Source organism: Lynx canadensis, chromosome D1 (genome assembly GCF_007474595.2).
Source record: "Lynx canadensis isolate LIC74 chromosome D1, mLynCan4.pri.v2, whole genome shotgun sequence".
Taxonomy (NCBI): domain Eukaryota; kingdom Metazoa; phylum Chordata; class Mammalia; order Carnivora; family Felidae; genus Lynx; species Lynx canadensis.
This window is the reverse complement of record NC_044312.2, coordinates 106392893-106535992: the sequence shown is the minus strand read 5'-3', so window position 1 is coordinate 106535992 and position 143100 is coordinate 106392893. Positions and strand designations below refer to the sequence as shown.

Sequence of the window (143100 nt, the reverse complement as noted above, 5' to 3'; positions counted from 1 at the left end):
AATATCCAATGGAAAAAAGACCGTCTCTTCAGCAAGTGGTGCTGGGAAAACTGGACAGCGACTTGTAGAAAAATGAACCTGGACCACTTTCTTACACCAGACAAAAAAATAATCTCAAAATGGATGAAACACCTAAACATAAGACAGGAAGCCATCAAAATCCTAGAGGAGAAAGCCTCTTTGACCTCGGCCACAGCAACTTGTTACTCAACACATCTCCGGAGGCAAGGGAAACAAAAGCAAAAATGAACTACTGGGACCTCATCAAAATAAAAAGCTTCTGCACAGTGAAGGAAACAATCAGCAAAACTAAAAGGCAACCGACAGAATGGGAGAAGATACTTGCAAACGACATATCAGATAAAGAGTTCATATCCAAAGTCTATAAAGAACTTCTCAAACTCAACACCCAAAAAACAAATAATCCAGTGAAGAAATGGGCCAAAGACATGCATAGACGCTTCTCCAAAGAAGACATCCAGATGGCCAACAACACTGCTGGTGTTGGATCTCTTTTGCACTGCTGGTGGGAATGCAAACCGGTGCAACCACTCTGGAAAACAGTATGGAGTTTCCTTAAAAAACTAAAAAAAGAACTACCCTATGACCCAGCAATTGCACTACTAGGTATTTATCCAAGGGATATAGGTGTGCTGTTTCGAAGGGACACATGCACCCCCATGTTTATAGCCGCACTATCAACAATGGCCAAAGTATGGAAAGAGCCCAAATGTCCATCGATGGATGAATGGATAAAGAAGATATATATATATATATATATATATATATATATATTATGATATATGATATATATATGATATATATATAATACATACACACACAATGGAGTATTACTCAGCAATCAAAAAGAATGAAATCTTGCCATTTGCAACTATGTGGATGGAACTGGAGGGTATTATGCTAAGCGAAATTAGTCAGTGAGAGAAAGACAAATATCATATGACTTCACTCATATGAGGACTTTAAGATATAAAACAGGTGAACATAAGGGAAGGGAAGCAAAAAGAGTACAAAACCAGGGAAGGGGACAAGACATTAAGAGACTCTTAAATATGGAGAACAAACAGAGGGTTGCTGGAGGGGTTGTGGGAGGGGGCATGGGCTAAATGGGGGAGGGGCACTAAGGAATCTACTCCTGAAATCAGTGTTGCACCATGTGCTAACTTGGATGTGAATTAAAACAAAAAAGAAAATAGTTTGATAAATAATTTCATCTGACAAATGTGAAGTGAAGAAAAAAATCTAACCCGCCATCTTTCGGGACTCCAAGTGAAACCCACTGCTGACCCTGAGGAGTCAGGGTCCGTCATTCTCGAAGGCACCCCAAACACCCTGGGTCCCTAATGGAGGAATTGAGCCTATTCCCCACTCCGGCCTTTGTTGCCTAAGTGTCTTACAGGAAACCGATTCCTTCCACGCATGGTTGTGTGCTGTGTGTGACTTGAGGCGCCTCTGACACAGGGCCACCCAACCCCTAACAGATCCCAACTGCTCTATCCGCATGCTTGAAACGTCCACCATTTGTCTACAGGAGACAGAACTCTCTGGAAAGCGCCATCTTTACTTGCGGGCATGTCTGGGTAGCATAATCACCTTAACTATTTACTTTTTCACCCAAGAGCGGGATTCCAAAGAGACTGGAAGAAACAGAGCAGTGGATTCCATCACTAAATGGATGCGGGTTGGGGCGTCTGAGGGCAGCCACCACCCTGTTGGACCCTCCCTTCTTCCACCGTGGGTTAAGTTTGAGCAGGGCCCTGGGTGGCTCTCTGCCCCGGCAAGGGACTGTGTGCCGGTCCCCACTCCTGCCAACTGTGAGGAGCCTGGTGCGTGTGGGGAACAGGAAGTGAGACTCCTGGGCTCCTTGGAGATATGTTTGCACAGCCAGTGACTTTCCCTTTGCCCCTTTGCACTTGCTACCTTTGCCCTAGCAGTGACAACTTTCCCACTGGAGCAGGGGCACAAAAAAGAGGGGGGATTTGGGACACAAAGGTGAGATGCTTGTGCTTTATTGAAGGGAGCCAGGCTGGGGACACAGTGAGGGAAGCGTCTGGGGAGCAGCAGGGACTTTGGCGGCTGGAGACCTTCAGCTTCTGAATCCTAAGCACACAGTGGGCTTCTTATGATTTTGTCCTAAAACACACACAAAAAAACCCCCCAAGACAGTGGCGAGTGAACCTCAGAGGTCGACCAAGATGATGAGACGCAGGAACTTCAGTGTCAACGAAGAGGTTCAGTGGGTCTGGGAAGAGCTGAGCTTGTAAGCGTTTTGATTGTTTTATTTATTTTGAGAAAGCAAGGGGGAGAGAGAGAGCAGGGAAAGGGCAGAGAGAGAGAGCGAGAGAGGCAGGGAGAGAATCCCAAGCAGGCTCCGTGCTCCCGTGATCTGAGGAATGGTGAGATCAGGACCTGAGCCAAAATCAAGAGCCGGACGCTTAACTGACTGAGCCACCCAGGCGCCCCCGCAGAAGCCTCTTGAAAAGGGGGAGGTGACTGAGCCTGCTTCCCCAGGGATATTTGCACTGGGTCAGAAAAGGCTCCAAAAAATGGGCCCAGGCTGCACCCAAGCGAGGGGGGAGATCCGCTCTCAGACTGCGTGAGTCGAGGAAGCTGGGTACCGTGAGCTTTAAGATGCTCTCCTTGGCCTTCTGAGGAAGCGTGTCCACCAGCCTCTTCAGCTGGATCCCCGCGTCTTTCATGTCCGCGTCTGGCAAGAAAGGTTCAACGGCGGCCTCGTAACTGGAAAGCGTGCCCGTGAAGAGGGTTTCCATGACGTTTAGAAAGCTCTGGCAGACCTGTGCGGAAGCTGAAGCACAGAAAAGAGAGAGCACATGTGTCCGGGCCCTTTTCCAAGCTGGCAGGGCCCCTGGCCGGGCCAGTCCCCAGATGTAAGTGGCCGGGCCTGTCAGCAAGAGATAGCAGCCTTTTCGTCGAAGGGATGCGTTGAATGGGAGATCTGGTGGTGCTCCAAGGAGTTGGCTCTTTGGCGCCGCGGGGTTCCTTCCCGGGTTGCAGCCTTCTGCGGCTTGTCTGAGCCTTCCTGGCACCTCCTGGGCTGGGGCGGGGCGGGTGCCATGTGTTCTGTCTGCGAGTTCTAGGCAGAGGGCTGATGGGAGAAGGTGCTGACCTGATCTTTTATGCAACGTGGGGTCTGGGGAGAGGCTACTGAGGGCTTCGGTTGTCCCACCAGAAATGTGCCTCTTACCACGGGTGAGGGATGATCTCAGCCGCTTGCTCCTGGGACGGGGAGGGGCGTGGCAGAGTCAGGCTCTGGCAGAGTCAGGCTCTAGCCAAGTGCAAGCCCCTGAACTTGGCCTGGAAGAGGCGCTGGGCCCTGTGGTGTGCACTCACCTGCCCACAAGCCTCTTGCTTCCCTTCCTGGCCCCACTATATTCCCTTCACCCAGAGTGCTCCCCAGTTGTGCTCCCCCTTTAGGCTTCTGCTCCCAGGAATGTGGGGGAGAGTCGCCGTTTCCTACGCCCTACTTGGCCCTTCTTCCCATGGAGTCTCAGTCCCCGTCCTTGAATTTTCTGCCTGTGTGCAAATTCGGCTTCCCCGCCTGGAATCCGGGCACCCCCAAGTGGCCGCTCTAAGTCAAGCCCTCTCCAGAACTTTGAGCCCTGCTTTGCAACTTACTGTGTCATCTGGCAAGTATCTTTATCTTTGTGTGGCTCCATTTCTTCATCTGTAAAATGGGAATCATACCCCTATTTCATAGGATTATTGTAAGAATGAAAAGCGGGGGGCGCCTGGGTACCTCAGTTGGTTAAACGTCTGACTTCAGCTCAGGTCATGATCTCATGGTTCATGGGTTCCAGCCCCGCGTCGAGCTCTGTGCTGACAGCTCAGGGCCTGGAGCCTGCTTCGGATTCTGTGTCTTCCTCTCTTTCTGCCTCTCCCCCACTCATGCTCTGTCTTTCTCTCTCTCAAAAATAAATAAACATTAAAAAAATTAAAAAATAAAAATCTTTTTGCTTCTTTGCTCATGAAAAGGAGTAGAAGAGGTTGATACAGAGTGAAAAACAGGTAACTCAATTCTCAAAAGATCAGGGGGCTTCAAGAGAAGTAGGATCCACCTTCCTCCCTTCCTTCTGTCCCTCCCTTCCTGCTTCCCTCTTCCCTCTCTCTCCCTCTCTCTCATTCCTTTCCTCTTAGTGACAGCTGCAACTATTCAGAGACTCCTTATCCTTCTGGAGGAGGACAAAAATGTTTAGAAAACTCCACTCTGGGTTGGCAGTTTCCCAAAGGGAAGATCCCTTTCTAGAATATTCCTCTCTGCCCAGAATGGGAGACCTTGCCTTTGCTTGGGTTTCTTTTGGAGACATGGGGCTCTATAGCTCTTTCTAGCCTCTTTGGCTCCCAGAGTAGTGTGGAGACCCCAAACCTGAAGGCTTCACTGTACCAAGGTCTCTTGGCGTCTTGGGGGTTCTCCAAGACTGGGCTCTGAGAAGCTCATTATTCCTATTCTGTTGGTCATTGAACACACATCCATACTGGATCTCCTCCAGCCCTGCCTCCAGTCTGTTCTGACTCTGGGATTCTGAGGTTGTTGGGTATAGAAGATGGGATCCTTTCCTGGTTTCCCCACAGGCTCAGGGTGCTCCCCAAGTTCCCAAGATGGGCTTGTTCACAGGCCAAGACTCCCGGCTGGGAGTCAGCCTTCCAGTAAAATAGGTGCCCCCTCTCCTGAGCACAACCGGGTGGCAGCGAGGGTTCCTGAGCCGGGCTTGGGGAAGAGGGGCTCTGGGCACTCACCAAGACTACAGCAGAGAGCCAGGGTGACCAGGGCAAGAGTCATGGCGAGCTTCATGGTGGTCAGGAGGCTGGTGAGTGAGGCGCTGGCCTGTCTCTGGGTCCGATGGTCTCGTGTGAGGTGTGCTCAACTGGGGTGCCTTCTTAAATAATCCAGGCTGTACTTGGAGGGAGGGAAGAGGGCAGGGCCTGGGCTCCACCGATGGGACCACACTATTTACTTGGGCATCAGCTTGGTGGGAAAAGTAAATGTTCTTTTTGCTCAACCCAGTTTCTTTCCCCATTGAAACTGAGCTCACACAATGGGGCACTCGGTCAGGGGAAACCCAGAGTTCCATGTGGAGGCCACAAGGGGGGACCCAGGTCAGAGGGCACGGAGCCCTGGCTGCCTGTGCCACTCTCTTTGAACTTGAGCACGGGAGCAGTCTAGATCAACAGAGGCAATTAGAGTCCACCTGGACCCATCGCTCCAGGAGAAACCAAGGTCTTAGGCTCATCCCACAAGGTGCGACAGGAATGGGGCTCAGGACTTTGGATACTCCATTGGCCTCCTCTCACCACCTCTCCAAGGAAGGCGGCTGGGGGTGTCGCATGGACCAGAGCATCTTCATGATCAGACTTGGGGGAGACCCTGGACTGAAGCATGTTGACAGATAATGGCCTTCTCCAGAAAGCCCACGAGAAACCCAAGCCTCAAATCAGCCTGGAGAATGCACTGCTCGGGGCTGGGTCTGTTCCCACCCGAAACTGCTCTTAAGTCCTGCCCTCCTGGTGGCCAAATCCATGGGCACTCAGTCCATATCTCGCTTGGCCTCTTAATGGCCCTGACCCTTCTGACCTTTTCCTTGCACTGTTCTCTCTCCTGTGCTCCCAAGGCTTTCTTTCCTGCTTTCTTTCCAACCATTCTTGTTCTCGAGACATTTATTCTTTACCAATGGCACTTACGTATCATCAGCTCCAGACTCTGGCCGTAGCCCCTTCTCACCTCCCTCTGCCACATCTGTGGCTGCTCCCTTCCTTCTCCAGTGCACCTGCCTTAGGACACAGGCTTGGCCTGGTAAAGCCAACTCTTAAACGGCCCCCCATCCCGACTTGCCCTCATCGGGAAGGCCTGTAGAACGATCTTTCTAAAACCAGCTGATCGTGTCCTCTGTCTTGAAACCCTTTGAAAGCATCCATTTGCGGACAGGGTAAAATTCAAGTGCGATCTACACTGCTTTTGCTGACCACTTAGCCTCATTCCGCCACTTCCCTGCATAGTGATTTAACCCTATGTTAGTATTTGTGGATGTGGGAACATTCCGTATGTTTCTTCATGCCTTTCTACCTTTTCACAAAGGATGCCTCGTGCCTGGAATACATACCTCCCGTCTTGTCTACTTCTCCAAATCCTGTTTGTACTTCAACATTCGGTCAAATGACCATTCATTGATTTCGTGTTGAGCACCTATGTGCCAAGCATTGTGTTAGGGGGTGGGGAATGGGGTGGGCCCCTTGCAGGGGCCCCCTGCCAAGGTCTGTATGCTCAGAGTCCTGGGAAGCTCTGGAAGAGGTTTCTTTTTTTTTTAATGTTTTAAATTTTTATTATTAAAAAAAAATTGTTTATTTATTTATTTTGAGGGGGGTAGGGCCAGGGGGAGAGGGGAAGAGAGAGAGAATCCCAACCAGCCTTCGAGATGAGCCTGAAGCGGGGCTCGATCTCAAGAAACGTGAGCTCATGACCTGAGCTGAAATCAAGAGTCAAACACTTAATCGACTGAGCCACTCAGAAGCCCCTTTTTAATGCTTTTTAAAAATGTGTTAAAATATACATAATTCAAAATTTACCATCTTCATCACTTTCAAGTGCACGGTTGAGTGCATTAAATCTATTCACGTTGTTTCGCAGCCGTCCCCACCAGCCATCCCTGTTGCTCTTTTCGTCTTACAAAACTGAAACTGTCCCCATTAGACACTAACTCCCTCTGCGTCCCCAGGCCCTGGCAGTCCCCATTCGGGTATCTGTCTCTGTGATTTTGATTCCTAACTGCCTCATGTATGCGCAATCCCACGGTACTGGTCTTTCTGACGGGCTCATTTCACTTGGCACAATGTCCTCAAGTTCGTCCGTGGAACATATTGCAGAATTTCTTTCCCTTTGAAGGCCGAATAATGTTCCATTGTACGTGCAGACCACATTTTGCTATCCGTTCATCGGTCGGTGGACACTTGGGCTGTGTCTGCATTTTAGCTATTGTGAACAATGCAGCTATGAACGTGAGTGCACAGTCTGGAAGGTTTTAATCTGGAGAGATGTGGTCCGATTTCTCTTTGGATGAGATGACTCTGCCTCTTCTGTGAGGAAGGGCTGGGGGAGGGGTGGGGGTGACAGAGCGGCTCAGCAGAAGGGGCGGTGGGCTTCGGACCAGCTGACCAACTGATGAGGGCAAGGTGAGGGTCTGAGAGACGCCTGGACAGGCTAGAATAGGGCAGGTGAGACAGAGGGAGGCGACAGAATGAGCCGGGTGAGTTTCTGGCTGGGGCAGCTGGGTGCATGGGGTGCTTTTTTCCTGACAGCAAATGCCGGCTACAGTAGGGTTGAGGATGGGGGCAGAGTGGAGCCTTCTCCAGCCTGCAGCTTTTTTTTTTTTTTTTAACATTTATTTATGTTTGAGAGAGACAGAGCATGAATGGGGGAGGGGCAGAGAGAGAGGGAGACACAGAATCCAAAGCAGGCTCCAGGTTCCAAGCTGTCAGCACAGAGTCCGACGCGGGGCTCGAGCCCACGAACCGCGAGATCATGACCTGAGCCGAAGTCGAACGCTTGACCGACTGAGCCACCCAGCCGCACCTCCCCTCCCTCCCTGCCAAAAAAATAATAATAAAAGGAGAGAACAGGTTTTGGGTTTAGGCTGAGTTGCCTCCCAGACCCGTCACTCACTAGCTGAGTTGCCTCCCAGACCCGTCACTCACTAGCTCACTCATTATTAAAACAAAACAACCCCCGGGCCATGTCCATCACCCCTCTCTGCCCTGATTTCCCTGTCTGTACAGTGAGCATGATGATATTATCTGTTGTATGTGGCCACCTCGTAAGTGGGGCTGGCATGGAGAATGTGCTCTGTGAATGAACGTTGGTGAGTGTTGTATTTGCACGTCTCCACCGTGAAGCTGCAGGAGGAAGGCCTTTCTGTTTTGAGTTTCCTTGCTTGAGTCTCCGGGGCACAGAGGATCCTGAGTGAGCCTCCCTGCTTCCGTGCTCGGCCAACGTCATCAGGATGAGCTTTTCCTTTGTCCCACCTACTCTACTCTGTCCATCACATGCGCAGCCGTGATGGCTTAGCTGGCTCCCATGTTCCAGACCTGAACCCAGGCCGGGAGATGAGAGCTCACACGAAGAAACAGTAGTTCTGAGGTCCCCCTGTACGGAAGAGAGGCATAGAATACGCAGGCGTATCTTTATATTTATTTTTATTTATTTATTTTGAGAGAGAGGGAGAGGGACAGCACGAGCGGGGGAGGGGCAGAGAAAGAGAGAATCCCAAGCAGGCTCCATGTTGTTAGCGCGGAGCCCAATGTGAGACTCGAACCCACGAAACTGTGAGATCATGACCTGAGCCGAAATCAAGAGTTGGACGCTCAACCGACTGAGCCAGCCGGGCGCCCCTCAGGGCCTGTCTTTCTGTCCCCTGAGTCATAGGGTTGTAGAGCGAGGGTCTCTCCGTGTTTTCTTCCCTGAACCAACTGTCAGACAGGGAGGGCTTCCTGGATACATGGTGTGGCCACTTGGTGGCACAGCCCGGTGGCTGTGCAGAGAATGACCTGATGAGTGTCATCAAGACAGTCCTAGGGGTGGCTCAGAGGGTCAAGCGTCTGACTTCGGCTCAGGTCATGATCTCGCGGTTCATGGGCTCGAGGCCCGCGTCGGGCTCTGTGCTGACAGCTCAGAGCCCGGAGCCTGCCTCAGATTCCGTGCCTCCCCCTCTCTCTGCCCTTCCCCCACTCGCGCTCTGTCTTGTTCTCTCTCTCTCTCTCTCTCAAAAAATTAATAAACATTAAAAAAAAAAAGACAGTTCATTGGGTCAAGAATCTTAAAAGTGCAGCGTTTGTGAAAGACTTCAGTCTGTGCTCTTCTCCACAGTTTGTTGTGGGGACAGTGCGTGTCTTGTTCTCGTTCCTGCCATCTCTCTCTAGATGCTCCTTTTCCAGTTCCGCTGTTACTCCATAGTCCTTTTTCCCTCCCCTCCCTTCCCTCCTCTGTACTCTCTTCCTGGGCACCTCATCCGTGCTCACAGTTTCAGTTACCTCCTATGTTGAGACGACTCCCTAATTTATATTCCCACCCCGCCCCCCCAACATTCTTGGAGTTGCAGCCTTGACCATCCAATGCCTGCTGGACATCCCCATCCAAATTTTTCAAAAGCCTTCAAACTCACTTTGTACAAAGTCAGACTTACGATCTTTGCTCCTAAGCCTGGTAAACCTTTCCCCAGGATTCCGTATCTCAGCAAATGACCTCACCACCCAATTGGTCACACAACCCGGAGACACATCTTTGATGCCTCACCCTCCCTGGGGCCATCTTGACACAGACTCATGTCACCATCAAGTCCATGGGCTTGGACACAACTCTGATGGTGTCCTTCTCGCTGTTCTCTGAGGGGCCTTTCAGATCTGTCAGTCTACCACCCAGGTCCTTCTCTTCCTCGTCCAACTCCCTCTGGGGCCATCAGGTCCAGGCATCACAGCGGGGTCCTGAAGCTTTATTTAGTTTGATTATTTCCCTCTGCTTTGGGAATATCACAGATTCATGATAGGTTTATTTGAGGGGCCACTTAATCTAAGAGGTAAGAAACCCACTGAAAGCTGAAAATAAAAAGCTGTCCATTATTAAAACAAAACAAAACAACCCCCCCCCCCCATGATATTAAACATCACCTTCCTTCTGGGTCTGACTATAATCCAGTGATCTGGTCTCTTGAGGCCAGCCCATCATTCAGGCTCAGTTTCAGGTGTCTGTGTCACATGCCCCTTGGGGACTCACAAAGTGTGGCTGATGGTTCTGATACAGGCAAGAAAGGTGAGCTGAACACCCACCCCCACCCCCACCCCACCTGGGGTACCCTAAAACCCTCCCAGTGCTGCCCCTAGAGGGTCCCTCTCTGAGCCAGCAGTGGACGTGGCTGGGGCTGCAGTGATGGCGGCAGGGACCCGTGGGTCTCCCAGCCTATCACCCACAGCTTCGGACTCTGTTGTCTACATCTTACCTTCATGGTTCGGGGTCCTGGGAACAGAATAGCTGGTTCCTGGGTCTTTGAGGAACTTAGCATCTAATATCTTCCCTGCCATTAGGAGGGCCTCATGCGGCCCTTACTCAACCTCACGGACAATCAGCCCTTGCTGTTCCCGGGGCAATGGTTTCCCAGGCTCAGAGGGGCGGGGTGGTGGGGGGGGGTGGTGGGCATTGACCTTCAAGGTATGGGGTTGGGGGTTCATCTCAGTTCTGAGTGGGGCCACCACCAAGCATCCCAAGACAGGCTCTTCCATCTTAGTCCTTGGGAGAGCCCTGCTTGGCGGTGAGGGGCATTTCTCTCCCCTGCCCAGGAACGTATAGAGCAACAACTTCTTTGCTGTGTGCGACAGTTAGGCAAAAAGTGTTAGGGGGGGCTCAGTTTCTTAGACTATAACACCTGCTCCTCAAATCCTTAAGCACCACACACTGAGCTCCAGGCCAGAACCCTCCAGCCTGCCTTGGCACGTGGTGAGGGCTGGGAGCCACTGTTTCTGGCTACATTGGGCAGTGGCCCGGTCACTGTGCAAAGATAAACTGAGGGAAGGCAAGCCACTCGGTTATTAGCACTGAAGGCATGGCAGTGAATTTGTATGCTTCCTGCCAGCCCTCCCCGTGTCCCCCAGCTGAAACCGTGGCCTGTGTTGGCTGTGCCTGGATCTGTGTTTGTCCTGACCCCTAGGTTGCTGGAGATTCAGGGGCAGGGCCAGGGCTCAACCTTCCCTGACTCCAGCTTGGAGGGTATGCCTGGCTGTGGCCCAGAAAGAGGCTCAGTCAGAACCTGAAGGTCCTGGGGGATCTGGAAGTCCAGCCTGGGGACTTGGGCCGTGAGGCCCTAGGTCTGCTGGTGTTCCCCACATGCGCTCAGGGGGCTTCTGGCTCCGTGCTTGTTCTCCAGACAGCTCCTGGGCAGAGCAGATATTCCCTTATGGGTTTGTTTGTTCTCTTCTCTCTTGGTGTCTCTGAGGACTGATCACTGCATTGACCCAGAGGGCCTGGCAACTTCTGGACATTCCAGCCGTTTTGGCCACAGGCCCCGATGCCTAAGACTCGTGCGTTTTTAGAATGTCCCCCTCCCCCCCGCCTCAGTTATCATGTATCTGCTGGCTCCAAAATATTTTTAAAAATCCTCAAAGTTGTAACTAATGAATATGTTACCTGCGTAACATCATTTCAACTAGCTTACTGCGACTCAGCTCAACTACAACATGGCATCATGCAGGAGCAGTAAAGTTTAACTTGTATGAACAAAATGCATAATGTAGTCTCAGGATCAGAATTATAAAATTTATAGAGACCCTTTCAAAAGTTTATAGGCAAAATCAAACATAGTGTGAGAAGTGTGTATATTTTAACGTGTTTGATACGATGTGGGGTTGGAGTGTCACAACTAGGAGGGCCTCGTGTCCCGCTCTCCCAATACCTGCAGCTGTGTGGTCATAGCAGAGCACAACCACCATCAGAACAGGAAGAGAGAGATCAGAAGAAATGCCCCGGTTTGTCTCTTGTCCCATCCCCTGATCTATAGCTAGAACCTTCCATTGGCCAACCAGCTGATATTCAGCCAGCGAGGGAGCCCCACTTTTGTGGTCCTCAGAGGTCAGCTGCCTCGGGGCACAGAGCAGATCAGAGAAAGGTAGAGAATGGATGCGTGGGGTGAGTGTCAAACAGAGAATAACCTGCACATAATGGTCTCATTCTATACATACAGCTCTGGATCTTGCTTTTTTCACTTAATATTATCTGTCAGATTGGGGCACCTGCGTGGCTCAGTCCATTAGGCGTCCGACTCTTGGTTTTGGCTCAGGTCATGATCTCATGGTTCATGAGTTCAAGCCTCGAGTCGTCGGGTTCTGCTCTGGCATTGTGGAGCCTGCTTGGGATTCTGTCTCTCTGTCCCTCTCATTCTCCCCTCCCTTGCTCCCGCTCTCTCTCAAATTAAAGAAATAAACATTTGAAAACAAAAATGTTATGTCTTGGATATCTTTTGAAACTTTGGCACTTACAGATGCACTTGTTTTTTTTTTTTTTCAAATTATAGAATATCCCTCTGTAGGATGCAGTACAATTTGAGCTACCAGTACCTTATTGATGGATGCCTGTAATTTTCACAGTTTTTCCCATACAAACCACAAGCACGCCACCTTCTGCCCTGGGGGCTTCCCCCCCCCCCCCCCGTAGGACAGATGCCTGGATTCAGATTTGCTGCCATTCTCTAGAGGCGCCGACTCCCCAGGCTGGAGTCTGTCTGTTCCAGCGGCAGAGGGGTGGTTGGTGAGTGTTCAGACTGCGGTGGTGAGAGCAAGAGGGTATGTATGGGTCAGCAACTGTTCTGATTCTCCATGGGGATCTCGGTCACTTTCCTGGTGCAAGTTGTCCCTCAGCCCCAGGCCTGGGCAGGGGCCAGCAGAAATGTCTCCTGGACTGCTGAAAGCATCCTGTGGGTGCAAATCGCCCACTCCTGCTGGAAGGGATCGGGTGTTAGCGGTTTCTGGAGGCTGAACCTGAGAGTTTCAGGGAGGGGTGAGGGTGAGTCAGGCCATGACCTGCTGAGCATCAGAGCGCCTTCTTGGGGTGCTGGGGACGGCCAGGCAGGCAGATGTGCTGAAACTTGGGGGATGGGAAGGCGGAGCAGGGCTGAGAGCTGGGGCTTTTCCCACGGAGCCTGGGAGAACCTTGCTCTGGGACAAGCTCCCCTGAGGGGCGGGGACCATCAAGTTGATGGAAGTCCCTGTTCTGCGGGGTGGTAACCGGTTCCCCTTCACTTAGACTCTGGGGATTTGGGGGGTTAACACAACATGTAACACGATTCACTTCTTGACATTTCCCAGCAAGCTTGCTCCCTTTCTTGCTTAATTCTGCAGGTTCTTTGTTCTGGGCTGAGTCACGCAAATCCTGCCTTTTGTGTGTGTTCTCTCTCACCTTCCCTGCCCTGTGACTGTTCCCACCACAAAGTTGGCGTGTCACTACCGCTCAGGCCCCTCTGGGTGGGTCATGCGGCCCTGTTCTCCGCTGTCATGGGGGACAGGCGCCAATGTGGTCAGCAGACATGGTTGGCCAGCTGCGTGGCTCTGCAGGGCTGCAGCTGTCCTAGATGCACAGGGACGGGGGTGGGGGGTGGGGGGGAGTGGGAAGGAAGGCCACCTTGAGCTCCTTCTGGCTCCTAGTCTGAGACAAGTGATGTCCCGCCCAGAGGAGCCTGGGGAGCTCCTGGTCTCTGTCCCCCAGACATGGCCTGTGCTGTCCCGTCTGGGCACCACACCACTTTTGGTCCAGCGGGGTTATGCAGGGTTCTCAGACACAGGTGTTCGTGAGATGCAATACCTTCCCCTTGGGACGCCCGGGTGGCTCAGTCAGTTTAGCGTCCAAATCGATTTTGGCTCAGCTCAGGATCCCAGTGTCATGGGATTGAGCCCCTCGTCAGGTTCCACGCCGAGTGTGGAGCCTGCTTGGGATTCTCTCTCTCTCTCTCTCTCTCTCTCTCTCTCTTTAGGTCTATAGAGTCTACAGGACTTTCCTATATCCATCAACATCTTTTTCTATTTTTATAACTAAAATAGTTATATTCTATATTTATGCTTTATATTTTATGTAATATATATTCTGTAATGTATATTTATCTCACATACATATATAAACATGTTATATATTGCAAATGATACATAATATCTATCATATTTATATTCTAATTAATATGATGTGTAATTTCATTCTCAAGCTTTCATTCTGCTAAGGGGATGAAAACTCAGTCCCGGTCATTTTGGGGCTCCCTGTCCCCACGGTTGTGCCTAACTTCCAGGGGCTTGTGCAGGACCAAGGCATTGGTGGGGTTTGTGTTGGTGAGGACATCTGGTGCTTGATGTCACCGTCATCAGCCCGTCCTTTGTCATGGGCCATCAGCCCATGCAGGCCTCCTCCTGAGCCGGCCCCTGACACCGTCTGTAGGCCTCCAGTCCACTGACTTTCTCTGTCACCTCGGCGCCACTCGTGGGTGCACAGGAACCGGCTGCTGTCCCCGTGCTGTCCCTGGGCCGGGAAGTTCTGCTGTGACACCACCCAAGGCCTGTCTACCTCGATGCATCACACATTTCTTCTCTGGGGGTTCTGCTGTCTGTTCCCGGATTCGTCAAAGCCATCTGGGGTCTCTGTCACTCTGCCATCTCACTAAGGGCAGTGTCTGCAGTGGCTTAGCCGGTAGATTTGACATTCAGAGAGGATCATTTCTTAACACCGCCCTACTCTAGCCAACAAAAATTATTCTCAGCAATCACCGTGAAATAAAATGAATAAGAAAAAAGGCCAGAGAAGAAATTCAGACAGTGATGATTTATTTATTTATCCATCCAGATCAGTTTTCTTTTCTTTTTTTTTTTTAATTTTTAAAATTATGTTTATTTATTTTGAGAGAGAGAGAGAGAGAGAGAGAGAGAGAGCGTGAGTGGGGGAGGGACAGAGAGAGAGGGAAGAGACACAGAATCTGAAGTGGGCTCAAGGCTCTGAGCTGTCAGTGCAGAGCTCGTCTCAGGGCTTGAACCTACAAGCCACGAGATCATGACCTGAGCCCAAGCCAGACGCTTAACTGACTGAACCACCCAGGCGCTCCATTATAATCTGACATATTAATAGTTTAAGTAAATACTTATCCAATTAAAAGTCACCAAGAAGTGGGTTAAAAAAAATGTTTATTTATTTATTGTGAGAGAGGGGTGCAGAGACAGAAAAGGAGAGAGAGAATCCCAAGCAGGCTCCATGCTGTCCGTGCAGAGCCTGACTTTGGGTTTGATGCCACGAACTGTGAGATCATGACCTGAGTGGATATCAAGAGACAGAAGCTTAACTGACCCAGGCGCCCCAAGAAGTGAGTTTTTATAAAAACTGAAATATATGTCAAAAAAGTACAAAAAAGTAACACAAAAGGATGTCAGACAGTTCATTAATAAAAGATATTATGATTCTTTGTGATGCGGTTTTGGAGTGGTGGTGGGGGTCCGGAGCCAAAGGCCAAAATAGGATTCTAGAGACGTCTTTGGTGCAAAGAGGTGATTTTATTAAAGCAAGGGGACAGGACCCGTGGGCAGAAGGAGCTGCGCTGGGGCTGTGAGGAGTGACTGATGGCATACCTGGGAGCTGGGGGAGGTAAAGGCAAGGGGAGTTTCCAAAAGAACTATCATGTGCTAAAGAAGACTCGCAACAAACTAGAGGCCTTGCTACTGTTGAGCTAAAGTTATTTTTCCCTCTAGCAAAGCATTAACAAGAAGACAGTGGGAAGTCCCTGGAGGAATGTTTTATCCTGCCTGCCCCAAGTATTTGTCAATGGGCTGCAGGTTACAAAGAAATTTAATTTTATCTGTATTTTCTTCTTGCCTTTGTTCCGGTATCAGTACGGAGGGGAGGGGGATGTTAGGGCCCCAGGAAATTGAGTCCATAGGTTTCTGGAGATTGCCTTTTTTCTTGCACATCATTAAGACAGTTGCAAGCTGGTGGAGACTCTAGTCCTTCAGGACTGTGATCTGTATCAGTTAACCATTTGTTTTTCCTTTTCCTTTGTTCTTGGGCAGCCTGGAGTGCCTGAGGAATGTCACATAGATCCCACCTGGGGGTGTGGAGGGTGGTGGGGCTTTAGTTTGTATTTTGCCCTCAGCTTGCCTTAGCTCTCTCATCATTTGGGGAAAAAAAACCCTGAAATACCCACAAAAGGTCAAATTTAGGCACCCACTGAATCGTACCACTGCTGTCACGTTTTATTTATTTTTTGAGTCGTTCTTCTAAAACAATCGACAATTGAAAAAAATACATTTTGACTTCAAAGATATTAGAATCCAGTAAAATATTTCGTGTACGGACTAACACTTTCACTTCCCCAACAGAAATATTATACTTTACACTTGTTTACTGTTGTGTTACTCCCCCTCCCCCCCAAAAGCTCCCAGGTGGTCTCATAGGACGACGGAAAGGAAGCCACTCAGGTTCTATTTCATGGTCTTTACCATCAGTGTTTTGTGGTTCACTTTGAATTCACTGTTTATTTTATTCTATTTTAAAAAAATGTTTATTTGAGAGAGAGCTTGTGGGGAAGGAGCAGAGAGAAAGGGAGAGAGAATCCCAAGCAGGCTCCATGCTGTCAGCACACAGCCTGATGAGGGCCTCAAACTCGCGAACCCCATGAGATCATGATCTGAGCCAAAGTCGGACGCTTAACTGACTGAGCCACCCGAGCGCCCCTGAGTTTATTGCTTAAACGCAGGGAGGATGTAGCCCCTGAGTTTATTGCTTAAACGCAGGGAGGATGTAGCCCCTGAGTTTATTGCTTAAACGCAGGGAGGATGTAGCCCTCGGGAGCTGGAGACAAGAATCTGACTCTGAAGCCTGTTCCAAGGATTCTGAACCTTCGCAAACTTGGTCTTGACACGCTTGTGTCATCGGAGACCAACTGTACAACTGGGAGCTCTTAGAAATGACTCCCACGTGGAATACAGTGTTTATTAACAGACAAGCAATACACACGTGCTAACTCGGAGCTCACGCATGCGTTCGGAACACTCAGTAGTGACCCTAGCCAATCCTCACCACGAGGCTTAGAAGAGTTTTTCAGGTAGCCGTATTTTATCCCTGACATTGTTTAGAGCTGCTGGTGCATGGGGGCGCCTGGGTGGCTCAGTTGGTTGAGCATCCGACTTCAGCTCACGTCATGACCTCACGGTTCGTGAGTTCGAGTCCCCAGTCGGAATCTGGGCTAAGACCTTGGAATCTGTTCAGAGTCTATGTCTGCCCCTCCCCCACTTGCTCTCTCTCTCTCTTTCTCTCAACAATAAACAAACATCGAAAAAAAAATTATTGGGACTTATGGTGCACGGTGTTAACACTTGCTTTTAGTGGTGTTACCGTGGTGTTTGAATCCTTCTTACTGCGCACACCTGGAGTGGGTGGCCGCCCCTGGTCTCAGCCAGGGACCACCAAAGCTTGGTAATACTTGCTCTTTGCTTCCCAGCCAATCCTTCTCTAGGTGGGAATATTCTGGAAGCTGGGCTCTTTACACAAAATGAGTGCCTGAAGTTCTTTTCATTTGCCTTCCTCTGTCTCAGCCCTTCCTGGGGCCGCCTGAGTCAGGGGAAAAGCCAAAAGAGGAAAGAAAAATGAGAAAAAGAGTACAGGTTAATGCTTCAAAAACTATCCACCGCAAGCAGCCGGCCTGTGCCCCTGGGGAGCCGGGCGGGCACAGGGTGGCTGGTATCCTGCCGTGGTGGTGAGCCCCCGGGTGAGGTTCTCGCTGCCTCTTCAGCATAACACAGGCTGCCCAGGCCCCCGGGCTCAGAGATTCCAGGTGGTTCTCCGCAGCTGTCTCTGGCTCACCCCAAATTTGAACTCCAGGGAAATTCTGCCTCTGTGATCTGGAAGGGCCGCAGGGAACATCGGCTCCATCTGGAGAAGGGGTCTCTGGATGAGGGAGAGACTATAAGTTATGAGAGGTTGCAAACGTGAGGCGCAGAGATGGGACTTGAACCTGAGCACTGTGATGCTCTCTGCTGGGGGGCTGGGGGAGCTCTGCCGTTCTGAACCGCACAGCAGAGCTCGGCCTCCGTGGTTTATGCACCCAGATGCCTAGGAACAGACAGGGTTCTACGCATTTATGCTCTGAATCTCACGGACCCTTGGGGCCTGTAAAAATGCCGAAAAACCAGCATTGCTGGTTGTAATTCACTTTCCTCTAAAGTCATTGGTGGGTCTTTTCCAGATAGATTCAGAATGCCAGGAAACAGAGTAGAGAGCTGCATCCCTCAGTCCCAGAGGCTGGAGTTGGAGAGACACCCGTTGGGCAAGGGACAACTGCCAGCGCCTGTCCCATGGTGGCCCTGGAGAGGCTGTGTCTGATATGCTGCCTGGTCTGCGGGGACAGAAAGTGTGGGGGCTGCTTTCTTGGACCCCGGGCTCAGCATGGGGTTCATGTCCAAGGTGAGGGTCACTGCCTGGAGTGCCCCGCTGTGGTCCATTCTGCCCACAGCAGCCAGACTGACCTTTTAAAAATGTAAATTAGAGGTGCCTGTGTGGCTCAGTTGGTTGAGCGTCCAACTTTGGCTCAGGTCATGATCTCGTGTTTCGTGAGTTCGAGCCACACCTGGGGCTCGCTGCTGTCATCACAGAGCCCACTTCTGATCCTCTGTACTCCCCCTCTCTCTACCCCTCCCCTGTTCGTGCACACACTCTCTCTCTCTCAAAAATAAAGAAACATTAAAAAAAAAATTTAAGATGTACATCAGAGACCCTGTCACTCTTCTGTGTAAATTGGCTTCACACAACATTTAGGATTAAATCCAAACTCTCCCCTAGTCCACGTGACCCTGCATGACCTGTCTCTGCCTGTCTCTCCAGTCCCAGCTTGTGTCACTGCCCCTCTGACTCAGTACCTTGTGACAAACTGGCCTCCTTACCCACAAGGTACATGAGCCCTGGCTGCCACCGGACCTTTGCTCTTGCTTTCCCTCTGTCAGGAACTCCACCCCGGATTATAACTTGATCACACTCTCTGTCATTGCCACAGAGGTGTCACCCCATACACCCCCTCTGCAGATAAGATCACCGTGTGCCCTTCCCCAGTCACTCTGGATCCCAGGGTCCAGCTTTCTTTCCTTCAGAGCCTAATCCCCGTCTGAAATGATGCTGTTTATTATCTGTCTTCCTAGGACGTAGGTTCCATGCTCACCTAGGACTCCCTGGGGCCCGGCACATAGTAGGTGCTTATTAAGTATTTGTTGACTGAATGAACAGGACCCTGAGCCTTTTGCCCTGTAGTCAGGTGTCCAGTGAGCATCAGTGGGGAGGATGTGGGTAGCACTCAGAGGCACGGCCGGTGCACACTAAAGTATTCGGTGTTTTCTAGGACAGTGATGGCACCCAGGTTCACCCAGAGACCTAGCCTCAGTCACTTCTCCATTTCCTGAAATGCACTCAGCTGTCGTCCCCCATGTCCACGACATCCTCACTGGCTGCAATCCTTCTTACCTTCAAGACCAGGGTGAAAGGCGACCTCCCACTGTCTCCTCTCACCCCTGCAGGGAAAATAGGTCATGTCGTTAGTGACAGTCACAGCACTCACCCACACCTCCCTTCGGCAGGCAGGGCGCTCAGTGTGTTCTCTCACTGAACTCGTGTAACAATCCTCCCAGGAAGGTGCTAGGCCCGTCCCCATTTCAAAGATGGGGACACTGAGGCTCAGAGAATCGCCCAAGGTTATTAGTCAGCAAGCAGGGGAGGCAGGATCTCAACCTGGGGAGGGCTGACCGCAACCTGCTGAGCCCCTTTCTGCTGGGCCCACCTTCACTCCCCTTGTTTGTTGTGCTGGTTTCAGTTACCTGCCTGCGGGGAGCCGAGGTCTCACGGACTGTCCCCATCCCTGGGCTCTGTATCTTCCTTGAGGCTTCTGGAACTTCAGCACATCGTGAGTCTCCATAACCATCGCTGGTGGGATTGAACCTAATTCTAGCCCTTCTTCCCTACCCCAAGCACATGTTCTTCTGGCCTCTGTTCTGAGGGGGTGGTGGAGGAGACACCCTAACTCTTCTTATCTTTTATTCTATACGCGGGTTATTTACTTATGTAGGTCTAAGTGACCTACGGCATTATGTTAGTTTCAGGTGGACAACATAACGATTCAATATTTGTATATGTTGTGAAATGATCACCCCGAGAAGTCTAGTTAACCTCTGTCACCACACAGAGTTAAACACTTTTTTTTCTTGTGATGAGAACTTATTTTTTTTTATTAAAAAAATTTTTTTTTTTTTTAACATTTGTTTGTTAACAAGAGAGACAGAGCATGAGCAGGGGAGGGGCACTGAGAGAGAGAGGGAGACACAGGATCTGAAGCTGTTTCCAGGCTCTGAGCTGTCAGCCCAGAGCCCGATGCGGGGCTCGAACTCACAAACTGCGAGATCATGACCTGAGCCGAAGTCGGACGCTTAACTGATTGAGTCACCGAGGCGCCCCTGAGAGCTTATGTTTTAAGTTGATTTGTTTCGAGAGAGAGAGACAGAGAGCGTGCACAAGCAGGGGAGGGGCGGAGAGAGAAGGAGAGAGAGAATCCCAAGCAGGCTCTGAGGCTGTAATCACAGAGCCCGACTTGGAACTCAATCTCACAGACCATGAGGTCATGACCTGAGCCGAAATCGAAAGTCGGATGCTTGGCTGACTGAGCCACCCGGGTGCCCTGAGAACTTTGAAGTTCTTGTAGCAACTTTCAAATATGCAGTACAATATTATTATTAAACCAAGTGTTTTTTAAAATTTGATTTTAGAGAAAGAGAGAGAGCATGAGTGGGGGAGAGCAGCAGAGGGAGAGAGAGAGAATCCCAAGCAGACTCCAAGATTTCACACCCAGCAGGGAGCCCGACGTGGGGCTCAATCCCATGACCCTGGGATCATGACCTGAGCCAAAATCAAGAGTTGGACACTCAACCGACTGAGCCACCCAGGTGCCCCAATGTTTTCGTTTTCTTTGAATATATCCAGAAATGGGATTGCTGGACCACATGGCAATTCTATTTGTAAGTTTTTTGGAGGAACCTCCATGTTGTTTTCCCCAGGGGCTGCACCAGTTCCCACCAACAGTGCACGAGGGTTCCCTTTTCTCCACATCCTCGCCCATACTTACTGTTTCTTGTTGTTTTGCTTTTAGCCATTCTGACGGGCGTGAGGGGGTATCTCATTGTGGGTTTGGTCTGTGTCTCCCTGATGATGAGTGATGTTGAGCGTCTTTTAAACTTCTATTACAGTAACTATTTTTGCCAATAAAAATTGGTTCATAGAATTAGACCTGACAGTTCTGAAGGGAGAGAAGATTCTGTGCTGGGAAGGGGCTGACAGAACTCTGGCAAATAGGAAGTAAATTCGGTAAATGTCACCTTAATGTTTTCAGGGAGTAACATCCTTCTCGGTGGTCCTAACTGCTAAAGAGTAAATTTTAATTAAAAAACATTTTTTTAATGTGTATTTATTTGTGAGAGAGACAGAGAGAGAGAGAGAGCGCGAGCATGAGTGGAAGAGGGGAGGAGAGAGAGGGAGACACAGAATCCGAATCTGGCTCCAGGCTTGGGAGCTGTCGGCACAGAGCCCTTCGTGAGGCTCGAACTCACGAACCATGAGATCATGACCTGAGCTGAAATCGGAATCTTAACCGACTGAACCACCTAGGAGCCCCAGTTTCAATTTTTTTAAAGTTTCTTTATTTATTTTTGAGGGAGAGAGAGAGAGAGGAAGAGGGAGTGCGTGCGAGTGGAGGAGGGGCAGGGAGAGGGGGACAGAGGATCCAAAGTGGGCCCTGTGCTGTTAGCCCAGAGCCTGATGTGGGGCTTGAACTTACAAACTTCGAGATCATGACCTGAGCGGAAGTCAGAAGCTTAACTCACTGAGCCACCCAGCTGCCCTGAGAGTAAGTTTTTTAAATTAATTAATTAATAAAGTTTATTTACTTATTTTGAGAGAGAGAGAGAGTGCAGAAAGGGTAGAGACAGAAGGAGAGAGACAGAATTCCAAGCAGGCTCCATGCCGTGAGCACAGAGCCCTACACGGGGCTTGAACTCACGAACTGTTAGCTCATGACCTGAGCCGAAATCAAGAATGGAATGCTTAACCGACTGAGCCACCCAGGCACCCCAAAAGTAAGTTTTAAAATGCAATCCTGACTGAAGTGATTAAGTCCTCTCTTTTTCCCTCTCTTCTGGAGGGTTGGACCCTTGTGTGCAAAGGCGGGTGCTTCTGGGGCTCCTTCCTCTCAGCAGGCCCCACGGCGCTGAGTGTGCGGGTGTTTAGAATCATGCAGAACTTTGAGCCTTTTCCCTCTTAGCCTCAGAGGTCTCCCCTGTGAATTAGGGCTAATAGAGGCCACCAGCCCTGCCTCTCAGAGGCTGTTGGAGTTCAGTCAGTGATGAGAGAAAGCCAAGGCTTTCCTGAGGACGCGGCTTGTGTGGGAAGAGGGGTGCAGTGGGCAACTTGGTTGGCCGGGCCTAGGGCGCCACCTCGAGGGTCTCCCAACCGTGTGAGGAGGCAGATGGACAAAGGTGACCACGATTCATGGGCAGTCCTCAGAGGAGGAAAAGACGAGATCCGAGTGGGAGCAGAGAGGCTTCCTGGAGGAGGTGTCTTTGCGCTGGATCTGGGGGGCACTGGGGGCAAACAAGGTCAGAGCCGGGGGAGGCCGGCAACTGCATCACCGTTCTTTCATTCAGCCCTCATGTGTGAAGGCCCTGCTGGGTGCCAGCCAGGTACCGGTTCTGGGGACCGTGTCTAGAGTGACACACAGATGTTAATCCCCAGGATGACAATTTCCACGAAGGAGAGATTTGGGTGTGCCAGAAGAGAAGAATCTCCGGGTCGGGTGCTGGAGGAGGCGTCCCTTGGGTGAGCTCTGTGAGATCGGCAGGCCTTGTCTAGTGAGGGGCAGGGGAGAGCACTTGGGACAGAGGTGGGGTGTGTGAAGCTCGGGGCCCCCGGGAGCGGGGCCACAGGCGACGCCAGCATGGTGGAAGCTGATGCACTGAGAGAGAAGGCTTGGGACCTCGGGGCAAGAGCCTGACATCCACACAGAGCCTTGATTGCCCGAGGGACGTTCGAGTTTACCTTGGTCGCAGGACACAGATACAAAAGGCATGGAAGTGGGGTCTGGGCCCGGCTTCGTGGGGAATGGGAGCGACGGGGGCGGTGGGCCTGGATGGAGCACATCCGGTGACCGGTGGACGTTGGAGAACAGGCTTTGTTACGACAGGGGAGGTGGACAAAGCCAGGTACCGATCCACAGTTCAATTCACCGCGTCTTCTAGAAGACCCAGGCTGGGGTGGAGTTTGAGTTCACTGTTGCTCTACTTTGTGGCCACGGCTGTTATGTTTGTTGAAGGCATGTGAACAGTCCCCCCGACTGGACTCCTGAGCTTGGACTCGTTCACACAGACACCACCCCACACTCACACCTCAGCCGCGCAGGCCCTCGTATCATCGAGGTGGGGGAGTCAGCTAGAGAAATGGCCCCTGGGCGGGGAAGCCTGGGCTCTTGAGCTGGGGCGCCCTAGGCGTGGACTCCCTCGCTGTCTGTCCTATCCTCAGTGGGTCACCACACCCATCCTGCGTCACCCTGCCCCACTCCCATTCTGGAAGCCCCTGGCCAGCTGGAGACTGCCAAGAGGGCCTTCACCGTGGCTGGGAGGTGACTCCTCTCCCTCGATAGCAAGGGGACCCCGAGCCCACTGAACCCAATACTGAGGCCCTGCGGCATCCTGGTGGGCCCGGCCTCTAACTGTGGGTGGGGAGGGGGTTGTGACCGGGGCTGGGGCAGCACGGGCTGTAACCCAGCCGTCCTCAGGCGTCCCCGCTTGCGAGTTGGAGAGGTCGCATCTCTCCAAGCCTTGGTTTCCTGTCTGGAAAACGAGAGTAGCACCTGGCTGGCTAGGTTGGTGGGGTTAGAGGGGTCAGTGGCAGCACGGCTGGCCTCGGCCACTCCTTCTTCTGAAGCCCGCAGTCCGGCCCCAGCTCTGGTGAGAGGCTTTCCTCAGTGAGGTCTTTCTGCCAGGAGCTGAGCTCGCGGGGCAGGCTGGGCTCGGGGGCCACATATCAGTTGCTCTTTCGGTCCTGGGAGCTGGCCCAGAGACTGGGGGGTGGGGTGGGGTGGGGGGAGAGCGTCTGGTTTTCATCGGGCCGCTGTCTCGAATGCCTGTGGCGTCCCAGCTCCTCAGGAAGGTGCACCTCACTGGTTGTGACTCCAGCCTGGTGCTGAGGAAAGGGCGCGGGGCCTGGAGTCAGACAGAGCTAGGCCCGAAGGCTAAGTGGGCCACTTTGGAACATGGCAACAATGATTTCTGCTCTGCCTACTCCACAAAGGCAGAAATAGACGTGAAAGTGCTTTGTAAACCCCGCAAAATAGGAAACGGGGTTATCCTTTGTGCTGGCATGGCCACACAGGCACAGACAGGCCTGTTGGCTGAGTGCCTGGCCCCTCGTCCCGAATGATCAAAGCCAACTTTTGGGTCCGTGAAACAGAGGCCCGTTTCAGGAGGTGACCCTGAAGAGTGGTAGGGGCTCAGAAATGGAAGGCTTCACTGCGGTTGGTGTGGCTTGGGAGCAAAATAACACGATAGCAATAGCTAATGGTTACCGAGAGTTTGCTATATGCCAGGCACACGTCTAAGAATTTTCCACGGATTAAGTAATTGAACCCCACAACAGCCTTCTGAGGGAGGTTACTATTGTTCCCCCTTTAAACATGCTTTTTTTTTTTTTTTAATATTTTAAAATGTTTATTTACTGGGGCGCCTGGGTGGCGCAGTCGGTTAAGCGTCCGACTTCAGCCAGGTCACGATCTCACAGTCCGTGGGTTCGAGCCCCGCGTCGGGCTCTGGGCTGATGGCCCAGAGCCTGGAGCCTGTTTCCGATTCTGTGTCTCCCTCTCTCTCTGCCCCTCCCCCGTTCATGCTCTGTCTCGCTCTGTCCCAAAAATAAATAAAAAACGTTGAAAAAAAATTAAAAAAAAAAATGTTTATTTACTTTTGAGAGAGAGGGAGACAGAGTGCTAGTGGAGGAGGGGCAGAGAGAGAAGGAGACGCAGAATCCGAAGCAGGCTCCAGGCCCCGAGCTGTCAGCACAGAGCCCAACGTGGGGCTCGAACCCATGGACTGTGGGATCATGACCTGAGCCGAAGTGGGACGCTTAACTGACTGAGCCACCCAGGTGCCCCTAAACATGCCTTTTACGGGTGGAAAGGCATACTGGGGGAGGGAATAGGACGTGCAGAGGCCTGAGGAGCCTCTCCCATCCTGAGGGCAGTGGGCTGCCCCCCTGCAGCCAGGAGGAGTTGGCCTTCTGGGGTCTTAGAAGCCAGTCAGGGGGTTTAGGTTTGATACAGTCAGCAGAGGAACGGCTGGAGGCCCTTGTGTGACCTAATCCTTGAGGGTGGGCGGGATGGGGCTCCTGGGAGGAGGACAAGGCCTTGATGGGCTGGCTTCGGGGCTGTGAGCCCAAGGAACAAGGAGAGGGGTTCCTCATTCTGTCCTCATACTTGAGCACAGGCCCAGCTGCCACCCAGGCAGCCCCCTTGGGAAACCTCGACTTGGAGATGGGCTCAGAAGCTGGGCTGTGTGTGGCCCAGGGGCCTGGGGCCTCAGAGCCCGGGAACCCTAGGGCTGCAGCCAAGTGGCCTGACACGGGTCCTGCGTGTGCCAGACCGCACCCCGTCACGGAGCTGACCCCAAGAAGGGCAGGGCAGCCTTGCCTGCCGGCTGATAGAGGAGCCTCGAGCATTCTGCCCAAACTGGCAGGACAATGGTCTGAGTCCCCTGCCCGGTCAGGGGGCTGGCCCAGCTGGGGAAGGGGTGGTTGGGCCATGATCCCAGTGATTAGAGACAGGAAGCAGGTGCTGGAACCTTTTCTTTCAAGTAAGATGAAGCCCAGGGAGGCCACCACAGAGCTGGCCACGGTGGAGGCCTTCCAGCCTGACAGTTCGGGGGTCCACACACGGGTGGGGCTCACTGGTGAAATAAAGGCGGCCGTGTGGCACTCCCGGGGAGGGACTGGCGGCCTGTTTTCTGCAGCACATCCGTGTGAGGTCTTGGAGCCGGGAATGCTGAGCGTGTTGGGGGAGGGGGCAGATTCTGTTCTGGAGGGTGCCCCACCCTGCGTCCTGTCCATCGGGAGCAGCGGACAAACACGCTGGAATTTCTAACAAAGACAGGGACAGGGTAAGAAGAGACTTCGGGGGTGGGGGGGGGAAGCTCAGAGTTTTTAGTCACGAGGCATCCAGGGTGTGATATCTGTGCAAGAGCCAGAGATTAGATGAGCAGAGATGGCCAGGAAGATTGGGGAGGCTCCGGGCGGAAAGGCCAGATCCAGGGTGAGGTCACCGGGGAAGCACGCGGGCCCACAGCGCGCTGCAGGCTGAGCGGGCCCAGGGGGAGGGAGGGGAACAGGCGGAAGGGAGGAAGGGAAGAACTCACTGTGGCCTTTCTTAACTTTTTAAGTGATTCAAATATTTGGCGTCTGAGCAGAACATTGCAGGAGAGAGTTCAGGAGTTCAGCCCCCCAGGGATCTGGCGCTGGGTGGACGGTGGGACATTGGGGGGGAAGGTGAGGGAACCCCAGTCTCTGTTCTCATTGTGCTTCCACGGTAAATGTTCTTGGATTTGTTGTGAGACCGGCATCCACCTGTGCTAATTAATCAGTAAATACTCTGGAAAATTGCCCTTTGCCTGAGAGGCCCTTGGGGTACCTCTTGTTCCTCCTGTGCCTGGGCTGGCCTTGGGAAAGGTCGAAGGTGAGCCCAGCTGGGAAGGGAAAGTGACCTGGGAAGGGTGGCCACTGTTCCCGGCGGCCGCACGGGGTCAACTCGATCCCCACCTGCTCTTCTGACGCCAACTTACTCTCTTTGCCAAACTCCTGGGTGAGGCCTTGTGCTTTTTGGCACAGACCCCCATTTCCCTTTCCAAAACTTGAGCCCAGTCCTGTTCCCACAGCCCGGCCCTGGAGGCTTTTTCAGCAGAAGGGACGTCCACATTTGTGTTCGGTGTGGCGGGCCAGGCCCCCAGTGTCCCTGTGACGACATGAGAGAGAGAATCCCAGCCTGGTTTCCTCTGTCAACCCCGTCCATGCCTGACCTATCTTACTCATGGTCTGAAAAATCCATCTTCCCTTGAATAGTGGGTTGGGGGGAAAACGCAGACTCTGAAGGATAAAGTTGTTAAAACGTGGTGTCCTGCCCTTCCTCTCACCGGCAGTGCTCTCGGGAATGGTCACCCCTACGTAGGTCCTGGGGGTGGGCACTGGGAGCCAGAGAGAGGTGATAAGGACGCTTCAGGATTTGGGAACAGAGAGGCGGAGATAAACCTCTGTTTACCCTGAGCGGAATGAATGCTCTGGGGTGGGTGGGGGGAGCGGGGTTGGGGGGTAACCTCCGGTTTCTCTGAGCCTTTTTTCATCTTTCAAAAGGGCAGGGCCATCCCTGTGCCCCTCCCCTCATCTTTAACTTCCTGCAGGAGACCAGCTATGTGTGACTGTGCTCAGCTGTTTTGGGGTGTCCGGAAGTGGGATGGGGCACAGGAGGAAGGTGCTTTCCCACTGAATGGTACTTACATTCCGGGTAGGACCACTAATGCACTCACACCTACTCCTGGCCCCGAGCCTTCCTGTGTTCCAGCCCCAAATCTCCTCCCAACTGTTTCCTGGGCCTGCTTTGCCTCCGTCCTTCAGCCCAGTCCCCGTTCCTTTGGAGGCCACATAGAGAGGAGGAAGGGGACACCTGGTTTTCCTGAGCTGGACACGGTCCTGTGGGGGCTCGTCCCAGCTCCTTGGTTGCTACAAAGTCTGAATGCAGTGCTGGTCTGTGCATAAGTGAAGGCTGCCCAGAGGGCCGCAGAGCTGCAGTCGGGCTGAAGGGCTGTGTTCCCTGCCAGCTTCCCCGAACACCATCCACTTCGGATGACAGGGACCCTGACAAGGACCAAAGCACATCCACTCCACTTCCCTTTGCCCTCAGGGTTTGTGATCTCTCATGACAGAAAAGAACACGTCTAGGAAGGACATTATTGGAAAAAACAAAACCCAAACATTTATTGTGCAACAGCTATGAGGTTAAAGGCCCTTCCTTCCCAGGACTTTTGTCTTTCGGCTCAACAGGATGGGCTGAGCGCAGCATCCGTGGGGGGCAGACACCCATCCTCGGCTCTGGGCCCCTCTTGTGCTCCTTATCCCACAGTTTTGGCGTTATCCACAGTTTTGGAGTTTAGGCCAAATACAGTTTATCTGTCTTCCTGGTTGGAAGGAGCAACCAAGGGCAGAGGCTGGGGGGCCTGGCCATGCTCACCTGGGGTCCCTGGCATCTGGCAGCAGGTGCACAACAGGTATCTGCCGTTTTAAGAGTCAGAGACTTGATTTCGATGGGTTCTTTGGGGAATTTGCTAGCATTTTTTTTTCTTGACAATGCTGCTCTAAAACTGTAGTATTTAGACAAAAATGAAGGTCGGGACGCCTGGGTGGCTCAGTTGGTTGAGCATCTAACTCTTGGTTTTGGCTCAGGTCACGATCTGGCAGTTCGCAAGTTTGAGCCCTGCATTGGGCTCTGTGCTGACAACGCGGAGCCCGCTTGGGATTTTCTCTTTCCCCCCTCTCTCTTTTGCCTCTCCTGCCCTCTTTCAGAATAAATAAACTTAAAAAAAAGAAAATGAAGGTCAGGAACAGGAACCCTCCCTCTTCTGCTTCCAAATTTTCTGATTATTCTCACGCAGTCCGGTAAGTTAGCTTTCTCTTGGGCTGAAACGATGGACGTTTTATAGTTTGCTGCCCTCTTGTGGTATGGAAGTGGTAAAAAGATTCTCATTCTCTTTCACAGCGTCCCGCTCACTGGATAAAGTGTGGAGCCGCACAGAGAAACACACACCGTCTCTGCTGAGGGAATCCCAGGCTAGTGCAGGTGACTTTCTCCCTTTTTTAAAAATTTTTTTCCTTCAAGTTTTTATTTAAATTCAAGTTGGGGGGCGCCTGGGTGGCGCAGTCGGTTAAGCGTCCGACTTCAGCCAGGTCACGATCTCGCGGTCCGGGAGTTCGAGCCCCGCGTCAGGCTCTGGGCTGATGGCTCAGAGCCTGGAGCCTGTTTCCGATTCTGTGTCTCCCTCTCTCTCTGCCCCTCCCCCGTTCATGCTCTGTCTCTCTCTGTCCCAAAAATAAATAAACGTTGAAAAAAAAATTTTTAAATTCAAGTTGGTTAACATACAGGGTAATGTGAGTTTCAGATGCAGAATTTAGTGACTCGTCACTTACATACAACCCAGTGGTCATCATCACAACTGCCCTCCTTAACCTGTCACCCATTTAACCCATCCCTCCTCCTTTCCAGTAACCCTCAACTTGTTCTTTTTTTTTTCAATATATGAACTTTATTGTCAAATTGGTTTCCATACAACACCCAGTGCTCATCCCAAAAGATGCCCTCCTCAATACCCATCACCCACCCTCCCCTCCCTCCCACCCCCCATCAACCCTCAGTTTCTCAGTTTTTAAGAGTCTCTTATGCTTTGGCTCTCTTCCACTCTAACCTCTTTTTTTTTTTTTCCTTCCCCTCCCCAATGGGTTTCTGTTAAGTTTCTCAGGATCCACATAAGAGTGAAAACATATGGTATCTGTCTTTCTCTGTATGGCTTATTTCACTTAGCATAACACTCTCCAGTTCCATCCATGTTGCTACAAAGGGCCATATTTCATTCTTTCTCATTGCCACGTAGTACTCCATTGTGTATATAAACCACAATTTCTTTATCCATTCATCAGGTGATGGACATTTAGGCTTTTTCCATAATTTGGCTATTGTTGAGAGTGGTGCTATAAACATTGGGGTACAAGTGCCCCTATGCATCAGTACTCCTGTATCCCTTGGGTAAATTCCTAGCAGTGCTATTGCTGGGTCATAAGGTAGGTCTCTTTTTAATTTTTTGAGGAACCTCCACACTGTTTTCCAGAGTGGCTGCACCAATTTGCATTCCCACCAACAGTGCAAGAGGGTTCCCGTTTCTCCACATCCTCTCCAGCATCTATAGTCTCCTGATTTGTTCATTTTGGCCACTCTGGTGTGAGGTGATATCTGAGTGTGGTTTTGATTTGTATTTCCCTGATGAGGAGCGACGTTGAGCATCTTTTCATGTGCCTGTTGGCCATCTGGATGTCTTCTTTAGAGAAGTGTCTATTCATGTTTTCTACCCATTTCTTCACTGGATTATTTGTTTTTCGGGTGTGGAGTTTGGTGAGCTCTTTATAGATTTTGGATACCAGCCCTTTGTCTGATATGTTATTTGCAAATATCTTTTCCCATTCCGTTGGTTGCCTTTTAGTTTTGTTGGTTTTTTCCTTTGCTGTGCAGAAGCTTTTTATCTTCATAAGGTCCCAGTAGTTCATTTTTGCTTTTAATTCCCTTGCCTTTGGGGATGTGTCAAGTAAGAAATTGCTACGGCTGAGCTCAGAGAGGTCTTTTCTTGCTTTCTCCTCTAGGGTTTTGATGGTTTCCCATCTCACATTCAGGTCCTCTATCCATTTTGAGTTTATTTTTGTGAATGGTGTGAGAAAGTGGTCTAGTTTCAATCTTCTGCATGTTGCTGTCCAGTTCTCCCAGCACCATTTGTTAAAAAGACTGTCTTTTTTCCATTGGATATTCTTTCCTGCTTTGTCAAAGATTAGTTGGCCATACGTTTGTGGGTCTAGTTCTGGGGTTTCTAGTCTATTCCATTGGTCTGTGTGTCTGTTTTTGTGCCAATACCATGCTGTCTTGATGATGACAGCTTTGTAGTAGAGGCTAAAGTCTGGGATTGTGATGCCTCCTGCTTTGGTCTTCTTCTTCAAAATTCCTTTGGCTATTCGGGGCCTTTTGTGGTTCCATACAAATTTTAGGATTGCTTGTTCTAGTTTCGAGAAGAATGCTGGTGCAATTTTGATTGGGATTGCATTGAATGTGTAGATAGCTTTGGGTAGTATTGACATTTTGACAATATTTATTCTTCCAATCCATGAGCACGGAATGTTTTTCCATTTCTTTATATCTTCTTCAATTTCCTTCATAAGCTTTCTATAGTTTTCAGCATACAGATCTTTTACATCTTTGGTTAGATTTATTCCTAGGTATTTTATGCTTCTTGGTGCAATTGTGAATGGGATCAGTTTCTTTATTGGTCTTTCTGTTGCTTCATTATTAGTGTATAAGAATGCAACTGATTTCTGTACATTGATTTTGTATCCTGCAACTTTGCTAAATTCATGTATCAGTTCTAGCAGACTTCTGGTGGAATCTATCGGATTTTCCATGTATAATATCATGTCATCTGCAAAAAGCGAAAGCTTAACTTCATATTTGCCAATTTTGATGCCTTTGATTTCCTTTTGTTGTCTGATTGCTGATGCTAGAACTTCCAACACTATGTTAAACAACAGCGGTGAGAGTGGACATCCCTGTCGTGTTCCTGATCTCAGGGAAAAAGCTCTCAGTTTTTCCCCATTGATGATGATGTTAGCTGTGGGCTTTTCATAAATGGCTTTTATGATCTTTAAGTATGTTCCTTCTATCCCGACTTTCTCGAGGGTTTTTATTAAGAAACGTTGCTGAATTTTGTCAAAGGCCTTTTCTGCATCGATTGACAGGATCATATGGTTCTTATCTTTTCTTTTATTAATGTGATGTATCACATTGATTGATTTGCGAATGTGAACCAGCCCTGCATCCCAGGAATGAATCCCACTTGATCATGGTGAATAATTCTTTTTATATGCCGTTGAATTCGATTTGCTAGTATCTTATTGAGAATTTTTGCATCCATATTCATCAGGGATATTGGCCTGTAGTTCTCTTTTTTTACTGGGTCTCTGTCTGGTTTAGGAATCAAAGTAATACTGGCTTCATAGAATGAGTCTGGAAGTTTTCCTTCCCTTTCTATTTTTTGGAATAGCTTGAGAAGGATAGGTATTATCCCTGCTTTAAACGTCTGGTAGAACTCCCCTGGGATGCCATCTGGTCCTGGACTCTTATTTATTGGGAGATTTTTGATGACTGACTCCATTTCTTCGCTGGTTATGGCTCTGTTCAAGCTTTCTATTTCCTCCTGATTGAGTTTTGGAAGAGTGTGGGTGTTTAGGAATTTGTCCATTTCTTCCAGGTTGTCCAATTTGTTGGCATAAAATTTTTCATAGTATTCCCTGATAATTGCTTGTATCTCTGAGGGATTGGTTGTAATAATTCCATTTTCATTCATGATTTTATCTATTTGGGTCATCTCCCTTTTCTTTTTGAGAAGCCTGGCTAGAGGTTTGTCAATTTTGTTTATTTTTTCAAAAAACCAACTCTTGGTTTCGTTGATCTGCTCTACAGTTTTTTTAGATTCTATATTGTTTATTTCTGCTCTGATCTTTATTATTTCTCTTCTTCTGCTGGATTTAGGCTGTCTTTGCTGTTCTGCTTCTATTTCCTTTAGGTGTGCTGTTAGATTTTGTATTTGGGATTTTTCTTGTTTCTTGAGATAGGCCTGGATTGCAATGTATTTTCCTCTCAGGACTGCCTTCACTGCATCCCAAAGTGTTTGGATTGTTGTATTTTCATTTTCATTTGGTTCCGTATATTTTTTAATTTCTTCTCTAATTGCCTGGTTGACCCATTCATTCTTTAGTAGGGTGTTCTTTAACCTCCATGCTTTTGGAGGTTTTCCAGACTTTTTCCTGTGGTTGATTTCAAGCTTCATCGCATTGTGGTCTGAAAGTATGCATGGTATGATTTCAATTCTTGTATACTTATGAAGGGCTGTTTTGTGACCCAGTATGTGATCTATCTTGGAGAATGTTCCATGTGCACTCGAGAAAAAAGTATATTCTGTTGCTTTGGGATGCAGAGTTCTAAATGTATCTGTCAAGTCCATCTGATCCAATGTATCATTCAGGGCCCTTGTTTCTTTATTGACCGTGTGTCTAGATGATCTATCCATTTCTGTAAGTGGAGTGTTAAAGTCCCCTGCAATCACCACATTCTTATCAATAAGGTTGCTTATGTTTGTGAGTAATTGTTTTATATATTTGGGGGCTCCTGTATTCGGCGCATAGACATTTATAATTGTTAGCTCTTCCTGATGGATAGACCCTGTGATTATTATATAATGCCCTTCTTCATCTCTTGTTACAGCCTTTAATTTAAAGTCTAGTTTGTCTGATATAAGTATGGCTTCTCCAGCTTTCTTTTGACTTCCAGTGGCATGATAAATAGTTCTCCATCCCCTCACTCTCAATCTGAAGGTGTCCACAGGTCTAAAATGAGTCTCTTGAAGACAGCAAATAGATGGGTCTTGTTTTTTTATCCATTCTGATACCCTATGTCTTTTGGTTGGCTCATTTAGTCCATTTACATTCAGTGTTATTACACAAAGATATGGGTTTAGAGTCATTGTGATGTCCGTAGGTTTCATGCGTGTAGCGATGTCTCTGGTACTTTGTCTCACAGGATCCCCCTTAGGATCTCTTGTAGGGCTGGTTCAGTGGTGACGAATTCCTTCAGTTTTTGTTTGTTTGGGAAGACCTTTATCTCTCCTTCTGTTCTAAATGACAGACTTGCTGGATAAAGGATTCTCGGCTGCATATTTTTTCTGTTCATCACATTGAAGATTTCCTGCCATTCCTTTCTGGCCTGCCAAGTTTCAGTAGAGAGATTGGTCACGAGTCTTATAGGTCCCCTTTATATGTTAGAGCACGTTATCTCTAGCTGCTTTCACAATTTTCTCTTTATCCTTGTATTTTGCCAGTTTCAGTATGATATGTCATGCAGATCGATTCAAGTTACGTCTGAAGGGAGTTCTCTGTGCCTCTTGGATTTCAATGCCTTTTTCCTTCCCCAGATCAGGGAAGTTCTCAGCTATTATTTCTTCAAATACACCTTCAGCATCTTTCCCTCTCTCTTCCTCCTCTGGGATACCAATTATGCGTAGATTATTTCTCTTTAGTGCATCACTTAGTTCTCTAATTTTCCCCTCATACTCCTGGATTTTTTTTATCTCTCTTTTCCTCAGCTTCTTCTTTTTCCATAATTTTATCTCCCAGTTCACCTATTCTCTCCTCTGCCTCTTCAATCCGAGCTGTGGTCATCTCCATTTTATTTTGCAGCTCATTAATAGCATTTTTTAGCTCCTCCTGGCTGTTCCTTAGTCCCTTGATCTCTGTAGCAAGAGATTCTCTGCTGTCCTTTATACTGTTTTCAAGCCCAGCGATTAATTTTATGACTATTATTCTAAATTCACTTTCTGTTATATTGTTTAAATCATTTTTGATCAGTTCATTAGCTGTCGCTATTTCCTGGAGATTCTTTTGAGGGGAATTCTTCCGTTTTGTCATTTTGGGTAGTCCCTGGAGTGGTGCGGGACTGCGGGGCACTTCCCCTGTGCTGTCTTGAATAACTTGCGTTGGAGGGCAGGGCCGCAGTCAGACCTGATGTCTGCCCCCAGCCCACCACTGGGGCCACAGTCAGACTGGTGTGTGCCTTCTCTTCCCCACCCTTAGGGGAGGGATTCACTGTGGGGTGGTGTGGCTCGTCTGGGCTACTTGCACACTGCCAGGCTTGTGGTGCTGGGGATCTGGCATGTTAGCTGGGGTGGATCGGCAAGGTGCACGGGTTGGGAGGGGCAGGCTCAGCTCGCTTTTCCTTCAGAGGTCCGCTTCGGGAGGGACCCCTCTTCCATGGGCCTCTTGTCTGCGCTTGGCTCCGGAGACTCCATTCTGCTAGTCTTCTGGCGGTTTTCTGGGTTATTTAGGCAGGTGTAGGTGGAATCTAAGTGATCAGCAGGACGCGTGGTGAGCCCAGCATCCTCCTACGCCACCATCTTCCCAGGATCCCCCCTTTTTTTTAATTTTTAAATTTTATTTTTTAAAATTTACATCCAAATTAGTTAGCATATAGTGCAACAATGATTTCAGGAGATTCCTTAGTGCCCCTGACCCAGTTAGCCCACCCCCGCCAGTAACCCTGTTTGTTCTCCATATTTATGAGTCTCTTCTGTTTTGTCCCCCTCCCTGTTTTTATATTATTTTTGTTTCCCTTCCCTATGTTCATCTGTTTTGTCTCTTAAAGTCCTCATAGGAGTGAAGTCATATGACTTTTGTCTTTCTCTGACTCATTTCACTTAGCATAATACCCTCCAGTTCCATCCACATCGTTGCCAATGGCAAGATTTCATTCTTTTTGATTGCTAATACTCCATTGCATATATATATACCACATCTTCTTTATCCATTCATCCATCGATGGACATTTGGGCTCTTTCCATACCTTGGCTATTGTCGATTAGTGCTGCTATAAACATTGGGGTGCACGTGCCCCTTCGAAACAGCACACCTGTATCCCTTGGATAAATGCCTAGTAGTGCAATTGCTGGGCTGTAGGGTAGTTCTCCTTTTAGTTTTTTGAGGAACCTCCATACTGTTTTCCAGAGTGACTGCACCAGCTTACATTCTCACGCAGGTGACTTGCCATTGAACCAGGGCTGTACAAGGGGGCTGACGAACCCTTACCTAACCGGACTGCCCGGCCAAAGAGGTCAAACCCAGGAGGTTCCCAAGCCGAGCCTTCAAAGCCTCCAGCAGTGTTTGAACTAGGGTCGCTCCCCTTTTGAAAGGCTGGACTGATGAGCACAGACTGAGGTCCTTCAGCTGGCCTTGCTCCCTACCCCTTCCTCCTCCCTTCTCTCTCACTTCTTCATTCTCTCCTTTTCCAATCCCTAATGTAGTTCTGCTTTGTCTCCTTTGTGGGCTGACTCGTGTCCCCTCAAAACCTTTAAGTGGAAGCCCTAACACCCAGTACTTGAGCATGTGACTGCATGTGGAGGCAGGGCCTCTGAAGAGGTGGCTGAGTTAAGATGAGGCTGTTAGGCCCTCACCCCATCTGACTTGGGTGTCCCCATCAGAAGAGGAAAGTTGGCCACAGATGCGCATGGAGAAAAGACCATGTGAGGACACAGTGAGAAGGCGGCCATCTGCAAGCCAAAGAGAGGTCTCAGGAGAAACTGAGCCTGCTGACACCTTGATCTTGGACTTCGAGAACTGTGAGAAATAACTTTGCTGTGTAAGCTCCTGTGCTGTTTGGCTGTTGGCCGGAGCAAACTAATCCGCCTCCCTCAAAAAATCCTCATTGCCACAGCGTCATTTTGCTTTTTTAATGTTTATTCATTTTTGAGAGAGAGAGAGAGAGAGAGAGAGAGACTGAGCAGGGGGTGGGGCAGAGAGAGGGAGACACAGAATCTGAAACAGACTCCAGGCTCTGAACTGTCAGCAGGGCCTGACGTGGGGCTCGAACTCACGAACTGTGAGATCATGACTTGAGCCGAAGTCGGTCGCTCAACCGACTGAGCCACCCAGGCGCCCCTAGAATGCTCCATCTTGTAGATGAAAACTTTCCTAGCAGTTAACTTGTCCAGGGTCCCCTGGGCAGTGGGGGCCAGTCAGGATGCAACTCAGTGCTGCCTCCACGCACCACCTCCGCCTCCGAGGCCCAGAGCGGCCGCCTGTCCTTGAAGGTCACAGCCGGGAGCTGGAAGCTGGCGGCTGTCTGGCAAACCGTGAGAATGCTGACCATTAGCCCTGCTGATCCCCGTGAGCGGCGGTCGGGTCTCTCCCTTACCTGTTCAGAAAAGGCTCCTTTCCTCTGAACACCCTCCAACATGCCCAATATGGACATTCTGGTCTTTGTCAACAGTGACTCCTAACCACACTGTTATTCTTTCAAAATAGATTTTATTAGTGGCACATGGAATTTCAAGTTAAGCAGTTTCTTTCCAGAGAGAAGACCTGACAAGACTAAAAAACTGTCACAGCAGAAATACCATTTCCAGTGTAAAGAGAGATTAACAGAAGTAGCCTCCACTGAGGAAATTACTGTTTTCCCTGTGCCGGCCACGTTGTGCACACGCCCACCAGACAGCGCGAGGATGCAGGAGGCCCCCGTGCAGCCCTGTGGGCTGGGCGCCCCCGTCATGGCCGAGGCGGGGAGGTCCTGGGCCCCGTTACCCAGCACGAGGACCTGGAGGGCCTCCAGCAGGCGGAGGCTGGTGGCAAATGCCAGATGGGCGGACTCCCGTGGGAGTCCCGGAGGGCCCTCAGGCTGGCAGGAGCTCCGCAGAGACCCCCCCATCCCCGGGACCCCTCACCTCCAGGGGGCACTTTTGAAGTGTCTGCAAACAGGTCTACATTAGTAAGTCAGAGGAGACCCGAACTTTCTTAGAAAACTCAGTTTATCCTCTTCCAGGTTCTTTCCCCTGACATTCTTCTGACTCAAAGTGAATTCCACAGCATTCTGCGGTTCTCTGGGACTTGGCCCACAAGCTCTGCTGCTTCTGTGTACTTTCAGATATGCCGCTGGGTCCTTTCCTTCCCGCCTTGCCCTTCACTGGGTCCCGTGGAGAGCCTGCAACCGTGGGAACCCCGGGAGCGTCCGTCTGGGCACCACCCCCCCCCCCCCCCCGCTCCGCTGGGGGTCTCCCACTACCAGACAGCGCTCCCTGCGCGCAGGCGGCTGCTGTCACATCAGATGACGTCATTTCTTTCTAACCTAAGACGCTGGGGCCGATTCAGGAGAAAGACTCAGGACTTGGTCATGTGGACTAGTCTTACTTTGACCTTAATAGGGGGATTTCTCTGAGCACTTTCGGATCTGCCCCTCAACCAAACACTCAGATACTCATTGATCAAGGCGACAAAACAGTGACAGACTGCAGAATTTTCCATTTCTAGATCTAATTAATTAAGCTAAATCTCCACACCAGGAAGCTGGACTTTCCCTTCAGGATAGCACCTAGAATACAATCTTCACGGCCCTAGGGCAGGTCAGTGACATTGGTCTCATCAAGGTCAATTCCAGAGTGCAGCTGGCAGTCCTTGGCGGCCGCCCAGGGCATGGAGGCAGAGGTCCACTTCACTGCCCAGTCTCCTGCTTTGCTGACCAAGATGACGCCACCTAAACCCTTCAGCTTTGACTTCATATAACCCAACGACATGTCGGCAGCCTCTTCCAGTGTCTTTCCTGAAAACAAGGAGAGGCTGTGAAACAACCTTTCAATAAAAAGAAATCCGATGGGAAAATCATTTGTAGTATGAAAAACCAAAGTGAGTTAACAAAGATTCTGGGCAAATGATTTCTTTTTTCTTTTTTTTAATGCTTATTTATCACGAGAGCGAGTGAGCGAGTGTGGGAGCGCATGTGCCTGTGTGAGTGGGAGAGGGGCAGAGACAGAGGGAGAGAGAGAATCCCAAGCAGGCTCCATGCTGTCAGCTCATGACCTGAGCCAAAATCAAGAGTTGGATGCTCAACCGACTGAGCCACCCAGGTGCCCCCAAACGATTTCTACGTGAATGCTTCTTAGAAGGGTCCTCACCGTAAAAGACCCTCTGTGCACTGAGGCAGAGCCTGACATCAGCCTAAGCAGACCTGCTTTTCTCCCACACCCAGGCTCAAAGTCTCTCTACTGCCCGAGATGCCCAACGCAGACAATATTCTAAATGCACTTCTTTCCAAATCCAACAGAAGGTGGGAAGAAGTCAAAGTAGGTAACAGCCTGAAAGGAACATCTAAAGCAAATTAAAAAGGGTTTCATCTACTTTCCCTCCTATTTACGAAGACCTTCCGTTCACTCGTCTTCAGACAGTATGCATTTGTTCCGTGTACCTTGTTCTACGTGGAAGAGAGTGAGTCTGGCCAGATTCACCTTCAGGATGCTCTCCCCGTGCCCCGTTGTTGAAATGGCACCAATGTCATTGTCAGCATAACCTCCAGATCCTGCCCCAAAAAAGTGACAAACTGAGCAGCAACAGTGAAGAAAGTCAAACACAGATCAAGTCTAAGGCTACGTAAATACTAAATCCCAAAGAGTGCCGAAGTGTGGACAAACATCAGGAGCTGTGACGCTTTAGTGTGAACAAAGCACCAGGTGATGACCCTGAAACCAGGGGGATGAAGGGAGCCCCGGGAGGGAGGGCAGGCCTGACCCTTCATGGAACAGCTCCCCGACGGCTCGCGGGTAGTCTGCGCAGGGCGAGGCATATGCAGCCACAACTACCCCCGCCCCTCACCCCGCTTCCAGAATGAGGCCATGTGCTTCGGTGTCCACGCAAACACTTCCACTCGTAACGTCGCTGTAGCAGCAGCGTGTGGCTTTCACGCCACTCAGATCCAGTAACTGCCCACTGAAATTCTCAGCTTTTTCTGTTTGTGAATTTGAGCCCAGGCCTGGGAAGAGGGTTCGTGTATGTAACCCTCTGGGACGAAGTCTGCAGATCCCGAAAACGGGGCTAGAGGGAAGAGGCCCTCGGGGGCTCACGGGGGACAACTGGAGCCTCCCCCGTCTCCCTCTCCAAGCCCTCCCCAAAGCCAGGTGGGTGACTGTGGATGGGAAGGGGCAGAGCCATCGGGGGGCCCACCTATGCATGGCGTGTCCCCAACCCGGCCGACCATTTTATTCACGATGCCCCCCGTCGAGGTGGCGTAGGCCACGTTTCCGTTGCGGTCCAAGGCCACGGCGCCCACGGTTCCTAGGTTTCTGCCAAAAATAGAGAGAGAAGTGACAGGCTGAGACGAGAAACACTCCCACAGGTAACAACGTAACTTAACAGCACTTACATTCCCACATTAGAGGTTAATGGCAAACGGGCCACACTTTGATCCCAGTATTCCTGACTCACGGAAATGGCAAAGAAAGCCCGTTTGCCTTTTATTCTGCAGGTCGGGTAGATTACTAGACACTCTTCTAGACCTCGGCTTCAAGAGCACTTCTGATCCCAGCACCTCTGACCTCTAGCTGTGACTTACTTGCTAAGTTTTCTTCTCTGGGTCTCATTTTCCCCACCTATAAGATGGGGACAAAGCAACTGGGTGGTGGGGCACCAGGGTGGCTCAGTTGATTGAGCGTCTGACTCTTGATTTCGGCTCAGGTCATCATCCCGGGGTCATGGGATCGAGCCCCTCATCTGGCTCTGTGCTGAGTATGGAGCCTGCTTGGGATTCTCTCTCTCTCTCTCTCTCTCTCTCTCCCTCTGCCCTTCTCCCCTGCTCAGGATTCTCTCTCTCTCCCTCTGCCCTTCTCCCCTGCTCATGCGCATGCTCCCTCAAAACAAAAGGCGCATCTCAAACTTCAGTGTGCATAAAAACCCCTTGGATCCCTGAGCCCACCCCAGAGATCCCGAGTTGGTGGGTACAGGGCGGGACCGAAGAGCCTGCATTTCTCACAACCTCCCAGGTGAGGCTGATGCTGCCCGTCAGACCCCACTTTGCCTCTTTCATGGCACTTGCTGCAAAGATGAGATAGGTTATTGTTTTCTCTAACGTTTTATTATACATTTTCAAGTAAAAAAGTGAGAAGAATATAATACAGTGCAATCACAGCTCTATACCTGCCACCCAGGTTCTATAACGAACTGTACTTGAGGCACAAAGTGCCGGGCACAGCAGGGAGCTGAATCGACCACGTCCCTTCTCCTGTGCAGCTTGCGTTTGGGGGGCAGAGGGCAGCAGAGCAATACAAATTTGCTTTATGGAACGACAGTAAAAACTACCACGAGTCCAGAAGCATGGAGGCACCTCGACACAGGGCCTCTCTGAAGGAGGTGAGGGCAAGCTGTGCCGATCGCTGGGGAGAACGCTCCTGAAGCAGGAACATGATTGCTAAACTCATGGAATCTGGAGGGCACTGTGGCTGGAGAGAATAAAGTGAGGGAGAGTGAGGAGGGACGGCCAGCACCCAGACCATGAAGGCTCTGATGGGCGGGGTGACCGTGCACCCCGGTTACTTACGACAGTCCTGATTTATGCCTTTTGTCCCTGCTTGTTTCACCTTCGCTCTCAAGATCAAGTTCCAATTTGAATAGTAAATCACATGGTTCTCCTACGTAAAGGCCGTCATCAGGGCTTTCACTCGGAGGCGGGGATACACTGGAGCACTTGAGCCAAGGCTCATCTTGTCACAAGACGAGTTAAGCTTTATTTTTTTTTTTATTTTTTTTTTTTGAGCTTTAAAAATACTATTCTTACCACGACGCGCGTCCACCAGGGTGGCTAAAATGAGGAAGACTTGGTACCAGGTGTGGCCAGGATGTGCAGGGCTGGGATGCCCCGTCATTCCTGCTGGAAACGTAAACTGGTGCCCACACCCCTTTGGAAAACCATCTGGTGGAATCCACTGAAGCTGACTTAGCAACAACGCTCCAGCGTTTCTACAGTCATCCGGCAGAAATGTGGTGTTCACCAAAAGAGGACACCCAGATGTTCTCAGCAGGACTGTTCGTAGTAATGGAAAACGGAAAACGACACAAATGTCCAGCAGAGGTGGAGTAAATGAGTGGAGACACAGCCATGAAACAGAATGATGCCGGCGGGGGGTGGGGGGGTGGGGGGGGGGGCGGTAAGCTGCCGCTGCAAAGCTGCAAACAATACATGGATGAATCTGAGAAACCGGACGATGAAGAAAAGGAATGGCGATGTGCTGTTTCCTGATCTGGGGGCCGATTGCATGGGTGTGTCCACCCTGTGAAAACTCACTAGGGGTACATGAGATTTATGCACGTCTGGGGTGCCTGGTGGCTCAGCCGGTGAAGTGTCCGACTTCGGCTCAGGTCATGATCTCATAGTTCGTGGGTGTGAGCCCCGCATCGGGCTCTCTGCTGTCAGCTCAGAGCCTGGAGCTTGCTTTGGATTCTGTGTCTCCCTCTCTCTCTGCCCCTCCCTGGCTCGTGCACTCTCTCTCTCAAAAAGAAAAAAAAAAATTAAAAAATTTCATGAGTTATTAAAAAAGATTTATGCACCTCTGTATGTATGCCACATTTGTACACAAAGTCTCTCTTAACACGATTATTCTAGCAAATGTATGTTGGCAGAGGGAGATGAGACTGGAACTAGAGACTGGTCAGGGGGTTTGAAGAGTCGGTGGCCTGTGTGTGGGTGGTGCTGTGGTGTGGAGAAGCAGGCTGGGCTGGAAACATTTTTTTAACAGAGAAGACAGCCTTAACACTGAGGAGGAGGGACGCAACGGCAAGGAAGAAAAAATGATCACAGGACACAGGCACATTCACAGAAACGAACGAACCACAGACAAATGCCAAATGCTCAAACTTGTTAATAGTCCAGGAACAGCAAATTAAAGCAACAAGTTTAGGGCGCCTGGGTGGCTCAGTCGGTTGAACATCCGACTTTGGCTCAGGTCATGATCTCACAGTTGGTGGGTTCGAGCCCCACGTGGGGCTCTGTGCTGACAGCTCAGAGGCTGGAGCCTGATTCAGATTCTGTGTCTCTCTCTCTCACCTTCCCCTGCTCGTGGTCGGTCACTCACTCTCTCAAAAATGGATGAATAAACATTAAAAATACCCTACTAAATAAAAAAAAATTAAAGTGACAAGGTTACCCTTCTCATGTCAGAGGAAGAGAGGCAGTCCCGGTCTCAGCTGGTGGCAGACCCACGTTGAGGCAAGATTACAAATACAAACGGAGGCCCATACCCCATGTTTACTTCTGGGAAGTTGTAAATACGTTCTATTCTCTTAGAGCGATGCATAGGCTTTTAAAAATATTGTAAAGCTATGGCTCTTGTGTGGCTGAAAGTTGGCAAACTACCAGCGGTGACTTAATTTCATTATGATCGTGCCCATCTGGGTTCTCTGTTGATGGCTGGATGATGGGAAAAAAAGATGCGCGCGCGCACACACACACACACACACACACACACACGCACACACACACACCCCGCCCCGGTAAGTGATTGCGTGTCTACTCCACGAGACTGGCTCTCCTGCTTTGCTTTCAGTTTGGGAAGCCGTTGCTCTTGTAGCTGTGTGTCCGTACAACATTCTGTTCTGTTGACCGACTGCCAGATAAGACAGATCTTTTTGAGTCGGTGTAGTTCTTAGCAGGTTTTTAGTTAATTTTAATTTGGCGAAGCTTCACTCTGCTGAGGCAGTAGCAGCTGGAATGACCGACAAAATTCCTCAAGCAATCCTTGGATTTGGAAGCGCCTCCCGATTTGAACACTGGCACGCTCACATGCTCGAGGGCAGCATGTGGTAAAATGCTGTAACAGAAGATTCTACTAAATATTTTAATCTGATCAAATAAATCACAATCGCTGCTGTAGTCGTTTCTGTCACCTTAAACAGGAATCTAGATCCACGCAGAGTATCTTCGGCGTATTATACAAAATCTTAAAGCACAAGTATGTTCTTTGACTGTATGCAAATCTCTCTTCAAATGATACTCTGATACGTAATAAACAGAAAAACAGCCTCTATGGGAGCTGGTCTTGGGGTTATTTGTACACGAATCTTCTCCTTCAAGTCACACAAGTATTTTTGCTTCCTTCTTTCGGTTTCCTCTTATTGGAATGTCATTTTTCTCGCTTACTTCACATCCAGTTTTATTTTGTTTCCCTAAACTTCACATGTTTTCAATCCTTTTAGACATAAAATAGCCAAAAAGATTTTTAAAGGTTATTAAGCTTATCAATAGAAATGAACAGTTCCTACTAAGTGACTATAGAGAGCACAAATTCAAAATTAATTTCACTGTCAAAGTCCATAATTTTCTCCTTGAGGATCTTGTGTGGTTTCACTGAACTCTTTTTATCAATGTGATTCTCGGATCGGACCCTCTCCTGTCCCACAACATTGATGCTATCGGCACAGCAGGGGCATACCTTCTAGAAAGAGATTTAAACTGTGAGCCTACCTGTCACATGGAATACTTCTGGATTCTTGGCCAAACTTCACAGTATCTTTTATTTACTAACCATGTTAACTCCATTATCACAGGTTTGCTTTTGACAGTCTTTAAAAAAAATTTTTTTTTTTTAATGTTTATTTGTTCTTGAGAAAGAGAGAGAGAGAGAGACAGAATGTGAGCAGGGGAGGGGCAGAGAGAGAGGGAGACACAGAATCCGAAGCAGGCTCCAGGCTCTGAGCCGTCAGCACAGAGCCCGACGTGGGGCTCGAACTCACGAACAGTAAGATCATGACCTGAGCAAAAGTCCAATGCTTAACTGACAGAGCCACCCTGGTGCCCCTTGACGGTCTTTTAAATTCACGACCAAGATGGAAAGTTTTCCACTTCTCTTAATCCAAAACACCTACTTCAAAAAGCAGGTATAAAGCCAATAAAATGTCCACTGACTTTGACTTGTTTTTCTTCGCTGGCTAGCATAGTGATACATGTAATAAATGTTAGCTGCTCAAGAGGTCTTCTGACCATGGTACATTCTAGCTGAACAGAGTATTTTGTTAAAAAAAAATTATGTATTTGATTTCATCTCTTATTACCCATTAAATTAATCTGTCTGAGCTCAGAGCCTGGAGCCTGCTTTGGATTCTGTATCCCTCTCTCACTCTGCCCCTCCCTCGCTCATGCTCTGTCTCTCTCTCTCAAGAATACAAAAACAAAAAAACTAAAAAAAAAAAAAAAAAACATAAAAAAAAAAATCTGAATTCTCTATCCTAGACAGTGAACATATTAGTTTCGTTATTTTTTGTCTTAATTACAGGTTTGGTGTTTTATCAACTTGAAATAATTTTTACCAAGCCCAGAAATTTTCTACTGGGTTCTGTCAACACTGTGCTGACAGAGTGCCATGCAAAGCATCATCCGCCCTCGCTAAATATTGGACACGCGGTATTACTCTTCCAAGAACCTCACATCCATGTTCCATGTCGTCTTTTCCTTTTTCTGCTCTCATCTATTGCCTGTTTCCTCCAATCCTAGTAATTGCGTCCTTTCGGTGTGTGAATCTTCATGATGAGCAATGACATCACCTTCCTTTAGTCCAGAATGTGACGCTGCTGGGATTTCATCTGAACTACTCAAATTGAGGATGTAGCAAGAATACCATGCTCGTTAATTTTCACTGTCTTGATGGGTAATTATATCTTCATTGAACCAAGAAGCTGGAATGTCCTGCTTATGAACTTTCAGTGGATTGTCCTGGAAGGAGGCCGCTTACTTTACTGTTTTGTTTTTTAAAATGCACACGGAGTGTGTCCTGGAAGATTGTTTTCCTTTTTTTTCCTTTCAGCTTTTTGTTTTCCTTTGTGAGTTCCACTTTTGTATTCTTTTTCGTATCAAAATCTTGACTTAACACGCATTTTCAATTGTCTAGGGATTAAAAAAGATGTGATTGTCTTGAAAGTGTACAAAATTAGGATGTATTTTCATCAAACATGAAGAGCAAATAAAACTGAATCAATATAAATGAACTGCAGATACACTTTCAAGTGTATCTTGAAATATGCCAAATTATCTATTTATAGTAAATATCAATATTAAAGTCAGACATGAATTAATTACCCTTAGCAAACACAAGATTTTGAAACAAAACTACTTAAATGTTGAAAATGTTAACATATTACAAAAATAAAACCATTCCGAATTCTAACATTCAGCTGCCAACATAAAGAGCTGGTTCCTCACGCAGGTTCTGTCCAGACCCTCACTGTCCAATGCGGCAGGTGCGAGCTACCTGTGCCCCTGGCCTCTGGAAGCGTGGGCAGCCCCCAGGGAGATGGGCCGCAGGCGTAACATATGGGGCAGGTTTTGAAGATTTAGTATGAAAGAAGAATGTAAAATATCTCAAATAATTTCTTATACTGATTACATGCTGATATGGTACTTTGGATATACTGGGTTAAACAATATTAAGTTCACCTGTTTCTTTTTAGGATTTTTAATGTGGCTACAAATGTAGCCCTTGTCTTTCTACTGGACCGTGCTGGTCTAGGCCTACCTACCCGCGAATTTAAGAGTCACGGCAATCAGTCCTCATGTGCGAGTCTCACAGACATTGTACTAATTCATGAATCATGAATCCCGCCAGAACCACAGCATAAAACATGTAAGGAGGCAGGAAACTGAATATCTGGCACTATTGGGAAACGATACTTTGTTGCTTAAGAATTTATTTGACAAGTTATTAATTTGTCTTTTTCTCTTACCTAAGTCCTTCTGCTGCTCCATTCTTCCCCCACTCCGAAGCAGTGTCCATTTCTGATATCAGCAGTGGCACAGTCCACAAATCTTTAGATTTAGGTGCTCTTTGGTTCCAAGACACAGAGCAAGATGCAGAGAAGCATTTCCCTGGGGGCTGAATGGTGTTAATCACAAGAGTGGATGATGAGGGTTATGGGTCATGCAGGCCACTGCTGAGTGACAGAGGCGCCCCAGGTGACTGTAATAAGCCAACTGTTTTGTGTATTTGTGACATGGGGGTCCTCTGAAGTGTAGAACCCGGGGCAGGGTCTCTCTTGCTTATATCTAGGGGCGATGATGGCTGGTGGAGAGGTGTGCTATTGCAGAATTTTTGGAAAGCAATGTGGCAACATCTATTAAAACACCCACGAACCATCAATAAAGCAACCCCGTTCCTGTGACGTACAACCACACACTTGGTTATCAACAGCTACCCATATATGGCCAATTGTGTAAAATAGATTCTTAAGCTGGGGACACATCAGGATTACCTGGACACTTTTTCCTAACACACCTGCCTGGCCTCTTCACTTCTGACCTCTTAGGTTAGATTCTTTGCAGAGGTGGGCCAGATGTGCGTACTGTGAAAAAGCTCCCTAGGCGATATTAAAGTATACCGCTGGTTAAAAATGATAAATCTTAAAGAGTATGCAGGGTTAATAGATTATATCCCATTATAAACTGCCAGGCCATATTCAAATTTTACTTTTCATTTCTTTTTTTTTTTTATTTTTTTCTTTTTTTTAATTTTTTTTTTTTTTTTTTGGGACAGAGAGAGACAGAGCATGAACGGGGGAGGGGCAGAGAGAGAGGGAGACACAGAATCGGAAACAGGCTCCAGGCTCTGAGCCATCAGCCCAGAGCCCGACGCGGGGCTCGAACTCACAGACCGCGAGATCGTGACCTGGCTGAAGCCGGACGCTTAACCGACTGCGCCACCCAGGCGCCCCATCAAATTTTACTTTTCAAATGTTGCTTTGAATAAGGGGGCTTTTATTTGGGATTTTGAAATCTAATATAGAAAACCATAATTCAGAACATATGACTAATTGAAACTTGTAAGAGCTGTCCTGATTTCTCTGTACTAGGACAGAGTGTTTAAGTAACTTCAGAGGATAGATCATAGAGAGCCTGCCTGGTCTGCTTTCAATAACAGACTGATCAAGAAGCATCCAGTAGTTAACACATTAACACAAGGCGCTCTTCCATTCAGTCATCTTGGAGAAGGAAGTCTCGGCCTAATTTGAGTGGTTATTCACAGAAGTAATAAATGAGGTCAAGTTTAAGAGTCAGAAGAGCAGTGTTTCCATTCTGTACTATGAATTATTTTGTACAAACACTGAAACTACCAAGTGATTCTTGACTTATTTAAGAACTGTAGGTAATCAGAGATTTGTCAAACTTCCACAGTCGAGTAACTCCCCAGACTGTGAGCCGCAGATACACTTACTTTTCACAGTCTGGCTTTGGAGCACCTTTCTCATGCTTCTCTTTCTCTAGGCGCTTTATGTTTCTCTCTGTCACCAGCTGCTCTTTAGGAACTGTGGGAATCCCCATGGCTGTCGCAAATTTTGCTGCACCTTGGTCAGTCAGAAAGCAATGAGTTGTCTTCAGCCAGAAAGAAATGGGAAATGGTTAGATTTCTGAAACAGTTAAAATCTTCTGAACTGCTTCAATTGTATGGCTATAATTAGTTCTCTCTGGGTATAAAACCTCAAAAGTGCAAATTCCACTGGCTTGCTTCTCCAAATGCTGAGCAGCCTGGCGCTCTCGAGATTTTGTATTTTCAAAAAAAACCCCAAATGATGGAATATTACTAGGATCTTTTTTTTTAATTTTTTTTTTTCAACGTTTATTTATTTTTGGGACAGAGAGAGACAGAGCATGAACGGGGGAGGGGCAGAGAGAGAGGGAGACACAGTATCAGAAACAGGCTCCAGGCTCTGAGCCATCAGCCCAGAGCCTGATGTGGGGCTCGAACTCACGGACCGCGAGATCGTGACCTGGCTGAAGTCGGACGCTTAACCGACTGCGCCACCCAGGCGCCCCTCTAGGATCTTAAGTTTAGAGAACAGAATTCATTTTTATTTAACACACGCTGTTTGTTTTTGAATTTTTTAAAAAAATGTTTATTTATTTTTGAGACAATGTGAGAGACAGAGTGCAAGCAATGAAAGGGCAGACAGAGGGAGACACAGAATCTGAAGCAGGCTCCAGGCTCTGAGCTGTCAGCACAGAGCCTGACGCGGGGCTTGAACTCACGGACTGTGAGATCATGACCTGAGCCAAAGTCGGACGCTTAACTGACTGAGCTACCCAGGTGCCCCAATTTAACACATGCTATTAAACAAGGTCTGTTCCGTTTGTATGCGTTAAGTCATATGCATTGAGAGAAAACTGAAGAAAATACAGGAAGACAACATGAAAACAGTAATTACTATTAAGGGATTACTAGTCAAACTACACTGTCAACAGAGTTGGAGTCTTGGCTTATTTGACAAATTTAAATAGATTGCTTCTGTTCTTTTATATGACTTTAGGAGAACAGTGCTTGCAAGCATTTCCCTAGAGCAGAAAATTTTAGTCACTGAAGTACTAAAGTACTTAAAAAGTCCTATTTAGTCACTGAAGTATAGCGGTAGCAATTTCTTGCAAAAAAGGATGCTTTAGTCACATACCTTTTCCATAACAAGCCGTGCAAGTTTAATGGGATTTGCTATGCCCTGGACTGCAGAGACAGCTCCTGCAGACAGGTCTTTTCCATTCATGATACTAGCATCCATTTCCACATCACCATTTACATTCAAGACAGATCCACAACCTAAAACCAAAGAGAAGTTGAAAAGCAATAATTAAGAACTTAGAAATGACTCCCAGGTTTCTTCTACGCTGCTGACTTTGTTTATTTTTTATTTTTTAAAATGTTTTATTTTTGAGAGAGAGAGAGAGCACAAACGGGGAAGGGGCAGAGGGAGAAGGGGTCAGAGGATCCAAAGTGGGCTCTGTGCTGACAGCAACAAGCCTGACACGTGGCTTGAACTTATGAACCATGAGATCATGACCTGAGCCGAAGTCGGATGCTCAACCGACTGAGCCACCCAGGCGTCCCTAAGCTGCCAACTTCAATTCATCTTCTACTTGCTGCCAGAGAAGCATGTTTGAAAACACAAATCTGGCTTGGTGCCCCATTACCTACAAAATAAAAAGGATGAAACCCTGATCTGGTCTCTGATCTCCTTTGCTGGTGTTATCTCCCCTCCTTGGCTACACTTTACTGAAACACTAGGTTTCCCTGAAAGTATCGTAAGTTCTCACTACTCTGGGCTCTTGTGCATGCTCTTCTCCTTACCGCCAGCATGCTTTCTCCAACTTTTTTTTGCCTAGATAATGCCTATGAGTCTAGCTATGCTTAACCTCTTGTGCCTGTTTTCTCATCTGTAAAATGGGATAAGAACAAAGCTCAAGAATATTTAAAGGATTATAAAACTATCCAGTACCTAAAAGGTAAAATTTACAATGTCTGGTATCCAATAAGAAATTTCCAGGCACACAGGGAAATAAGAAAATATGACTCATAATAGGGAGGAAAAAGAACCCACTTAATAGTAATGGATCATAAATGACATAAATAACAGAATTAGCAGACAAAGATGTTAATAAAACAGTTGTTATAACTATATTCTATATGTACCAGGACATGGAGGAAAACATAAAAAGGACCCAAACAGAACTTCTAGAGATGAAAAAAAAAGTCTGAAGTGGAAAATACACTGGATGGGATTAAAACAAAGTAAGACACAACAGCAGAAAATAGTAATGACTATGAAGAGATAGCAATAGAAACTATCCAAAATGAAAAAGAAGAAAGGATAAAAACCCACCAAACAGAGGATCACTGAGCTTGGGGACAATTTCAAGCAACCCACTCTATGTATATAATTGGAGTCTCTAAAAGGAGAGGGGAGACAGAGGGACAACAAAATATTTAAGAAAAAAAATATATACAAAAATATCAAATTTGATTAATACTATAAATTCACAGATCTGAGAAGCTCAATAAACTCCAAGCAAAAGAAACATGAAGAAAACTACATGCAGGCACATTATGATCAAACATCTTGGTCTAATCAGATAGAAAATCTTTAAAAAAAAATTTTTTTTTCATGTTTACTTATTTTTGAGAAAGAGAGAGAGAGAGAAACAGAGCATGAGCGGGGGAGGGGCAGAGAGAGAGGGGGAGACACAGAATCTGAAGCAGGCTCCAGGCTCCGAGCTGTCAGCACAGAGCCTGACATGGGGCTTGAACTCACAAACGGCAAGACCATGACCTGAGCCAAGGTTGGACACTTAACCAACTGAGCCACCCAAGAGCCCGGAGACAGAAAATCTTAGAAGTAGGTAGAGCGAGACATGTTAGGAAGTGAGAAAAAGATGAGAATGAGAATACATTTCTTGTCAGAAATGATGCAAACCAGAAGACAGTGGAGCAACATCTTTAAAGTCCTGAAATTAAAAACAACAACCCCACCCAAAAAAAAAACCTGTCAAGTTGGAATTTAATACCTAGTGAAAGCATCTTTCAAAAACTGAAAACAAAGACTTTTTCAGATACACAACAGCTGAAAGAATTCACCCGTAGAAGACGTACAATACAGGAAATGTTAAAGGAAGTCTTTCAGGAAAAAGGAAAAGGACAGTGGACAACAGTCATGATCCACACCAAGGAATGAAAAGCACTGGAAATGGCTAGTATGTGGATAAGCAGAAATACTTTTCCCCTTTATTTAACAATATCTTTAAAATATAACCATTTAAAGGAAAAATAATAACAACGTATTAGGCAATTTATAACATACACAGAAGTAAAATACATGACAATAATGGCACGAAGGCTAGCAGAGGGAAAACAAGTATGCTGTTATAAGGTTCTTACATTATGCGTGAAGTATGATATTACTTGAAGGCAAACTGTGACAAATGAGTGATGTATAGTATAAACTCTAAAATACCCTTAAAAAACTGTCTAGCTACTAGGCCAACAAAAGAAGACAGAATCATAAACAACACTCAATTGTCCCAAAAGATGACAGAAGAGGAAAAAAAGGAACAATGAATGGATTGGACAAATAAAAAACAAATAACAAGATGACAGATTTATACCTGATCGTATCAATAATCACGTTAAATGTAAATGGTGTAAACACCCTGATAAAAAGAAGAGATGGTCAAATTGCATAAAAAGGTAAGATACAACTATGTCCTCCTGAAAAAAATCCACTTTAAATATAAAGATACAAATAGGTTAAAAGTAAAAGAACAGAAAAAGCTATGCAATGCTAAAATGGATTAAATGAAAGTGTGAGCAGCTAGATTAGTATCAGGCAAAGTAGACTTTAGGACAAGGAATGTTAAATAATAATGATATTACATAGTGATGAAGGGATCAGTTCACACAGAAGACAGCAGTCTGTGTATCTAACAACAATTTCTAAGCATATGAAGCAAAACTGATGAAGTCAAAGGAGAAGAGAAATCGCGAAATCCATAATTACAATTAAAGACCTCCTCATTCCTCTCTCAAGAATCAACAGAAATAGAAAATCAAGGTGTAGAAGATCCAAATAACATTATCAACCAACTTGACCTTACTGAAATTTATATAACTTTCAATAAACAATAGCAGAGTACATATTCTTATAAATGCAAATGGAATATTTACCAAGACAGACCATATTCTGGGCCAAAAACCAAACCTTACAAAGTTCAAAAGAATGTACATCACACAAAATATGTCCTTTGATTGTCACATAATTAAAATAAAAATGAGAAGGATATTTGGAAAATCCACAAATATATTGAAATTATCACACTTGTAAATAAACCATGCTTCAATGAGGAAGTCACAAGGGAAATTATAACATGTTTTGAACAGAATGAAAATGAAGAGACATGTGGAAACTTGTAGGATGCAATCAAAGCAGGACTTAGAGGAAAATTTAAAGCATTAAGTGCTTGTATTAGAAAAGACTGGTCTCAAGTTATGATCTAAAAAGAACAGTAAATTATTTCCAAAGTAAGCTGAAGAAAGGAAATAACAGAGATAAATCATTTAAATTCCGAAGAGAAAAAGAATAAGAGAAAAAACAATTCAAAATCTGCAAACCCTCCTAAAACCACAAGCTACTGGTCTTTGAAAAAGAAACAAAAGAAAAACTTGATAAACTCTAGCTAGACTGACCAAGAAGAAAAGACAGAAATTCAAATAATCAAGAATGAGAGGACCTCTCTACAAACCTTACAGACGTTAAAAAATAAAGACATATTGCAAATAACTCTTAAGCCTATAAATTCAACATCTTATTCAAAATAGCAATATTCCTTGAAAAACATAAAAAGCTCAAAGAAGAAACATAACTTGAATAGTCCCACACCTGATGAAGATATTGATTTCTTAGCAAAAAACTTTCCATTAAAGCAAAACAAAAAGCCAAAAGAAATTCCAGGCCCAGATGGCTTCACTAGCAAATTCTACCAAACTTTTACAAAGAAATAATACTGATTTTATAAAAACTCTTCAAGCAAAACAGAAGAGGAGGGGTACTTTCCAATTCATCATTTGAAGCCAACATTACCCTCCTATCAAAGCCAGATGGATGTTAGAAGAAAATAAAACCACAGATCACTATGTTTCTTGAACATAGATGCAAAATCCTTAAGAAAACACTATCAAATCTAATCAAGCAATAAATAAAAAAGATAACACATAATGACAGAGGGGTGTTAACCCTAGGGATGCAAGCCTGGTTCAAAATTCGAAAACCAATCAATCGATATCCACCATCTCAACAGACAAAAGAAAAACCATATGGTCATTTCAATAATGCAGAAAGAGGATGTGATCAGCTTCAACATTCATACCTGATAGAAAGTCTTGGGAAACTAAGAATAAGGAAACCTCCCCAACCTGATAAAGGGAATCCATAAAATCCTACAACCAACGTTCTATTTAATGGTGAAAGACTTTCCCCTTAAAATTGGGACTAGCACAGGATGTTTGCTCTCACCACTCCTATTCAACCTAATATTGGATGGTCTAGCCAGAGGAATATGCGAGGAAAATAAATAAAAGTCATAAAGCCTGTAAAAGAAGAAACAAAACGGTCTCTGTTTGCAGATGACATTTACTATAAAGCAATGGTAATCAAGAAAGTGTGGTATTGGTGAAGAACAAATAGATCAATGGGCCAGAACAGAGAGCCCAGAAACAGACCCACATACATATATGGTAAAATGATCTGTGACAAAGGAATTGTGACATCGTGATTTATAACAAACACATGTTTTGGTCTTTGCCCATGGTTCCCGGCTCTCAGCTCCCAAAACCCTTGGAATTTCCTAGGGGTTGAGTGCAATGGGAGGATCTTTTATTACGACTTTTGGTCTTTCGTCCTCAGTTCCATAAATCACTTCAGTGTCACAAAGGTGAAATGGATATCTTGTCGCATGACAAGCTGCTTTCACCCATAACTCAGTTTATGTTAATGAGGTGACTTTTGGAAACCCTCTAAAGATGGAGGGGGGCTGGTTGCCAAGGGAACCAACCATAGCTGGAGGGTTAGAACTTTCAGTCCAGTCCCCGATTTCCAGGGAGGGGAGAAAGACTAGAGGTTGAATCAGTCACCAGTGGCCAAGAACTTAATTAACCATGTCTATGTAATGGAGCTGGCATGAAAACCCAAAAGGATATGGTCTGAACAGTTTCCGGGTTAGAACCAGAATGCTTCCATGTGCCACTGTGCCAGGCCCCAAACTCCAAGGAGACAGAAGTTCCTTTGTTGGGCACCTGTCTCTGTACCCCTTCATCTTGCTTTTGATTTGTATCTTTTGTAATAAACTGGTGATCTAATGAGTAAACTGGTTTCTTGAGTTCTGTGAGCCTCTCTGGCAACTGACTGAACCCAAGGAGGGGGTCGTGGGAACCTCTAATTTATAGCCAGTAGGTCAGAAGCACAAGGAACAACCTGAATTTATAGGTGGCGTCTGAAGTGGAGCACAGTCTGGTGGGACTGAGCCCTTGACCTGTGGAATCTGATGCTATGTCTAGGTAGATAGTGTCAGAAATGAGCTGAATTGTAGGATACCCAGCTGGTGTAGGAAAAGTGCTTGGTGTGGGAAAACTCATACACACTGGAATTGGGTTCAGAGTCTTCGGACAAAGGCAATCCAATGCAGCAAAAAAGATAAGTCTGTGAACAATAGTGCTGGGCACTCATATGCAAAAAAGCCAAATCTAGACATAGACCTTACACCCTTCACGAAAACCACTCAAGGGGCGCCTGGGTGGCGCAGTCGGTTAAGCGTCCGACTTCAGCCAGGTCACGATCTCGCGGTCCGTGAGTTCGAGCCCCGCGTCGGGCTCTGGGCTGACGGCTCAGAGCCTGGAGCCTGTTTCCGATTCTGTGTCTCCCTCTCTCTCTGCCCCTCCCCCGTTCATGCTCTGTCTCTCTCTGTCCCAAAAATAAATAAACGTTGAAAAAAAAAAAAAAAAAAAAAAAAAAAAAAAAAAGAAAACCACTCAAAATGGGTCACAGATCTAAATGTAAAATGCAGAACTATAAAACTCCTAGAAGATAACACAGGAGAAGGTTTAGATGACCTTGGGTTTGGCTTTTTAGATACCACACCAAAATCACCATCCATGAAAGAAAGAAATTAAGCTGGACTTCATTAAAACAAAAAATTTCTGCCGTATGAGGGGCACTATCAAGAGAATGAGAAGACAAGCCATAGACTGGGAAAAAGTATTTGTAAAAGGCACATCTCATAAAGGCCTGTTATCCAAAATACACAAAGAACTCTTAAAACTCAATAATAAGAAAACAAACACCCTGATTAAAAAATCAGGCAAGGATCTTAACAGACACCTCACCAAAGAAAATCTACAGATGGCAAGTATGAAAAAAACTCAACTGTGTTTTCATATATTAGCAACACATACTGCTAACTGTAATCTTAAAAAGTAGCATTTACAGGGGCACCTGGGTGGTTCAGCCAGTTGAGCAGTTGAGCGGCCAACCGACTCTTGATTTTGGCTCAGGTCATGATCTCATAGTTCATGAGATCTGCATGGGGCTCTGCACTGACAGCACTGACCCTGCCTGAGATTCTCTCTCACCCTCTACCCCTTTCCCCCACTAGAATGTTCTCTCTCTCTTAAAAAAAAAAAAAAAAAAAAAAAAAAAAAAAAAAAAGTAGCATTTACAGTAACACCAAAATACATGGAAGAAGTATAAATCTAACAAAGCATTTGTCAGATATGCATGCTAAAAACTACATAACACTGATGAAAGAAATAAAAGATTTACTTTTTTTATTTTTTAAATGTTTAATTTACTTGGAGAGACAGCATGAAAGTGTGGGGCAGGGGGGCAGAGAAAGAGGGAGAGAGAATCCCAAGAAGCGTTCTCACTCTCAGCATGGAGCCTGCCTCGGGGCTTGATCTCACGAAGCGTTAGATCATGACCTGACCTGAAATCAAGAGTCAGATGCTTAACTGATTGAACCACTCAGGCGCCACAGAAATCAAAGATTTAAATAAATGGAAGTTTATACTGTGGTTTGGAAGTATTGGATTGAAAGGCTCAGTCTTGTTAAGATGTCAGTTTGTCCTAAACTGATCTATAGAGTCAACACAAATCCTAGCAAGATTTTTTTTTTTTTTGGTAAAAACTTGACAAGGTGATTCTCAAATTTGTGGGAAACACAAAGGGACTAGAATAGTCAAAACAATCTCTCTCTCTCTCTCTCTCTCTCACACACACACACACACACACACACACACACACACACACGACTCTTACTACCTGATTTTAAGACTTAATATAAAACTATAGTAATCAAGACAGTGTCGTATTGGTGAAAGGCTACACATACAGACCAAGGGAATAGAATCCATCAATAGACCCATACATATAAAGTCAACTGATTTTGACAAGGGAGGAAGGGCAATTCTATGGAGAAAGGTTGATTTTTCAACAACTGGTACTGGAACAATCATGCAGAAACAACCTTGACATATAACTCATACCTTATGCCAAAAAATTATTAAAATTGGATCTGAGGCCTAAGTATAAAACCTAAAACTATAGAATTTCTAGAAGACACGTAAGAGAAAACATTTGTGACCCTGGGTTAGGCAGATATTTCTTAAGGTATGACACAAAAAGCACAATCCATTAAAAAATGGGACTCCTCCAGGGGCGCTAGGTGGCTCAACTGGTTGAGTGTCCAACTTTGGCTCAAGTCACGATCTTGGAGTTTGTGGGTTCGAGCCCTGCATCGGGCTCTGCGCTGACAGCTCAGAGTCTGGAGTCTGCTTCGGATTCTGTGTCTCCCTCTCTCTCTGCCCCTCCCTTGCTCACGCTCTCTCTCAAAAATAACTAAACATTAAAAAAAATTATTAAAAAAATGGGATTCCTACAAAATAAGAAACTTCTGTTCTTTGAAAGACACTGCTAAGAGAAAGAAAAGACGAGCCACAGACTGGAAGGAAATATCTGCAAATCACGTATCTAATAAAATACCAGCATCTAGACTATATAAAGAACTCTTAAAACTCAATAATAATAAAAAACACAATAGAGAAGTCGACAAAATACTTGAAAAGATGTTAAAATAAGCATCATTTGCCAGAAATTACCACCAGAACGAGGTCCCACCACACCTCTACGACAATGGCTAAAATAAAAAATACTGACAATACCAAGTGCTTGTGGGGATGTGGAGTCATTAGAGCCTTCATACGCTGCTGGTGGGAATGGAAGTGGGAGTCACTCTGGAAAACAGTTTGGCAGTTTCAAATAGTTAAATATATACTTGCCACATGATCAACTTCAATATTAACCCAAGAGACACAAAAACTTACATTCACACAAAAACCTGTATGTAATTGTTTATAGCGATTTGTAATGGCCCCAAATCGACCATGTCCTTCAGCTGGTGAAGGACTGACACTGTGGTATATCCATTCAATGGAATACTACTCAACAGTAAAAACAGATGGACTATTCGTACTTGTGTCAACGCGGATGGCCCTCCAACGCATTATGCTAAATGAAGAATCCAGACTCAAAAAGCTACATGTTGTCAGACTCAAAAGGCCATGTATTGCATGATTCTACTCTCTTTTCCCTTAATGTGCTGCAGAGCAGACACCTGGGACAGTAGAAGCAAGTCACTTAGAATGGCAGGCTCTGGTACAGGGCAAAGAGATGAGAACTAGCCACTCCAATTCTGAATTCATACTTCCCAGTTCATGCAGATGACTGATCCTGGTAGTTTAGAGAGGGTGGGAGACCAGAAGACCTGTTCCAAATCAAAGTCCTTTGTGAATAAGTGGGTGTTCTGTCAGCCAGAGGGCCCTGACTGCTAACTGTATGTAATTTAACAAGCCTCCCTCTGAAACAGCAAGCCACTCCTCCTGCTGGCAAGGAGTAGCATCTAGTAAATTCTGGCTCAACCAACAGAGCCATAACGATGCATTTACGCCTCATTCTATGGTCAGGCAGACTTCAGAAATTTTGTGTAAGTGTTCAAGAGCGCAGAAGCAAGGGGATGAACAAGACTCAGGAAGTATTTGATGACTAACTGGTTCAGATTTCCTGAAATTCTTTTCTCTGACAGATGTTGGGCAGGTGGGTATCATCCCCCAAAGTATTTTAATCCCTAGATTTCAGGTTCTCTATTTTACTTTTATGTATGTATATATGTTTATTTATTTTTGAGAGAGAGAGAGAGTATGAGCGGGAGAGAGGCAGAGAGAGAGGCAGACACAGAATCTGAAGCAGGCTCCAGGCTCTGAGTTGTCAGCACAGAGCCCGATGCGGCACTGGAACCCACAAACCTGGAGACCACGACCTCAGTGAAGTTGGACGCTTAACTGACTGAGCCACCCAGGCAACCCTGAATTTAAAAAATTCTTAAAGCAACTTGGTCAACTTAAAATATGAAGTTATACTGAAAAGCTTCTTAGATTGACACTTTAGATTCGATGTATTTAGGGGGGAGAAGATTAACTTGATTTGGCATCATTTACTAACTGCAGTGCAAGTTTACCTGCGTTGAACTCAGGATCATCTTCCAGGACGGTCACAGCTCCTTCCACAGCATCAACTGCGCTCCCTCCGTCCTTCAGGATTTTGTAACCCTCGGTAGCAGCTCTGATGATGCCCTGTCGCACCCGCTCTTTCCTGTCCTTAGAGATATTACTGGCTCCGCCACCGTGGACCACGATGACGGGATTCATGTCGACAGATCCTAGGGATCAGGAAAATGAAAGTGTCATTTTGAACACGCCCAAGAAAACTACCCTGGATGTAATCCCCTGGGGGAGATTCCACTGGAGACTATGTCCAGTTTCTACCCCTGGAAGGGAAGCAAGGTTTACAGCCTCAAGCAACTTCCTGCACCCAGAGAATGGGGGATGGGGGCGGGGGACAGAGACAACTTGCTTTGAACTTTACACAAAAAGTCCAGAGTGCCCCATGGTCTCCCTCCCCCTTCCCCTCCAACCCGCACCTCCAACACCTTCAGGCTTTGGGCCAGGGCTTTGGGACCCCCTCCCACCGGCTGCCATCTGGCCTCAGGAGAACCCCAGCCCGTGACCTGTGCCAGGGCCTAGCCTCCAAGGCCAGAGCTCCAGCCCTACCAATGGGCTCTTTCCGGTCTCGGTTTCCCCTGGGATGGTCCCTTTTCCAGGACTGTGAGTCCTGCATATCTGCCGATAGGCACCACACTGTGGGCCATGTAGGGATAGCCCGGGACACAGGTGGGGCCTCTGGGAAAGACACCTGGCTGTCAGGGTCCAACCAGTTTCAAAGCAAAGTTACTAGAGCAGCCAAATCTTGCTGGATATCAGAAGCCATCTTGGGACTGTTAGAGCTTAGGACTGGGAGAGTGCTGGCAGCCATGATCGCCAGACAGGCCTCAAAGAAAAAGGGTCTGAGGGCAACCACAATTCCAACCTCCTCATCACTCCTGCAGCGGGAGGAAACGCTGGCCTCAGGATAATTCCTGGTGGGGTAAGACAGGCCCTATCTAACAGGTCTGGAGGGCTGCGGACCTAGGGCAGGTGCGCTGGTGTGAACTGCGCATGCCCTTGCCAGCGAAACTGAGCATCCAGGCTCCCCGGGGTCGTCCCTGGTCCAGGCCGTGTAGGGACAAACTGGGCTACAGGCACGGACTTCTAGGGGATACACCACGTTGCTGAAGCCCAGTCCTCCCAGCTCCCCCAAAAAGAGATGCGCCACATCTCACTGGAATCCCTTAGCCTTGACATTCCCGTGTAGTGCCAACTCGTCGGTCCCACCCGCCACGTCCCAGACCCCGGCACCGCGCAGTGGGCTTTCCCGGACTCCGGCAGGGCGGTCGACTTACCTAGGACACCGCGGGCGGCGGACGCAGGGGCTTCAGGCTGGGCCGAGCCGCCCGGCCGGCCTCCGAACCTGCGCGGCCCACCGCCTCCGCGAGCCCTTCCGGGAGACCGCTGGGTTCGCAACCGCTCCGCCACAACGGCCCCGCGCTTGCGCACGAGGGCGGGGCCGGCGCGCCGCGCAATTACCGTAAAGCCCCGACCCGGGGCCGCCGCGCAAGCGCCTCGCAACTGTGCCCTTGTCTGGGCTCCCGGCAGGACCCCAGCAGGCTGGCTCCCGGCTCGGGTACCACGCTGGCCCTCCACCCACCTGAGCTTCCTGGTGGGCTTCGGGGAACCTCCTCTTCCTCCTTTGGGGCTGGAGGCGGGGTGTTGGTGGCAAAATGCGCGAAGTGAGGTGCCAAGGTTTTGCCACCGAAGATTGAAAAGCAGTGCTGCGCGCGCGGAGATCCTTCCTCTCGGCCCGAGGTGTTTCTCAGGCTTGGTATGTTTCAATTGAAATCTCTTCTTTTTCATCGTCTTTCTTTTTAACCTTTCGTAAAGAACAGAAAGAAAATAAACTATAATTGGTCCGGTTCCGTGCCAGGGGCGCACCGAAGCGTCTGAAACCCCCAGCGAACTCCCTCGGAGCTTCCAGGAGCCCAGTGCTACATTCCTTGCTTAAACCACCTGTGCCCTTATCTTTTTGCGGTTGTTGACACATTTTCTCCAGCCTGCCCCAGAGAGTTCCTTTAAGGCTCTGACCAATCCCCCCCCCACCCCCCCATTCCTAATACCAGCGTCCTTCCAATAGGAGTTTACATTTTTTAAACTTTATTTAAATTATTTAATTAACACGGGGCTGCTGTTATGCCATTATTTATTATTATTATGTTTATTATGTTTATCATTCCCTTACCTCCACTTCCCTAGGAAAGAGGAGTGACTAGTTCTGTGTCTTCCATCATTAGAAGTTCCTTAGTGAGGCGTCTGGGTGGCTCAGTCAGTTAAGCCTGCAACTCTTGATTTTGGCTCAGGTCATCATCTCACGGTTGGTGGACAGGCTCGCGTTGAACTCTGTGCTGGCAGTGCTGAGCCTGCTTGGGATTCTCTCTCTCTCCCCTTGTCTCTGCCCCTCCCCGGATTGTTCTCTCTCTCTAAAAAAAAAAAAAAAAAAAAAAAAAAAAAGATTGAAAAACAGTGTAGAGGAAATGAATGCACAAGGCAGAGCTGTGTCAAAAGCAATTTGCTACTATTGAAGATTAGGAATACAAGCTTCCTGGCTTGTATTTTCTGGCTGGCTTAGTCAGGAAGCATGCAGCCCTTGATCCTGGGGTCGTGAGTTCGAGGCCCACATTGGGTGCGGAGCCTACATTAAAAAAAAAAAAAAACCAAAAAACACAATACAAGCTTTTCTTAAAAATTACAGCAGATTCAGCCACCCCTATAGCAAAGTTACTGTCAAACACTCACATTCTGATTTTATGTTCCTCAGAGGAAGAGAAAGAGGTGATGTTGTCACTGGCTGAAAGGAACTGCACATGGCTGGGGATAGGTGGGTAGGCAGGCACCAGAGGCAAAAGCCCGAGGTAAAGGTTTGGTGTGATGCTCTGATTCCCAGAGCTGAAGAAGGCCAGCCTCTGCTCCAGGGTCCGTTTTAATTCAGAGCTTGCTATAGCCGAGGAATCAGCTACCATTGCTTGTGTTTGGCAGGGACTCAATGACAGGCAGGGAGAAAATGTCAGGTGTGCTCTGACTGGAAGTTATTGGTGGGGGGAAGCTGGAGGCGGGCTGGCCGGAAGTGGACATCCTATTTGATTGCTTAGGGGAACATGTTTGGCCTTCTCTGGTTGGTCTTAAGTTGGAAGTGGGGACAAAGACCGGGGAAGCTGGTATTTATTGACCAAGTCCTGACCATATTCATTCCCTTTTTTTTGTCCTGGTTATAGACCTTGAATCCACAGCCATTGGCATGGACCCATAAACCCAATCTGGGCAATCATGATACTCCATGATTGTTTGGCAACAGTAATTGGCTCAAAAGGTGACCGTGTGATCCAAGCAGGGCCCAACTATGTAACTTCTCTAGAACTGAAGTTTGGATATCAGAAGAAAGAAGTTTTGTCCACTGCAGCCGCTAAATAGAGAGACTGTCGATTTGGGGCTACTGGCGGTCATCTTTTCCACCACGCGGAGAGTCTGTTTACAGAGTGAAGTTTGTGTAGTAAAGGACTAACCTTACCCAAAGAAAGATGTGGCCTTTGCCCTTTGCTCCTGGGAGAAGCTCTTTAAACCCCTGGCAAGTCCTACCTGACAAGAGTGTCTCTGTGTACCCCGGGGACTTGGGCCTCACCAGGTGGCCTAACAATGTGATGATAAGATGGAAACTGGGACACGGAGAGGGAGAAGACCATGGGAAGGTGGAGGCAGAGATTAGAGTGATGCGTCTACAAGCCAGAAAACCCGAGGATTGTCAGCAGTGTCCAGCAGCTAGGGAGAGGCAAGGGAGGGTCCCGGCCTAGAGTTTTCAGGGAGAGCGTGGCCCGACCAACATCTCCATCTTGGACTTCTAGCTTCCACAACTGTGAGGCAATATACCTCATTTTTTAAGGTTCCCTGGTGGTTTTATGGAGGCGCTCCTTACAATCACAATAAGAACTGCAGGGTTGGACTAGTTACCACATAAGCTCCAGTTAGAATGTGTCTGTGAACCATCAAGCAAGCGGCCCTGGGCCCAGTGAGTGCCCCAGGCACTCCTAGTCGATAGCGGCACTATCGATATAGGCTTTGACCATCACAAAGCCGACTGAAAGGAAAAGGCCTCACTGAGGACGTAATGTTTCAGCCCATATCTGAAGGAGGTGAGGGAGAGAGTGTGAAGTGTCTGAAAAACGAGCATTCCTGGTGGAAGCACTTTCTAGAGTGTGGTCAGACAGTTCTCTTAGTTTTTCCATAAACATGTACGGTCTTCAGTTATTTTAGAGAACACATTCCAGAAAATAACACACTTAGGTTCTGTTGACCAACGTGTGGAGCAACTATCAGAAGACCCTGGGCAATGAGCGTTCGCTTTTTAACCTTCCATTCACTCCTCATCCCCATGCAATCTGGCTTCTGGACATGTGATGTTGCAACGTTTAAGACTGAAGCAAATAAGTAAAACCAGCTGTCTTCTATTGAGCCCGACATGGAGACGTGGAGAAATCCAAAGATTTTCTCACTGAGAGAGAGACATCTGAGTAAAGACCAAAGAGGTGAGAGAAACTGAAAAGAGAGTAAAACAGGATTTAAGAATTGCTGCACACTGCATATTCGTATGTGTTAAAAATGCAATTAAAAGTAATTCTTTAGGGGCACCTGGGTGGCTCAGTTGGTTAAACATCTGACTCTTGGTTTTGACTCAGGTCATTATCTCACCATTTGTGAGTTTGAGCCCCATGACGGGCTCCGCACTGACAGCGCGGAGCCTGCTTGGGATTCTTTCTTTGCCTCTCCCTCTGCCCCTCCCCTGCTCACTTGGACTCTCATTTCTCTCTCTCTCTCACAATAAATAAATAAACTTAAAAAGTCAGTTTTCTGGGTTGTGTATTTTTGGAAAATACACTGTTCAGAGATAGTGCAAAGTGGCAATCTATTCCATTTGGTTGCAGAGGTCATTTTAGAGTCTCTGATCTTTTTCCTTTACCTCCAAAATACATATATATCTTCAATTTTTTACTTGCTTTCTACGATCTCAGTGGGTTAAAATGGTGGTTTATTATTAGTGCAGCTCAGTACAATGCACTTGGCCAGGACGGGGAAGATGCTGTGTGCTCCCACAGTGAACCAAAGAATGGGTGCACTGTCTGTGGAGAATTAAAAAAAAATTGAATGTTTATTTATTTATTTTGAGGGAGAGAGACACACAGTAAAAGTAGGGAAGGGGCAGAGAGAGGAGAGAGAAATCCCAGGCAGGCTCCAGGCTGTAAGCACAGAGCCTGATGTGGGGCTATAACTCACGAAATCGTGAGATCGTGACCTGAGCTGAGATCAACAGTCGAACACTTAACCGACTGAGCTACCCAGATGCCCCTGCAAATTTAAAACTGACTCTGGGGTGCCTATGTGGCTCAGTTGGTTAAGCGTCTGACTCTTGATCTTGGCTCAAGTCATGATTTCATGGTTTCGTGAGTTCAAGCCCTGCATGGGGCTCTGCACTGACAGTGCGGAGCCTGTGTGGGATTCTCTCTCTCTCCTTCTTTGTCTGCTTCTCTCCCACTTGCATAAGCATGCACTCTCTAAAAATAAATAAATAAACTTAAAAAATATGACCATGAAATGGAATAAAAGTCAACTGCTTTTAGTGATCACCATGAGCTAGTGTGTCTAGACAATATCATAGACAACTTGCTCCACCTTGCTGGACATTCTAAATAATTGTTACATTGACCTAGAGCAGGGTGCTCTCAGTGGCTTGTCCATGATGCACCATGACCACATCCAGTCATTCAGGAACCCAGACTTCTCCCATTGAGTGGCTCCAGCTTCTCTAAGGGTCTTGGGGCCTTACTGGATCTCTGCATTCAGTGGCAGACATTCTGGAAGTGTCAAGACTATGGGGACATTGAGAAGAGCAGTGGTTCTCAGGGGTTGGGGAGAGGAAGGAACAAACAGGCAGAGCTCAGATGGTTTTAAGGGCAATGAAATTCTTCTGTACTGTAATGGGGGGGGGTGCACATCACATACATTTCACAAAAGGCATAGAGTGTATGACACCAAGAATGAACCCGAATGTACACCATGGACTTTGGGTGATAATGATGTGTCCATAGAGGCCCATCAGTTGTAACCAATGTACCATCTGGTGGGGATGTTGATGCTGGGGGAGGCTGTGCATATGCATGAGTAGGAGATCTATGGGAACTCTGTGTGCATTCGGCTCAACTTCGCTGTGAATCTCAAACTCCTCTCAGAAAAAGCTCTATTAAAGACCAAAAAAAGGAGGAAAGTACATTGTTGAGAATATTCTCTTCGACCATAAAAAACAAATAATCTTATTTATTTATTTATTTATTTATTTATTTATTTATTTGAGAGAGAGAGAAAATGCAAGTAAGCGAGGGTAGAAAGAGAGAGAATCCCAGGATGGAGCGGGGGGGGGGGGGGTGGGTGGGTGGAGAGAGAAGCAGGGCACACCCAAACAGAACTCGAACCCACAGAACGTGAGATGATGACCTGAGCCAAAGTCAGATGCCTAATGACTGAACCACCTAGGCACCCACAAATAATCCCATTTGTCAATGGGCAGAAGATATCCAGATGGCCAACAGATACATGAAAAGATGCTCAACATCGTTCATCATCAGGGAAAGAATGAAGAGTCTGTGCTCATCACAATACGTTTTTGCCTCAGGAATGCAGTTTTTAACTTTGTCCTTGGAAATAACTTCAGAGTTACACAAATGGTGTAGTGGTGTAATGCAGGAGGAGAATATCCGTACACCTTTACCCTTAAGTACATTTTTTGATGTACTACTGGATTTACTTTTCTATACAATCTCCTTTTTTCTTTTTCCTGTTCTAGTTCTAGATTTAGTACTATCTTTTCCAATGATTAATCATCGGGCATCCTTCCTCTTCCCGTTCTGCTGCCCCAGTCCTTCAATCATCTTCATTATCAATTCTTGCATGAAATTGACTCTGTTCCCTGGGTAGACTCATTCATGAAATGGGCCAGGGTCCTTCTGGACAGAAGCAAATTTCTGCATATCTATGTGTCCATCTCCAGTTCCTATGGCCAAATGTCTTCCTTTTCCTCTCCTCTTATGGTCCAAAAGAGAAAGAGAGGGTGGACTGAGTTTCCCATTATTGAGAGGCAGAGAGAGGGGTGGGCTTTCTTCCCCACTGAGGACACACCCAAAGCACTGAGAACTGAGTATGGCCCATGAATTCTTAATAAGTGTGTGTGTGTGTGTGTGTGTGTGTGTGTGTGTGTGTGTGTAATAGGGGGGATCTTTTAAGATGTGGAAATGGGCAAGGGTCCATTAGCCTGGGCCTAATGGAATCGCTGACCCTGAGGTGTGTGGGGGAAGGTAGATGGCAGGGATCCATTATGACTTTTGTAGGTCTTAGGTCCTTTTGGCCAGTTTCCATAAAAACCATATTAAATACCATACCTTACAACTCCACTAATAAACAAGAGTATGCTCCACTCTGGTTTATGGGTCTATATTCATTATGATGACAGTCACTTTTGGTTAATTGTTTCAAAGAAATTCTAACATTTTTTGGGGGGGGCCTGGGTGGCTCAGTCAGTTAAGTGTCTGACTCTTGATTTCAGCTCAGGTCATGATCTCAGGGTTGGTGGGATCGAGCCCGACATCAGGTTCTGTGCTGACAGCTCCAAACCTGCTCGTGCTCTCCCTCTCTTCAAATAAATAAATAAACATTACAAGAAAAATAAATTCTATGGGGCGCCTGGGTGGCTCAGTCAGTCAGGCGTCTGACTTCAGCTGAGGTCATGATCTCACGGTTCATGGGTTGGAGCCCCCGGTCAGGCTCTGTGCTGACAGCTGGGAGCCTGGGGCCCGCTTCAGATTCTTTGTCTCCCTCTCTCTCTGCCCCTCCCCTGCTCATGCCCTCTCTCTCTCTCTGTGTCTCTCAAAAATTAAAATTAAAAAAAAATAAATAAATAAAATCAAGCCAGGATTCACCCCTGCTTTGGATAAGTCACATCTCTCCCTGGCTTTACTCCTGACCCCACTCACTTGGGTCAGGTGCAGAGGGCTGAGAGCGGGGCCTCGCTGCACCAGTGGATCAGGGGTACTGCATGCAGCCCAATCAGCAGAGCCTAGGTCTTGAGGACTTCACAGATAGTCCCAGGGAAAATGGGGTCCACGAGGATGGAAAAGCACATTTCCAGAGAGAGGACCCCTGTTGTGCTACACGTGGGAAGGAACAGAGCGTTTTTTCAGATTCCTCAGTCCTTCACCCATGTGTTCTCCAAGGAACAGTTCCCTATGAGCGTGTGTGTGGGTGTGAGCTCAGGCACGGGAGGCTCTCCACAGCCTCCATTTTGATCACATCACATGAAAAGAATTTTCCATTTGCAGATGCTTTATTGAAATGAAAATGTATTTGAGGTTTCAACAGTTGTCTTGCAGTTTATAGATGAAAAGAGAAAGAAGGAAGAAAAGTCGTGGTTTATATTCACCGGCTGTCAGTTCCTGACCATTCTCTGTAGTCCTCGGGGTCTCCGGTCTCCGGGAAAGTTAAAAAGAGGCACACGGCTTACTGGAATACATTATTTGCTGGAAAACAAACACAGAGACATCACTCCGATGTTCAGCTCTCTGTTCCAAAGTCAAGAGTTGAAAAACGCGCATTTCTTCTTGGCTTCTAGGATTTGTCCACACACATCTGGTATCCAAGAAGGATTGTGCTGGAGTCAAGATCAGAATGATCTCGTCTCTCATGGTAACGATCAGGAGACTTTACTGATGCAAACAGGTGCTGGTGTTTCCAGATCTCTTCCCCATCAGGGATCCCTATGCTTATCAGGGTGCATTTATTTCAACAAAGAATCGTTAAGTCTCAGCCCAAATACAAGAAATGGGTAGTTTTTGAGTTCTGGCGTGGCCTTACGTGTTAGAAATACCGAAAACGGTCTGACACCGAGAACTTTACCTTTGACACTTACAAAACATTGGAGATGTGCACTCCAAGCGATCGGTCTAATTGACATTTTTAAAGAAAACATTCCAGGGGCACCTGGGTGGCTCAGTCAGTTAAGCGTCCGACTTAGGCTCAGGTCATGATCTCACAGTTTGGTTCATGGTTTCGAGCCCCATGGGCTCTGAGCTGCCGTCTCGGAGCTGGAGCCTGCTTCAGATTCTGTGTCTCCCTCTCTGCCCTCTCTCCTCTGCTCACACTCTGTCTCTGTCTCTCTCTCTCCAAAGTGAATAAACTTCAAAACAAACAACAACAAAAACCCCCATCCCATTATCCTTGATTGAAGGGAATTTCACTTTTTAAAGTGGTTAGTTATGCTAAATACACATAAGATAAAATTGACCATTTTCATCATTGTAAGTATACAGTTCTGCAGCATTAAGTCTATGTATGTTGTGGTGCAACCAATGTCCAGAACGTTTTCAGCTTGCTATTGTTGAACTCTATACCCACTGAACAACCCCCATTTTCCATACCAGCCAACCCCTAGAAGCCACCATTCTACCCTCTGTTTCTAGGAGACTGGCTACTCTAGAAAACTGATATAAATGAACTCATGCAACATATTTGTCTCTTTTTTTGCTGGCTTATTTCCTTTGTCATAAGGTCCTCAAGGTTCATCCATGTTGGCTCTTCTGAGTGATGAACACTTTTATCTTTAGCTTTGGCAGTATTTCTAAATTGTCACCCCGGAATGTTTCCATAGGAGTATCAAGATAGGGAATACATTATGGAGAACGAAACACTGCTTGTTGTTTTCAACAATTCCATCCCCCAAGGCCGATTCATACCCATGATCTGTCCTTGTCATCTATGGGGTCTTTAATTAATAGTCGAGGAATCCCATCATTTATACTGACAAATTTTGATTGCTTGAAAGCACACTTTAAATTCTGTTAGTAAGAGGTACAGAATCTTCTTCATAATGGATTCTTCTGAACTCTATTAAAACATTCTCATGAACATTTTATTATTTGTTCCTACAAAGAAGGGGATCATTGTTGCCGGTCACTTCTACAAGTAAGGGACTTCTTGAGAATCAGATGTGTTTTACCTTGATAGAAAATGAGTGTGGAGGTGCCTGGCTGGCTCAGTGGGGAGAGCCTGTGGCTCTTGATCTCAGTGTTGGGAGTTCGAGCCCATGTTGGGTGGAGAATGTACTTAATAAAAAGCAAGAAAAAAAATTTCAAAATAAAGAAAAAAAATGAGGGGTGCCTGCGTGGCTCAGTCGGTTAAGCATCCGACTTTGACTCAGGTCATGATCTCGTGGTTCATGAGTTCGAGCCCCACGTTGGGCTCTGTGCTGACAGCTCAGAGCCTGGAGCCTGCTTCCAATTCTGTGTGTGTCTCTCTCTCTGATCCTTCCCCCACTTGCACTCTGTCTCTCTGTCTCTTTCTCAAAAATAAATAAAGAATAATAAAAAAAAAGGAAAATATTGTGGCTCCTGGGTGGCTCAGTTGGCAGGTCATGATCTCCCAGTTCCTGAGATTGAGGCACGTCTGTCTCTGCACTGATAGGGCAGAGCCTGCTTAAGATTCTCTCTCTCTCCCTGTGTCCGCTCCTCCTCTATGCGTGCTCTCTCCCCCTGCCCCTTAAAGTAAATAAATAAACTCAAAAAAAGAAAAAAAGAGAAAGTTTGTGTGTGGATGTGTGAGTGTGTACTAGGATACTGAAGGGTAGTTCAGCCTTTATGTGAATATTGTCCCTCATTTGCCTTTTTCATTTATCATTCACTAAAGATTCCAAGAAGTGCAGAGGCAAATCACCACTGGGACCTTGGCTGGCTTTCTTGATGTCAAAGTACTCACATGCAGCCACAATTACATTCACTGAAATAAAATAAAGCATGTTGAACACTTGCTTTGGCATCACTAGTGACAAACGTAGAGCCTACTAGTCCCTGCCCCGTGGTTTGAAAGCACATCAGAAGAAACTGTAATTACCATCATCTGTGCAAAGTTGTGCAGAGTTTCGTTTGACTGGTTGAGAAAACACTGCTTCGCATCAGCCAAGGCCTTTTCTTCCTCAGTCTCCCAAACAAAATCCTGAAGAAAATTTTGGTATTCACTAACGCTCACTTCAGGACTGATTGTTTTGTTAACCACTTCCTCTAGAAACGGGCATCCAGAACCTGAAAGAAAACACATAAAAGCGATCTCAGTTCCGTAGCCCTGAAGCCCCTTTTTGGGAGCACCTAGGATGTTGGTCATCCAGTCTGCATCCCAGTAGACTCATACTTTCAGAAAGATGGTGGTGAATGGTCTTGAGTTCTCAGTTCTCAGAGACTAAAACTCAGGACCTAGGGTTTCCTTAAGCTTGAAAACATCTGTGCCCCTTCTCCACCCCAGCACTACCTCCACAGCCCAGAGAAGCCAAACACTACATAACCATGAAAAACAAAGACACTGGAGAAATGAGGTGGAGCCTGTTGGCCTGAATTTGGGGAACAGGAGGTCTTCCAGAGGGCCCTGACACCACCTTTAGCCCCGAACCTGTCCTTGCTGCACAGAACTCACCAGCAAAGCAGTAAAGCGGGAGGGCAATCAGCACAAGGGCTCTCAGCAGCTTCATGGTTGAGGGCAGCTGGTGTTAGCCGGTCAGTCCGACGTGGCAGGGAAGAAAGAACTCACTTGGGAGCTGAGCACCCAGAACTCCTCCTTTTATTCTCCCGGCCATCGCCTTAAGCCCTCCCCTAAATGAGGGACTGAGTCACACAGTAAACGTGGCACTGGGCCAGGAAATGACAGCAAGAATCAGCCCAGCCAGCCTGTGCCCTGTTTGTAGAAACCAAGGACACAGCTTGTTGGACCCAAAACTATTTTGGAACTGCAATAATGATAACATTATTGCATTAATTTAGATGAAATTAATACAAAAGTGCTTGCTAGCTAATGAAACGACGACAGAGTGTGCCTGTGTTGTCATCCTTGTTGTTTTATTGTTGCGGACTTTATTAGTCTCCTTCCACCTGTCCTCCTTCTTCAACAGATGGATAGCTTCGTATCCTGTGTTCCCATGGGCTCACCACGCATCTGGGCTCGGTGCAATACCAGATAGCTCCTCAGGAGGGCAGACTTCCCGTGTCCATAGACCCTTTTAACAAGAGGCTGGACGTTTAGGAAATACTAACAATGTCTAACTTTCTCTAAAGGCTGTTTGTGCAAAGACTATCTCAATTGATTAATTAATTTCATAAATTCATTCTATTCTGAATCTATGAATAATCTTTTTTTTTCGTTGTTTGGGTTTTTTTTTTTCCCATCAGTTAAAGGGTGATGTGAAGAAGCAGAGCAACTGATCGCTCAGCAGAGACAGTCCTGAATGGAGGAATGGTGGTAGGGACTGGGCTCAAGCAGATGTGGATTTATTTTATTTTTTTAGTGTTTGTTTCTGAGAAAGGGAGGGAGAGAGAGAGAGAGAGAGAGCGAGCGCTCACACGAGCGGGAGGAGGGGCAGGGGGAGAGGGGGCAGAGGAACCAAGCAGGCTCTGAGCTGACAGCAGCCAGCCCAACATGACACGGGGCTCAAACTCACAAACTGTGACATCATGACCTGAGCTGAAGTTGGACGCCCAACTGACTGAGTCACCCAGGTGCCCCAAGATGTGGATTTAAATTCTGGATGCAGGAAATAATCATGAAGTTTCTGAGGGCTAAATTGCTGGTTATTTCAAGCTTCTTTTGCCTCATTTCTAAAATGTGCATAAACCAGACCACACCTGGTTTGCAAGGATGACAGACACTCTGTAAAGAACTTACTGCGGGGCTTACAACAAGGTAATCATGAATACATGGGAGGTACCATCCATCCATCCATCCATGCATCCATCCATCCATCCATGCATCCATCCAAGCATCCATTGTTCAAAGGTAACCATGAGCTTCCCCCATGAGTGGATCCTGTGCTGCATGCCCCAGATTCAGCTGTCAGACCAGGACCTTGCTCCTGTGGAGCTTACCTCTTACAAGGGAGGCAGCAAAAAGCCCCCAACTGGGGGGCCTGGGTGGCTCAGTCGGTTAAGCACCCGACTTAGGCTGAGGTCACGATCTCACAGTTCATGGATTTGAGCCCTGCGTCAGGCTCAAAAGAATTTCACAAAACCATAAATAAAAAGCTCATAACTGAATGAGTGACCTCAGAAAGTGATTTGTAGGGAACAAGAAAACAACCATGAAGGGCAGCATCCTGTACAGAGGGTCAGGCCAGCTATAGGAGGAAGGGCTTTAAAGCCTAGATGAGTGGACAATGATTATCAAGGGGAAGATCTTGGGACAGGTGTTCTAGGCAGAGAGCACAGCAGGTACAGGGGTTCTCTCTAGAGCAGTTGGTACTGGGCAAGAGAATGACAGCAAGGATGGTGTGCCTCTTGGTGTCAAGAAAGATAGGACAGCCTCATAGTTTAGAAAAGCCACATCAGTTTAAGTGGAGATGATATGAAGGTGAAAGGAACAAGAGAAACTAGGTTGGCTCAAGTAAAAAAAAAAAAAAAAAAAAAAAAAAAAAAGAAAGAAAGAAAGAAAAGAAACTGATGAGTGAGCCAGACAGATGAGTTGATTATTTGTGAATGTCATATTTGCTGTTTAGATGATCTGGGACTTCCCATCATTCAGCCGGAACATAAGTTGCCAAGAAAAATACTCCTTTAGGGACAGGCTAGCAATAGGGAAGAAGGTTATGTTCTTCTGTGCGTACTTTCTCGCCCAGTTGACCATTGATGCCAATCTCCATTCCAAACGACAATGTCCAAATGAAGAACTTTACTGATGAAATGGGAGACGTTTTGGCTAGGACAAAATGGGGACTGTCCCTGGTGCCCCAGTTGTTAGGGACTTGCCCTGTTATCTGCTGGGATGCCGGTCTCTTCAGAGGTTTCGTACCCAGCTCAGCTAGGCTACAATCCCACCTCGCGTGCTTGGTGCCCCCAAGAAAGAGGTGTATTTTTTTTGTTTTACCTTGATGTTTCCTCATTCTTAGGTGAATCAAATAACAATAACTCAGCCCACAAAGAACTCATTTGTGAGCCAGTGGTTACAAGGATAAATAGAAGAAACCACAATGCTTGTGTAGGCAGCCTGACTTTTTTTCTCTTCCCCGACGGAGCTTTCACTCAAGTCCCCAAGCGAAGGTCAGAAATTAGCCTTCAGCTTTGGTGTTTGGGTGACACTTGCTGATCACCTATTATGACAAACCATGGTATGTGGGTGAATTTGCACAGGTACTCATTTTACTGTGAATACCTTGTGTTGTGGGAGAGAAAGTATGTGGCACGACACAATTATGTTTGGCCTGTCCTCGGGCTCATGCAAGACCTGAGATGTACTCACACCAAATTGATCATTTGAGGCTTTGCCATCCTTAATAAAAGTGACAATAGTCTGTGAGAGCCATTTCCCCCCCAGTGATTCCTGCATTGGCACCAAAGCCTAGGAAGGAGTTATTTTGACATTTAGATGGTCTTTAGGCATTTTTAAATTGTAGGTTTCTGATACTGATCCACTTGACAGTATTTAGGGACATGATAACCCATATGTTTTGCCCATTCATTCTGTAACACCGGTTCTGCCCCTCCCCTCCAAGGCTGCTGGGACATTAACCTCCGGCATGTTTTTTGAAAGTGAACCTCTTCTTCAGTAAGATCATGCCAAAGTCTAAGACTTGGATGGGAAGGTACTTCCATGGGCCAGAAACTTTCAGAAAGGTGCTGGCCTTGGAGACATCTGGATGGCAGTGCAAGGTGGGTTGTTCACATTACCTGGGCCTTTCCAGGTACACCTCTTGCCTTGGGCCAATCCTGGTCTGGAGATTTCCCAGCTGTGTCTCTTTATACAATGGGAACATCCTGGGGTTGTCATATGTCCTCAGAACGGGTTTGGGCACAAAGCTGGTGCCATGTACCTGTCAGCCGCCAGTGATTAATTTCATAAAAAGGTGAAAGGCCTTATGCTAACCCTTGGATGTCTAGGACCATTGGAGACCCCTGGAAACTTCCTTCAACTTCACATTCTCTGAAAGATCTGGAGAAGATCATGTTCAGAGCACAGGCAAAATCCTACGTTTGAGCCCAGAGCACGGTATTTTGATCCGTGCTTACTTGATACTGTTCTGACTTCCTGGAAGAGTTTCATTGAGACATAACTTACACGTAGAGTCTCTGTCAAACATATTCTACATCCGGTTGGTTTATTAATCTTCTCAAGGCCCAAGGCAATGAACAATTACCCGTTTTTAAAATTCAAGAAAACATAAGAGAAAAAAAATTTTTTTTTTTTTTTAAAAAGTGGGGACAGGCGCCTGGGTGGCTCAGTGGGTTAAGTGTCCGACTTCGGCTCAGGTCACGATTTTGAGTTTCGTGAGTTTAAGCTCCGCATCGGGCTCTTTGCTGACAGCTCAGAGTTTGGATCCCACTTCGGATTCTGTGTCTCCCTCTCTCTCTCTGTTCCTCCCTCACTTGCATTCTGTCTCGCTGTCTCTCTCTCTCAAAAATAGATAAAGAATAAAAAAAATTAAGAAAACATGAATAGCAAACCATGGTGAACACTCACTGGATGCACTGGATTAAAGGAGGTGCAAACCTCCTTTAATCGGATGACAACACAATGCGTCGGATGAGGATGAAATTTGTTGGCCAAATGGGGATGCGTTGGAGTGTGAAAGAGGTCACAAAATGGATGGAGTGCCAGGACAACAGCATAAACCAGGATTCTCCGGAGGAAACGGAGATGTGTGGTCACACTCCATTGGTGGCAATCTCCTCTCCGGTTTCGAGGGTCTAATCGGAAACCAGTCCCTGTATGCAGAGGGCAGGGAGAGACAGAAGAAAAGGTGGCCACTCCAGGTTGGTAGGTGGCAGGTTTAATGAACAAAGGAACCGACACAGGAGGGCACCTGCGTGGCTCAGTTGGTTAAGCGTCTAATTTCAACTCAGGTCATGATCTCACAGTTTGTGAGTTCAAGCCCCACGTTGGGTTCTCTGCTGTCAGCACAGAGCCCGCTTTGGCTCCTCTGTGGTCCCCACTCTGTCAGCCCCTCCCCCGCTGGTGCTCTCTCTCCCCCTGTCTCTATCTCAAAATAAATAAATAAACGGAACATGAGGGGCACCTGGCCAGCCCAGTCGGTGAAGCGTCCGACTTCAGCTCAGGTCTTCTGCGGCTCAGGGCATAATCTCATGGTTCGTGAGTTTGAGCCCCACGTGGGGCTCTGTGCTGACAGCTGGGAGCCTGGAGCCTGCTTCAGGTTCTGTGTCTCCCTCTCTCTCTGCCCCACTCCTGCCTGTGCTCTGTCTCTGAAAAATGAATAAACGTTAAAATAAATTAGGAAAAAGAAAGTAAAGACAAAAAAGATGGATAGATCTCCACACCTATGTTCCAGAGTCAGAAACTTTATACAGAGGCAGTAAGTGGGTTCAGTCACACTGAACACAGTTCAGATGGTCTCAACACGACATCATAGTGTCTCAAGGTATTGTGGTTGGAGCAGCTTCTGGGGTGGAATAGGGCTAAGTGGAACCCACATTCCAAGAACAGGGCAGGTGGGTGAGGAGCTCCCGGTTTCCAGGGTCCAGCTCATGGGTCAACTGGAGGTCACATCCTGTCCCCCAACCCCTCCCCATGAGGAGTGTGTGTCATTTCTCCCTATATGTAGATAATGGGACTAGAGAAGTCACTTAACTTGACCAACGGCACACCGCTTATGGTTGGCAGAGCTCCTTAGGGACGGAGCCTGGTGTTTCTGACTGAGAGATAGCTCCTGACACTATTGACCTCCTTGGTTTGACCCTTGTGGACGTCCACTTTAGGGCTCCAATGGATTCTGGTGATCTTGACTCACACTACTGCCCTATGTGAACTCCAGGTTGAATTCTGTGTGCACCGCCCCCCTCCGCCATCCACCCAGTTTTCTGCTGGAGGCCTTTGCTCCCTGTGGACTCCCCTCCCCACTGTCCTTGCCTCAGTCCTACAGGGTTGAAACTCCTCATTCACTCCTGATGCTACATCCAAGACAGCCCACCCACTTCTGCCCTTCCCTGGGCCCTGAATCTCTAGGGATCTCCCTTGTCGACACCCCTTGGCACTGTGGGAGCAGCTCTCCCCTGACATCTTCAGAATCCCGATCCCATGGTCCCTCCTCTCTGTTAGGCTCCCCGAGGGCACTGCCTGTGCATTGCTGGCCATTGTGTGATGGCAGCGATAGAGTGGTGCTTAATTAATTGTTGTGTAACTGCTTTTCAGGGCAGATGTTGGATTTATACGAAGATTCTACTGATGATATTACACGTTTTATCATTAGGTCTATTTCGAGAGAGAAGCACGTTTACATTTGACTCTTCAGTAAAGTCAGGGATCAAACCCAACACTAAAACCAGTCATCCACCTGTCATTCTGGTGCTACCTCCACTTTCTTTGTGTTCCTGAATGAAGACTGCTTTCTCCTCTCTCCTTTTTTAAGCATTATTTTTTAATTGATTTGTTTAAAAAAAATTTTTTACGTTTTATTTATTTTTGAGACAGGGAGAGACAGAGCATGAATGGGGGAGGGTCAGAGAGAGAGGGAGACATAGAATCTGAAACAGGCTCCAGGCTCTGAGCTGTCAGCAGAGAGCCCGACGCGGGGCTCGAACTCACGGACAGTGAGATCGTGACCTAGGCTGAAGTCGGACGCTTAACCGACTGAGCCACCCAGGCGCCCCTAATTGATTTGTTTTAAATTTACGTTCAATTTAGTGATCATATACTGCAACAATGATTTCAGGAGCAGATTCCTTAATGCCCCTTACCCATTTAGCCCATGCCCCCTCCCACAACCCCTCCAGTAACCCTCTGTTTGTTCTCCCTATTTAAGAGTCTCTTATGTTTTGTCCCCCTCCCTGTTTTTGTATTATTTTTGCTTCCCTTCCCTTATCTTCATCTGTTTTGTATATTAAGTCCTCATATGAGTGAAGCCATGTGATATTTGTCTTTCTCTGAATGACTAGTTTTGCTTAGCATAACACCCTCTAGATCCATTCACATAGTTGCAAATGGCAAGATTTAATTCTCTTTGATTGCCGAGCAAAATCCATTGGGTTTATATATATTATACACACAATATATATATATCTTCTTTGTATATATATATACACAATATAGATCTTCTTTATCCATTCATCCATCGATGGACATTTGGGCTCTTTCCATACTTTGGCTATTGCCAATAGTGCTGCTGTGAACATTGGGGTGCATGTGTCCCTTTGAAACAATATACCTGTATCCCTTGGATAAATACCTAGTAGTGCAATTGCTGGGTCGTAGGGTGGTTCTGTTCTTAACTTTCTGAGGGACCTCCATACTGACTTCCAAAGTGGCGGCACCAGCTTGCATTCCCACCAACAATACAAAAGATATCCTCTTTCTCCGCATCCTCGCCAATATCTGTTGTTGCCTGAGTTGTGAATGTTAGCCATTCTGACATGGGTGAGGTGGTACCTCACTGTGGTTTTGATTTGTATTTCCCTGATGATGAAGGCTGCTGTGCAGTTTTTCACGTGTCGGTTGGCCATCTGGATGTCTTCTTTGGAGAAATGTCTATTCATGTCTTTTGCCCATTTGTTCACTGAATGATTTGTTTTTGGGGTGTTGAGTTTGAGAAGTTCTTTATAGATTTTGGATACTAACCCTTTATCTGTTATGTTGTTTGCAAATATCTTCTCCCATTCCGTCGGTTGCCTTTTAGTTTTGCTGATTGTTTCCTTCGCCGTGCAGAAGCTTTTTATTTTGATGAGATCCCAATAGTTCATTTTTGCTTGTTTCCCTTGCTTCCGGAGATGTGTTGAGTAAGAAGTTGCTGCGGCCAAGGTCAAAGAGGTTGGCTTGCTTTCCGCTCGAGGGTTTTGACGGCTTCAGCCTTAAATATAGGCCTTTCATCCATTTTGGGTTTATTTTTGTGTCTGGTGTAAGAAAGTGGTCCAGGTTTATTTTTCTGCATGTCGCTGTCCAGCTTTCCCAGCACCACTTGCTGAAGAGACTGTCTTTATTCCTTTGGATATTCTTTCCTGCTGAGTCAAAGATTAGTCGGCCATACGTTTGTGGGTCCATTACTGGGTTTTCCATTCTGTTCCATTGATCTGAGGGTCTGTTTTTCTGCCAGTACCAGACTGTCTTGATGAGTACAGCTTTGTAATACAGCTTGAAGTCTGGGATTGTGATGCCTCCTGCCCTGGTTAAAGTTTCAAGATTGCTTTGGCTATTCGGGGTCTTTTCTGGTGCCATACAAATTTGACGATTGCTTGTTCTAGCTCTGTGAAGAGTGCTGGTGGTACTTTGATAGATATTGCATTGAATATGTAGATTGCTTTGGGAAGTATTGACATTTTAGCAATATTTGTCCTTCCTCTCCAAGAGTATGGAATATTTTTCCATTTTTTGTGTCTTCTTCATTTTCTTTCATAAGGTTTCTATAGTTTTCAGTGTATAGATTTTTCACTTTGGTTAGATTTATTGGTAGGTATTTTATGCTTTTGGTGCAATTATAAACGTGATCAATTCCTTGATTTCTCTTTGTGTTGCTTCATTGTTGTGTATAGGAATGCAACCGATTTCTGTGCATTCATTTGTATCCTGAAACTTTGCTGAAATCATGGATCAGTTCTAACAGTTGTTTTGGTGGAATCTTTTGGGTTTTCAATATAGAGTATCATGTCATTTGCACAGTGTGAAAGTTGGACCCCCTGTCCTGGATGAGGACTTTGATGTCAAAATAGGGAGAGGGATGTGGAGTGCAGGAGGAAGTGTGAGCCCCTGCCCTCCATGGACTGGGCCACCTCAGTCTCCCTGTTCCTTAGAAGTAACCATTATCTTGATCCAACTGAACTTTGATCCAATGTAACCCGGATCTATCTCATGACTTGAGGCTTCACACCGGATTTGGAAGCCAGGCCAGGATCAGGTGTTGCCTGCAGTTAATTCTCCTTGGCTCATTCACCAAAACCCTGAACTTTACACAACTTGACATTTCCAAGAGACATGTGGTTAGCCATTTACTCCCGACACACGTGGGACAGTTCATATAGCTCATTAGATATCTACACCATTATCGTCTTGATTGACTTAGTAATTTTCCTCCACGATGTGCCAAGATTTTCTTGCCAACCATAGGCAAGCACAGGTGTGAACCTCTGGTCCTCAGGGGGTACTACAAGAAGGACATGGGCGAACTGATATAAAGCATTTCCACTGGAAGGACAGGATTTTCAACTGAAGCTGACTGACTCCCTCCTTCCACCCAAACCTGTGGACATTTGTCAATGTCGGGAGATGTCTTGGGTGTCCCCACAGGGTGAGGGGGATGCCACTGGCATCAAGTGGTAGAGACTAGCCGATGCTCAGGTGGTCTACTCAAAACAAGAAGTTCTCAGCCTCAATTGACAATAAGGCCTTGATTCAGAAATCTAGTGCTAGAGAAATATCTAAAAACAGTGGTCTTTGTAGTGAACGATGAGTAGTGCTAGGTAGCCTCACGTTAGGTGGACAGTGAGCAGAGCCCCAGTGCAGACAGGTGCCAGTGGGAGCGTCAGCATCTGTGCTGTTTGGTGAGCAGAGCTCAGTCTCATGTCATGTCCAGGGCTTTGCCCAAGTTTGTTCTTGGTCACGGAGGACCTTGGCTTCATTCTGTCATCCACATCCTCGTTTTCCTTCAAAATCCAACTCAGTCATCAACCTCTTCCTATAGTCTGCCTTCAAGGAGAATGCGTAGCTCATAAGGGTCTAGTTCTTTGGTGAATGTCTACAGGCTTTTGATTTCTATGATAGAATCTCCCTCCCAGGAATATACTTGATATCTTTTTTCCACTTCTCTTTTGTCTTGTCTTTTGACCTGATCATGAATTCCTCAAGGAAATCCATTAATTCTTTCCATAAAAGACACAAGTTGCTCCTAAGTTTGATACAGTGTACATTCCAAGTTGACCTGAGATAATTTGCCACATCACAACCTATTTCTTGCCAAATTTCCACCTGACCATTTCTTTGGCCCCTCTTTTTCTATCCTGTCCTTTCTTTTCATTTCTAACAACGTCCTGTGTTTTTCAAAATTTGCATTTTAAAATAGGGATAAGAAGGGGCGCCTGGGTGGCGCAGTCGGTTGAGCGTCCGACTTCAGCCAGGTCACGATCTCGCGGTCCGGGAGTTCGAGCCCCGCGTCAGGCTCTGGGCTGACGGCTCAGAGCCTGGAGCCTGCTTCCGATTCTGTGTCTCCCTCTCTCTCTATCCCCTCCCCCGTTCATGCTCTGTCTCTATCTGTCCCAAAAATAAATAAACGTTGAAAAAAAAATTAAAAAAAAAATAGGGATAAGGAAGCACTGTTCAAAAAGGAGACTAGTGAGAAACGGCTTCCACTGAGAAGCACTGGAGCCATGTCTCTCCGTATCCACACCATGTAGCCTCATACTCACCTACCACTTCTTTCACTGTGTCTCCTGGTTTTGACGTGTTCACAATATTGTTAAGTGTTCTCTATTGATTCATTCATTAAAACCTATGTTATAGCCTGTGTTGACTGGATCTCATGCCTTATCTTTCCTCATCTACTCTTTTTTGGTAAAGCATATCCTCCCATGCCTTTTGAGAAAAAGCTCAATGGAGATAAAACTTTTGAAGATTTGCACTTCGGAAATCTCCATTCAGCTTCATGCTTAAATGACATTTGGCTGCCCAGAGAACTCCATTCATATACAATGAAAGGTTTAAGCCTGTGAATTTTTACTATTACTCCTGTGTCTTCCAGTCTCTTGTTGAATGGATTTTTATTCCCCATCCTTGGATATGACCTAGTATTTCCTTCAGAAAAAATACCTTTCTTCTGAGTGATGTCCAAAAAAAAAAAGAAAAAATCACAGAAATGTGTTTTCATGTGAGGAGTGAGTGAGATACTCAATTTCATATTTTTCATTTATAGGAAATTTTCTTGTAGTCTTCTTTGAATTTCTTCCCACCATGATCTGTGTCATTCTGGAAACCTGATAGCTGGGTCTCATGGACTTATGCTTTCACATGCTTTTCTTTTCTCCAACATTTGTGTTCTCTACTTGTGTATCCGTAATAAATACATTATTTTTGTTCCAAGATTCTGCTTTGTCCTTCAACTCGTTATTTTTTTCCAGCTGTCATATTTTTAATTTTTCCAGAGCTCTTTGTTTTACTCTGAATGTTTTTTAAGCCATAAAGAGAGTAGAGATCTTGGTAATCTGGGTTTTCTGAAGATCCATGAAAGAATCCATGGGAGAAAGAGCTGCCTGGCCCAGAAACTATGGACTAATTGCAAAAGAGTATGAGTCAGTTAAGAACTTTCTTGTCTTCTTGTCTCTCCTCATTTTAGGCCCCAGCTCTGTCAGAAACTATGGTTAGCTGCTGGGGGGCAGAGAAAGTAGTAGTAAAGGAGAGAGAAAAAGGAGAAATCTCCATTTTGGAACAATAGGAGGTTTTGATTATTATACAGGCCTGAATACACTAATTTCAGAAGAGAGACATTAAACTTCATATCCTACAAAATGGAGAACCTTCGAACGTTTGCTCGAAGTAAGCAATGGCAAAAGCAGAGCTTTGTGTTCAGAGTGCTGACCTTGTCATAGAGAGCAAGACGGATGTAGGGAGAAGCCTAGGAGGAGGGGTCCCTGGGCAGAGAGTGGTCATCTGTGTTCAGGGGGACAATGAGAAGCCTCAAGGACAAAGTCAAAAGACTCTGCGTACATCAATCCTTCCTACTTAGTGTAACTCAGTTGTGAGTTCGAGTCAGAGTTTCCGGAAAATTAGATGTATCTCAACCAAGAAGAATCTAGGAGGCAAATCAAACAGAGAGTTGACCCCAGACACCATTTGAGTGTGAGGCTCAGCCACTCTGGGGAAGTATGTCCAGTGGAGATTGCATTACAGGCCTGCTCCCATTTAGTTATCTTTCTCCTGCCTCAGAGAGCTATAGCATCTGGAGTGTGTGTGTGCACGCACACATGTGTGTATACATGCGTGGGTGCGTGTGGGTGTTTGGTAAAGTAGACATAACATAAAAGTTACCATTTGAACCACGTTTAAACGTACGATTCAGCTGCATTAAGTGCATTCACAATGTTGTCATGGCTACCCATTTCCAGAACCCATGTCAGACAGAAACTCTGCCCTCAGTAAACATGAATTCTTTCAACTTCTCTTCTCCCAGCCCCAGCCTTTACAGTCTTTCTTGATCTAACTTCACACTCTTGATCAGCAGCTCATGTAGGAAAATGTTCCCATATGAGACCCTGAGTTTATTAGTTTTATAACAATGTACCCGATGAATACACCTGAAACTACTGGGCTAGAAGGGCCACAGAAGTAGCTACGGAAAGGTCTTAAGGGAGACGGTGGCTGGCTGACTCAGTGGGAAGAGCACGGGACTCTTGATCTTGGGGTCATGAGTTTGAGCCCCCTGTAGCAGGGAGAGACTACTTCGATGAAAATAACACTTAAAAAAGGAAAAGAAGGTTCTCAAGGTGAGCACTGTGGTGATGCTAGGGTCATCGGAGTCTCATGGAGGTCCTGCCCTTCTTCCCGGTCAACAGATGGCACCTGCTTCCCTAGTCACTGAGCAGCTGGCACCCGAAGGAGTTGGAGATGAGGAAATGAGGACTGCATGGGTTTTACCTGCAGAGATATCTACATGTGTGTACAGCAGCTGGGGGAAGTCTGGGCATCATTTTGCTTTTTAGGTCTTCCTGGGTGATTCTAACACAGAGCCAGGGGTGAGGAGCGCTTGAGTAAGACATTCTTCCTCCTCACATTCGATGGTGGTAATCATCTTTTCCCTTCCCGGATACTAGCAGGGACTGACACAGAACATGTAAACCTTCTGGGATAATGACCCACCCATAAGAGTGCTCGGTAGATGTAAGTGCTCACTATTTGATCAACAACAATAATGATTGAAACAATTTGTTGTTCTGAATTATTGATTTCTCTCACTCTCAGTTCGAACCCACACACCGTGAGATCAGGAGCTGAGTCGACATCAAAAGTTGGACGTTTCTCAGAGTTTGCAAGAGCTCCATGTTCCTTGTGTCCACTGAGCATAGTTCGTAGGCTGACTATAGAATGCGTTTCACACAATGGGGACCTATTTCAGTGTGCGTGTTTCCTGATGTGTTAAAAATACACACCTACTCTAAAGGCGTTGCTAAGAATTGATGATACTAGGAGAGACAGGAAGATGGCGGCGTAGGAGGACACTGGGCTCACCGCGCGTCCTGCTGATCACTTAGATTCCACCTACACCTGCCTAAATAACCCAGAAAACCGCCAGAGAATTAGCAGAACGGAGTCACGGGACCCAAGTGCAGACGAGAGGCCCACGGAAGAGAGTAGGAAGGGCGGCGAGGCGGTGCACGCTCCACGGACTGGCGGGAGGGAGCCGGGGCGGAGGGGCGGCTCACCGGCCAAGCAGAGCCCCCGAATCTGGCTTGCAAAAGCGGAGGGGCCTGACGGACTGGGTTCCGACAGCAAGCGCGACTTAGCGTCTGGGAGGTCATAAGTTAACAGCTCTGCTCGGAAAGCGGGAAGGCTGAGGACAAAGGGAGGGTGAGCTGCGGAGCCCCCGGACGACAGCGCTCAGTTTGGCGGGGAACAAAGGCGCTCGCCAGCGCCATCTCCCCCGCCCATCCCCCAGCCAAAATCCCAAAGGGAACCGGTTCCGGCCAGGGAAATTGCTCGCTCCGCGCAAACACCCAACTCTGTGCTTCTGCGGAGCCAAACCTCCGGCAGCAGATCTGACTCCCTCCGGCTGCCACAGGGCCCCTCCTGAAGTGGATCACCTAAGGAGAAGCGAGCTAAGCCTGCCCCCCCTGCCGCCGTGCACCTTGCCTTCCCACCCCAGCTAATACGCCAGATCCCCAGCATCACAAGCCTGGCAGTGTGCAAGTAGCCCAGACGGGCCACGCCACCCCACAGTGAATCCCGCCCCTAGGAGAGGGGAAGAGAAGGCACACACCAGTCTGACTGTGGCCCTAGCGGTGGGCTGGGGGCAGACATCAGGACTGACTGCGGCCCCGCCCACCAACTCCAGTTATACACCACAGCACAGGGGAAGTGCCCTGCAGGTCCTCACCACACCAGGGACTATCCAAAATGACGAAGCGGAAGAATTCCCCTCAGAAGAATCTCCAGGAAATAACAACAGCTAATGAGCTGATCCAAAAGGATTTAAATAATATAACAGAAACTGAATTTAGAATAATAGTCATAAAATTAATCGCTGGGCTGGAAAACAGTATACAGGACAGCAGAGAATCTCTTGCTACAGAGATCAAGGGACTAAGGAACAGTCACGAGGAGCTGAAAAATGCTTTAAATGAAATGCAAAACAAAATGCAAACCACCACGGCTCGGATGGAAGAGGCAGAGGAGAGAATAGGTGAACTAGAAGATAAAGTTATGGAAAAAGAGGAAGCTGAGAAAAAGAGAGATAAAAAAATCCAGGAGTATGAGGGGAAAATTAGAGAACTAAGTGATACACTAAAAAGAAATAATATACGCATAATTGGTATCCCAGAGGAGGAAGAGAGAGGGAAAGGTGCTGAAGGGGTACTTGAAGAAATAATAGCTGAGAACTTCCCTGAACTGGGGAAGGAAAAAGGCATTGAAATCCAAGAGGCACAGAGAACTCCCTTCAGACGTAACTTGAATCGATCTTCTGCACGACATATCACAGTGAAACTGGCAAAATACAAGGATAAAGAGAAAATTCTGAAAGCAGCAAGGGGTAAACGTGCCCTCACATATAAAGGGAGACCTATAAGACTCGTGACTGATCTCTCTTTTGAAACTTGGCAGGCCAGAAAGAATTGGCACGAGATTTTCAGTGTGCTAGACAGAAAAAATATGCAGCCGAGAATCCTTTATCCAGCAAGTCTGTCATTTAGAATAGAAGGAGAGATAAAGGTCTTCCCAAACAAACAAAAACTGAAGGAATTTGTCACCACTAAACCAGCCCTACAAGAGATCCTAAGGGGGACCCTGTGAGACAAAGTACCAGAGACATCACTACAAGCATAAAACATACAGACATCACAATGTCTCTAAACCCTTATCTTTCTATAATAACACTGAATGTAAATGGATTAAATGCGCCAACCAAAACACATAAGGTATCAGAATGGATAAAAAAACAAGACCCTCATTTTAGAGACTCATTTTAGACCTGAGGACACCTTTAGATTGAGAGTGAGGGGATGGAGAACTATTTATCATGCTACTGGAAGCCAAAAGAAAGCTGGAGTAGCCATACTTATATCAGACAAACTAGACTTTAAATTAAAGGCTGTAACAAGAGATGAAGAAGAACATTATATAATAGTTACAGGGTCTATCCATCAGGAAGAGCTAACAATTATAAATGTCTATGCACCGAATACCGGAGCCCCCAAATATATAAAACAATTACTCATAAACATAAGCAACCTTATTGATAAGAATGTGGTAATTGCAGGGGACTTTAACACCCCACTTACAGAAATGGATAGATCATCTAGACACACGGTCAATAAAGAAACAAGGGCCCTGAATGAGACATTGGATCAGATGGACTTGACAGATATATTTAGAACTCTGCATCCCAAAGCAACAGAATATACTTTCTTCTCGAGTGCACATGGAACATTCTCCAAGATAGATCATATACTGGGTCACAAAACAGCCCTTCATAAGTTTACAAGAATTGAAATTATACCTTGCATACTTTCAGACCACAATGCTATGAAGCTTGAAATCAACCACAGGAAAAAGTCTGGAAAACCTCCAAAAGCATGGAGGTTAAAGAACACCCTACTAACGAATGAGTGGGTCAACCAGGCAATTAGAGAAGAAATCAAAAAATATATGGAAACAAACGAAAATGAAAATACAACAATCCAAACGCTTTGGGACGCAGCGAAGGCAGTCCTGAGAGGAAAATACATTGCAATCCAGGCCTATCTCAAGAAACAAGAAAAATCCCAAATACAAAATCTAACAGCACACCTAAAGGAAATAGAAGCAGAACAGCAAAGGCAGCCTAAACCCAGCAGAAGAAGAGAAATAATAAAGATCAGAGCAGAAATAAACAATATAGAATCTAAAAAAACTGTAGAGCAGATCAACGAAACCAAGAGTTGGTTTTTTGAAAAAATAAACAAAATTGACAAACCTCTAGCCAGGCTTCTCAAAAAGAAAAGGGAGATGACCCAAATAGATAAAATCATGAATGAAAATGGAATGATTACAACCAATCCCTCAGAGATACAAACAATTATCAGGGAATACTATGAAAAATTATATGCCAACAAATTGGACAACCTGGAAGAAATGGACACATTCCTGAACACCCACACTCTTCCAAAACTCAATCAGGAGGAAATAGAAAGCTTGAACAGACCCATAACCAGCGAAGAAATTGAATCGGTTATCAAAAATCTCCCAACAAATAAGAGTCCAGGACCAGATGGGTTCCCAGGGGAGTTCTACCAGACATTTAAAGCAGAGATAATACCTATCCTTCTCAAGCTATTCCAAGAAATAGAAAGGGAAGGAAAACTTCCAGACTCATTCTATGAAGCCAGTATTACTTTGATTCCTAAACCAGACAGAGACCCAGTAAAAAAAGAGAACTACAGGCCAATATCCCTGATGAATATGGATGCAAAAATTCTCAATAAGATACTAGCAAATCGAATTCAACAGCATATAAAAAGAATTATTCACCATGATCAAGTGGGATTCATTCCTGGGATGCAGGGCTGGTTCAACATTCGCAAATCAATCAACGTGATACATCACATTAACAAAAAAAAGAGAAGAACCATATGATCCTGTCAATCGATGCAGAAAAGGCCTTTGACAAAATCCAGCACCCTTTCTTAATAAAAACCCTTGAGAAAGTCGGGATAGAAGGAACATACTTAAAGATCATAAAAGCCATTTATGAAAAGCCCACAGCTAACATCATCCTCAACGGGGAAAAACTGAGAGCTTTTTCCCTGAGATCAGGAACACGACAGGGATGCCCACTCTCACCGCTGTTGTTTAACATAGTGCTGGAAGTTCTAGCATCAGCAATCAGACAACAAAAGGAAATCAAAGGCATCCAAATTGGCAAAGATGAAGTCAAGCTTTCGCTTTTTGCAGATGACATGATATTATACATGGAAAATCCGATAGACTCCACCAAAAGTCTGCTAGAACTGATACATGAATTCAGCAAAGTTGCAGGATACAAAATCAATGTACAGAAATCAGTTGCATTCTTATACACTAACAATGAAGCAACAGAAAGACAAATAAAGAAACTGATCCCATTCACAATTGCACCAAGAAGCATAAAATACCTAGGAATAAATCTAACCAAAGATGTAAAGGATCTGTATGCTGAAAACTATAGAAAGCTTATGAAGGTAATTGAAGAAGATTTAAAGAAATGGAAAGACATTCCCTGCTCATGGATTGGAAAAATAAATATTGTCAAAATGTCAATACTACCCAAAGCTATCTACACATTCAATGCAATCCCAATCAAAATTGCACCAGCATTCTTCTCGAAATTAGAACAAGCAATCCTAAAATTCATATGGAACCACAAAAGGCCCCGAATAGCCAAAGGAATTTTGAAGAAGAAGACCAAAGCAGGAGGCATCACAATCCCAGACTTTAGCCTCTACTACAAAGCTGTAATCATCAAGACAGCATGGTATTGGCACAAAAACAGACACACAGACCAATGGAATAGAATAGAAACCCCAGAACTAGACCCACAAACGTATGGCCAACTCATCTTTGACAAAGCAGGAAAGAACATCCAATGGAAAAAAGACAGCCTCTTTAACAAATTGTGCTGGGAGAACTGGACAGCAACATGCAGAAGGTTGAAACTAGACCACTTTCTCACACCATTCACAAAAACAAACTCAAAATGGATAAAGGACCTAAATGTGAGACAGGAAACCATCAAAACCTTAGAGGAGAAAGCAGGAAAAGACCTCTCTGACCTCAGCCGTAGCAATCTCTTACTCGACACATCCCCAAAGGCAAGGGAATTAAAAGCAAAAGTGAATTACTGGGACCTTATGAAGATAAAAAGCTTCTGCACAGCAAAGGAAACAACCAACAAAACTAAAAGGCAACCAACGGAATGGGAAAAGATATTTGCAAATGACATATCGGACAAAGGGCTAGTATCTAAAATCTATAAAGAGCTCACCAAACTCCACACCCGAAAAACAAATAACCCAGTGAAGAAATGGGCAGAAAACATGAATAGACACTTCTCTAAAGAAGACATCCAGATGGCCAACAGGCACATGAAAAGATGTTCAGCGTCGCTCCTTATCAGGGAAATACAAATCAAAACCACACTCAGGTATCACCTCAGGCCAGTCAGCGTGGCCAAAATGAACAAATCAGGAGACTATAGATGCTGGAGAGGATGTGGAGAAACGGGAACCCTCTTGCACTGTTGGTGGGAATGCAAATTGGTGCAGCCGCTCTGGAAAGCAGTGTGGAGGTTCCTCAGAAAATTAAAAATAGACCTACCCTATGACCCAGCAATAGCACTGCTAGGAATTTATCCAAGGGATACAGGAGTACTGATGCATAGGGGCACTTGTACCCCAATGTTCATAGCAGCACTCTCAACAATAGCCAAATTATGGAAAGAGCCTAAATGTCCATCAACTGATGAATGGATAAAGAAATTGTGGTATATATACACAATGGAATACTATGTGGCAATGAGAAAAAATGAAATATGGTCTTTTGTAGCAACGTGGATGGAACTGGAGAGTGTAATGCTAAGTGAAATAAGCCATACAGAGAAAGACAGATACCATATGGTTTCACTCTTATGTGGATCCTGAGAAACTTAACAGGAACCCATGGGGGAGGGGAAGGAAAAAAAAAAGAGGTTAGAGTGGGAGAGAGCCAAAGCATAAGAGACTGTTAAAAACTGAGAACAAACTGAGGGTTGATGGGGGGTGGGAGGGAGGGGAGGGTGGGTGATGGGTATTGAGGAGGGCACCTTTTGGGATGAGCACTGGGTGTTGTATGGAAACCAATTTGTCAATAAATTTCATATATATATAAAAAAAAGAATTGATGATATTAGATAGCTGTTAGCTTCTGTTTCTCGGTCAGAGGTAGCATCAACTACCTAGTATGATTTGAGAGCTAGGTTTAAGATTCACAAAGTCCTCTTACTCATATCATAGCATTTGGAAGCCCATGCCCTCTAGTAGTTCATGGTTATAGTAGTGAGATCAGATTGACAGCTTTGAGAGGAGGGTGGCTGTGACATCGATGAGGAGGATGTACTACAGGAAGGGTATCGCATACCCCAGAGAACCATGTAGGAGACGTAAACCAAGTTGGACAGGACTGGATTTGGACTGTGATGACAGCCCTGGGGATGGCAAGAAGGGGAAGCTCAGAAGTGAGGAAGTGGGAGTGGAGGGGGCAGAACTCAGTGAAGTTTTGTATGTCGGGGTGGGGGGAGATGAATGTAGTAAGCTACCAAAAAGATACACACATCTGTTTTTTTTTGACAGTGAGATAGAGAAAGATAGAAAGTGGGGGGAGGGGCAGAGAGGGAGGGAGACAAAAATCCCAAGCAGGCTTTGCATTCTCGATGCACAGACCAGCACAAGACTTGAACTCACAAACCGTGAGATCATGTCCTGAGCTGAAATCACGAGTCGGATTCTTCACCAGCTGAGCCACTCAGGAACCCCAAACCATACCCACATCTTATTCTCTGCAGCTTGCAATTATGCCCCTCATGGTTAAAAAAAAAGGGGGGCGCCTGGGTGGCTCAGTCGGTTAAGCGTCCGACTTCAGCTCAGGTCACCGTCTTGTGGTCTGTGAGTTCGAGCCCCGTGTCAGGCTCTGGTCTGATGGCTCAGAGTGGGGAGCCTGCTTCCGATTCTGTGTCTCCCTCTCTCTCTGCCCCTCCCTCATTCATGTTCTGTCCCTCTCTGTCTCAAAAATAAATAAATGTTAAAAACAATTAAAAAAAAAGAGGACTTTGTAGATGCAATAAAAACTAGATTCTATGGCACAAAAACAGACACATAGACCAGTGTAATAGAATAGAATCCCCAGAACTAGACCCACAAACGTATGGCCCACTCATCTTTGACAAAGCAGGAAAGAACATCCAATGGAAAAAAGACAGCCTCTTTAACAAATTGTGCTGGGAGAACTGGACAGCAACATGCAGAAGGTTCAACTAGACCACTTTCTCACACCATTCACAAAAATAAACTCAAAATGGATAAAGGACCTGAATGTGAGACAGGAAACCATCAAAACCTTAGAGGAGAAAGCAGGAAAAGACCTCTCTGACCTCAGCCGTAGCAATCTCTTACTCGACACATCCCCAAAGGCAAGGGAATTAAAAGCAAAAGTGAATTACTGGGACCTTATGAAGATAAAAAGCTTCTGCACAGCAAAGGAAACAACCAACAAAACTAAAAGGCAACCAACGGAATGGGAAAAGATCATTGTAATTATTTTTGATGATTTTTCAGCCCCAGCTAAATTAGTGTGATTTTATACAAACAGAATTAGAAACCACTTCATATATTAAACACTTTGTGTCCAAAAGTGACTTTAAATTGTTAGGGTTCCTTTTTTTTTAAGTCTGCATATCTTCACATGCAGAGTCCAGGCTCTGTGTGAAGAGTCTGATGGAGGCGTGCCTGGGTGGCTCAGTTGGTGGCTCAGGTCATGATCTCAGGGTTCGTGAGTTTGAACCCCGCTTCCGGCTCTCTGCTGTCTCATCAGGCTCTCTACTATCAGCCTGGAACCTGCTTCAGATCCTCTGTCTCCCTCCCTCTCTGCCCCTCCCCAGCTCATGCTCTCTTTCTCTCTCTCAAAAATAAATAAAGCTTTTAAAACAGAGAGCGAGTCTGATGGATGAAGATATGTCTTCTGTCTTTGGTAATCAGAACAGGAGGGATCATGTAAATCAACGTGAGAAGGAGGGTTCAAGTGACCACATGTAGGTGTATGGTAACAGTATATGTGGATGTAATGATCTAGAAGTGACCCCTAACAAGTTTCATCCCCCCGGTATGTGTTTGCCAGTGCAGACCAAAGTTCTAGAGACTCCCTGGGACTTCACGCTGGGCCAGAAGGGACATGTATGACCAGCACATCCTGCTGAGGATGAGGACAGGAGCCCAGGGACTCTGTGGGCCTTGGGGATAACTACTATCTAACCTCATCCATCACCCTCCTGTACCATTTGTTCTAAGAGTCACCATTTAGGACTTTAAAATCCCAGTAATAGTCACTTTGATGAGACCATAAAACAATGAATGAATTAAGCGACTGAAAACCAATGGTGTTAGGTAAGAGACATTTCAGGTGAACTGGAGTCTTATGCTGAAGTAACACTCTGTTCCCACTTAGGACAAATAAATATTCCTTGTTGGCAGAGTCCATGACATTCACTTTCATATTTGATTTGGGGAATCAGGTGGTTTAGTTTGTTTGCCATGCTGCTTATATTTTCCCCTTTCTGTTACACAATCACAATAGCTGACATTTACTTCCAGACACTGTGCTGGGCATTTTTCCTGCATTCATCTGTTTATCCTAACACGGATAACTTTTCTGATATCCCCACAGGTAGAAAGTGCCAGATCTGAGCTTGAACCTGGGTAGTCTGGGCCCAAAGTGGAACTCCTCCCCACTACACAATAAATGAAAATATGCAAATTCTGAAAGATTTCAGATTCAAAGCAGATCATAAAGCTATCATGTTATGATTCTGGTTGGGACAGCACTGAATTTTTAAAAATAATTTGAAAGCGGGCAACATGTCTACATTTTTTAAATATTTCCTTTCAAATACCATGTGCTTCTGCTTATTTAAGGACTCCCTTTTATACCTGTGAGTCAAGTCTGATTTTATCCTTCAGAGTTTGCATATTTCCAACAGGTACATTACATGTCCATGTTGCCATCCCGGTTCCTGTTGCCAGTGGCATCATTTTTTCCATAATGTCATGTAATCCTAATAGCTGTTTTGTAGGAAAGGAGTAGGTTTTTATAGCTGACTCTATGTTCAGTTAACTTTATGAATTCTCACCAGTTCTAAAAGTTTTACTCAGTAGATTCTCTGAGATTTCCTTCACTGTGGGGGGGGGGGCTGTGAAGGCTCCCCATGTGGGCTCTGCAATGTGGTGTCTCTCCCGATCAGATGGAGGCCACCACATGTGCAGTGTCCCAATTGGGTGGCAGCCACTGGTGTGGGCAGTGAAAGAATTCACCCAAGGCAGAGCAAAAGACATACAAGTGTGTTAAGTGCACTGCAAGGGAGGGTGGGCAGGACAGCCAAGGAGAGACTGTCTGCCACAAGGCAAGGGTTGGGGGGGCGGGGGCAGCTGTAGTTAAAGGGCAAAGTGAGGGAGTATGGGAACATCTGGAATTGTCCAGCTTTTGGTACCTGTGCTTCGTTGTAAGTAGCCCATTGGTTGGTTAGGGCCTCTGGCTATTTCAAGGTGAGTCACTTAATGAGCCTGTTTTTAATGCAATTCAGTGGCAAGTTGCCATTGCTCAAGCCTATTGCCTAAAAGCAGACTCTACACTGACAGTTGATCAGCTGTCTATAAATAGTGACGTATCCTTTCATTTGTTTTTCTTATATGGATGTTTTACCTTGTTTGAGGACAATAGTCTCCACAACGTGTTTTCCTCCTATTTGTCGTTACTAGAGCTTATTTTGCGAAGAGTTTTAGCTTCACAGCAAAATTGAGCAGAAAGTACAGAGAGTTCCCATAGATCTTCTACTCACGCATATACACAGCCTCCACCAGCATCAACATCCCCACCAGATGGTACATTGGTTACAACTGATGGGCCTCTATGAACACATCCTTATCACCCAAAGTCCATAGTGTACATTGGGGTTCATTCTTGGTGTTGTACACTCTATGCCTTTTGTGAAATGTACATGATGTGCACCACCCCCCCGATTATAGTACAGAAGAATTTCACTGCCCGTAAAACCATCTGAGCACTGCCTATTCGCTCCTTCCTCTCCCCAACCCCTGAGAACCACTGCTCTTCTCAATGTCCCCATAGTTTTGACACTTCCGGAATGTCTTCCACTGAATGCAGAGATCCAGTAAGGCCCCAAGTCCCTTGGAGAAGCTGGAGCCACTCAATGGGAGAAGTCTGGGCTCCTGAATGACTGGATGTGATCAGGATGCGTCATGGACAAGCTACTCGGAGCACCCTGCTCTAGGTCAAGGTAACAATTATTTAGAACATCCAGCAAGGTAGAGCAAGTTACCTATGATATTGTCTCGAAACACTAGCTCATGGTGATCATTAAAAGCAGTTGACTTTTATTCCGTTTCATGGTCATTCTTTTTAAATTTTTTGATGTTTATTTCTTTTTGAGAGACAGAGACAGAGAGAGACAGTGCAAGCAGGGCAGGGGCAGAGAGAGAGAGAGCAGACACAGAATCCGAAGCAGGCTCCAGGTTCAGCTGTCTGCACAGAGTCTGACACAGGGCTTGAACTCAGGAGCCATGAGATCACGACCTGAGCTGAAATTAGACACTTAACCAACCGAGCCACCCAGGCGCCCCGATTTCAATGTCATGTTGAAGTTCTCCACACATTGTGTGCCCATTCCTTGCCCACACCCTGTGGGGACCCTTCCCCCTCACCACTCTTGGACCTCCAGCACGTCACGGAGCATCTTCCCTGTCCAGGCCAAGTACATTGCACTGAGATGTGCTAATAAGAAACCATCATTTTAATCCAGTGATATAATAAAAAAAAATAAGTAGAAAATTAAAGATATGTAGCCTTTTTGGAGATAAAGGAATATCAGAGACTCAGAAATGACTTCTGCAACCAAATAGAATAGATTGCCACTTGGCCCTATCTCTGAGCAGTGTCTTTTCCAAAAATACACAATCCAACCACTGAAAAATGGTTTCTAAACAACTACAGTACTTGTAACTGTATTTTTAATACGTAGGAATATTCAGTGTGAAATAGTTGTTACATCCTGTTTTACTCTTAATCAGTTTCTGTCACCTCTTGGGTCGTTACTCAAATGTCTCTTGCTCAGTGAGAAGAGTAGCAGTTTTAGATTTTTCCAAGTCTCCGTGTCGGGCTCAGTAGAAGACAGCTGATTTTATATATTTGCTTCAGTCTTTTTTTTTTTTAATTTTTTAATGTTTATTTATTTTTGACAGAGAGAGTGAGAGACAGAGCATGAGCGAGGGAGGGGCAGAGAGAGAGAGGGAGACACAGAATCCGAAGCAGGCTCCAGGCTCTGAACTGTCATCACATAGCCCGATGCAGGGCTTGAACTCACAGACCGCGAGATCATGACCTGAGCCAAAGTTGGACGCTCAACTGACTGAGCCACCCAGCCGCCCCTATTTGCTTCAGTCTTAAATGTTGCAACATCACATGTCACATAGCCTCTGAAAAATTCCACTGTCCATTTATGAGAGAATGAGAGTAACCCAGGAAAATGGAACTTAATATTATTATTAAAATTACATTCCTCTCAGTCCCACTGAGTCCTGGGCTCCCCTCAGCAGTCCCTGAAACCACTAAAGTGTGTAAATGTGTGTGTACATATAGTAACATTTCTCCTCTGTGTACCAAAAAGACAAAAACCAGAGAGGGCTCTTAACTTGAAAGGTTAAACACATGTATGGGATTCCAGAAAGTACATCAAAATTCATAATTAGCATTATTATTCTTACCTCAGCAAATGAATAGAGAAAACCTCATAATTAGATGAGTAAAGTTAATTTGATCAAATCTTGTTATCATTCTTAGCAGAATTTCTAAGTGAAGAAAAAACAGAAGAAAACTATTTAGAACCAAGAAAAAAAAATCCATTTTCAAAGTCAACAGCAAACCTCACTCCAAAAGAGTGAGTGTCAAAAATACTTCCATGAAAATCAGGGAAATGGAATGTCTGTTAGATTCATTGTTAGTCAGTGTTGATTCGTAAGTTCTAAACGTCATGTTAAAATAAGAAGAGGAAATCAGCATAAATATTTCCAAATGAGATAAAATACTTTCTTTTGCAGGCAGTTCTATTCTTACACCAAGAGACATGAGACATGTCACAAACTATCCTGGAAGTATTAAAATGTTAAGATGAGATCCTTTGTAAGTGGCTGTATATGTGCTCAACATATAAAAATACAAAAGTTTCTGTGCGGTATGAGATAGCCGGTGAGAATCATACACGGCCAAAGGCATCCCATTTGCCAAAGGAACAAAATCATACAATACCTAAGAACAAATCAGAAGTAAGATACACACCATGTCTTTGGATGTTAATTATAAAAGTGCCAATCGTTCCAAAATGGATATGTAAATGTAATATACTTTGGATCTGAATCCCATTGGAGCTTTAGCAAGGAACTAGATAAAATTATTTTAAAATTCATATGGAAGAATACGTGTCTGACGATGGCCAGAAGATTAGGATGAATATGACTGGTGACTTGCTGTATAAGATACTGAAACTTACTGAAAAAGAAACAAACACAATTTGCCTTGATCCACACTAGTGTTGGCACAGAAATAGACAACCATATGTAGAACATAATAGAGCGTTCAAAAATGGATCCATATAGGGGTGCCTGGGTAGCTCAGTCGGTTAGGCATCTGACTTTAGCTCATGATCTCGTGGTCCGTGAGGTCAAGCCCCACATCGGGCTCTGTACTGGCAGCTCAGACCCTGGGAGCCTGCTTCGGATTCTGTGTCCTCCTTCTCTCTTGGTCCCACCCCACTCATGCTCTGTCTCTCAAAAATGAACAAATGTTAAAAAAAATTTTTACAAACTCTCTTTAGGACAGACATTGCTAATAACCGTCTGGAAGAAAGAAAACATGACCTCTACCCCTTATGCCTAAAAAATTGAGCCTGTCTTTAAGATTAAAATATAAGACATTAGGAGCTTTAGGTAAATTGTTAGGGTGGAAGCCACATGGATTCTGGATAAGGAGTGAATCCAAAGTGAAAAAATGAACACTCTCGAGCATCTTGTCATTATTAGTCCTTAAGTTGGTGAACGGAACAGGTGTGTTGTCTCCTGAAATAGTGCTCCCTAGGTTAATTAAGGGCAATATATGTTTACACAAGGACTAAGAGAGCTGTCTGGCCAGACCTTGGGGAGGTGTTCCACAAGGAATGCTCATCCGCCAGACACCTCACACTCTCTCCCTCACCTCCTTCACCTGAGCTCAAAGGTCGTCTCTTCAGGGAGTCCTTTCCTGTCCACCCAAATTAAAATAATGATTCCTACCTTTACTTTCATTTTTCTCCATGGCACTTACTGCCTCCTCACATACCATCTATTTACCTCCTGGTTTGGTTTAACGTTTCTCTCCCTTCAATAAAATATAAGCTTCATGAGGGCACAGACTTTTGCCTGTTTTCTTTACTGATGTCTCCTCAGTGTCAAGAACAGTGCTTGACATGAAATGAAGGGAAGGAAAACATTTTCTCTACCTTCAAGGACTTTAGGCGGGGCTAATAAATACATTTCCATAAGACGGATTAATAGGTGGAAAAAAACCCATGGAGTTTTATTATATATGCATAATAAAGAACGCCCAAGAATAAAATTGGGACCTAAAGAAATGACCAAGGTAGAAAGTTTTTGTGTTTTTTTTTTTTTGCCTAAATATAATTTATTGTCAAGTTAGCTAACATGCAGGGGTGCCTGGGTGGCTCAGTCGATTGAGCGTCCGACTTCGGCTCAGCTCATGATCTCACGGTCTGTGAATTCGAGCCCCGCAATGGGCTCTGTGCTGACAGCTCAGAGCCTGGAGACTGCTTCGGATTCTGTCTCCCTCTCTCTCTGCCCTTCCCCGCTCATGAGCTGTGTGTGTCTCTCTCTCTCTGTCAAAAATAAATTTAAAAAACATTAAAAAAATTATTTTTTAAAAGTTAGCTAACATGCATTGTATACTATGTGCTCTTGGTTTCAGGAGTAGATTCCCATGATTCATCGCTTACATACAACAACCAGTGCTCATCCCAACAAGTGACCTCCTCAATGACCATCACCCATTTCCCTTCTGCCCTGTTTCCCCCATCAACCCTCAGTTTGTTCTCTGTATTGAAGAGACTCTTATGGTTTGCCTCCCTCTCTGTTTGATACTATTTTCCTCCCTTCCCTTCCCCCGTGTTCTTCTGTTAAGTTTCTCAAATTCCACATTTGAGTGAAAACATATGATATCTGTCTTTCTCTGAATGACTTACTTCACTTAGCATAATACCCTCCCGTTCCATTCATGTTGTTGCAAATGGCAAGATTTCATTCTTTCTCATTGCCAGGTATTATTCCATTGTATATATAAACCACATCTGTTGTATCCATTCATCAGTTGATGGACCTTTAGGGTCTTTCCATAATTTGCCTATTGTTGACAGCACTGCTATAAACATTGGGGTACATGCCCTTATGAATCAGCACTTCTGGATCCTTTGGATAAATTCCTAGTAGTGCTATGGCAGGGTGGTAGGGTAATTCTATTTTTAATTTTTTGAGGAACCTCCACACTGTTTTCAGAGTGGCTGCACCAGTTTGCATTCCCACGAACAGTGCAAGAGGGATCCCTTTACTCCACTCCTCACCAGCATCTGTTCTTTCCTGAGTTGTTCATTTTAGCCACTCTGATCGGTGTCAGGTGGTATCTGGGTGTGGTTTTGATTTGGATTTCCCTGATGATGAGCGATGTTGAGCATCTTTTCATGTGTCTGTTGGCCATCTGTATGTCTTCTTTGGAAAAGTGTCTATTCATGTCTGCTGCACATTTCTTCACTGGATTATTTGGTTTTTGCTGTTGACTTTAGTAAGTTGTTTCTATATTTTGGATACTAATCCTTTATCACATATGTCATTTGCAAATATCTTCCCTCATTCCGTAGGTTGCCTTTTAGTTTTCTTCATTGTTTCCTTTCCTGTGCAGAAGTTTTTATCTTGATGATGTCCCAATAGTTCATTTTTGCTTGTATTTCCCTTGCCTAGGCAGGAAGTTTTTATACATTTTAGACAAAGAGACTATAAAACTGTGCGGAATTGATAGGAGAAAGAAAACTTAATTTTGAGACCTATAATTACTAGGAAGTTCCAAACAGAATTTGGGCTGCAGTGACAAGTCAGTAAAAAGTGACAAGGAGAGTCTTCTGGGCTCTCAATTTTCTATCTCTGGCGATAAGGATGTCTCTTGACTTCCCAATACAGGGAAAACAACTTATATGGGGAGATTTATTTCCTGCTTTCAGGGCAACAGAGGACAGTCTGAGTGTCCTTCTTGAACCGATTGTCTCTCAGTTCAATTTATTTCAGATAATCAATATGCCAAAGTGGCAAATTTGGGTGCAACCTACCCTAGGGCCCTACAAAATGCATGTTCATTAAAAAATTTATGAAGATGAGTGTAAGAACTTGGTCAGTGGGTGGACCCGGTGGAGGGACTATCAATGAGAGAAAAGGTTTCCTGGGCAGAGACTTGATGGTGAGGAAGTGACAATGGAATTGAACAAAAGATAATTCCAGACTACGGTACAAAACCCAAGAATCATCAGCAAAGATATGGGAGCCCCGGCATGGTCTGACTTGCATTGCATCATGTGTTTACTCTCTGGGCTACTGGAGATTATTGCAAGATGTGGGGGTGGGTGGATGGAAACCAGAAACACTGGGGGTCGGAAGCCTGTAAATGATTCTCTTCAATGGGGCAGCAAAGCCTTCCCTGTGAGGGGATCTAACAATCCCACTGAGCCAGAAGTGCAAAGCAATATCACTCCAAGAACTTGTATCTCACTGGGGATGGAGATCCTAAGTGGTTTATGATACAGGAAGGAATTCTGGAATTTCACTTAAAAGTCAACATGGGTGGAGAAGCGATAGACGTGCGGGGTGTTAAAGGGATGAAACAGATGTGTCTGAGTCCTGTTCATCGGTTTGCGCAGAAGTGAGCATACTCAGGGGAACACAGACAGACAAGTGTTTTCCCTAGTTTTAGGGCTATGGGCACAGAGGAGTATAAAAAATCCCCAAAGATAATTTGAGTTCACTTCCAGAGAGGATTCCTGCTTGTGGGTCCAAGCAACCCAGGAATTGGGGTGGAAGGGACTGATTCAGAGCACCAGCAAATAGCTACAGCCAACCTGAGTTTCACCTGTTTGCAGTTTTGCCCGCTTCCCCAAAAGTCCATGTTGTTCAGGTCCAAGCATGCAGTGAGTCCAGGCCTTTCTGTTTTGACTCTGTGCAAAGTTGTTGAAGGTTGGCTGTTACTCTAACATAGACACTTTCTTTATCTTCTTGTCATACCCGCCAAGAAGCCTCCCTGAATATCATCTGGTCAGGGAGTCATTTTCCATGATCCCATAATTTGTAAAGCACGGTCTTTGCTGGGCCTCTGTGGGTAAGGTAGACCCTGCTTCTGCAACCACTGCAAGAGGTGACGTCCAAAGCTGAGAAAACGTGACGTTTGCTCTCTTCCCACCTTCAAAGTCCCAGCAGTGCCTTCCACTGGAGAACCTAACAAGGCAGCACTGGCAAGAGAGTCTGGGATATGTAACTCACAGGCCTTCAGTTCTAGCGACAGAGAGATGAGTAGACAAAGCAACTCTAGAGCTAAGAAAATATAGAGCCTATCTGACACACCGTGATGTAATCTACAGAGACTTGGTTTTAGCTTTCAGCCTGCTGGAGACCACTTGCCTGACCTGTAGGAAAGTGAATCACTGGTATGTTTGTTGCCTACAACATGAAAACATGACTTATTATCATAATAAATACATTAATTAATCAACACAGAAGCTTTATTGGTCAATATCTGTGTACTGGCTAATGCTGGCATAAGAAAACTTCCTTGAGGTCTGATGTCCTAAACCCAGGGTGGCAGATCTACAATGAGAGATTGGGGAAGTTGCTCAAGCTATGTGTACATAAATATTAGAGTATAATGGAGATTAAAGAGGATCAATACTGGGGTGCAGCCCATTGAGTATCTGACTCTTGACTGCGGTTCAAGTCATGATCCCGGGGTCATAGGATCGAGACCCATGCCCAGCATGGAGCCTGGTTACGATTCTCTCTCTCTCCCCCCCCTCTTTGTCTCTGTGTCTCTCTGTCTCTGTCTCTCTCTCTCTCTCTTCCCCTCTCTCTGCCCCCCCCGCACCTCTGCCCTGCTCGTGCTCTCTCTTTCTTTCTGTCTAAAATAATGATAATAATTATGACAAAATTATTAATAATATTGTGAAGATCAATACTCACAAGGAGCCAGTTACCTTTACTGTCCACTTCACTACAAAAGACTACTCAAGAAGAAAGGTCTTTCTGATAAGCAAAGTATAAACGTAAGCAAAGGATAGTCTTGAGATGTGTACAGTGAGTATTAATTCATCAGTTTCCTGGCACACCTCACAAGTCCTGAGGTGATTTGGCCCCCTTCTTCATGCAGCTCTTCCAAAATTTATAACCAACTTCACTCAACCTGTTAGTCACGCCACAGGGAAGCTGCTATAGTCCCTAGGCTAAAGGTGGAGACTATCTGTTTATTTTCATCATCCTAAGTGGCATCTGAGTGCCATTTACTTAAGTGTTGGCAGAAGACTCAAGTTCCCCCTTATTCAACGGTACATTTGATGAGGTTGTGACCTGCTGTCTTCAAGTTTCTCATTCACATGTGGGGCCCGACTTACAATGAAGAGCATGTGCGTCAGGGATGGACCAGCACACCTGACTGACTGTGGGGATGGTCATGAAGAGTGGGGAGCACTTGTCCTTGAATGCTGCAAGACCTCCCCTCTCGGATTGCTCTAACACCAGTCGCTCATATAGAACACATATATTCTAACAGAGTCTCACCTTGGTCTGGTAGCCTTGACTCCAACTTAAAAGGAGATCAGGATGAAGGGAGCGTCATTGACATTCAAGGGTCTTCTGTTGGCGGAAGAAAAATGCTGGCATTCTCCCTGGAAATCTCATGGGCCTATGACAATTTCATGTGTGAAGTGCTTCACAGCTCATTTAATTGCAGCCTGTATGTTTCTTGTGTCCTGGGGGGGGGGGCATGGGACCATTGTACGCTTGTTACATGTAATCAGTTTAGTGTGTAATTTGCCAGTGGATTTGTGTATGAATTTGCCTGAGTCTGAGAATGGGGTATGATATAAGGTAGTGAGTTGATGTTCAAGACTTTGCAAATCTGCGGAAAATTTTGTCTCATGAGTTAACACTGTTCGTCTTAGTCTTATTTTGAACAGTATTGCCACAGAGAAGGTGCATATGGAGCAAAGGGACTAACTCATCCACAACCCATGGAGCTGGGTAAATGTGTATCTGTTCTTCTTGGGTACATAGCAAAGCATCATCATCTATGAGTTGGTGGCTATTTTCAAATACAAAGTTAACACTTTATTGCTGAAGCAGAATGGGATGAACAAACCTCTGCCTCCCCAGGAAGGAAGGAAGGAAGGAAGGAAGGAAGGAAGGAAGGGTCATGCCATCCAGGGAGAGTGCATGACACAGCTGGGTAAGAGGAGGACCCCAGTAACAGGTGGTAATGTATGAAGTCAATGTGAAGTTGGAGGAAGGGTCCTCAAACTCCAGATCGTATCTGAAGGGGCGCCTGGGGGCACCTGGGTGGCTCAATCGCTTAAGCATCTGATTTGGCTCAGGCATGATCTCATGGCTCATGAATTCAAGCTCCGCATTGGGCTCTGCACTGACAGTGGAAAGTCTGCTTGGGATTCTCAGTCTCTCCCTCTCTGGCCCTCTGCCCCCTCTCACAGATAAATAAATAATAAAGTGAAAAAAAGAAACAAAGAAAGACATGGTACCTGGACTGGATTCCCAGCATGAACTGCTCAAGTAAAGCAGTGCACACGATGAGAAACTTTTATGGAAAATTCTGTACCAAACTGAATATTTGTGATGTTTTCCTTCATTCTTTCCCCCTGTGTGTGACTCAGAAAAGAGATTCGGACACCACAGGACCATTGAGTTCTGGCATCAGTTGGCAAACGGGTGAAGGAAACCGTCTCTGATGCCCAGTGGCCTTCTCCATGTCATGGGCTTCCTTTCTGCAGCTCACAGCTGGTAGCAAGAAGTCTGAGCACGCTTTCGGGGTATGAGGGTTGCTGGCAGGCAGTCTGTGAGAGTAGAAAGGAATGGCTTGGTCAGCTCACATATTGCCCTGAGGAAACTCAGGCAAAAATCTCATGGGCTCAACAGTGCACAATGCCAAGGGAGAAAGTAATAAAATGGCTTTGTGGAGTTTGTGAGATCCGGTACATTGGTGATTTGGGTGCTATCAAAGATGCCTGAAGCTTTGCATAAAGACATACGTATCTCAGTTTTGGATACTTCTTGAATCTATGATGTAAAATGTATCGGGAAAAACATCTCTTTTAAGGTAATTTATTTCTTTTTGAGAGAGAGACCAGGAGAAGGGCAGAGAGAGGGGAAGAGAGACATTCCCAAGCAGGCTCCACACTGTCAGTGCAGAGCCCGATATGGGGCTCGAACTCATGAACTGTGACATCGTGACCTGAGCTGAAATCAAGACTCACACTCTTAAGCAACCGAGCCATCCAGGCACCCCTAACTACATCTCTTGAAGATCTGAGTGAAGCCTTTTTTAGTTTTGTATGTCCATGAAGAGCATTTATTGCCAAAATGAGACAGTTTGGTTCGTGTTTTTCATCTTCACAGATGTAAATCCTGAAAATGCTCATCACATGGATGTACAGATGTGAACAGAGTGAGTCTGTGGAAGCCATGCCGCTCGATTCTTTGAATCCCCCTGGGTACCAGCTAAAGATGACATTGTGACCTATCACTCAAAATTATTTCTAATGACTTATCATCCCCAGTGAAAATAAGTCCTCTGATTTCATCCAAAGCAAGGAATCAGAAACACTTCCCATAGAAAAAAGTTTGTGTTCCGCAAAATATTACTTCAAATGACTTTTCTGGAGTCTAGAGATCTGTACACACAGAGTCGATGCCGTGTAAGATCTGATGGATGACATACACACCTCTGTCTTCATACATTGGAGCCAGAATACGTCTCGGGGGAACATGGGACATGAGAACCAGTGTGACCACATCACACACCCATCGTAACAGGATCTGTAGCCCTTATGATCCAGAAGCGATGTCTTAAATCTTTCCGTGCCACATGTATATGTTAACGACTTATGGACAAACTCTAGAGAATCCCTGGGATCTCAACCTCAACCAAAGGACACGTGTGCCCAGCACATCCTTCTGTGAAGAGGGGCCCCGAGACCCTGTGTGCCTTGGAGATACCTGATATCTATCGCCACCCACCACTCTCCTATGCCTTTAGTTCCAGTATTCGGTGTTTAGGAATTGAAAAGCACAACGGCAATTTCAATGTGGTCATATAACAATACATCAAGTGACCAAAAAGGAATGGGGGGAAATCTTAACTGAGAGAAATCCCACGTTACCGGAGAGACATCCCAACGGAACCGAAGCCAAACTCTGAAGCACACTTTGCTAGCCTTTAGGATAAATAAACATTCCTCGTTGGAAGAGTCAGTTCGAGTGAGTTCGAGATCTACTTGGGAGTGAGCTGGTTTATTTGGCTTGATATTCTAGTTCCACATTTTCCTTTCTGTTACATACTGAAGTAGCTGCCATTTACTGCCAGACCCTGTGCTGAGCATTTTCCTTTAATACTTCGTTTACCCTAACGTCAATCCGATGAGGTAGGCACTATTATTCTCACCTAATTGTACAGATGAGGCACCAGGCTAAGAGGGTTAGTAACTTGCTGATGTCCCCGCAGGTAGAAAGTGCCAGAGCTGAGCTGAACCAGTGGTCTGTCCCTAAAGTTGGGCCCTTCTACACTGCTCACACCGCTCAAAAGATGAACACATTCTGCTCTGAAAGATCCAAACAGCTCCTGAGAACTCAAAATAAACGGTAAAACTGCCCAATGTGGGGCTGGATTGGATTTATAAAATAATTTGAGAATAATGGGCTTCCTTAAGTGTTCTACTATTCCCTTAAGGAGAAAAGTGTATGCCTCTGATGTTGTGATTCCTTTTATATCTCTGTAAGTAAAATTTCTTGATTGTATCCTTACAGTTTTGCATATTCCCACTTACATACATTTCAACATATTTTTGTTGCTGCTATTGTTCTGTTCCCAATGGCATCCTTGTTTTTCATGATGTCATGTCATGAGGAGAGCAGACTGATCAGAAAGTGATTGATGTTTACATGCTAATCTTATATTCAGCTACATTAAGAACTTTTATCAGTTCCAGTACTTTTTTTCAGTTGATCAGCTAAGATTTTTCCTGACAGGTGATCAACGATCTGTATGTGGTGACAGTTCCATTGTCTTTTTTTTTTTCTGATTGTTTTCTTGCTTGAAGGGAATTTTTTTTAACAAGATGTTTCCCTTTTTCAAATAGTGTTTATTGTTTTAGAGAAGTTTTAGGTTCACAGAAAACTCGAGCAGAGCCCGCGGAGTTCCAATGTGCTCCTCACCCCCACACATGCACAGCCTCCCCCACCATCAACTTGCCACACCTGATGGTATGATTGTTACCATCGGTGAACCCATACAGACACATCATAAACACTCACAGTCAGTAGTTTGCAGTAGATTTCACTCAGGTTTTACATGTTTGATGGCTTTTGACAGATCCATAATGACATGTAGCCAGCATCATAGTCTCATACAGAGCAGCGTCACCAGCCTGCAAATCCTCTGCAGTGTGTATACTCATCCTTCTTTCCATCCCAACCAACAGACCCCGCTGTTGGTTACCATCTCAATAATTCTGCCTTTCCAGGATGTCATATAGCTGTAATCATATAGTACACAGCTCTTCAGGTTGGCTTCTTTTCTTCGGTAATATGTATTTAAGGGTCTTCCATGCCTTTTCATGGCTCACAAACCAGCTTGAAGAGCTCAATGCCACATAGCTTTAGAACTATATTCCAAGTCCGAAGGGATCACTGTTTCTTTAGCCATTGACCTACTGAAGGACATCTTAATTGCTTCCGAATTTTGGCAACGATGAATACAAGTGCCAAAAGCATCATGTGCAGGTTTTGTGCAGACGTGTCTTCAGCTCCTTTGTGTAAATACGAAGAAACACAAGAGTATGTTCACTTTCATAGGAAACTCCCAAACTGTTTCCCAAAGTGGCTGTACCATTTTGCATTCCCACCCGCAATGAATGAGGGTTCCTGTTGCTCCACATCCCAACCAGCATTTGGTGTTGTCAGTAAATTATCCTTTTTAAAGAGTAGTAGAAGAAGAGAGTGGAGACAGAGAGAGAGGAAGAAACTAGCTTGAGGATCATCACCCAGAAGAAGTCAACTGAGTCAGAAACTGAGATGCAAGCAGAGCATTTCAATGCCATCCACCTCCGTTACATCTGACGTGTCACCACCCCCACCCACCCCAACGGAAGGTACCACTTTGTTACTTTATCATTCACAAGCCACCGTGCCTGCGCGAGACCTACTGTCTTCTGAACTGAATGAGCTTGAGCAAGGTCCTTGCCTTCTGCAAGTTAGTTGACTCAACTTAAAAGAGGAAATGTAATCGCATGGAAATTTGTAGCGATCATCGGAGATGATCAATTATGTTTGCGCATTGTCCGGCCATAGCTAGCAGGCAAAAAGTCGTGCTGCCCTTTGCATTGCCACTGTTATTGGCCACAAGAGGTTTTGCAACCCATTTGCACCTACAAAACCTAGGTTTTGCACCTACATTTCAGGCAGAATCAGCTCACTATGACTTCGAGGACTGGACTTTTATGGAACATGATATTTTCCATCCCTCAGCCCCTGCCAAGCACCATTCTGGTCTCTATTTCTATGAATCGGACTACTCGAAGTACCTCATATTAGTGGGATCTTGCAGTATTTGTCTTTTCTAATGGCTATTTTCCCTTAATGTACTGTCCTCAAGGTTCACTCATGTTGTAGCACGTGACAGGGTTTCCTTGCTTTAGAAGGGTGAATGTGAAGAATATTACATGCATGTACCATATTTCATTGATTGATTCATCTACCCATGACCACTGGGTGGTTTGCGCCTCTTGGCTATTGAATAACGCTAGTATAAACATGGGTATGCAAATATGTCTTTGAGACTCTGCTTTCAATTCTTTTGCATATGTCCTCAGAAGTGAACTTGACTGACTGACTCTACTTTTAATTTTTTGAGGGACGTCCGGCTCTTAGCCTCAGAAGCCGCATCATTTTACATTCCCCCCAAAATTCACAATGCTTCCTTTTGCTCCACACCCTGGCACACTCTTATTATTACCTTTTTTTTAATGATAACCACAATAATGGATATGAAAAGCCCGTGTGATTTTGACTTGAGATCTGAGACCCAGCCTGTGTGCGCTGGTGCAAATGAACCCACAAGTGTCTCACCTCACCCACCCATTCTGCTCCCACATCACACAGAGTCAAATGGAAACTCCCCTTGACTTGGCCCATCCTGCCTCTCCAGTCACAAAGCCTTCCCTCTCCCACCGGTACTCTTGCATGTATTACATGTTTTGGGGTAACCTAGGTACCTGACATTCCCAAGACACGTGGTTTATGCCATGTTGTCTTGTTTCATGCCCTTCCCTCGGGAGCCCCCCTCCAGCTATTCCTTCATGTCAGAATTCTAGATACCCTGCAATGGCTCTCACAGGGGCTCCCTCTGTATAACAAGACTGATGTCCTAATACCTTCGGGAAGAAGTTTACATGCCTCCCCTGTGCTGCCAGAGAGCACGCTGCTCATAGCTGGGGAGAGGCCAAGGATGAGCCCCTTGGATATCTCTATTGCCTGGACCCTGATGACTCAGAAGATCTGACCCTTCCAGTGGACAAGAAAGCTAACAAGGAGCTTCTTTTGGTCAATGGAGAGCCTGACTTGATTTGAAATATCTTTTGAATAAGTCACACAGAGAAAGACAGATACCATATGTTTTCACTCTTTTGTGGATCCTGAGAAACTTAACAGAAACCCACGGGGGAGGGGAAGGAAAAAAAAAGAGGTTAGAGTGGGAGAGAGCCAAAGCATAAGAGACTCTTAAAAACTGAGAACAAACTGAGGGTTGATGGGGGGGAGGAAGGGAGGGGAGGGTGGGTGATGGGTATTGAGGAGGGCACCTTTTGGGATGAGCACTGGGTGTTGTATGGAAACCAATCTGGCAATAAATTTCATATATTGAAAAAAAAAGAAATATCTTCTGATACTTTTAAACATCTGAGCTTAGAATAGGAAATTAGTTGGGGAGGGAGTCTTCCCGGTGGCATCTTGGGATACCGAAAACCACTCATTTGTTACTCTGATTCTGATGCTACTGACCTTTCTGCCTCTCACCTGCCCGGAGGCAAACCCGGCCTAGCAAGCACCATTTCACACTGAAGATATACCCTAACCAAGAGTAGCGGTTTCTTGATTCAGGTCCTTCACTTATTCAAAGAATATTTGATTTTCTTCCCCGGTGTGCCAGGCACTATGCTTAAGATGAACAGAACCAGAGGCTGCATCTTCAGTCAAGGAGTTAATGTCAAGGGCGGTGTGCATCAACTAACTGACTATACACTTGTAAAACTACAACCTCAGTTATTACTACAAAGGAGACATGCCTGGTGCCAACAATGCCTGTATACAGAAACATTGACCCAGGCATTGAGGTCTGTGACACCGATAGATCGCACGAGCCCTGACTAAGGAAGGGAGGGCTGAAAGCCAGGCCCGTGACGTGACCACATGTTTATTTGGGCAGCAGGAGGGAGGCCCTCTAGCTATAAATAGTCCTGGGCTCCTCAGGCTCCTGAGTTCAGCCACTAACTGCTCACCCTTCACTAAAGCTGAAAACTCAAAGCAAAATAAACCATGAGGCTGTTCCTGAGTGTCCTGCTGGTCACTCTGGCTTTTTGCTGCTATGAGGGTGAGTATCATTTCTAATCAGACCAGCACCAGCCCTGGTGAGTACCCTTCTCTGAACTAGGTCAACTTAAGTGGCTTTCTTTAAAAAAGGAAGAAGAAGGGGCAGAAGAGCTAGTGTTCTCTGAGTCTCTAAATAATAAGTCTTCAAGGGGGCTGTGGGAAGCAGCAGCACTCACTATATCTACGAGTGAGTAGATCTCACTGTATCTGCCAGTCCTCTGCTTTTCCACGAGTACTACCAGTTAGTGCAGTCGTGGGATTTCTGTTCATCTAGATTAATTTTAGCCATCCATTCAACAATATTTTTGTATGTCTTCTTACCCGTGATACGGACCACATCTTCTTGAGTCATTCTGTTTCATCTGACTTTTTAAATACCCTCCTCTTTCCCCACGTGGCCTCTGATTGAACCCCTCAACTTCTATGATCAGGGCTCAGATCAGAGCCTAGTAGGGCACTTCCCAGCTGCAGCATGCTTACAAAGACAGGGGGTGGGGGATAAAGAGCCCACACCAGGAACACTGGTCACTTCAGGCTTCCGCACCATCCCACTGGGTTCAGGAAAGAGCCTCAGTTCCTGTCACTCACCCTCTCTAAGGAATTCTGAACATCACTGCAGGGAAAATAAAACAACCATAACTTTGTGTATAAGATTTAAAGATGTTCAGACTGGTGACCTGAGGGTTGTTTTGTATGCGTGTGTTTAACTTTTTACCATGCCTGCATCCAATAACAATCTTATTCTTTGATTTAGTCTCAAAGTAGCATCCTCCAACATATATATAGTTTGATCTACTCTTCTCCAGATTACCCACACTTCTCCGCTCTCTGGTAAGGTCTCACTCTGCTATTCATTTACAAACTTGATACTCAGGGGCACTTGGGTGGCGTAGTCGTTGAAGTGTGGGACCTCGGCTCAGGTCATGATCTCACTGTCCGTGTGGTTCCAGCCCCACGCCCGGCTCTGTGCTCACAGCTCAGAGCCTGGAGCCTGCTTCGGAATCTGTGTCTCCCTCTCTCTCTCTCTCTGTAACCCCCTCTCCACACCACACCCCGCTTCTTGTGCTCTCTCCCTTTCAAAAACAAATGAACATTAAAACATTTTTAAAAAATAAAAAATTGATACTCAAACCTCCTCTTCTCTGATATTCAAGACAAAAACAAGGTGTCATCCTGTATAGGCAAAACTTAATTGTTTGAATTCTAAAGAAAGTGAATGTCAGCAAACCAGGAGAGTCCTGGAGACAAAGGGATGTGCTTTAAAAAGGATAAAAACTGAACTAGGGATTAGTAAGCCAGTATTCTAGTCCTGGCTCTTCTGTGCTTCCTCTGAGATCTGAGGAAGCCCCAGCTGCCATGTCGGGACTGCTGTGGGATGAGATCATAAAACCCCTGGGATTCCTGTCTAGTTCTAACCTCAGGGAACCACAGGAAATGTGTGATTTTCCTTATATCGATTGTATTTCTTTTTCTTCCCTAGCCAATGCGTTGCCCTGTCCAGCCTTTGTTGCAGATATCTCAGGCTTTCTCCTGACACCTACAAGTGTCTTCAAGCTATCACTTGCAAAATATGAAGCACCTCCAGAAAACGTTCAGGCCGTTTTGGATGTGAAGAGTTGCACAGATAACATCTCCAAGTCCAGAAGAAAGGCACTTACACAAATATTGGTAACTTCTTTCTTCTTTGTGCACAGGGGCTTCTGCTCAGCTGAGTGGCCAGGAAGGCACTCAGGGTGCTGCTCTGTCAGGGGCACAGGAGGCGGAGCCTCACAGCTTGCTCCTGAGAGGGTGACAGGTGGCCACAGGGTGGATGGCGTTACATGTGGGAGCTACACTAAGTCTGGGCACATTCCTGCTCAGGTCACTTCCCTGGGCGCCAGGTGCCCCATAGTGCCCTGAGGAGGAGGACAACTGGGACCCCACGCAGTGGTGTTAAAGGGTCAAAGTGTGCCTGCCCCCCTGCCTGGGAGCTTTTCTGAGGGCGAGCTCCCCTCACCCAGTGGACACAGTCACTGGGGAATCTCGTGTCTGGTGTTGGGATGTTGAATAGGGAGACAGCTGGAGGGAGGGAATCAGCTCGGTTCCTGACAGCATGGAGGACAGCTGGTGCGGGCAGAAGGGGGACACCGAGCCAGCTCCTGCAGAGCCAAGGCGTCTCCCCACCACAACTCGGCCCCTCCGCCACTCCCCACCTCCCATTCCATCCCTTATGGAGCCCACAACCACATGCCTTGCTCGCTGTGCCTCCTGTGTCCCCGTGTGAAGGTGACACACCTAAATTACCTCTTTGTCAAAAAATAAGATACTTAAAGGGGACTCTCAGCACGTCGACTGCTGGATTGAGGTCACGAGTTTCCATCACAAATGCCCGCAGGGACCGAATTTTCAGTACCCAGGAGATGTGCCATCGGGTTGAATCGCCACACCATGAGCCTGGGAATCTCCAGCCAGTACCCCCAAAGTCCCCTCCCACCCCTTTTCCAGTCTTTCGCCCCTGTATCCCCTTTGCAGTAAAAAAGTAGAGTCCTCTGCCCTGGCATATCAGAGGAAAGATTCCGGGAGGCTCCTCCTTCCACTAGAAACCTCACCCTCACTCTCAGTCACCTCTGGGTTTATCTGCCAGACTGTGGGAACGGTTTTCTCACGACTTGCACGGTTTATTGTAGTCACCTCAGGTATATTTAGTTGACCAGCCTCCCCAGTTTCCTGTCTTGTGCCCATTCTACTTGCCTTTTGTCAGTTCAAACTTTACTGACAACTTCTTGTGACTGACAGTCTATGCTCATGTGTCATCCCCAGGGGCAGTGTGACTAACCTTCTCTCTCTTTCTTTATCTATTTCAGGGGAAAGTCACGGCATCGTGTGTAATTTAAATCTTACATCGTAGTACCTCTGTCTTGCAGTGATTACCTGATCTTCTGGAAAATGTAAAGGTTTCAACATCTTGCTTCAATAAATCATTTGCCCTGCACTTGTCTATTTGTCTTGTTATTATCCAACACATTCCGGCCTTGAGCTGGGATGGCTTTTGCCGCAAAGTGGCCATTGGGTGTTGTCAATAGTAAAGTTCAGAGCACTAATGTCCACTTACCTATGGGGGCCTGAGAAAGCAGGATCACAGGAGGAAATGTTTGCACAGGAATCATCCTGCATCATTTTATACATTTCCCATTCACAGGGCCTTGAGTGAAAACTGAGTTCCAGGGCAAGGAGCAATGAAAACATTCCTGCTATGGTTTTGTATTGAAGGATACCCACAGCCCAGCTGGCTGGCCAGTCATATGCTTCCCAACCAGCTGCATCACTAATGTTTTGTCCTCATCACAAACACAGCCAAACTGCTTGGTCCTCACACCTTCGCTGGGGTTTCCATCCTATGAACTGTCCCGTGCAATTTGTCTTATGTCCACTTCTGAATTGTTAGTGACTCTCCAGAGTTCCTCCTTCAGTTACGTCTTTTTTCACTTTGCACACACACGTTGCTCATCAGGACTAGATCACTCACTGACACCTGGAGCTGATGCTTTTTCCCACACATTCTGCCAAGAGCTCCAGAAACGGCATCCAGCTGCCATCGAAGCATCCGCATTCAAAGCGCCACAGTTACATCCGAAGAAATATATAAAACTGTACACCCTGTCTGCCTACAACCAACTCTCCCTTCCCTGAACCCCCTTTCTGGCTAATGCCCCAAACAGAGAGGTACCCAATGCAGAAAATGTGGGTACATCCTAGGCTCCCGGATTCGTTTCCAGTGGCCGCTGAAAAATACTACCCCACACTTGGTGGTTTACACCAATTATTTTATCAGAGTTTGGGTGACAGAGGTCCTCATTCTGTAACACTTGGCAGAAGTCACGTGTCAGCAGGGCCACATCCCTCTGGAAGATTGAGGCGAAAATCTATTCATGGCTGCTTCCAGCTTTGATGGCTGGAAACCAGCATTCCCTGTCTTGCCCCCATCATTCTGATCTCTGCCCTCAGACGTCACAGGGCCTTCTCCTTTTCTGTGTCTCTTAATCTGCCTCTGTCTCCCTCATATAAAATATATGGGGTTGCATATATCCTAGAAATCCAGAAAATTCAGGACAAGCTGCCCATGTCAGAATCTAGTTTTTTTTTTAATGTATGAAATTTATTGTCAAATTGGTTTCCATACAACACCCAGTGCTCATCCCAAAAGGTGCCCTCCTCAATACCCATCACCCACCCTCCCCTCCCTCCCACCCCCCATCAACCCTCAGTTTGTTCTCAGTTTTTAACAGTCTCTTATGCTTTGGCTCTCTCCCACTCTAACCTCTTTTTTTTTTTCCTTCCCCTCCCCCATGGGTTCCTGTTAAGTTTCTCAGGATCCACATAAGAGTGAAACCATATGGTATCTGTCTTTCTCTGTATGGCTTATTTCACTTAGCATCACACTCTCCAGTTCCATCCACGTTGCTACAAAAAGCCATATTTCATTTTTTCTCATTGCCACCTAGTATTCCATTGTGTATATAAACCACAATTTCTTTATCCATTCATCAGTTGATGGACATTTAGGCTCTTTCCATAATTTGGCTATTGTTGAGAGTGCTGCTATGAACATTGGGGTACAAGTGCCCCTATGCATCAGTACTCCTGTATCCCTTGGATAAATTCCTAGCAGTGCTATTGCTGGGTCATAGGGTAGGTCTATTTTTAATTTTCTGAGGAACCTCCACACTGCTTTCCAGAGCGGCTGCACCAATTTGCATTCCCACCAACAGTGCAAGAGGGTTCCCGTTTCTCCACATCCTCTCCAGCATCTATAGTCTCCTGATTTGTTCATTTTGGCCACTCTGACTGGCGTGAGGTGATACCTGAGTGTGGTTTTGATTTGTATTTCCCTGATAAGGAGCGACGCTGAACATCTTTTCATGTGCTTGTTGGCCATCCGGATGTCTTCTTTAGAGAAGTGTCTATTCATGTTTTCTGCCCATTTCGTCACTGGGTTATTTGTTTTTCGGGTGTGGAGTTTGGTGAGCTCTTTATAGATTTTGGATACTAGCCCTTTGTCCGATATGTCATTTGCAAATATCTTTTCCCATTCCATTGGTTGCCTTTTAGTTTTGTTGGTTGTTTCCTTTGCTGTGCAGAAGCTTTTTATCTTCATAAGATCCCAGTAATTCACTTTTGCTTTTAATTCCCTTGCCTTTGGGGATGTGTCGAGTAAGAGATTGCTACGGCTGAGGTCAGAGAGGTCTTTTCCTGCTTTCTCCTCTAAGGTTTTGATGGTTTCCCATCTCACATTCAGGTCCTTTATCCATTTTGAGTTTATTTTTGTGAATGGTGTGAGAAAGTGGTCTAGTTTCAACCTTCTGCATGTTGCTGTCCGGTTCTCCCAGCACCATTTGTTAAAGAGGCTGTCTTTTTTCCATTCGATGTTCTTTCCTACTTTGTCAAAGATGAGTGGGCCATACGTTTGTGGGTCTAGTTCTGGGGATTCTATTCTATTCCATTGGTCTATGTGTCTGTTTTTGTGCCATAGAATCTAGTTTTTATTGCATCTACAAAGTCCTCTTTTTTTTTAAATTGTTTTTAACATTTATTTATTTTTGAGACAGAGAGGGACAGAACATGAACGGGGGAGGAGCAGAGAGAGAGGGAGACACAGAATCAGAAGCAGGCTCCCCACTCTGATTTTAGTATCTAAAATCTATAAAGAGCTCACCAAACTCCACACCCAAAAAACAAATAACCCAGTGATGAAATGGGCAGAAAACATGAATAGACACTTCTCTAAAGAAGACATCCGGATGGCCAACAGGCACATGAAAAGATGTTCAGCGTCGCTCCTTATCAGGGAAATACAAATCAAAACCACACTCAGGTATCACCTCACGCCAGTCAGAGTGGCCAAAATGAACAAATCAGGAGACTATAGATGCTGGAGAGGATGTGGAGAAACGGGAACCCTCTTGCACTGTTGGTGGGAATGCAAATTGGTGCAGCCGCTCTGGAAAGCAGTGTGGAGGTTCCTCAGAAAATTAAAAATAGACCTACCCTATGACCCAGCAATAGCACTGCTAGGAATTTAGCCAAGGGATACAGGAGTACTGATGCATAGGGGCACTTGTACCCCAATGTTCATAGCAGCACTCTCAACAATAGCCAAATTATGGAAAGAGCCTAAATGTCCATCAACTGATGAATGGATAAAGAAATTGTGGTTTATATACACAATGGAATACTAGGTGGCAATGAGAAAAAGTGAAATATGGCCTTTTGTAGCAACGTGGATGGATCTGGAGAGTGTAATGCTAAGTGAAATAAGCCATACAGAGAAAGACAGATACCATATGGTTTCACTCTTATGTGGATCCTGAGAAACTTAACAGGAACCCATGGGGGAGGGGAAGGAAAAAAAAAGAGGTTAGAGTGGGAGAGAGCCAAAGCATAAGAGACTGTTAAAAACTGAGAACAAACTGAGGGTTGATGGGGGGTGGGAGGGAGGGGAGGGTGGGTGATGGGTATTGAGGAGGGCACCTTTTGGGATGAGCACTGGGTGTTGTATGGAAACCAATTTGTCAATAAATTTCATATATATATAAAAAACAAAAATAATTACAATGATAAGCTGTATAAATACAACGTGATAAATTACAATGGCATCTTTAGCCTATAGCTCAAAACAATTCAAAGAATAGAATGACATAGCTACCACATAGTCATTCTTTTCTCATCTGTGAAAAGAGAGAAGTATGTTCAGAATTCACATTTATAAAGATGAAAAGCATGAATAAAATTGCCTCCATTTAGCAATAAATCATATCTGTAGATACATAAAATCAAAGTAGGGCTTTTTCTGCTCATTAAGAGGACTTATTAATAATATTTTACATCATATATTTAAGAACCATTAAACAATTGTGTTGGATCTTTATCCCAAGTTGTAAACATCTCTATGGGGACACAAAACACCAATGTACTCTATGTTGTAAACTTCTCAAAGCCATTTGTTACTTCTTGCCTCACAGTGGAGCCTACAGGATTGATGGGTTGAGGTTCATCAAAGAAATGTGTGACCTGATGTACCCCTACTGACTACATCTTGCAGACCACATACCCACGTACCTACGCAGGCTCAGACATCCTGCTACAAGCTGGGAGCTACAAAGGGACCCCACACCCTGGGCATCAAAGGCTACTGGACATCAGAGATTGTAATTTTTCCCCCTTACTCACCAACTCTTGCCATGAAGTGATGGTCCTGTGATGTCTACATCTCTTTTCTGTATCCTTACCTAGAAGGAAGAAGGTAGGAAAACATCAGAAATGCTTGAGATGCTCCTCAATTTTCCATAACACTTCCTCATTGTGTGCACTGCCCTACTTGCTCAGCTCATAGTGCTGGGAATCCGGTCCAGGGGCCATCTGGGACACACACCAGAGTTTGAAGACCCTATGTCCACCTGTAAATTGACTTCACGCATCAACTCCCAATCAGCAGGCACTCCCACGACCCAGCTAGATCATGTACACTCTGTGGATGGGCTAAGAAGCTGTGTTCCACACAATACATTTTACCTCGGGAACACAGTTTTTCATTTTCAAACGTACAGAAACATTGCAATGATGCATCCACTAGAAGAAGACCTTACAGCTTTGTCCAGAACCTCTTACTGTTATGTGTTACTCCATTTATTTTAGTATACAGTCTCCTCTGGAGAATTCTACTCAACAATGATTCGGATGGGTCTCAATTTATGGGACACGTTTTCTAATAGATACACAAATTCTTAAACATCCATTTACAACCATATGTTCCACCCCAACTCCAGAGCTCTGTCAAAGTCATCCGCAAATCAATGGCAAACAAAAGCTAAGACAACTGCTATGCACGGGCCCACTGTGGCCTAAAGCCCTCTCAATGTCACAATGGCATGCAGGCTTCATTCGAGTGACTGCAGGGCTCTATCCATATGAAGTTGTCATGGGCTCACGAGACGTCCCTCCAGTGATATTCTTCAACTGCAGTCGTGGGATCTGGGCAACACCATTTTTCTTTCTCTCTTCCAATTCTAGGGGTGGAAGTGTCTTCCTGCAATTTTCAATCAATGGGTACTTTTTGTATTCCCTACTTCCTTTTGTTAAAATTTTCAATTACGTTTTTAATTTTAATCCCGGTATACTTAACATACAGCGTTATATTAGTTTCAGGTATGCAATATAGTGATTCGACAATTCTATACATTACTCAGTGCTCATTGCGTGAAGTGTGCTCTTTAATCCCCATCACCTATTTCACCCATCGCCCACCCCCCATCCACCTCTCTCTGGCAGCCATCAGTTTGTTCTCTACAGTTAAAAGTCTGTTTTGTGGTTTCTCTTTCTCTTTCTCTCTTTTCCTTTGCTCATTTTGTTGGTTTCTTAAATTCCACACATGAGTGAGATCCTATGGTATTTATCTTTCTCTGACTTACTTATTTCTTAGCATAATACTCTCTAGCTCCACCCACTTTGTTAAAAATGGCAAAATGTTTCCTTTTCATGGCTGAATAATATTCATATATATATATATATGTACATATACATATATATATGCCACATCTTCTTTCTCCATTCATCCATTGGTGGACACTTAGGCTGCTTGCATAATTTGGCTATTGTAAATAATGTTTACATTATTTAAGAATAATGAAATAGTATTTCAACAAACATAGGGGTGCATGTATCCCTTCAAGTTAGTGTTTTTGTATTTTTTGGGTAATGTATTCCCTACTTGCTGGCCCTTCAAACAAACACCTTTATTACCAATTCCTAGATGAAATTCTCCCTGCCCAACATACTTAGAATGGTTTCTATTTCCTTTATTGGACACTGGTCAACACTAGAAGAGACTACTTACTAAGTGATTGTGTGGGTGAAAATGCACAACTTGCAGAATTACAAAAGGAAGAGAGAAGCCCTAACGTAGACAGGACTCTGAGTCATACTGAGAAAAAAATTAAAGTGCCAACAAACTCTAAAGTCCCAATAATTTACATTCTCTTCACAAATACTCTTGACATCTACAAAAGCATGTCATCAACACCATTGCCAGGGGCCAGAAATTCTGCCAATTTTTGGCTCATTGGATATTGATCCTACATAATATTTTTATGATATCGTCTCCCTTCAGCCTCCTCAGCTGTCCTTGTAATTAATGTACCTAAAGAAAATATTTACCTAAACAAAGCTGTACAACTTTTTACTTCCAGTCTTCTAATGGTGAAACACAGGATGGAGAATGGGGATGAGGTAGCTCCCAATCTGGTTATGTATTTCTAATCTCATCCTTTCCTATTTTCAGCTTTAACAATTGTTTAAGTCCCACTCAAAGTCTCAATTTCTCTTTTGTACAAAAAGGAGCTCACTCTACAGGGGTTTTCTCCAGCACACGCTTGGACTTCAGTTTTCCTCCGAATTCATTTCTCGGTAGACTTCATCCTCGCTATCGGCTTTCTATCGACCAGGAAGTCTTAAACACTTGTAGTTAAAAGTTGTGAACTTCCCCCCAGTAGTGTTGGGCTTATTGCTTTCTTCTATTGTTGTTGATGTTGTTGTTGTTAAAGTTTATTTGTTTATTTTAATAGAGAGCGAGAGAGGGAGGGGCAGAGAGACAGGGAGCGAGAGTCTCAAGCAGGCTCTGTGCTGTCAGCATGGAGCCCACCATGGGTCTCAAACTCGCAGAACTATGAAATCATGCTGAGCCGAAAGCAAGAGTTGGACACTCAACCGGCTGAGCCACCCAGGCACTCACTATTGTTGTTTTAATATCATTTTTTTTATTTGGGGGGATTTTAAAGGGTAGACAGTGGTTAAATTCATGCTCAGCCTATGTTTGATCCAATCTCAGGTGATATATTTGGTTTCCATTGTGGATGGTGCTTTGACTGACTGGTAACCTGGGATGATTGTCAGCTCATGGTGACAAACAGTTATTTTTTTTTTCAGGGCATACATAAGTCCTTGACATCTGACACTGGCCTCTGTACTAAGAAATCCTAATTTCCCACATTTGATGGTAGTGACAAAGATAAAGATAATTCCAGAGACAGGAGTTGTAGCAATAGCAAGGAAATACGTCTAGTACCATTTAAGGGAGAAAATGGATCCATCCTTCCAGCTTTGGATCAGTCTACTCATGGAACACCCCAAGCTGGGTGTTCTGATGCCTTCCCAAGAGGGCAGAGGCAGGGAGATTGGTGAGTAATATCAAGGATTTGAGGCATGATCTACTTCTCCAGCTCTGGAGTTTATGGATTATGTGAGCTTGGGACTGTCATTTATCTCAGTTTCAGTAAATGGACACCACTCTTTCTTTAAAAGAAAATTCTAGAAACTAAATAATGTATTCATGTAAAACACGCAGCACAGTGCTTTACTCGGATCATCCCTTTAACAGGAACCATAGATCCAGAGAGTGTCATTCCTCTCCAAGCACAGCACTGTGAGTCATCTTTACCTCCTCTAAATCTCTCCCCTAATTCTTCCATCCATTTTCCCCCACGCACCACCAACGTGATCATTTATCTGTTACCTCTGGCCCTCAATAGTCACCCCTCAACTCTGTTTTGGTCTCATAATTTCGTCAGCCTGTGTTGCCCTCAATTTCTGTCTCCTCCTCCATGAGTGTGAAATCTGAAGGACGGCCGGTAAATACACTTGGCATGATCGTGCAGAGGCTTCTTTTGTCAAAAATAGAAGAGTTGCTCCGTTGTCATGAACAAGTACAAATCCAAGTGACACTCATTTTTTGGCCACTTGGACCACTGCGTCCAGGGATGGCACGTAAGGGCTCCTCCTAGCGGCCGAGGGTATTCTGCACATGTGCCAGGAGATTCCGAATTCGTCATGAAATGGCGCCACCTGGAGGTTCAAACTTTAGAGTTGTGTTCAAACCTTAGCGTTTAAGAAAATCTCACTGACCAGTTCCCGCGGGTTGACTTGACTGTGCCACTCCTTGCTCTGTGATAAACTTAAATGGTTTAACACACGAATAATTATAACCCACAAAGGAAATGAGTGAAAGAAATAGGATAATAAATAGTTGAAGTGATAATCCATGAGAAAGACCCAAAGTTATGACAGACAGGAAAACTAAAGGCTAGAAAAAAAGTCCTACAGACTTTCACTCTTGCTTATGATGGTATAGCTTGTAAAGACCAACGCTTCCTCCAAGAACAAGTAGAAATCTAGATAAAATACAGAAATCAGATGTTTGAAGGTGTTAGTGAGCAACCAAGGCATCAGAAGTGGCATTAGGTTTCCGTGGACATCAGGCAAAATCAATGATCACTGCCTCTGCGATATGGGATGTCAAGTTGACTGAAGCTATTTGCAGAGGCCCTAGACCCGTGCCTTCCACCCTGGTGCCGGGGTTCCTTGAACTCACATGTAGGAATCTTCTCCAGAAGTGACCTCAGATTGTGCGTTCCATTATTCCATTCCTCTTGTGTCTCCTTTCCCTGGAAAGGAAGAACAGAGATCAGTGTCCCACTTTTTGTGTGTGTTTAATCTCTGGGGAGAATGAGTAGTGAGAGAGATGAACAGTTCTGGTTAGAAAATGTAACTTCTCCATCTCTCCCAGCAGCATGATTGAGTCTCCAACTTGATTCTATTAATTTACCATTGATTTAGCATATAAAGTATACTTATGGAGGGCCACAGGAAAGGGATAAAAATATCAACCTTACTATTCTCACAATGTGCAGATTAGAGAAGCATGAATGTAAATTAAAAGATGTGAATTTGTTAAAATTAGATACATTTTAATAAAAGAAAAGAAAAATTTAAAATTATGTTTATGTATTTATTTTTGGAGAGAGAGAGAGAGAGAGAGAGAGAGAGAGAAAGCAAGCTGGGGAGGGGTAGAGAGAAAGGGAGAGAGAAATCCCAAGTAGGCTCCTTGCCATCTGTGCAGAGCCCAATGTGGGGCTCCAACCATGGACTGTGAGATCATGACCTGAGCTGAAAGCAAGAGTCGGATGCTTAACAGACTGAGCCACCCAGGCACCCCAAATATATGTGGTTTAAGTCCCGTGGACTTTATCATGCATGGTGCCAACTGACAATGTAGTGCTCAGACTAGCCAGGCCCCAGGCCGGCTCTCCCCGCCCGTCCTGGAAGCCAGCACTGGTGCCAGTCCCAGGAGAACCATTCTGACTGAGAGTGGGGGTGGGGGTGGGGGCGGGGGCTGAGTGTGCGGATCCTGGCGGGAAAACAAAAATGGCGGCATGTGTCTCAACATGACAGCATCTCTGGATGGCCTCGTCCCGCCTCGTGTCCCAACCCATTCTGATCCTGTGTCTGTATTCTTTGATTCATCCAACAGAATTAATCGAGAACTTTCCTTGGGCCAGCCCCAGGAGGCAGTCCTGAGGAGACAGAGATGAATGAAGCAGACCTGATCTTTGGTTTGATATAACTTATGCTTCCTGGGATCACCTCTCATCTGGGCTCCGATTAAAGCACTTTGCCCCCTATTCATCAAACCCTAATAACTCCACCTGCCCTACAGACCACCATAAACCATGTATACCACATGGCCACACTGCCTACCCCCTTCAGCCCCCCAGATAGTCCACTCTCCTCACTCCCCCCGCACTTGCTATGCCCGTGCTTATCGCAGGCACCCACCCAAAATGCCTTCACTCCTCACTGCTGCCACTGATGCTGCTGGAAGTGAGTGGGAGCCTGGATTTCAGAGTGGGCCGGCTGGAGTCAAATCCAGCCCATAGAAGCTGTGTGAACTTGATATGTTACCAAAGTTTTCTGACCCTCAGTTTCCTCACCTCTAAAATAGAGACGATTAAACCAGAACCTCCCTCAGAGGAGCAACTGTGACTATAAGGTGTGTTTTGGGTGGAATTGTGTCCCTTAGAAAGACATGGAGTCCTAAGCTCCCAGTACCTCAGAATATGACCTCATTTGGAGATAGGGTCTTTACAGAGGTAATCAATAATGACTGTTTTAGAGGTGATTAGAATGGACCCTAATCCATAGGTCTGGTGTTCTTAGAAAAGGAGACAAAGTTGGACACACACACACACACACACACACACGCAGGGGTGTATTTATGGGAAATGAAAGCGGAAATTGCAGTGGAGACCACCAGAAGCCGGGAAAGAGGCATGAAGCAGATTCCCCCTCAGCATCTCAGAAGGAACCAGTCCTGCTGTCACCTTGCTTTCAGACTTCTAGCCTCCAGAGTAGGGACACTCTGGTGGGGTGGTCACCTTTCTGGTTGAGCTGGCAGTGGTTGGTGTTTAAAGACCAGAGCAAGGAGTCTCAGCGTACCTGACACAGCTCACCTGGACTCCCGTTGGGAACCTGGGCATGCCCTGGGCAAGGTGTAGGTTTCAGTGTGGACACAAAGGTGAGGCTGGCCAGTCCTACGCCCTGTGTCCTGTCCCCTTCGACCCACCTGGGTGGGTCAAGGCAGGCTTTGAAGAAGCTACCTGAGTGGAAGCTTGAAGGATGCATTGGACCTTATCAGGTGGCCAGTGTGGGGAGCGGCATGTGTGTGCACAGGGGCTCCGACCTGCACAGTGAATTGGGTGAAAGATCTAGAAGTGGCTCCTTGCCCCGCAAGCAAGGAGTCCGCCATGACAGAGAGGGGCAGAGCTGACTTCATCTGCCCAGCTCCCTCTTGCCTCCTGTCTCCCATTACTTATGACTTCACCCCCAGAAGACATTCTCTGCATTTCTGGCCTAGGTCACCGGTCCAGCCTTGTTGGTGTTACTGGACACCATGTCTTGCAGCCAGGGTGAGTTGAAACTCTGGGTAAGCCACAGCAGCCTGGGGAGAGGGCTCGGCATGGCCAGGGCAAGGACTGGACCATCTCCAGTGGCACCAGAAAAGTCTGGGTGCCTTAGGCCAACAAAAGGCAATGGCGGGAATCCATTTGGATCCCTCACGTCAGGACAGACGTTGCGGCAGAGTTGACTTACGGCAGCACTTTGGGGCCAATCAGAGATTCCTACCTCATTGCACCCACTGTATGACCTTGAGCAAGTGACTGACGTGTTCCATTTCACTTTCCATAGGCTTAAGACGAAGATGAAAATAATAGCACCCCCAACTTGGAGAGCAGGTGTGGTTGAGGAACACAGCCATGTGCCCCCCACACAGTAGGTGCTTTATTATCCACATTCCTAACCTGTTCCCCAGGAAGCAGTCAGGTGGGGCTGACTGACAAGCCCCATATCCTTGACCCCCACAGAGGGAGTTGACCGGGTGAGTTATTTCGATGTTGTGTTCTCTGCCTCAGTTGTTCTTCTTGATCCGTTTCAGCAAACATGAGACACAGCTGTTGCACGGTCAGTGGCACCCAGTCCTGAGGACAGCGGCCCTGCTGAGGACACGCTTCCCACAGGAGCCCCTAGAGCTGGGCCTGAGTGGGGACACGGTCCTGCTCCCTCGAGCGCCACCATCTTTATCTGGACCCACTCCACTGCCACCTTTTCTTGGCTCCTCTCAATAAAAGCACTGTAATTGCTTTCTTGGTGGGCCCCTGCCCCTGCTGGGGTCTCGGACAGAGGTGGACGCTGTGGAAGGGGGACCCAGGGAGGGCTGGGTGCTGTGGGTGGAAAAGGGTGGCATGCAGACCGAAATAATAAGGGGTACTGGGGTAAGAGGAAGAGGTTTGGGGGCCACACAGGTTGTCCATTGGGGGAATGTGGTGGGCACCTGGATCAAGCCAGGGTTGCCCAAGAGGCTATTAAGTTAGGTCCTTGTAGCCCTGAGGGGATCTCTGATGAAACCCTGACCAGATGAAGCTACTGTCACTGCCCTGAGCTTGTAATTCCCTGCATCGCCTCCAACCTCTTCCCCCTTGGCCACGGTGCTTGCTGTCAACCACTTTAGTCCATTGGGACCACAACCATGCAAATAACATCAGGACGGGGTACCCGGGGTGAGAGACAGCCTTCTAAGCTGGTGTCTGTTTCCCCGCCATCATGCAGTGCTGGCTGAACCCTTCCAGCTCCTCACAAGGCTTCTGATTTCGAGAAGCTACAGGAGCCCTCAGAGGTGATCTTACACTTGCTTCGTTATGTAATCCCAGGGGACTTGTGTGACAGGAGACCCTCACAGGGCCCCTGCCTCTGCTGTTCTCCAAATTCTCCAAGTGCAATTCAGAGACGTAAACATGCTCCTCGGGTGCCCCCTGCTGTGATTCCGGGGATGGCATCCCCATCCCTACAGACGCCTGCAGGAACCACAGGGACCCAAAGAAATGTTAAAGCACTCACGGGTCATCGTCTCCTCTTCCTTGACATGTAACCCCAGAGCGGTTCTCCTGAAGTTAATCTCATATGGCCAACTTTCCTATATCATAACAGCAGAGGAATGAGGGCTATTTAAGGAGAGAAGTAATGTAGGCAGGCAAGTGTGCATGTGTATGTGTATGTGTGCGTGTGTGTGCGTGCACACATGTGTATGTGTGGGCAAATATTAAAGATCCTTGAATTTAGACACCTAACTTTTTCAGGCTTAATAGATTGCAACCCATGCAAGTGCCAAACGGAGGTATGCCTATAATACAAGTTCCCCATTGCAAGAAAATGAGCTCACTGCCCCTTTGCAGCATGCTAGGCAGATTGCTTTGGTTGAGAACATTCGAAAGTATTGAGAAGGCGTGGGGGTCTGGCAGGGGTTGGCCACATAAGCTATTTGCTGCTTATTCAGGGCCAAGGGAGGTTGTATTTCTCCGTGAGGAATACAAAGCCCCTGAGGAACTCAGCCTCTGTGGTTCTGGGCCCCGCTCCCAGCTCTGGAGGAATTCAAGGGAGCCTGACAACTGAGCCCCAAGGGAGCGGCTCAGACAGGACAAGAACTTGAGATCTGGGTAGAGATTGCAAACTTTTGTAATACAGGCTATGGGCAACTTCCCTTCTCATGCCTGCTCTTCCTTCTTTTCTTAACCTTCAGGAAGAATGTTTGCATCGTGGAAGCCCAGAGGAAGCAGAAGCTGCTGGGGATTGTGCCCAAGCCAAGTTTACCGGGCATTCGCCATTGCTCAGCAGACCAAGCTGCAAGGGGGAGCCCCGCGGCTCACGCCTCATTTCAGCACAGGGACTGAGGCCTGTCCCAGTCCCAGCAGCCCAGATGAACCAGAAAGAAGCTGTGCCTTTGCCTACCTGAGGGAGACAGAGAAAACCTCGCGGGACAGGCAACTAGCCTGAGCCACCCAGACACCCTGAATAATAGTGATTTTTAAATAGCAAAACAGGAGATACCTGAATGGTTCAGTCGGTTAAGCGTCCGAATTTGGCTCTGGTCATGATCTCACAGTCTGTGAGTTCGAGCCTCCACATTGAGCTCTGTGCTGACAGCTCAGAGCCTGGAGCCTGCTTCAGATTCTGTGTCTCCCACTCTCTCTGCCTCTTCCCCTGCTCACATTCTGTCTCTCTCTCTCTCTCTCTTTCTCAAAAATAAACATAAAACAAATATTTTTAAATAAAATAACAGAAAGGTTTAATTTTGATTTTTACTTTTATACCAATCCCACTGGTGGACTTTTTCTAATTCATAAGTTTTGTGTCCTGTGTAAGCAATCTGTGCCAAACACAGACAGTAAGATTTTGTCCTGTTTTCTTCCTTGAGTTGTACATTTAGGCTTATGATCCATCATGAATTAAATCTGACACATGGTGTGAGGAAGGTTTGCAGACTTTTTAACATATCCAATTGTTCCAAGACAATTTATTGAAAAAAATCATCCTTCCCACACTGAATTGCCTTTCCATTTTTGTCAAAAACGAAGTGACCATGTGTATGTAGTTCTATTTCTGGACTCTGGGTAGTTCCACTGATCTATCCTTACATTAATGCCATGCTATTCTAACTATTGTAACTTTGTAGTGAGTCTTGAAGGCATGTACGTAGCCCCTCTGACTTTGTTTGTAGTTTTCAAAGTTGTTTTGGCTATTGTGGGTCATTTGCAGTTTGACATTTGTCAGCACAGAGCCTGACGAGGGGCTCAAACTCACAAGTCACTAGATCATGACCTGAACTGAAGTCGCATGCTTAACCAACTGAGCCACCCCATTACCCCAAATTCCCTTTAAATTCTAGTTTGCATGTGTTATAATTCATTCGCTCATCCATTTTTGGAACTACTTATTTAGGTCATATTTTTGGTCATGATTAGGCTTAATGAGAGAGAGAGGTACGGTTGAATATGAGACAAAAAAATTCTAATTTCCTTAGAACTTTTATCATGAATTAGTGTTGAATTGTCAATGTGCTTTCTGCATCTATTAATCACATGGTTTTCCTCCTGTATTAATATGAAAATTACATTAGTTGACTTTTGAGTGTTAAACCTACATTATATTCTTGGGATAAACCCTATTTGGCTAAGATGTATTATCCTTTTTATATAACTTGTTGGATTTGTTATGAGTTTGCTAAGAATTTTTGTGTTGAGGTTCATGACAGAAAATTGTCTAATTTTCCTTTCTTGCAGTGTCTTTGTTTGGGTTGGGGATGAGGGCAATGTTTGTCTCGTAGATGCAGTGGAAAAGTGTTCTTTCCTCTTTAATTTCCTGGGAGAGGTTACATAGAATTGATATGTCTTTCTTGAATATGTGGTTGCATTTCCCACTAACGTGATCTAGGCTTAGAGTGTTCGTGAGGTTTTAAACTACAAACTCAATTTCTTTCAACAATAAATAGGGCTATTTACATTTTCTATTTCTTGTGGGTGAACTAAGTTGGATCTTCCAAGGAATTTGTGTTCATGTAAAGTGTCCAATTTATTACCAGAAGTTGCTCATAATAATCTTACTCTTTTCTTAATACCTATAGAATCTATAGTGGCATTACCTCTTTCATTCCTGACACTGGCCATTTGTTTCTTCTCTCTTTTTCTCCTTATCAAGCTAGAGATGAATTTTTTGAGCTGCCCAAAGAATCAGCTTTTGGTTTAAATTTTCCGTTATTTTTCTCTCTCCAATGTCATCGCTTTCTGCTCTACCTTTGTCATTTCCCTTCTTCTACTTATACATTTATTTGCTCTTCTTTTTATAGTTTTTAATGTTTGTTTGTTTGTTTGTTTGTTTGTTTTGAGAGAGAAAGAGCAAGAGCGGGGGAGGAGCAGAGCGAGAGAGGGAGGCACAGAATCCGAAGCAGGCTCCAGGCTGAGCCATCAGCACTGAGGCCAACGTAGGGCTCAAACCCCAGAGCCGCAAGATCATGACCTGAGCCAAAGGTGGATGCTCAACCGACTGAGCCACCCAGGCGCCCCTCTAGTTTCTTAAAGTGGAAGCTGAAGTCATTGATTTAACACCTTTTATCAAACACAGGCATTTTAGTCTCTAAATTTCCCTCTACATACTGCTTTAGTTGCAGCAGAAGATACAAGGTCAACGCACAAAAATCAATTGTATTTCTACATACCAGCAATGAGCTACTGGAAACCAAAATTAGAAAAACAATAGCATTTACGATAGCTCCACAAAAATAAATGCTTAGGTATAAATCCAACAAAACCTGTAAAGGATCTGTATGCTGACACTGTGAAATGCTGAGTGAAGAAGCCACAGATGTAAATAAATGGAAATACAAGTCCCATTTTCAGTTTAGAAGACTCGCTGCCATATGTGAATTCTCCCCAAACTTATCTAGAGATTTTAAGCAATCCCAATCAAAATCCCAGCAAGGTTTTTGTATAAATAAGCTGATTCTGAAATTTATATGGAGAGGCAAAATTGATAGAAAAGTCAGAATAATTTTGAAAAGGAAGACTAAAGTTGGAGGAATCACACTAATAGATTTTTCAGATGGATACAAACTACAGTAACCTTGATGATGTGGTATTGGTAAAAAGAGAGACTCACAGATCAATGGAAGAGAACACAAAGTCCAGACATAGGGGCGCCAGAATGGCTCAGTCTGTTAAGTCTCTGACTCTTGACTTTAGCTCAGGTCACGATCTCATGGTCGTGAGACAGAGCCCCTGCTTAAGACTCTCTCTCCCACTCCCTCTGCCCTCCCCCACTCACCCACTCTCTCTCAAAGATAACAACAACAAAAAAACAAAGTCCAGTTGTAGACCCATACAAATATGGCTGACTGATGGACAAAGTTGCCAAGGAAATCCACTGCAAAACAGTCTTTTCACCAAATGGTCCTGGAACAATTGGATATATATCCATATGCCCCCCAAACCAAATAAATGAAAAACAGGAATCTCACACTTTAAAAAAATTAACTCAAGTAGATCATAAATGTAAATGTAGTATTTATAAGACTATAAAACATTTCGAAGAAAATGTAAAAGAAAAGCTTTGAGAACCAGGGCTAGACAAAGATTTCTTAGATGTGACACCAAAGAGTACAATGATAAAAAAAAAAAAGAATGATAAATTGGGACTCCACCAAAATTAAATTTTTTTGCTCTATGAAAAACACCATTAAGTGAATGAAAAGAAAAGGTGCGGACCAAGAAAGAAAATACTGCCAAGTACATACTGACAGCAGATTTGTACCCGTAATGCATAAAGATGATAAACTCAACGGTAAGAAAACAACCCAATTGACAAATGAACAAAAGTCTTGAACAGACACTTCAACCGAGATATGCAGATGGCAAATAAGCACGTGGAAAAATGTTCACCATCATCAGCCATTAGCAGAATGTGAATTAAAACAACGATGAGGGGCGCCTGGGGTGGCTCAGTCCATTGAGCGAGCGACTCTTGATGTTTGGCTCAGGTGGGCCCAAGCCTCCCGACCCCACCCCCCCTCCCTTGTCAGGCTCAGCATGGAGTGAGGGGCATGCTTGGGATTCTCTCTCTCCCTCCCTCTGCCCATCCCCCACTGTCTCTCTCTCAAAAAACAAAAAAACAAAACCCTTTAAAACCATGATGAGATTTCACTACATATCAGAATGGCTAAAATAAGAAAATACTGCCAACACCAAGTGCTGGTGAAGGTCGCGGCAACTATAACTACCTTTTGGCTGAACAACTTTCTCTCAAACACAAAAATGCTCAGAAAAAGTAATATTTTGACAATGTGGTTTCAGGTAGAGACACACTCACCAATGAACTCACCACAACAGCTTCCAGGGCATACAGAACAAATTGGGATCGTGCACCATATTTGAATGAACTGTCAAAGGTTTCGTTTTTATTTTGAGATTGTGGCGGAGGGGCAGAGAGAGAGGGAATGACAGAGAATCCTAATCAGCGAAAAGCCCCTGCGGGGCTCAAACTCCCAAACCGTGAGATCATGACCTGAGCTGATGTCAGACTTAACCGACAGAGGCACCCAGGAACTCCAGATATATATATATTTTTATGGGTAGACTCCTGTGAACTTCAGTCTATTGTCTGTGTTCGCCAGTTCCTCATTTTCAGACACTCTTGAACTTAGCCTTTATTTTGTCCTAAAGCTGGGGTCAGCAAACTTTCTGTAGAGGGTCCTAGTAAATATTTTCAGCTCTGTGCGTCCTCAGGCTTTGCTTGCAATTACTTACTCCGCCCTTGGCAGAGCAGCCAGAGACGAGGCATTTGCTGCAATTGGGAAGGTTCCAATAAAACTTTATAAAAACACACTGAGGTTTGATTTGGCCCCTGAGGCCACGGTTTGCCAACTTTCCTTCCGGGGGCTGGAGCGGATGATAAGCAACTAGCCACCGCACACTGAGAGCACAGCAGGCAGCTATGGGACGGGCCCTGGGCCAGCTTCCACGGACATTAAGCATTTAATAAGCAGCTACATGGTTTTGTCGGAGAAACATTCCAACTGCTTGCAAGCGCTGGTCCCAAGGTGGTTTCAGGAGACATCTTTGTAATCAGAGCTCCTGCTTCAGCAGCGTGCACGCGTTCTCAGGTCCTTTGACCGTCCATGCGGCAAGCGTGGAGCCTGCCGGGCCGAGGGACTGTCTTAGGTGGCAGAGCTGTGTCAAGAGCCCAGTCCTCCTGACATCGACCCCACGTCTTTCCCATTGGGCAAGCTCCCTTTTACAAACAGGGAGCTCCCCGAAAGTCAGAAGTATCTTCGCTTGCCCCATCGCGCGAGTAACTCAAGTGTTTCTCAGCGTGGCCCAAAGACGGCATCACAATCACCCACTGCGTCAGCCGGAAGCATACTCCAGGAAGAGGAACAGCGCCTTGGTCCCTGGCCCATCGGTGGCCTGAGACACACGGCTGCGGGGCCGGGGGCCAGGGGCATTCTGCCAAGGCCCCCACCTCTACAATACCCACAGCAGGCTTAAAGGAACAGACTTTATTAATCCAGCTCTCAAACACTAGAGGCTAAAATTCAGCTGAATTCTAACAGTCTACAGAGCGCTGTCTGCAGGCCAGGTGGGGCTGGGCAGGTTCTCTCCAACCACCTGCCAAGTGCAGCTTCCAAACAGGCCTGCGCGACTTGCAACCCCCGGCGCACAGAGGACATTTATATACACACAGCCAAACCCCTGGAGACGGAACACCAGGCAGGATGGCCCCAGACCAACAGAGAGGCGGACAGACAGACACACGCAGGGGTGGAGACTGCTGGGAACACCTGGGGGCCTCAGTACTTCTTCAGGCCATAGGCCAGGCTGCTGGGGACTCTGGGGCCCAGCAGGGGCGGCGAGTTCCAGACGACAGAGCTGGTGCGCTTGTGGTAGTGAGGCTTACTCTTCTTGAAGATGTCCTCCAAGTCCAGCAGGAGGATGGTTCCAAAGAGCTCGAGCAGGTTTGGGGGGTGGTGGTACTGGTGGATGATGGCCTGGCTTAGCTGAGTGCCTGCAGGGGACACGGAGGGTCAAGTCACTACCTTGGAGCTCCTCAGGAGCCTCCCCATCCCCTGACCCCTTGTCCCCTTCCCCACCGCAGCCACATCAGCTCCTCTCTCAGAGCCCTCTTCCTCTCCCCATTTCCCTGAAAAGCTTTTTTTTTTTTTTTGATGTTTGTTTATTTTTGAGAGAGACAGAGAGAGAGAGAGACAGAGAGAGAGACAGAGAGAGAGACAGAGAGAACGCGCGCAGGGGAAGGGCAGAGAGAGGATAGAGGATCCAAAGCAGGCTCGGCGCGGACAGCAGCAAGCCTGATACGGGGCTGAAACTCACAACCCGTGAGACTATGACCTGAGCCCAAGTCGGAAGCTTAACCGAGCCGCCCAGGCGCCCTCGTGAAAATGCTCTTATTGCCTGTTCCTACTGCCACGTTCCAGCAGCTTAGGTTGAACACAGGTCCTCAAGTGCTCACCTGGGCCAGGCAACCACAACCCCACAACCACGAGGGAGGCAGCTCCTTTATTCTCCCCATTTCAGAAGGCGGGGTGGGGCGGGGGGGACTTGCCCAAAGGCACGTAGCTCGTGACTGGGGGAGCTGGGGTCTGGAGACCGTCCAGCTCCGAAACTTCATACGCTGCCATCCTTGACTGCTGGGGTTGGCTACTTCTCTCACTGGCCCCCGGGTCCCACAGCACAGGGTGCAGGCTGAGTGGACCCATGGGCTGAGGCACCCAGCCCTGGAAACAAGGCCTCAGGAGGACTCTGGGGGGTCAGGAGGCGGAACAGGTGCCCAGCACTGCTGTGCACCAGGCCTTAGAAACGAGCACCAACTCTCTTCATCCTAAGCTCTCTTCATCCTATATAACCCTTCTCAGCTGTGTCCTAGTAACACCCCCATTTCACAGATGAGAACTCAGGGAGTTTACGGAAGCTGGTGAGGGTCAATCACCACTAGGTGGCTCCGGCCATGCTGACCCCTGCCTGCTGCTACCTCCCAAACGCCCAGATGTCCAAAGTTAAGGGGACTAAGATTCTGCCTAGCGTGGAGTTCAACTGAGGTGACACCGAAGTAAGCTGTCTTCTGCAGAGTGCTGTCCCCCAATGGGCCTCTGGGCCCTTCTCTCTGGGGAGTGAGTAGGCACCAAGCCCTGACCCCCAGCTCTGTAAACTCTATGAAGTGCCCACCGTATACGTACTGGCCCCGCTCCCTTGCACCCAGGTCTGTGGTGGCCTGCTCACACACACTCACGCTCCCGTTTAAATGCTGGGGCTTGTAAACTGGGGTCAAATCCTGCTCAAGTGGCCCTGCCTCAGGGCTTTCCTGACCTCCCCAGCTGCCGGAACCCCCAGCTCCAGCTCTCGGTGCACTGCCTAAAACCGGTGACCAGTCTTGGTGGTATTCCTACTCCAAGCTGCTTATTTGGGTGCAACTCTCATCTGGCCCACTGGGTGAGGCTCCAAGGGGGTGCACAGAGTCTGAGCTGGAACACCCAGCCCCATGCTTGTCGGCAGCCAGCCACAATTTAACACTTTTGTTGAGAACACAAGCACCCAATACCGTACTTCTGGTCCTCAGTTCAACCTACTGGCCACAGAGGGCCCACCCTTCCCTGGGTGCATCCCAAAGCCCAATACAGGCCCAATACAAGCTGCCAGCCCATGACGACAACAGACTCCTGATACCCACAGCTGCCGCCCCACCACCTCCAGGGTCCCAGATGTTGCAAGTGAGGAGCCAGGTCTCCCGGGGAATTCCAGGCCCTGCTTACCTCTGGCCCAGGTGGGGATGGGCTTCTGGGGATGGGCCTCGTCATCGGTGGAATCATCGCTATTCAGATCAATCCCGTAGTTATCCAGGTTGACCTTGGGGGGTGGCCTGTGCCCCTGTGGAGTCATCTGATAGGAGGTACAAGCTGGAGACTGGAGGAGATAAACATGGCTGTCAGCTCCCCTCCCCACACTCCTGAGGTGTCAGCACAGAGCCCGACTCGGCATGAACTCACAAACCGTGAGAATGTGACCTGAGCCGAAGTCGGACGCTTAACAGGCTTGACCTTCCCTCCCTCCCTTCCTCCCTCCCTCCCTCCCTTCTTTCCTTCCTGGGTAGGCAGAGAGTTGGTCATTCCATTTTGCTTCAGCAATATAAGTGTTAACTTTGTATTTGAAAATAGCCACGAACTCATAGGAATGATGTGTTGCTATGTACCCAAGAAGAACAGATACACATTTACCTGGCTCCACTTGTTGTGGATGAGTTATTCCCTTTGCTCCCTATGCACCTTCTTTGTGGCAATTCTGTTCAAAATAAGACGAAGACAAAGAGTGTTAACTCATGAGACAACATTTCCAGCAGATTTGCAAAGTCTTGAACACCAAATTACAACCTTATATTGTACCCCAATCTTGGACTCTGGCAAAATCACACACAAGCCCAGGGGCAAATTACACACTAGCAGATTACAAGTAACATGCCTACAGGGACTTGAACTGCAATCAAGAGTCAGATGCTCACTGGGCTGCACCCCAGCATTGATCCTCTTTAATCTCCATTATACTCTAATATTTATGTACACATAGCTTGAGCATCTTCCCCAATCTCTCACTGTAGATCTGCCACCTTGGGTGTAGGACATAAGACCTCAAGGAAGTTTTCTTATGCCAGCATTAGCCAGTACACAGATATTGACCACTAAAGCTTCTGTGTTGATTAGTTAATGTATTTTTTATGCTAATAAGTCATGTTATCAGGTTGTAGGCAACAAACATACCAGCTATAGGTCACTTTTCTATAGGTCAGGCAAGTGGTCTCCAGCAGGCTGAAAACTAAAACCAAGTCTCTGTAGATTAAATCACGGTGTGCCAGATAGGCTCTATATTTTCTTAGCTCTTGAGTTGCTTTGTCTACTCATCTCTCTGTCGCTAGAACTGAAGGCCTGTGAGTTACATATCCCAGACTCTCTTGCCAGTGCTGCCTTGTTAGGTTCTCCAGTGGAAGGCACTGATGGGACTTTGAAGGTGGGAAGAGAGCAAACGTCACGTTTTCTCAGCTTTGGACGTCACCTCTTGCAGTGGTTGTAGAAGCAGGGTCTACCTTGCCCACAGAAGCCCAGCAAAGACCGTGCTTTACAAATTATGGGATCATGAAAAATGACTCCCTTACCAGGTGATATTCAGGGAGGCTTCTTGGTGGGTATGACAGGAAGATAAAGAAAGTATGTATGCTAGAGTAACAGCCAACCTTCAACGACTTTGCACAGGGTCAAAACAGAAAGACATCGTGTCACTGCATGCTTGGAACTGAACCTCATGGACTTTTGGGGAAGGGGGCAAAACCGCAACCAGGTGAAACCCAGGTTGGCTGTAGCTATTTGCCGGTGTCTGAATCAGTTCCTTCCACCCCAATGCCTGGGTTCCTTGAACCCACAAGCATGAATCCTCTCTGGAAGTAAGCTCAAATTATCTTGGGGGATTTTTCATTCCATTCCAATTTTTGTCAGGTTTCCTGGAAAGGAGAAGCAGGGATCAGAGTTGCAGTTTTTGTTGAATCTAAGAACAATGAGTAGTCAATGAGAGAGAGGAACCATCCCCAGTTATGGAACGCCACTCCCCTCTTTCTACCAGCAAAACCGATTCTGCCAGTGGATTCTATTAATTTTCCATGATTGAGCACATCATCTGTGCTTATGTGGTCCAACAACAACAAAAAGCAATGAAAATATTAAGCATTCTCCACTCAAGATACGCAGAGTTGGATGGTTAGGAGAAAAAGAGAGGCACTTGTTCAAAGTAGACCCACTTTGGTAACATAAATGACATTTAAACCAACACTAAGCCACTTGTTTGGAAGAGAGGGGTGGCAAGGCCTTTAAGAAAATGATTTCAGACTCAGCTGAGCAAACACATTTGGACTGGGAGACACTGTTTACTCAATGCTTTGCTGAGGTTCAAATGTGGTGATGATTTAGGTGGTTTCTTTGGTCTGTTCAGTTTTTCCAAGCACAGACTTGGGGCATCTTCCATGGATCCTGAGGCTTAGGTGAAACACTGCGGAGGCAATCATAACTTTCACCATTTAACCTCCCAGTGCTTCATTTCTTGAGTGCTTTAATACGAAAATTGTGTCTGCCTCATTCTCCATGGGCACATTCTCTAGGAAACCCCAGGATTCAGCAAGGAGAGGGACTTGGAAGCAAGAGAGTGTGACTGTACAAATGCTGTCAGGAAGGTCAAACCCAGATTCCTAAACATGGGGTCAGGTAATGGATTGGGACTTGAAGGACCAAGAGGAGGTGCCCAGATGATCAAGGTGGTTGCAGAGTTATACAGAACAAGGATGTGGAACCTGGGTCATTACCACTGGAAGGGAGACTTCTTCTGGTCCTCTCCTGGAATCTCACTGATTCCACAAAAACTGAGCATCCACATGCACCCTACTCCTCTGTGCCCATAACCTTAAACCTGAGGAAAACACTTGTCTGTCTGCGTTCCCCTGAGTATGCTCACTCATGTACAAACCGATGAATAGGACTCAAACACATCTGTTTCATCCCTTTAACACCCCGCACATCTATCGGTTCTCCACCCATGTTGGCTTTTAAGTGAAATTCCAGAATTCCTTCCTGTATCAGAAGCCACTTAGGGTCTCCATCCCCAGTGGGATACAAGTTCTTGGAGTGATATTGCTTTGCACTTCCGGCTCAGTGGGATTGTTAGGTCCCCTCACAGGGAAGGCTTTGCTGCCCCATTGAAGAGAATCATTTACAGGCTTCCGGCCCCCAGTGTTTCTGGTTTCCATCCCCCCACCCCCACATCTTGCAATAATCTCCAGTAGCCCAGAGAGTAGACACATGATGCAATGCAAGTCAGACCATGCCGGGGCTCCCACATCTTTGCTAATGGTTCTTGTTTTTTGTACCATAGTCTGGAATTATCTTTTCTTCAATTCCATTGCCACTTCCTCATCATCAAGTCTCTGATTGGGACTTGCCTGGGGAAACCTTCTCTCTCATTGATTGTCCCTCCACTGGGTCCTCCCACTGACCACGTTCTTACAATCATCTTCATAACTTTTGTATTGAGCATGCATTTTGTAGGGCCCTAGGGTGGGTTGCACCCAAATTTGCCACTTTGGCATATTGATTATCTGAAATAAATTGAACTGAGAGACAATTGGTTCAAGAAGGACACTCAGACTGTCCTCTGTTGCCCTGAAAGCAGGAAATAAATCTCCCCATGTAAGTTGTTTTCCCTGTATTGGGAAGTCAAGAGACATCTTATCTGCCAGAGATAGAAAATTGAGAGCCGAGAAGACTATCCTTGTTACTTCTACTGATTTATTACTGCAGCCCAAATTCTGTTTGGAATTTCCTAGTAATTATAGGTCTCAAAATTAAGTTTTCTTTCTCCTATCAATTCCGCACAGTTTTATAGTCTTTTTGTCTAAAATGTATGAAACTTCCTGCCTAGGCAAGGGAAATAAAAGGAAAAATGAATTATTGGGACATCATCAAAAATAAAAGCTTCTGCACAGGAAAGGAAACAATCAACGAAACTAAAAGACACCCGAAGGAATGGGAGAAGATATTTGCAAATGACATATCTGATAAAAGGTTAGTATCGCAAATATAGAAACAACTTACCAAAGTCAACAGCAAAAACCAAATAATCCAGTGAAGATATGTGCAGCAGACATAAATAGACACTTTTCCAAAGAAGACATCCAGCTGGCCAACAGACATATGAAAAGATGTTCCACATCACTCATCATCAGGGAGATACAAATCAAAACCACACCGAGATACCACCTCACACCGATCAGAGTGGCCAAAACTAACAACGCGGGAAACGACACATGCTGGCGAGGCCGTAGAGAAAAGGGAGCCTTCTTACAATGTTGGTGGGAATGCAAACTGGTGTAGGCACTCTGGAAAACATGGTGGAGGTCCCAAAATAGAATTGGCTTACAACCCTGCAATAGCACTGCTAGGAATTTATCCAAAGGATACAGGAGTGCTGATCTATAGGGTCACATGTGCCCCAATGTTTATAACAACGTTTTCAACAATAGCCAAATGATGGAAGGAGCCTAAATAAATATCCATCAACTGCTGAATGGATAAAGAAGATGTGGTTTATACATACGACAGAATAATACCTGGCAATGAGAAAGAATGAAATCCTACCATTTGCAATGCCATGAAAGGAACTGGAAGGCATTATGCTAAGTGAAATAAGTCCATCAGAGAAAGACAGATGTCATATGTTTTCACTCAAATGTGGAATTTGAGAAACTTAACAGAAGAACATGGGGGGAGGGAAGGGGGAAATCGTTTCAAACAGAGAGGGAGGCAAACCATAAGAGACTCTTAAATACAGAGAACATGGACTTCAAGCTGTATTACAAAGCTGTAATCAGCAAGACAGTACGGTACTGGCCAAGAACAGACACGCAGATCAATGGAACAGAACGGAGAACCCATAAAGGGACCCACAAACGTATGGCCAACTAATCTTTGACAAAGCAGGGAAGAATATCCAGTGGAATAAAGACAGTCTCTTCAGCAAATGGTGCTGGGAAACCTGGATAGCAACATGCAGAACAATGATCCTGGAACACTTTCTTACACCATATGCAAAAAGAAACTCAAAAGGGATGGAAGACCTCGATGTAAGACAGGAAGCCGTCAAAATCCTCGAGGAGAAAGCAGGCAACAACCTCTTTGACCTTGGCCGTAGCAACTTCTTACTCCACACGTCTCTGGAGTCAAGGGAAACAAAAGCAAAAATGAACTATTGGGACTTCATCAAAATAAAAAGCTTCTGCACAGCGAAGGAAACAATCAGCAAAACTAAAAGGCAACCGACAGAATGGGAGAAGATATTTGCAAACCACCTATCAGATAAAGGGTTAGTATCCAAAACCTACAATGAACCTATCAAACTCCGCACCCAAAAAACCAATAATCCAGTGAAGAAATGGGCCAAAGATATGAATAGACTCTTCTCCAAAGAAGACATCCAGATGGCCAACCGACACAAGAAAAAATGCTCACCATCACTCATCATCAGGGAAATACAAACCAAAACCACAATGAGATACCATGTCAGCCATGTGAGAATGGCTAACATTAAGAGCTCAGGCCACAACGGATGTTGGCGAGGATGTGGAGAAAGAAGATCTCTTTTGCAGTGCTGGTGGGAATGCAAACTGGTGCAGTCACTCTGGAAAACAGTATGGAGGTTTCTCAAAAAATTAAAAACAGAACTACCTACGACCTAGCAATTGCACGACTAGGTATTTATCCAAGGGATAGAGGTGTGCTGTTTCAAAGGGACACATGCACCCCAATGTTTATAGCAGCACTATCCACAATAGCGAAAGTATGGGAAGAGCCCAAATGTCCATCGATGGATGAATGGATAAAGAAGATGTGGTATATAGATACAATGGAGTATTCCTCGGCATTCAAAAAGGGTGAAATCTTGCCATTTGCAACTACGTGGATGGAACTAGAGGGTATTATGCTACGCTAAATTAGTGAGTCAGAGAAAGACAAATATCATATGGCTTCACTCATATGAGGACTTTAAGATACAAAACAGATGAGCATAAGCAAAGGGAAGCAAAAATAATATAAAACCAGGGAGGGGGATAAAACAGAAGAGACTCATAAATATGGAGAACAAAAGAGGGTTACAGGAGGGGTTGTGGGAGGGGAGGTGGGCAAATGGGTAAGGGGCATTAAGGAATCTACTCCTTAAATCATTGTTGCACTATGTGATAAGTAACTTAGATGTAAATTTTAAAAATAAATTAAATAAAACTTAAAAAATAATAAATAAATAAGTTTTAAAAACTTAAAAAAATACAGAGAACAAACTGAGGGTGGTAGGGGGAACAGGGTGGAGGGGAAATGGGTGATGGTCATTGAGGAGGGCACTTGTTGGAATAAGCATGGTTGTATGTAAGCGATGAATCATGGGAATCTAATCCTGAAACCAAGAGCACATAGTGTATAATGTATGTTAGCTACCTTGCAGTAAATTATATTTAGACCAAAAAAAAAAAAAAAAAAAAAAAAAGAAAGAAAAAAAACAACAGCAACAAAAAAACAAAACCAAAACAAAACCACAAACCTTTACCTGGGTCACTTCTTTAGGTCTCAGTTTTATTATTGGGCTTTCTTTATTATGCATATGTAAGAAGACTCTCTGGTTTTTTCCCTCCTATTAATCCGTCTTAGGTAAGTTTAATTATTAGCCCAGCCAGAGACCTGGAAGGGTAGAGGAAAATTTTTTTGTTCCCTTCAATTTCATGTCCAATACTGTTCTTGGCACTGAGGAGACATCAGTAAAGACAACAGGCAGAAAGGTGTGCCCTCATGAATCTTATATTTTATTGAAGGGAGAGAAACAATAAGCCAAACCAGGAGGTAAAATAGATGGTATGTTAGGAAGCAGTAGGTGCCATGGAGAAAAATGAAAGTAGAGGTAGGAATCATTATTTTAATTCGGGTGGACAGGAAAGGACTCACTGAGGAGATAACCTTTCAGCCAGATGTGAAGGAGGTGAGGGAGAGAGTGTGAGGTGTGTGAGCATTCCTTGTGGAACAACTCCCCAGAGTCTGGCCAGACAGCTCTCTTAGTTCTTGTGTAAACATATATTGTCTTTAATTAATCTAGGGAGCAGTATTCCAGGAGACCACACACCTGTTCTGTTTACCAACTTATGGACCAATAATGACAAGATCCCCGAGAGTGTTCATTTCTTCGCCTTTGATTCACTGCTTATCCAGAAGGCATAAGGCTTCCACCCTAACAATTTAACTAAAGCTCCTAATGTCTTCTATTTTAATCTTAAAGCCCGTGTCAATTTTTTATATCTTAAGAGGTAGAAGTCACGTGTTCTTTCTTCCAGGTGGTTATTAGCAAAATCTGTCCTAAAGATAGTTTTTAAAATTCTTTTGTTACCATTTATCCATTTTTGAGAGACAGAGCAGGAGCGGGGAGGGACAGAGAGAGAGGGAGACAGAGGATCCGAAGTAGGCTCCCAGGCTCTGAGCTGTCAGCACAGAGCCTGATGCAGGGCTTGAACTCACGGACCACGAGATCATGATCTGAGGTTAAGTCAGACGCTTAACGGACTGAGCCACCCGGGTACCCCCTAAAGATGTTTTTTTTTTCAACTATTAAAGACGGTTGTTTATGTTATATATTCAGTTCCCTATACACATGGGTCCTGTTTTTGGTATACTGGCCAAACTATAAATTCAGTGTGTTGACACTCTATCTAAATTTGTTTTTGTACTTGGCCAAATGACACCAAGTTCACCAAGAAAAGTAAAGAAGTGAAAACTGCCATGACATTTTGCAAAAAGAAGAATGAATGCAGTAGAAGCAGCCTTATCTAGTATAAAAAACCGCTAATGAAGCTGCACTCACTGAAACTACTGAAAGATAGAGAACCAAAGAGTTATAGAGAGTGTCCCCCAATTTTCCAGATCAGAGGTAATGGTGACATTCAAATCCTTGGAAAAAGAGAGAGCGTATTCACTAAATGATGTTGGGAATATGAAGATCCATGAAAACGCTTTTTAACACTTACTCATTTTTTTGAGAGACAGAGAGTGAGCAAGAGAGGGGCAGAAAGAGAGGGAGACACAGAATCCGAAGCAGGCTCCAGGCTCTGAGCTGTCAGCCCAGAGTCCAACACGGGGCTCAAAGCCACAAACCGTGAGATCCTGACCTGAGCCCAAGTCAGACGCTTAACCGACTGAGCCACCCAGGCGCCCCATGTGGATCCATTTTTGAGCTTTCTTTTATGTTCTACATATGGTTGTCTATTTCTGTGCCAACACTAATGTGGATCAAGGTAAATTGTTGTTTGTTCAGTAAGTTTCAGTATCTTATACAGCAAGCCCCACTCAGTGTTCATCCTAATCTTCTGGCCATTGTCAGACACGTATTCTTGCATATGCATTTTGAAATAATATGATCTAGTTCCTTGCTAAAGCTCCAGTGGGACCCATATCTAAAGTGTATTACATTTACATATCCATTTTGGAAAGATTGGCACTTTTATAATTAACGTCCAAAGACATGGTGTGTATCTTACTTGTGATTTGTTCTTAGGTATTTTATGATTTTGTTCCTTTGGCAAATGGGATGCCTTTGGCCGTGTATGATTCTCACCGGCTATCTCATACCGCACAGAAACTGTTGTATTTTTATATATTGAGCACATATACAGCTACTTATGAAATATCTCATCTTATCATTTTCATACTTCCATGATAGTTTGTGACATGTCTCATGTCTCCTGGTGTAAGAATGGAACTGCCTGAAAAAGAAAGTATTTTATCTCATCTTTGGAAATATTTATGCTGATTTCTTCTTTTTTTTTATAGGTCGGACTTATTTGTCTATTTATTTTTATTTTATTTATTTTTTAATTTTAATTTTATTTTTTAATTTACATCCAAATTAGTTAGCATATAGTGCAACAATGATTTCAGGAGTAGGTTCCTTAATGCTCCTTACCCATTTAGCCCATTCCCCCTCCCACACCCCCTCCAGTAATCCTCTGTTTGTTCTCCATATTTAAGAGTCTCCTAGGATTTGTCCCCCACCCTGTTTTTATATTAATTTTGCTTCCCTTCCCTTGTGTTCATTTGTTCTGTGTCTTAACGTCCTCATAGGAGTGAAGTCATATGATATTTGTCTTTCTCGGACTAAATTTGCAGCATAATGTCCTCTAGTTCCATCCACATAGCTGCAAATGGCAAGATTTCATGCTTTTTGACTGCCGAGGAATAGTCTATTGTATCTATATACCACATCTGTATCCATTCATCCATCGATGGACATTTGGGCTCTTTCCTTACTTTGGTTTCATTGATCTGTTCCATCGTGTGGTGTTTGTTTGTTTGTTTGTTTGTTTTGGCTTCGATAGCATTAATTTCTGCGCTAATCTTTCTTATTTCCTGTCTTCTGCTGGTTTTGTGCTTAACTTGCTGTTCTTTTTCCAGCTCATTAATGTGTAAGGTTAGGTTGTATATCTGAGACCTTTCTTCCTCCTTTAGGAAGGCCTGGATTGCTATATACTTTCCTCTTATGACCGCCTTTGCTGCATCCCAGAGGTTTTGAGATGTGGTGTTATCATTTCCATTGGCTTCCACGTACTTTGTACCTTCCTCTTTAACTTCTTGGTTAGCCCATTCATTCTTAAGTAGGATGTTCTTGAGTCTCCAAGTTTGTTACCTTTCCACATTTTTTTCTTGTGGTTGGTTTCGAGTTTCATACTATTGTGGTCTGAAAATATGCACGGTATGATCTCGTTGTTTTTGTACTCATTGAGGGCTGATTTGTGTCCCAGTATGTGGTCAATTCTGGAGAACGTTCCATGTGCACTGGAGAAGAATGCATATTCCGCTGCTTTAGGATGAAATGTTCTGAATATATCTGTTAAGTCCATGAGGTCTAGTGTGTCATTCAGATCCATGGTTTCCATGTTGATTTTCTGTTTAGATGATCTGTCCATTGCTGTAAGTGGGGTGTTGAAGTCCCCTAGTATGATGCTATTATTATCAATGAGTGTCTTTATGTTTGTGATTAATGGATGTCTATATTTGGGTGCTGCCACACTCGGAGCATAAATGTTTACAATTGTTAGGTCTTCTTGGTGAATAGACCCCTTAATTATGATATAAGCCCTTGTTCATCTCTTGACGCAGTCTTTATTTTAACGTCTAGATTGTGTGATATAAGTATGGCTACTCCAGCTTTCTTTTGTTGACCATTAGCATGATAGATGGTTCTCCCTCCCCTTACTTTCAATCGGAATGTGTCTTTAGGTCTAAAGTGGGTCTGTTGTAAACAGCATATAGATGGATCTTGTTTTCTTATCCATTCTGTTGCCCTGTGTCTTTTGATTGGAGCATTTAGTCCATTGACATTTAGAGCGAGTACTGAAAGATATGAATTTATTGCCATTATGTTGCTTGTAGAATTGGAGTCTCTGGTGGTGTTCTCTAGTTCTTTCTTTCTTTCTTTCTTTCTTTCTTTCTTTGTTTCTTTCTTCTTGTCATAATGTCTTCCCTCAGAGAGTCCCCCTTAAAATCCTTAAAATTTCTTGCAGGGCTGGTTTACTGTTCACAAACTCCTTTAATTTTTGTTTGTCTAGGAAGCTTTTAATCTCTCCTTCTATTTTGAATGACAGCCTTTCTGGATAAAGAATTCTTGGCTGCATATTCTTCTGATTCAGCACATTGAATATATCCTGCCACTCTTTTCCGGCCTGCCACGTTTCTGTGGATAGATATGATGCAAACCTGATCTGTCTTCCCTTATAGCTTAAGGATTTTGTTTCCCGTGCTGCTTTCATGATTCTTTCCTTGCCTGAGTGTTTTGTGAATTTGACTATGATATGCGTTGTTGATGGTCAGTTTTTGTGGAATCTAATGGGAGTCCTGTGTGCTTGCTGGATTTTGATGTCTGTGTCTTTCCCCAAGTTAGGAGAGTTTTCTGCTATGATTTGCTCACATAACCCTTCTACCCCTCTTTCTCTCTCTTCATCTTCTGGGACCGCTATAATTCTGATATTGTTCCTTCTTAATGAGCCACCGATTTCTCTAATTCTTAAATTCGTGCTCTTTTGCTTAGTCTCCCTCTTTGTTTCTGCTTCATTTTTCTCCATAAGTTTGTCTCTATATCGCTGATTCTCTGCGCTGCCTCCTCCATCCTTGCCGCCATAGCATCCATTCGAGATTGCAGCTCAGTTATAGCATTTTTTGCTTCATCCTAACTGGCTTTTACTTCTTTTATCTCTGCAGAAGGGGATTCTAATCTGTTTTCGACTCCAGCTAGTATACTTTTTTTTTCAATATATGAAATTTATTGTCAAATTGGTTTCCATACAACTCCCAGTGCTCATCCCAAAGGTGCCCTCCTCAATACCCATCACCCACCCTCCCCTCCCTCCCACCCCCCATCAACCCTCAGTTTGTTCTCAGTTTTTAAGAGTCTCTTATGCTTTGGCTCTCTCCCATGCTAACCTCTTTTTTTTTTTCTTCCCCTCCCCCATGGGTTTCTGTTAAGTTTCTCAGGATCCACATAAGAGTGAAAACATATGGTATCTGTCTTTCTCTGTATGGCTTATTTCGCTTAGCATCACACTCTCCAGTTCCATCCACGTTGCTACAAAGGGCCATATTTCGTTCTTTATCATTGCCATGTAGTACTCCATTGTGTATATAAACCACAATTTCTTTCCCCATTCATCAGTTGATGGACGTTTAGGCTCCTTCCACAATTTGGCTATTGTTGAGAGTGCTGCTATAAACATTGGGGTACAAGTGCCCCTATGCATCAGTACTCCTGTATCCCTTGGGTAAATTCCTTCCAGCTAGTATTCTTATTATCATGATCCTAACTTCCAGTTCAGACGTCTTTTGCTTGTATCTGTGTTGGTTAAGTCCCTGGCTGTCATTTCTTCCTGCTCTTTCTTTGAGGGTGAATTCCTTCATTTCATCACTTTGAAGGCAGAAAAGGAATTATTGAGGTAAAAATATTAAAATTAAAAAAATTAAAAACAATACACATACACACACACACACACACAAATCAAATAAATGATGCTAGATCCTAGGTGTGTTTTGGTATGAGTGTTGAGAGGTGTTGAGAGATTAGAGAAAAAAGGGGAAAGAAAGAGGGAAAAAAGGAAATCGTTTGAAAATATGAAAAAATGAAAACACTTAAGTAGAATAAAATGAACTGATGGATGTAATATACAATTTGAAAAAATTTACACAAAAGTAAAAAATACAGTAGGAAAAATTAAAGAAAAATATTTTTAATAAAAATTGAAATTAAAAATAATTTGTTTCTGTTTTTGTATTGAAGAAAACAAAAAGAGAAGCAAAAGAGAAAAAAGAAATAAAGAACAAAAGAAAATTTAACAGATGGACTGGTGAGCCTACAGAAATACGATTGAAATGACTTTGTTTTCCCCTGAGATCAAACTATGAAGCACTTTAGAGCCCATAAACTAAGCAGCAGACAGACTTGTGTTCCTAATGAGCAAGGTTAACCTTGCTGGGCGGGGCTTACTGTAATGACTGTGTTCTCCACTCGATGGTGCTGCTTAGCTCACTGGGGTAGATGGTTGTGGCACTTGTAGGGGCGTGTGTGGGCATGCGCGGGAGCGGTGAAAATGCCCTCACCCAGGTACCCAGTCTCTAGTATCAGAACTCTGTTCTCCCTGATCAGCAATCGAGCACCTATCCTTTGTCTTTGGCTTGTGTCCACTCCTTGCTTTTACACTGTCTGTGACCAAGCCCCAGGCAGAACCTCCCTCCTATGTTTTATCTCAGATGTGGCAATGTTTCCCGACCCCTTACTTCTGAGGGACTGTGGCTTTGACCCATTCTGCCCCTCTGCGGAGGGTCTAACCAGCAATGGCCAGGTGCGGGCCACACCCAGGAACGTTCACAGGACCATGCTGCTACCGATGCCCAGAGCCTGCGGCCGGGTGACAGCCCACCCCAGAAAAAGTGCACGCGATCCTGTAGCAGCAGTGTTTCAGGGATTCTGGAAAATCACAACACATCTCTGGCACCAGGCTTCACCCTTAATGACCATGTTCCAGCACCTGTGAATATGGTTGTTCTCCCAGATACAATGGGGCCTTTGCCTAT

General features: G+C 45.7%; 4 protein-coding genes and 2 long non-coding RNA genes across 6 annotated transcripts; 2 read left to right on the top strand and 4 right to left on the bottom strand.

Annotated features, from left to right (window-relative positions):
• Positions 1-2014: 2014 nt before the first annotated feature.
• On the bottom strand, positions 2015-4912 carry SCGB1A1 (secretoglobin family 1A member 1). The gene is made up of 3 exons (XM_030331070.1): positions 4777-4912; positions 2640-2827; positions 2015-2154 (listed from the first exon to the last, which is right to left on the bottom strand). The coding sequence occupies exons 1-3, from the start codon at positions 4829-4831 to the stop codon at positions 2122-2124; spliced, it is 276 nt and encodes a 91-aa protein (XP_030186930.1). The 5' UTR covers positions 4832-4912; the 3' UTR covers positions 2015-2121.
• Positions 4913-36284: 31372 nt separating this feature from the next.
• Positions 36285-59101, bottom strand: ASRGL1 (asparaginase and isoaspartyl peptidase 1). Its single transcript, XM_030331418.1, has 7 exons — positions 58989-59101; positions 57669-57869; positions 48233-48375; positions 47005-47162; positions 38981-39099; positions 38229-38339; positions 36285-37586 (listed from the first exon to the last, which is right to left on the bottom strand). The coding sequence occupies exons 2-7, from the start codon at positions 57856-57858 to the stop codon at positions 37381-37383; spliced, it is 927 nt and encodes a 308-aa protein (XP_030187278.1). The 5' UTR covers positions 57859-57869; positions 58989-59101; the 3' UTR covers positions 36285-37380.
• An 82-nt stretch (positions 59102-59183) lies between these two features.
• On the top strand, positions 59184-63317 carry LOC115524784. The gene is made up of 2 exons (XR_003972214.2): positions 59184-59467; positions 60912-63317. It is a non-coding gene; the product is annotated as an uncharacterized LOC115524784 (long non-coding RNA).
• A 2722-nt stretch (positions 63318-66039) lies between these two features.
• Positions 66040-69341, bottom strand: LOC116738332. Its single transcript, XR_004344146.1, has 3 exons — positions 69190-69341; positions 68617-68804; positions 66040-66251 (listed from the first exon to the last, which is right to left on the bottom strand). It is a non-coding gene; the product is annotated as an uncharacterized LOC116738332 (long non-coding RNA).
• Positions 69342-106540: 37199 nt separating this feature from the next.
• On the top strand, positions 106541-109621 carry LOC115525465 (secretoglobin family 1D member-like). The gene is made up of 3 exons (XM_030332668.1): positions 106541-106668; positions 108148-108335; positions 109511-109621. Exons 1-3 carry the CDS (start codon positions 106614-106616, stop codon positions 109538-109540), a joined length of 273 nt encoding a protein of 90 aa, XP_030188528.1. The 5' UTR covers positions 106541-106613; the 3' UTR covers positions 109541-109621.
• Positions 109622-127973: 18352 nt separating this feature from the next.
• On the bottom strand, positions 127974-130303 carry LOC115526451 (inner centromere protein-like). The gene is made up of 2 exons (XM_030333838.1): positions 130177-130303; positions 127974-128417 (listed from the first exon to the last, which is right to left on the bottom strand). Exons 1-2 carry the CDS (start codon positions 130301-130303, stop codon positions 128203-128205), a joined length of 342 nt encoding a protein of 113 aa, XP_030189698.1. The 3' UTR covers positions 127974-128202.
• Positions 130304-143100: the final 12797 nt, after the last annotated feature.

Coding starts and splice junctions, on each gene's coding strand:
- ASRGL1 (XM_030331418.1), bottom strand. CDS start 57,858: ATGAATCCCGTCATCGTGGTCCACGGTGGCGGAGCCAGTAATATCTCT. Junction 47,163..48,232: donor CACGGCTTGTTATGGAAAAG/GTATGTGACTAA, acceptor TTCTGGCTGAAG/ACAACTCATTGCTTTCTGAC. Junction 38,340..38,980: donor TGGGGACACGCCATGCATAG/GTGGGCCCCCCG, acceptor TTTTTGGGGCAG/GATCTGGAGGTTATGCTGAC.
- LOC115526451 (XM_030333838.1), bottom strand. CDS start 130,303: ATGACTCCACAGGGGCACAGGCCACCCCCCAAGGTCAACCTGGATAAC. Junction 128,418..130,176: donor CATCCCCACCTGGGCCAGAG/GTAAGCAGGGCC, acceptor TGTCCCCTGCAG/GCACTCAGCTAAGCCAGGCC.
- LOC115525465 (XM_030332668.1), top strand. CDS start 106,614: ATGAGGCTGTTCCTGAGTGTCCTGCTGGTCACTCTGGCTTTTTGCTGC. Junction 106,669..108,147: donor GGCTTTTTGCTGCTATGAGG/GTGAGTATCATT, acceptor TTTCTTCCCTAG/CCAATGCGTTGCCCTGTCCA. Junction 108,336..109,510: donor AGGCACTTACACAAATATTG/GTAACTTCTTTC, acceptor TATCTATTTCAG/GGGAAAGTCACGGCATCGTG.
- SCGB1A1 (XM_030331070.1), bottom strand. CDS start 4,831: ATGAAGCTCGCCATGACTCTTGCCCTGGTCACCCTGGCTCTCTGCTGT. Junction 2,828..4,776: donor GGCTCTCTGCTGTAGTCTTG/GTGAGTGCCCAG, acceptor TCTGTGCTTCAG/CTTCCGCACAGGTCTGCCAG. Junction 2,155..2,639: donor AGAGCATCTTAAAGCTCACG/GTACCCAGCTTC, acceptor TGTGTGTTTTAG/GACAAAATCATAAGAAGCCC.